Here is a 144,179-nt window from a genome sequence, read left to right as displayed (position 1 = left end):
CCAGAAAAAGTTCCTGGCTGTTGGTTTAGGGTGGGCTCAGCTGTAGCTGTTGTGGCCACTTGGGGAGTGAACCAATGGATGAAAGATGCTTCTCTCTGTCTCTCCTTCTTTCTGAACATCTACCTTTCAAATAAAAATAAATAAATCTAAAAAAAGAAAAAAGAAAGAAAAAGAAGAGTTAACTGTATCCCTGCAAAATAAGGTCTCTTTAACTGTTTGATGCACTCACGATGTACTTATCCCATCTGGGACCACAGCGCATGCTCATATGTCCCTGGGGTTGTATGCCCCGATTGGATGCTACCGCCTTCCCTATAAACAGGGGTGGAAGGTGGCCAAGAGCATTTCTCCCCACCCCTACCTGTAATATCCCTTTCAGCAGTGCCATTCTCCTTGGAATGTCTAGACCTGACCTCTTTGCTCTCCTTAGAGGTACCGTTTTCCTGTTTTTCCTTCTTGTTTGTGGCCACTTTGGCCCACCAACATTGGGCAGCCCACACTCATGTGAATGCATGTTTATTCCCTCCCTACTACGTATGTCCCTATTTGTGCCCAACAGGCTTGGAGTCAGCTGTCTAAAACTCTCCAGGTCAAAGGGGCCCAAGCACTCAGACCATCCTGCATGGGATTCTCAGGCACATTAGCAGGTGAGCTGGATCAGAAGTGGAGCAGCTGGGATTCAAACTGCCACTGTAGGTGGCAGCTTAATGTGCAGAGCATGCTGGCCCCAAGACAAACTTGAACATTTTCAGACTGAGTTGACTGTAGACAGTGAACCTGTAAGTGAGTGGGGACCTCTGTACCTCCAGTGAAAAGGTGAAATGCTGTGGATTTCCCCGTCCTCGTCTACACTTCCTGCTATGCTGCTATGTCCTCCTTATGATTAAGCTGCTAATCTGTCCCTCATGGTCTTCATTCCACCAATCACAGGCCTTCCAATGGGTCAGCTCTCCTCAGCTCAGAGCCTGGCAGGATAAATGATGCATTCATTGAAACCCCTCAGCCCACGCGTGACGCAGGGCTGCCTGTGCCAGGCTTTAGGAGGGGGCAGCTACAGGCCCCTGCACTCTGTGATCATCAGCCTGCTCCCTCTCCCACCTGGCGCCAGCACACCCACATCACAATTACTTCCTTATTAGTCATTCCCTTCCGCTTCCCTTCCTGCCACCTTCTTCTGGAACATACTGGTTAGCCTGTGCTGCATCTGAGTCACCAGCGGTGGCTCCCTTCCCTCCCAGTCTGTGCCAGCTGCAACACCCCACCACCACCACCACCCTTTAGCTCCTACACAGCTTCATTGCCTTCCCTGAATCCTGACATTGCAAGTTGGCAGTTCCTCCCTCCTCCTCCGTCCCCGTTCCAACCCCTGACATGTTTTCACAAAGAAGCTACTTGAAGAACCTGCTATTAGTCCTTCCTAGGTGTCACACAATCACAAAGACAATTTCCTAGAGAGATGGACCCAGCAGAGCCAGCGGCCTGTCACACGGAGAGAGGGTAATGATGTCTTTTATCACATCCTGTTGGCTCCAAGCCTCCATTTCACCTGTCACAGAAGGGTCTCACTGTCAGCTCCGCCTCTCAGGGTGATGAGCACCAACACAGGTGACAGCAGGCTGGCACTCACAGACGTGTGGCCTACAAAGATGTGTGGGCAGCAGAATTGCAGTGAAAGTCAGAGAGGCGCCTGCCAAGGGCCTGCCACCTGGCAGCTCCTGGGGTGGCACAGGGGCGGGGGAGGCAGAGGCAGCCAGCCGTGGGGAAACACTCATGCTGGCAGCTGGCAGCCTGGAGTCTGCTCTGTGCTCTGCAAGGTGACCTGGCTAAGACTCAGCCCCATAAAACAGAATGGTGGCTGGGTTATCAGGCTTACCTTTGTTTTGGGTTGCTTCCCGCAGGGACAACAGAATCTGCTGAAGAAACTTTAGTTGTTGGGTGGAGGGCTGCCTTCCTTGTCACCTCACTGGTCCATGTGCTGTCCCTCAAAGCAACCTTCAAAACCACTGTATCTCATTTTCCTTCTTGCATGTCCTTCCGCCCCTCTCATTGTCTTTTCAATTGTTTGCATACATGTGACAGGAGACCTTCTGCAGGAACATTTTGCTACTTACACACATTTCCATCTACCAGCTCACTCCCCAGATGCTCACAGCAGCTTGGGCTGGGCCAGACTGAAACCAGGAACCTGGAACTCCATTTAGGTCTCCAACATAAGTGATAAGAACCCAGTTACTTGGGTCATGCTCTGCTACTCTCCCAGGCACTTTAACAGGAATTTAAGTTGGACACCACACTCTAATGTGGGATGCAGGTGTCCCAGTGATGGCTTGATGCATTGCACCCTACCACTGCATCAGCCCTGGGAGAGCTCTGGGCCTAGAGTTTGAATGACAGCTGCCAAGCCTCAGATGACGAGCAGCTGCTTCTGCCTGTGTTCCTTCCATCTTCCCTCTCTTCACATGGTTTCCCCTGCTCCTTTTCAGGCAAAGGTAAGCTGATGCAAATATGCTTACCCACCCATCCCACTCCAATCCCGTACTTTCTGGAATGATATAGTGAGCCAAAGGCTCTTTAGCTCGGGGATTTTAAAAAGCTGTAAAATATCCACATTCCCTATCAGAGTACCTGGGTTCAAGTCCCAGCTCCACTTCTAACTCCATCTTCCTGCCTGGGGGCAGCAGGTGACTGCCTATGTATTTGCATCCCTGCTACCCACGTGGGCAAGTCAGATTTAGTTCCAGGCAGCCACTTCAGCCTGGCTCAGTCCTGGCTATTAAGAACACACAGAATATGCACCAGCAGATAGAAGGCCTGCCTCTTTACTCTTTAAATAAGAAAACTTATTTGGAAAACAAATAAGTTTGGAAGTTTGTGGGAAGTAGAATTAAAAGTTAAGTTTATTTTAAAGCATAAAATACAGGGCAGGTATCTGGCACAGACATGAGGATGTTGCCTGGGACTCCACATTGCATGTCAGAGTGCGTAGATTAGAGCCCCAGGTCTACTTTTGATTCCAGCTTTCTATTAGCTTGCATCCTAGAAGGCAGCAGTTGTTGGCTCAGCTGGTTGGATCCCTGCCATCCACTTGGGAGACCTGGATTGAGCTTCAATCTGGGCCAGCTCCAGCTTTGTAGCTATTTGGGGAGCAAACCAAGGGATGAGAGAGCAGTCTGTCTGTGTATGTGTGTCTCTTTACCTCTCAGTTAAGTGAAAAAATGTTAAGAGTAAGTATAGCGTAAAAAACTGATGCTCCTGGGAATTCCTCAGACTCCCTAAGAACCAATCATTGCGTGTTCTGTTTTGACTTTGAGAAACTGGAGAACAGCCAGCACTTAGCTCTCCCAAGTCCCAGACCCTTGCTGGGTCTCTTGAAATGCTTCAAGTCAGCTTCTGACAGGTTGGGACATCGCTGCAGCCGTGTCAGGTCACAACTGGGCCTTAAGAAATATCTGTGGGGCCAGCGCAGTGGCCTAGTGGCTAAAGTCCTGACCTTACATGGGCCAGGATCCCATATGGGTGCCAGTTCTAAACCCTGAATCCCTGCTTCCCATCCAGCTCCCTGCTTGTGGCCTGGGAAAGCAGTCGAGGACGGCCCAAGGACTTGGGACCCTGCACTCACCTGGGAGACCCAGAAGAGGCTCCTCGCTCCCAGCTTTGGATTGGAGCAGTACTGGCCATTGTGGCCACTTGGGGAGTGAATCATCAAACAGAAGAGGCTCCTCTCTGTCTCTCCTCCTCTCTCTCTATATGTGTCTCTCTAACAATAATAATAATAATAAAAATAATAATAATAATAAAAGAAGTATCTGTTGAATTTAGTTGTTTCCTGGAAAGTACCCACACTGTTAGTAAGTTGGGCATGGGGACTTCCACCGGGAGAACTGATTATGCAATACATGAACAAAAGGGCTGTAACAGGTTTCTGGCAAAATGAAATCGGAAGATAAAAACTGTTCTTTCATGACATAAACTCCATCAAGTTCGAGATATTTTTGTGACTGACAATACTAGTCACTTTGTCCATCCCTAAAGAACTATGCATCCTAGGAATGTGACCATAGCATCAATAATTTTACCATCAATCTAATATTTGTTCCTTAATTTCAGCAAAGCTCATGTTACTCTAACAGGAGCTCTTTTCAAATTGATGTCTTACCCACTTAGTGTCCCAAACTTAATGCCTTGTGAAATAAAATCTGGGCAGAGTTTTTTTTTTTTTTAATGTATACAACATACGTTTTCCATTCACCTGTCAGTCAAATGACACCTTCCCAGAGAATCCCTTACCTGGGACCTGAGGGGGCAGTATCATGTAGCCACTTCCCGCTTGACCTCCTTTGAGCTCGTGCCAAGGAGGGACCCTCTCTCTCTGGGAATGCACGTGAGGCAGGAAGAAATTTCTCTCCCACTTCTCCCGTCCTGACCTACTCTATCACTGATCATTTTTGTAAATAAACCTAATCAGCTTGTACGATGTTATGAGTGCCTGTACTTAAAATGCTCCTTAGGTAAGAGGCAAGACATAAATATTATGTCCAAAGAGACCACAAAAATATCTTTGCCCATGTTCCTCCCTGGATCAATTAAATCAAAAGCTTAGGTGTGGGATACAGGTAATATATTTTTAAATTCTCTACAGGGGTTTTGAAAGAGATATAAAGAATGGGTGGTGAGAGGAGAAAGCCTCTGTCTGCTTTCCACCAGCTTCCAATTTTCTTTTCGCCAACAGAACCTTGGGTATCATCAAGCATGTGATGCTCTCTGAACCAAAAGGGGATTCTGAAACTGGAGAATGAGTTCCAATGAAGACTTGATGGAGGCAACAGGTAATGTATGAGATCCCCGACCACTTTAGAGAGGTCAGAAGCTACAACAAGATTTTTTTTTTTTCCACACAGGGTGCCAGATAGGGAAAGATTGTATACATTTACAAACTCAATGTGGAGAGGGGGTGGGAGTTTGTTCTACAACATTCCTTTACACCTACATGTGGACAAACCCCTCAGGCATCTTGCTGGTCTTCTGAACTTGTCTGGAAGACAGACTTTTGTTACTGGGGAGCTGTGTAGATTACCCAAGTAGCTGGTCAGTATCCTTGTAAGATAGAAAACAGAATCAAAATGGGGAAAAAGGGAGATAAGATTCAAGACAGTATTTCTCTTATTTGTTGTCACACACACGTTCAAACTTGAATGTGCACAGATCACTTGCAGACATTGCAAAACTGTAATATCTGATTTGGTAGGTCTGGCCTGCAGGTGCCGATGTGACCAATCCATCAGCAGGGATGGAGAGCCGCACCATCCAATACTATGGTTACTGGACAGGTGAACCATGGCTAGTGTTATAGAACTAAGACAAGAGGCCATTGTTTTGGACTAAACCCCTACACTGGGCCCCGACAGATTACACTAAAATCAAAATGGAGTTACTCAGGCCCAAGTTCCATGTCAGCAAACCATAGCTATAGTTGCTACTTGATCTTAGGAGAGACATCCAGCCAAGCTTGCCAGACAGGCCAATTTCAATTGGCTTGTTAATGAGGCTCCCTGCCTGAATCTTCACACACAGAGAAGATAACCTGAAGCAATCTGATCTTAACCAGTCAGCTCTATTCCTATTGTCCTGTCTCCCTGTCCAGCCTTTCAAGGCGACCAACTTTGAAATGGTCAGGATTCACTGTGTCCTTGATTTCTGCCTTCTCAGTCCCTCTATGGCTATAAAACCAACTTCTACTCAGCCCGTGGGAACACTTACTCTATTTTATGAACTCAATGTTGCCCTACCCTAGAATTGAATGAAGCCAATTAAGATATTTATACCAAGTTGTTATAATTTTGTCCTTTGACACGAGTCCAAGTTCAAGTGTGCTGTAAGCATAAAATAAGCACCAAACATTGAGGTTCTTATACCCCGAAAGTAGAATACCTCAATATTAACCACTATAATCACTTGTATTACATGATAGGATCTTAAGTATATCAGATTAAGGAAAATATGCTATACAATTAAATTCTTCTGCCTCACCTCTTTATTGTAGCTACTAGAGAATTTACAATTACTTATTGACTTGCATCAAATTTCTATTGGGCAGCACTGGTCTAGAGCGTGACTTCCTGCTCTGACCATTGCATAGTGGGTGAGAGTGTTTAGATGGAACTGACGTAAGGCAGGGTTGTGAGGAGGCACTGAAGGCTACCGGCAGCATCTGTGTCACAGTCACACTGTGCAAACACCAGCCCCTTCCCTGCTGATCCAACATGGCTGCAGGCTCGGCACACTCACTGCCCAGCATGCACCTGAGCTTCACTTCCCATCACACACCAGACACTGTGCCCTGCAGCCTGCCCCAAACCCTGCCTCCTTTGAATATTTAGCTAGGGTATCACCTCCAGCCTATGAAAAGTAGAACCCCAAACAGTTCATTTTCTTTCCTAGCTTGTCTACACTCAGATATGTCTGAGTATAATCAATCCCTCTAAATGAATCTCGCTGCCCAGCACAGCTCTAGCTACATTTCCTCCTTGAATTCTTTCTTCTGTGGAGGCAAGGATCTGTATAAGCCCAGATGAGGGTCAAGTCACCAACAACAGGACCAGATGAGAACGCAATTGCTGAGTGAATTGTTCCCTGCTGGAAATTCAGACCCATTGGGCATAAGATCAGAACAAACACAGTGATCAATTCTCTAGTGTTTACTGTGAGCTCTTGCTGACCTGAGTGCCTGGTACAGCTTATCACGTTTAGTGCTCACAACGGCCCATTAGATATTGCTATCATTCCTATTTATAGATGGGGTATTTAAAGCAGCAGGATCTTAAGCAACTTGCCTACAGCTAGTAAAGGAAAGGGTTAGGCTCAAGCTTTCAAAGGCTGGCACCCTGGCACCCTCTGCTTATGCCCTCCTCCATGAAGTAGAAAGGGCATGGAGCCAAGAAGATGCTGCCTTTGACTGACCCTTTTCTAGAACATTCTCTGCCTACTCACAGCTACTGCATTGCCATGAAATGAGGAAAAAAAAAATGGAATGAATGAAAAGTGAGCTAGAAGATGTTTCTACAATTTCTGTCTTGTACCCCTGTACTTTACCTCTACCCCTTACCAGCCAACTTAGTGTACCACTTTCCCACGATGCTGACCTGCACATCCCCTGGGACTAGGGAGAAGTCACCATGAAGAATGTGTGTAAGCTGAGTCCTGCATGGAGTTGCCACCAAGATCCCAGAAAACCTTAAACAACCCCACTCTTGTACATAATTAACTAGGGCACCACCCCATCTCATGAAGGGGACCACTGCAATTGGGGGCACCCGTTCTCTTGCCTTCCCCCCAGGCTCTTTTCATAAGCAGTTTTCTGGTCAAGTATCTCTTCTCCTGGGCTTAACCTCATCCACACCTGAATGTTTTCTCACTCTCTCATTTATGTAGCTTACTTCAGTCTTTGCTTTGAATTCTTCTTCAGGGTCGAAGACTTGGAATAAAACCAGAAACAATTCCCACAACAGTTCAGAAGCTGTTTTTTCAGGCCTCTCTCAGGGCTCCACCCTTCCAAGGAGGAGCTGTACCCCTAGACTGCTTGCTACTTGATCCCAAAGACTTGAGTTACCCCTCACTAACCACCTCCTGGTCTACATTAACAGGAGACTCTGGCTCTGTAACTAAGGCCATGAAGCATTGATTTGTTTTTATTCGCTTCTCCTGGGTGTTCTTTCTTGGGCAACAGTTGGGAACACTTGGGGAGACTCATGAGGTGCCACGGTGGTTATCAACATTTCAATTATCAAGCTGTCTGGAGCCTGACCTCAGTTTGCTCTGATGCTTAGCCTCTTGCAACATTGTCTTTGGAGTCCCATGGAAAATCAATTTCTGCCTCTTCCACTGGGGAGGGAAAGAAGAAAACACAGTAGGAGGAAAGAGCCTCTAGGGCCTAGACAGTTCAGGACAGAATGAGGGAGAAGATCCTCATCTCTGAGATCAAAATCATAGGCAGGGGTAGGTATTATACCCATGTCTCACATCAGGGTATCTGACTTCAGTGCCCAGCCTTGGTCCCTAACTGTAGCTTTCAGTTGATGCAGACTAGGTGAAGCCCAAATGGCTGGGTTCCTGCCAGCCATGTGAAGAACCTGGATTGAATCCCAACACCTATGTTCAGCCCATCCTGGCTATTATAAGTACCTGGGGAATGAACAAATAGGCTTCCTCTCTCCCCACTCCCTCTCTTTTTTTCTATCCCTTTCTGCGTATCAAATAGTTATATAAAATTGATTGGTAGTAAGCAGATATGGGTGGAGCTGAAATGAAGGTTTTGAACTTGGGACTGAGTTACTTGGGAGGGATGGAATCTTCTTGCCTTGAGGTCCTTAGCACAAGACCAAGATCCAAGGAGATTTAAGTGTGGAGCAGAACTGTGTGTCTTGCTCCAGGGGCTGTAGGATAGGAGTGACCTGCTGGATAAAATCAGTCTTTCCCATCACATGTTCTCTGTCACCTAAAACAAACCATGGTAGCCACTGTGCGTATAGCTTCACCTGGTTCTTAAAGCATATCGTTGTGGTCATCAGCAGAGAAGACCAAGGTGCAGCAAGCCACCGTGTGGCACAGCTGGTTCGCTTCATAGCTGGGACACGCACAGCTTTCCCAAGAAATGGCCGCTTCTCCCTGAGGCTAGAACACTGAGTCTGCTCAAATGTTACGGGTGGTAGGTGGGGTTTCCAACTCAGTTTACTCTTTTGTTTTTATTCCTTGTACGTGGCATGGAGTAAGTAGATAGGAATAGGTGGGCTGCAAGATTTCTTGTAATTTCTACACAGCCTGTGTGGTAACTCCACCCCGTGACATGTCAGTTGAGCACAACCACTTTCCCATGATGCACCTGTGTCTCATTCAGGACCAAGAAGGAGGAACTGCTAAGATGGTCATGTGCAAGTGAAACTCCAGATGGAGTCACCGTGGCACTCTCATGTTTAAAAAAATTCTGCTCTCCCTGTGTTCCTTACATAAAGAGCTTTGAGGACTTTTTTTTTTTAATCTCTGTGGGGACAAGAACTTAAAATAATAATCTGGATGCATATTCCCATAGCATACAGGTCTGGCTCTTTATTTATTTAAGGTACAGAGAGGGAAGCATGTAGGCAGCTCCCATCTGTTAGTCAACTGCCCAGTGCCCAGAATGGGCAAGGCTGGGCCAGGCTGAAGGCAGCAGCTGGGAACTTAGTTCAAGTCTCTCCCATCGGTGGCAGGGATCCAGCTGCTTGAGGCTTCACTGTTGCCTCCCGGGGAATATATGCTCAAGGAAGCTGGAATTGGGACTGGAGTCAGTAGTCTAACCTGAATGGGTTCCAAACAGGGTCTGAGCTCCTGTGACAAACAGCCCCATCCATTGTAGTTTAACTTTCACTTGTGAAATATCTCAAAACATAGCAATAATGCATGTTTCTCGCTTATCTCCTTGGGATCATTTACCTGGAGGATGGGATGGCTTGACTTCCAATTAGCCTTATTAGATTTGTCACAGACTCTGCAGAGGTTGCTACATTGAGAGAGAAAAAGCAGTGTGTGTGTGTGTGTGTGTGTGTGTGTGTGTGTGTGTGTGTGTGTGTGTGTGTGAAATACAGAGAATGAAAGAGAATGAGAGAGAGGCCTCTCCTCTGCTTAATTGCAGTCTACTTAGCTCTGAGGCAATGTCTCAAGGGCTTGACTCCAAACCAGTAAACTCTGGGGAACATATTGTTGGTAAATGCCCAGCCTTGCTGCAGGGGGAAGGACAAGCTGATCTGATTACAGCTTCATCCTCACTATTTCTGCCCTGCAGCTTCTTTCTTTAAGAAACTGACAGACAGGCTACATCTGTTTTGTTTTTTTTAATTCAAACATCTTTATTTCTCTCCTGCAGCTACAAGTCAAAGAAAGAAGCAGCTAAGTCTCTGTATTTAGGGTTTTGGGATGGGGTGGGATCGGGGGAGGATAGGGTGGATTATGATTCTGTCATGGAAAGCCATATTAAAGGACCAGCCTTTGGCTCATGATTGGTTGTAGGGTACTGTGCTGGCTCCCCACCACCCCTCACAGCAGCCTCACCTGTTCTTTTAGGATAGAAGCTAGGTAAAGAGCAGCAGTCTGTAAGAATCAACAAAATAAACATTTAATATTTGTAAGCATTAAAAAAAACCCAAAACCCAAAGAGCTATTTATTACTTCTCTAGCAAAAATGCCAATCTGGACCTTTGATAGAGGAGGTTATTGATATATAAAGTTTGTATTTATTAACTTGTTTGAAGGGAAGAATGGCAGAAAGAGGAAGAGATCTTCCTTCCATTGGTCTACTCCCCAAATGGCCATGGTGATGGGACTGGGCCTTGCCATAGCCAAGAGCTAGGAACTTCATCTTGGTCTCCCATGTGAGCTAACAGGCAAGGAAGGAAATATTCAGAGCAGAAAGAAGAGTGTCCTGCACTGGGAAGAGCCACTGGTTGGGAGCTAGCATTGAGACATATCTGATGAAGCCATTGTTTAGCATACCCACATCCTATATCCGAGTGCAGGTTAAAGTCCAGGCTGCTTTGCTTCTGTTCCAGCTTCCAATTGATGTACTTGAGAAACATCGATGACCCTAGTGCATGGCCACCTGCCACTCACCTGGGAGACCCCAATGGAATTACAGGCTCCTGGTTTTAGCATGGTCCAGCCTCAGGTATTGTGGCTATTTGGGGAGAGAACAAGCAAATAAAGACTTTCTCTCCTCTCTCTGCCACTCCGTTTTTCACATAAATTAAAAAAAATATATATTTGTTTGTATTTATTGAAAGACAGATGTACAGAGAGAAGGAGAAACATAGAGAAAGATCTGTCCACTAGTTTACTCCCCAAGTGGCCATGATGGCCAGATCTGAAGCCAGGATCCAGGAGCTTCTTCTGGGTCTCCCACATGGGTGCAGGGTCCCAAGGCTTTGGGCCATCCTTGACTGCTTTCCTAGGCCACAAGCAGGGAGCTGGATGTGAAGTGTAGCATCCAAGACACAAACCTGCACCCATATGAGGACTTTAGCTCCAGGTCCATAAACAATTGTTTTTAAGAACCTCTGTCTTACAGTAAATTTGTGTCAGCCTGCAGGACAGATTGGAAGTAGTGATGTGGGGAATTCGATGTGAAATATGGCAGCAACGCTGTTTCTTGTCCTACATGAAAGAATTTTCATGTAGACAGCTTCAGTTTGCAAAGCAAGATGCATTTAAGAAAGTGAGACAGAGATATCCTGTTGTAGTGACAGGAGTGGGCTCCAAGGAAGGAAAGACCCAGGGAAATGGTAAAAGTGATGTCTTTTATGTACCATCTCAGGAAGTCACTCAAAAGGCCAAAAAAAAAAAAAAAAAGAGAGAGAGAGAAACTCATTCACAATGGGCAGCAATGTAGCACCTTGTCTAGAACCAAAGGACATTGGAAGGGTGGGCTTCCTTCTCCCATTCTAATAATACTAAGCGAGGGGAATTGATATATTGCTTCTGTCCTTTGGTTCTCCTTCAAGGGGAATGTGCTCTTGGAAGAGGAAAAAATGGGGAGAAGCAAGATTTGATATTTTAAAAGGTAATTTCACCAGGGACCAGAGACCCTAACTGTCTATTATCCCATCTGATTCCTCACAGTAGGAGTGTACCTTAACCCTTAACCCTTAGTGAGGAATTTATCCTAAGGATGCAACTGGACATGAATGCAAAGATAGTAAAAAGGGTTGGGATGTACATTAGTAAAAAGTGCGAGAATTGGAAGCAATGCCATATTTGTCAGAGAAGGCATTATTTACGATCTCTGAAACAAGCCATAATCCATCCCCATAGTAGAATAATAAACAGCCATTCAGCAGTGATGCAGACCCAGAGTTCTTGCCTGGAATGATATAAATAGAAAAGCCAGTTAAGTTATTTTTATTTAGGGAAAAACCAGAGGACAAAGAATGAGGGCAAGGATGGGGAGAAGGTGATGGGAGAGGCACCTCCCACTGTCTTCTCCAGAGCTCATGCTGCTGGCAGAGCACAGCATTGGCACACAGAGATTCTGCATGCCCCAAGCCCGTTAGGTGTGCCGTCACCAGCTCAAAGAATCTCTGGCAGCAGTTGGGTGGGTCCACTCCTGGAATAGCTGTATTGCAAGGACTCTACTACCAAGGCCAGGCCAGTCCTGCAATGCCGTTTATCAGACCCCTGTCCCTCAGGGAGCCCTGCTCTTTGCTCCAAGAAGGGGAACAGTCTGGATAATGATTCTTGCAGAAGCCTAAGGGGTCCATCAAGTTATGGGAGCTCCTTCAAATTTTTTGTACCAAAATTCAACTAAAGGAGCAATTTAATCAAGGGAAATTAAATTTGTCTAATTGTTGGGAGCTAATTTACGTTTGTACCAAAATTCTTAGAATTGTACAAAAATGCTTGACTTGCAAGTCTTATCAAGTATTTAGCTACCACTCAGGACATCTCTGTCCCAGATTGGTGTGCCTAGATTTTGAATCCTGGCTCTGTTTCTAGCTTTTTGGTAATGTGTATTCTGGGAGAAACCAGAGTACAGATCAATCAAGAAACAGATGAATCAAGTACTTGGGTGCCTGCCACTCATGTGGAAGATCCATGTTGAATTCAGCCTGGCCCAGCTCTGGCAATGCCAAGCACTGGGAAGTGAGGCAGTAGATGTAAGATTTTTCTTTTTCTGTCTATTTCTCTACCTCGTAAATAAAGGGAAAATGAGTGAGTGACTATCTTAAAAAATAAAGAAATTAGAAATTATGTTGCTCTGCCTGGTGCAGTGCTTCAATTGACTAATTTTCTACGTGTAAGCCCAATTCTCCACGTGCAAGCCCTGGGATCCCATATGGGCACTGGTTTGTGTTCTGGCTGTGCCACTTCTCATCCAGCTTTCTGTTTGTGGCTTGTGGAGGATGGCACAAAACCTTGAGGAATAACACTCATGTGGGAGACCCAAAAGAAGCTCCTGGTTTCAGATTGGCTCAACTCCAGCCATTGCAGCCACTTGGGGAGTGAACCAGCAGATGGAAGATCTTTATCTCTGTCTCTCTTCTCTGTATAGCTGCTTTTGCAATAAAAACAAATAAACCATAAAAATAAAAAAGAAATCATGTTGCTAGGATGTAATTTTTTTAAGGAACAGGAACCTGAAGTTTACCAACACTACAGGATATTATACTAATCTTACACTGTTAACTTCACAAAGACGTCTATCATGGTGCCTCCTGGTGCTAACTGGCATAACAGGTGGTAAATGTCAATTTTCCTCTGGAGTGGCTGGACCACTGCTAATGACTGGGAAGGAAGAAGGCAGAGCTGACATCGAAATCAACTGGCAGCCTCTGACACTGAGGTGTGCTCAGTCATCCTGGCCACCCTGAGTCTCATCTACCTGGACATCTGCATAGCAGTCACCATGGCAATGGCTGGCCATGAACCAGGTGCTCAGGAAAGGACAGACTGCTTTAATTGCTCCTTAATGACATATTTCTGTTGCCAGTAGGGCTCCCCTGCTGTTGTCACAAGGGTGAGATGAGTAGCAACTCTAAGCCTCCCAGGGCCAGGTCAGCATTTCTCCTGCAGCAATAACTGTCTTACAGACTGCTGCATCCTTCAATTCTAACTAGAATTGGCAGATTTCAGTGACAACTTCTCCTTCCACACATGCAGCAATAAACCTATGCTCCAGAGGACATCTTGACATTCTTTGAGCCATCCTTTTGAGGTCATGGGATTCTGCCCTTTAGATATGGTGGCACTGGGACTGTCCCCTGGAAAAGAAATGGACAGTTATTTTAGGAGAAAAGAAAGGAATGATTCTGTGTGTATGTGTGTGTGGAAGTGATAAGAAGCAAATAGTAATTTAAAAAAATCCTGTTAGTAGCTGCCATTTAGCTAGGGACTGTGGTCAGCCATGGCAGTGGCCAGCACGCAGCTAAGCTGTGGATGACCTTTTGTACTGGTGCTTGTACAGTCCCCTCCCAGGGCTGTTGAACCAGGGCTGCTGACCTGTGTAAGCAGCAGATGACCATGGACTTGGCACTGTGTGACTTGAGAGGCACTGCAACTTCTGCCCAGGGTTCTGAGATGGTTCATTCTGTGGCATCAACTTGACTGGCTTTAGAACCACTTAGAAAAGAGCTTTATGGGGCACCTGGGAGGGTGTTTCCCAAGGAGATTAGCATAGCATTTGGGTGGATTTGTGGACATCTCTGGGCTTAACGTGGGCAGGCACCATCACTTGGCTGGGTCCTGGGGAGAATGAAATAGAAGGTGACTGGGTCCCTGTCTGAGAGATCTGGGACACACTTAATGGCTGCCTTGGGAGGTCAGTTTGTGGCGTTTGGACTCCATGACTTACATCTGTGAGCACTGTGCCAGCATCCAGGCATCTGGCTTCCAAGTGAGATTCTCACCCACAGCATTCCTGATGCTGAGACCATTTGGACTTGGACCTAGTCATGCTGCTGGCATTTCAGCATCCCCAATCTGCAGGCCATCTGTCATGGGACTTCTCAGCTGCTACATTCGTGGGAGCCCAACCCCCTGCTAAATGCCCTGGTTTACTTCTGTGCATGCCCTATCAATTTTGTGCTTAATATAAACTTTCAGAGTGATGGCCCTTGGGCAAGGCAGTCATGATACTCTGAGCACAAGAGGCTGATATGAGGCCACCCGCCAGGAACCCAGCCTGGGCACATCAAGCAGTACACCAGGCTACGTAGAAGCAAGTCCTCCAGCCCCAGTCCAGCCTTTGGAAGCCTACATTCCAGGCCGATGTCTGTGAGCCTTACTTAAGACCCTGAGCTAGAACCAGTCCGCTAAGCCACTAAACCTAAATTTCTGATCCTCAGAAACTATGAGAGAGCAATCATGTTCATTCTTTTTGGAGGCACTGCATTTGGGGGCACTTTGCTTTATAGCAGCAAAGAAGTAGTAAAACTTCTCTATATCATTTCTTTTTAATGACAGCACTTGAAACTAAGTTTTCTTATCCCCATTTTATCAATAAGGAGGCCAGTGCTTTCAAAGGTTTTTACTGTCTTGGGGTCAGACTAGCGAGTAGGAGCAAAGCCAGGACATAGCTCTGCTTGCACAAATTCTGTGCACTCAACAGCTGCTCACTCTGCTGCTTGCTGCATGGATCGCTTAGGATTTTCCAAATTCCTAGAGGCAGAGAAATGCCAAATGTCCCTCAATGAACTGATTGTAGTGAGGGTTTTAGTAAATGTTACATGTGACCTTCAAAATTATACAAAGCCTTTGAGACTGCTGTTAGACACAGGATCACAGCAGGTTCAACCTGCAATTCCACATGGGAGTGCTTGTTCTGGTGCCTGCTTTTGATACTGTGTCTAAAGTCTAAAATACAGACAGCAGGCATGTGGTATGTGGTTTCTTGGAAGCTGGAATGAGCTCTGGTAAGCAGTTTGGAGTCTGATGATCTTTTGCTCTCTACTTTTTTCCTCCCCTACTATGATGGGTCAGTTACTGCTGAACACCTTTGCTAGATTTCTACCAGTGTGCTGCGAATGCCAAATTTGGTTGGTGCCCATTTGTCACCAGAAGGATGTAAGCATTGCTCTGAAGTTGTAGGTTGTGAGTTTCTAAGGCCTTGCCTAGGTCTAACTAGCTTATGCCCCTCTTATTCTAGCCAGTGGAAACTACTGGTCTTGCCTTGTTGGCCAAGAAACCCAGAGAATGCTGTCCTTTCCCCCGGGGCTTCCCCATTGCACTGCTGATGCAAATCTATCCTGGCAGCCCTGTCGGCAGCCAGACAAATGCACTTGGAAGGAAGGTCGCTCTTTGAAAAATGAAATGTCACTTCTAAAACAGAGTTGAAGGGCAGGTATTTGGCACAATGGTGAAGATGCTGTTTGGGGGTAGGAGTAGCACAGTAGATTAAATTGCCCCTGGGGATGCCCACATCCCATAGTGGAATGCCAGTTTGAACCCTGGATTCTTTGTTGTGATCCAGCTTTCTGCTAAAGCACTTGGGAGTCAGTGGGTGATGATCTAAGCACTGGGTTCCTGCCATCCACTTGAGAGACTCTGATGGAGTTCCTGGCTTCTGGCTTTGGCCCCAGCCCCAGCCTCAGCCATTGAGAGTATTTGGGGAGTGAACCAGCAGGCAGGAGTATCTCTTCTCTTTCAGTCATTCTGCCTTTAAATATTTAACAACAAAAATGAAAAAGATGTTACTTGGTATATTAGCATCCTACATTGCAGTGCCTAGGTTTGGTCTGGTCTGTGCTTCAGATCCCATCTTCCTGCTTACCTGCATCTTAGGGGGCTCCAGTGCCTGGGTCTCTGCCACTCATGTGGGTGCCTCAGACTGAGTTCTTGGTTCCTGGTTTTGATCTAACCCAGTCCCAGATCTTGTAGGCATTTGGCAAGTGAACCATCAGGTGGAATATCTGTATGTGTCTCTCTGCTTTTCAAAACGAATCATTTAATGATGAGAATTGAATAAATGAATAAACTAGAATCCACTCTCTCCTATGAGCTCTCAAACTTCCCAGTCTGGCTGGTGCCAGCTGAGTCCTGATGTTAACTCTCTGGCCTCAGCTTTGACCCATTCAGCCTTTCAGACTGAGGCGAGGATCCAGGCTAGTCCCTCTCGCCTTTACTGCACCTCTGATGACTTCCTCTCTGTCTCTGCCGCTCCTTGATGTCATCACACAGAAGAGAACAGGGCCCACACTGCCCTCCACGAGATTACCTGCGGCAGTGAGGCTAACTGTATTTGTTGCGTTCTCAAGGTCCTGAGTCATTTGCTCCTATCTACCGTGAGAATGTGTATTAGGAAGAGAGTACGCATAGGCTCAAAATGAACATTCTTTTTAATTCCATTTTGCCACACACTTTTTGCAGATCCCTTGTATTTCTCATGGGTTATTTGTTCAAATCCTCCTATTAGTCCATACACACACATGCTTGCACAAGCATACACACACACAAATGCATACACACACACTCCCTGTGTATGTTTGTGCCTGCACCTCTCTTTTCCATGTTCTTTTGCTTGTTCTTTGCAATGCCTTCTTGGCTCTGCTTTCACCCATCCTATATGAGAAACTGGCTCTGCCACCTCTCTCAGGTACCAGACCTCCAGTCATCACTCCCCTATTTCCTTAGCCAGTTATTTTCAGTTCCAGACAAACCGCACTTCTGCCATAGTCCCATTTTCTGGAGCCCTCAGGCTTCTAGAATCCCTCTGGATCCACAAGTCTTCAGGAAAACAAAAACAGAGCTGATGGATGGGAAAGCACAACCTCTGGGGACCCAACTCCCAGACGCACTCAACTGAGCTGTTTTCCAAAAACCACAGGGCGTTCAGCTTCATGGTTTGCCGAGTGGAAGGAAAAGCACACACTAATTATCTGTGACCGCAAAGGGCAACCACACAGACACTCAGCAAGACAGATAGGCTGGAAGGCGGGGGAAGATGTGAGAAGGAGGAGTTGTGGTGCTGAGCAGTGCTGGATGCAGTGCAAGGTGGGGAAGAGCTGGAACTGCAGACACAACAGTGGGGGACACCAGGTGACCATGAAGTGTCAGAGACTGCAGCTTTGTAGGCATGGCAACAAGCCACCCCATCTCTCCCTACTCCCTTCAGAAGTTAGGAGGGAGAATCAGCATTGTGGCACAGCAGGTTGAATTCCCCACTGGTGATGCCAGGATCACATTTGAGCACCAATTTAAGTTCTGGTTGCTGTACTTTTGATTCAGTTCCTTGCTAACGTGCCTGGGATAGCAGCAGCAGTGGGGAAACACCCTGGCTTCAGCCTGGCCCAACCCTGGCTATTATGGCAATTTATGGAGTGACCCAGTGGATAGATGATACCGCTCCCCTCCACCCTACCCCACCCCTATGTGTGTGTGTGCCTTTCTGTTGCTCTGCTTTTCAAACAAATCAATCAGTAAGTGTTGGCGTTGTATGTGGTTGTAGTTATCTGTCAGAGGCTGAAGTTCAAGTTATTGTAAGACCCACGTTAAGTAACCTGGGGTCTGTAGAGAGACAGCAACAATGAACTCTGTGTCACTACAAGGGGGTGCACAAGCACCCGGGGAGCCCCAAGGTGATGGGGTGGGCGTCTTGTGCTGGTGGTGCCTTGGAAGGAATGCTTGCTTTTCCATGTGTGATGATTTTATCTTTACTTTTAATACCTGGCCTACCTTGCAAACTTTTGCTATCTACTTTAAGACTGTGGTGGTCAACTTTAAGTGCCAGCTTCACTGGATGGAGGAATACTAACTACCGGATGACCTATGGATGGTTGCTTTGGGTTAAGTGCTGGGTGTCTAAGTCAGTTGAGCTTTGGCCTGAGAATCATCAGTCACTTGGGAGCAAGCACAGCGACCCGTTCATAAAGAACCATTTGTGATTAACAGAAGAGACAGCAAGCATAGAAAATAATTCAAGTGTCATGGATACAATACCAAGATATCCTAACTAACAGCCACAATACTACTCTCTGTAAGAAAGCAGGAGCAGGGCCCGGCACGGTGGCACAGTGGTTAAGGTCCTCGCCTTGCACGCCCGGGATCCCATATGGGCGCCGGTTCTGTCCCGGCAGCCCCGCTTCCCTTCCAGCTCCCTGCCTGTGGCCCGGGAAAGCAGTCGAGGATGGCACAAAGCTTTGGGACCCTGCACCCGCGTGGGAGACCCGGAAGAGGCTCCTGGCTTCGGATTGGCATAGTATCGGCCGTTGTGCTCACTTGGGGAGTGAATCATCGGACGGAAGACCTTCCTCTCTGTCTCTCCTCTCTGTATATCCGCCTTTCCAATAATAATAATAATAATAATAAATCTTTAAAAAAAAAAGAAAGAAAGTAGGAGCAGACCCAATGCAATGGCTTAATTGGCTGGTTTTTTTCTTGTGGGTGTTGGGACCCCATGTAGGGTCTGGTTCATGTCCCAACTGCTCCACTTCCCATCCAGCTCCCTGTTTGTGGCCTGGGAAAACAGTTGAGGTCAGTCTAAAGCCTGGGACCCTGTGCTTGTGTGGGAAATATGGGGGAGACTCCTGGCTCCTGGCTTCAGATTGGCTCAGCTCCATCTATTAAGGCCAGTTGGGGAGTGAACCAGCAGATGGGAAATCTTTCTTTATATTTATCCTGTTTGTGAGCTCTGCCTTTGCAATGGAAATAAATCTTTTGGAAAGAAAAAGAAAGAAAGAAAGAAAGAAAGAAAGAAAGAAAGAAAGAAAGAAAGAAAGAAAGAAAGAAAGAAAGAAAGAAAGAAAGAAAGAAAGAAAGAAAGAAAGAAAGAAAGAAAGAAAGAAAGAAAGAAAGAAAAGAAAGAGAAAGAAAAGCAGGAGAGGGACCAGCAATGTGATACATCTGAAAATCCACTACTTGTGATGCTGGTATCCCATATGAGCTCTGGTTCAAATCTCTGCTGATGCATTTCTGATCTAACTCCCTGCTAATGCTCCAGCAGAGTATGGCCTGGGCACTTGAGTTCCTGCTCCCCATGTCAGAGACCTGGATGAAGTTTTAGGTTCCTACTTTTGGTTTGGCTCAGTCCCAGATCAACATCTGGGGAGTAACAAGCAAAGGGAATCTCTGTAATTCTTCTTTTCAAAAAAAAAATATATATATATATAAAGATCTTTGTATATATATAAAGATCCACCTATTGTTATTGTGCACAACAGAGGACCACAGGAACAACATCTGAAATTGTTCCTTATGTTGGTTTGCTTCTTCATGTATTCAGCCAGGAGAGAGGGAGAGAAAGAGAGCAAGAGCACACCCATCCATTGTTTGTCTCCCCAGTTGTTCAGAACAATGGGGCTGGACTGAGCCGAGCCTGGGCATTGGGAATCTGGCCCACATCTCTTAGGTGAATTTCAGGAACCCAAAACCTGAACTATGACCTGACACTTCCAAGGGTCTGTGCTGGTTGGAAGCTGGAGCAAGGGCAAGAACCAAGCAGCAAACCTAGACACTCAGGGACGTGGGCATTTTAATCAGCATCCTAACAACTGCTCTTTTCATTTAAAAAAAAAAAGGTTTATTCATTTATTCAAAAGGGAGAGGAGAAATTGTCTATCTTCAGGTTCACTCCCCAAATGGCTACAATGGCTCGTGCTAGTACAGGCTGAAGCCAGGAGCCCAGAGCTCCATCTGGAGTTCCCACATGGATGGTAGGAATCCAGGTACTCAGGCCATCTTCTGCTGCTCTCCCAGGCAGATTACCAGGAAGCTTGGTCAGAAGCAGAGCAGACTTGAATGGGCCCTCAATGCAGGCAGCAGTTGAGGCAGCTGCTCTATTATGGTAGCTATACTGACAATCTCTTGTTTCTCAGGTACAGGAGCTCTTTCATCTTGTGTGTGCTCCTCTACATTTGTAACTTGATGTCCCATACAGCATTGGTGGCTTTAAGATAACAGAAAAGGCATAGGTTCAGTTATTGACTCCAGCACCTATTGACTGCAGTCAATAATAATGACGAGTGTTCCTCATGCTTGGTGAAGGGGTACTAAACAGCTCCCTCGCTGTTGTGAGGACTGCATTTTTACACTCCAAGGCCCTAAAGAGGTACTCCCCTCACCCTCCCCCACCAAAGAGTTACTATTTCAATATGGGGCTCTGTGTTCTGTTGCATCAGCTTGTGATTTGTAGGCTAAGTAGGGGGAGTTGAGTTTGGAGGTCAAGGGTTCAGGCCCTAAGTCAGGCTGCTGAATCCAGATATCTCCTCTATCACTCACTAGCTGTTTGACCTTACAGAAGCTACTTGACCTCCTCAAGCTCCAGTTTCCCCCATCAGTAACTGGAGATAAAAATAGAACGCATTTTCTTCCAATGCATCGAGAGAAACGTCAAGTGTATGTGCATAAAGCAACCAGCTTGGCCTGACTCAGAGTACACAGAGGAAGTGCTAGCAGTTATTAATATTGATGGTTTGCTTTTTTTCCCTTGGCCCTGAACTAACCCTATTGAACTGAAAGAAGAAATGTGTTGCTCTTGAAGATCTGTAAAACTAAGTCGTTTTTAGCCCATTATGTGGCAAAGCGTTGATGAAGATGCAGGAGAGAGGAAGAGAGAGAGAAAGCCCTTCTGCTGGATCCCATCCCTAAATGTCTGCAAGGGGTGGTGGGGCAATCTAGGAGCCACATCCTCAATCCAGCTCTTCCCTTTGGTGGCAGGAACTCAATCTCTTGAGCCATTATTGCTCCCAGGGTCCACATTAGCAGGAAGCTGGAATCAGGTACTTCGATGTGGGAGGGCAGCACTTAAATCCTAGGCCAAGTGGCCTATGTTTTGGTGTACTGGGTTGAGCCACCACCTGCAACGCTGACATCCCATCTGGACATCAATTTGCGTCCTTACTGCTTCATATGCAATCCAGCTCCTATTAATTCACCTGAGACAGTATCAGAAGATGATCCAACTGCTAGGGTCCCTGTTACCCATGTAGAAGTGCCAGAAGAAGCTGTTGGCTCCTGACTGCAGCCTGACCCAGCTCTGGCTATTCCAGCCATTTGGGGAGTGAATCAGTGGATGGAAGATCTCTATCTCTCCCTCTCTCTAACTCTGTCTTTCCAACAGATACAAAACAAAACCAAAAACAGAACCCAGGCCAAATGCCTTGTTCCATATAGAGAGTTTTTAAAAAACAATTTACAACAATTAAAATGAAAATTAATCTTTTTATTATCTTCAAGCACCAACTTTAAAAAAAATGCTTTATTTTTATTTGAACAACAGAGTTACAGAGTGAGGAGGAGAGAGAGAGAAAGAAAGAATCTTCCATCTCTCCAAATGACTGTAATATCTGGGCTTATCTAAAGCGAGGAGCCAGGACCTTCTTCTGGGGTTACTGTCATGGGTGCAGGGGCCCAAAGACTTGGACCATCTTTTGCTGCCCTCCCAGGCTGGTGTGCTGGATTAGAAGGAAAACGGCTAGGGTCCGACTGGCAGCTATATGGAATGCTAGCAATGCAGGCAGAGGCTTGCCCTACTATGCCATAGTGCCAGCCCCTCATAGATGATTTATTTGGTCCCTATTTGAGTTATTTTTCATAATAAAATATTTTTAAATTATTATTTTTTATTCTATTTTTTATTGGAAAGTCATTTATACAAAGAGAAGGAGAGACAGAGAAGAAGATCTTCCATCCGATGGGTCACTCCCCAAATGGTCTCAACAGCTGGAGCTGAACTAATCCGAAGCCAGGACCAGGAAGTGTGCACCCACTTCCATATGGGTACACAATCCCAAGGCTCTGGGATGTCCCAACTGCTTTCCCAGGCCACAAGCAGGGAGCTGGTTGGGAAGTGGGGCAGCCAGGTCATGAACCGACTCCCTTGTGGGATCTAGGATACTGACACCAGGACCTAAAAAAATTTTTTTAAAGGAAAGAACAAAGAAAGGGAATAGTGCTAATGTCTGTCTCACAATTAGTGCTTAAAAGAATTATTGTTTAGGGTATTCTTATGGTTTATTTACTTATTTTTTGTTTGTTAATAAAGCAGAGAAAAATAATTCTCATCAGCTGGTTTACTCATAAAATGCCCAGAACAGCTGGGGTGGGACCAGGCCCGAGCCGGGAGCCTGGAACTCAATCCGCATATCCCATGATGGTGGCAGACAGTGCTACCTGCTGTCTCCCAGGACGTGCATCAGCAGAAAGCTAGCATTGGGAGTGGAGGCAGGACCTCAAGCCAGGCACTATGATAAGGATGTGACCAAGTCAAGCAGTGACTTGCCAGCTCTAAGATGTTAAAAAAAAAAAAAAAGATGACTTGTTCTGGTAGCAAATATGTTTGGTGTGCCACTGCAGGGGAGGGACCTCAGAGATAATCTTAGACATGCGTCTCACTGTGCAACCATCTAAGGGATGCTACCTGAGGTTACCCAGCTAGCCAGGAGCAAAGAAGGCCAGGCACATGAACCGTACATGTTACTAGGCTGATTTCCCAACATGTGTCCCCAAGAAACATAACACTGAAGTGTTTGTCTTCTTAAACTGATAAGGAACCCATTTTAGAAACTTTCAGTCTGTTGCACATACTAGCTCACAGCTCCAGACAACTTGTGACTCATTGTGCAAGTTTGTGGTGTCTCAATGGTCTTGATTTTGTTCAAGAAGTCACTCGCTGCGGATGTGATCAGTCTGAGTGGTGACCTGGGTGAGCCACAGCTGTGCTTTGCTCAGCACTCCTCTCATTGGCAGGAAGCTGGGCCCGTGGGCTTTCTCACCTGGCCTGCCAATGCAGAGGACTTGGCCTACTGTGGCGACAGTGAGCAGGTGCATGTTACTTCTTCACTGTTATTGGCAATCAAAGATGGCACATTTTGAGTACCCTGTGCAGGATGCTGATATTTCTCAAGAAGTGCAGAAGTTGGTTAAGACAGAGCAGGGCTGTATCCTGATCCCTCAGGAGCTCCAAGTTAGATGTTCTGTGTCACTAGATGGGCAGGAGCTCATAACAACTCGGCTGTCCCTCCATGTTTTCCTATAGCTCTCATAATGGTTGTTTAGGTATTCTGGCTCAATGAATTTATCATTTCTTCTGCAGTGGTGGTGATGGTGGACACTGGGGACAAAAGGAAATAGGGCATGTTGTAGAAAAAGGGACATGTTTTATTCAATCTAAGGATGAGAAGGAATCTGCATGTAAGGCAAAGACTGGAAGTGGCACTCTTGATGGGACAGTAAATTAGTCCCCATCTTTCCAAGATTCAATTTTCTGAGCAGAAGAATGAAGATAAAAGAACTGCCCTCACCTGGCTCATAGGGACTCTGGGATGTTGCACAACATACCTGTGGCAGAAAAGTTCCAAAAGCCATAAGCTGCTCTTTAAATTATTACCTAAGTCTCCAGTGCCCAACACAAGCCAACTGTCAGCAGAGAGGGTTGGGTTTCAAGTTGATGAATTCTTCTAATTTTTTTTTAATAAATGGAAACCTTCCCTCCTACCATCCAGAAATGGTTTTCATGGATGTTTACAATGGAACCAGTGTGCCACTGGTCTCTTACTAAACCACAAATAAGACAGACTCCGCTTGCCTTTAGGGAAAACAGCGCTATCAGATTGACATCACCAGCTGGAATTTTTTTTTTTTTGGTCCAGGAAACTGATGTCTAGGTTCAAACAATACATTTAGACACCAAATGATTTCCTGCGTCTGATGAATTTCTTTTCTTCTCCCCAGCTTGTGCAGTAGGAACACCCAGAAAACCATGACAATCACATTTCACGTGTAGTGAAACAATGCTGTGGTTTGGACTGTCAAAGGGTGTTTAAATAATCATGAGAGCAGCAGCTGCCTTCTTTCTCTTTTATTCCAATTAGGTGCTGTGTTCTCAGGGGAGGGATACTCAAAGGTAATCAACGCCCCATCCTCCCCGTGTCAAAAGCTGGCCTGCAGAACTGACTTCTCATCAGCTGAAAGAAGAAACAGCCCATTTATTTTTCTGTCTGGGTGTGACACCACTTCAGAGCACTGAGCAGAAATTTTATTTCATCCCTGCTGTGCTGGGGAGGGCCATGTCTTCAAGGCAGGGGAGAGATTCGTGGCAGGTGATCCAAGTTCCTAGCACAGCCAGATGCTGTCAGGAAAGGGAGGTGCACTGGGTGAAGACACAGCAGCTCAGGGAGGAAGGAAGCGCTGTAAATAATCCACTTGCAGACAGTTTAATGCTTTGAACACAGAAGCAGCTCATGTGATGAAACCTCCTGGTAGGGCAGCCGGCAAATCATACTTGCAACCATGTGGTTCAGCTTGCTGTGCAAGCGAAGGTTCTGGCAGTCTAGGGAGAAGGAGAAGGGCTCAAACGCGGCTGTGGCTTTCCCCTCTGCCTCTGTGGTGTCCTGAGGGGTAGGGGTGGGACTGTTCCCAGAAGGGACCCTCTGCTGTAGATCAGAGCTGGAGTGATTTTCTTCTTCAGAACTTAAAAGATGGTTTGCCCATTACCAGTAGCTTTGAAAGTCACCAGTCCACACACAGTGTGCACTGGCCACCTTTTTCTGTGTCTAGCACGGGGCTGGCCATTATGAGAGGTTCAAAAAAACCATTGTTCTAACCCTTGGCTGTTGCAGAGTGGCGCATGGCTCACACGTTGTTTTTCACTTCGGATGTGGGCATATTGCTTGCTTCCCATAACCTCCAGGAATAAGAAAGCATGTGGAAAAGATCTCTTTAAAAAGAGAGATAAAAGGAGATCAGATCTCATCATGGCAGCCAGTCAAGTTCAAGGGCTGCTTAGGAGACCTACTAGCTGAATGCTCATATTTAATTTTAAGCATCTTCTAAGGAAAGTGCTCATCCTTGCCTGATCGCAGGTGAGAAAGAGGAGGCTCAGGGAGGTAAACTGCCCTGGCCATGCCGGTAGGATTCAGTGGAGGCGCCACTCCAAAGTGGCTGAGGCTGTGCCTGCCATCTTATGACTTTTGTGCTGTACTGCCTGTGTCCCCTCTGTTTCATTACTGAGTCCTGATGTCCCAGGGAAGAGACATTGGACAAATATTAGGCAGCTACTGGGGTGTTCTGTATGTAGTGGCTACTGGTCTGTGCTTGGAACATAACAGGGACCCAATGAGGCTTTTGGTTCCCACGAAGTTTAACCTGCTAGTGGGCAGGCACACAAGAACCAAGTATGAGAAAGGAGGTTCTGATGAATATTGAGGAGTGATAAAGCTCAAAGGAAAAAAAAAACCAAAACAAACAAAACTTGTAGCATAGCAGGCCAGGTGTGCCGGGATCAGAACGGTTGGCTGGGGTGGGAGGGTGGCAGGCCTCTAAAGCAGGTGGCCAAGAAGGTTGTACTGAGAAGGTGGCTTTCGAGTACTGAAACCGAAGTGAGGAAAGTTAACCATGTCTCTTACAGGTGGATAGGATAGGTCAGGCTCAGCGTGTTCTGAGAACGTCAAGAAAGTGGTATGTAATAAGAGAACAACAGGAGAAAGGCTCACAGTGGAAGGGGCAGCCAATCACCGTGGCCTCCTAGGTCATGGCAAGACACTGACCTTGACCCAGTGACATGTAGATCCCCAGCAGGGCTCTGAGCGGAAGGAAGGCCTGCTTTGAGAACAGACTCAGCCACACAAGAATGAAGCAGAGAGTTGAATCTGGCGGTCGCTGTCATGATCCACGTATAAGGAAGAACGCTAGCAGTGGCTGTGGAGATGGACATAGGTGATTGGGTGTGTGGGCTGCACCTTAAAGACAAGCCAAAGTTCAACCATACCACTGAATCCAGGTTGGCCTCCTGCAAGGAAAGGTGTTTTCGTAAGAGAGGAACAGAATGTAGGGACTCCAAGAATGGCCGCTTAAAATGAAAAGTAGTGCTAGCTAGAAATGACCTCTTAGAAAAAGGCAGTGGAAAGTGTGATGATTAGAAAACTCCTTGCTTTTATTTTTTATCTCACTGAACTCAGTGGTCATGCAACTAAACAAGTCACAGCAGCAGAGCCACGTTACCCATGACTTTATCTCATGACTGCTATGGCAGTAACAGTATTTTAGGAGCCATTGCTTCTTTGCTTTCCAAGCTGAATTCTGTGTTTAATCCTTTGGGATATGCAAATAAAGGGTAGAAAGAAGTAAACTAACGCATGCATTATTTAAATGTTCCCAATCCCAATGACTATAGACAAGTTGTGATTGTGAGAGCCCTAAGGGCATTGGCTTTTTCTCTTAGAGGCCTTGTAAAATACTGAAAAAAACAGAAGTGGCCCAATGATTTCCACTAACATCTCTCTGTTATGAGAGGAAGGTAAGCCGTACAGAGCGACAAAGGCAGCCACTCTCAGTGTGGATTTCCATCCTTTCTCTCTGCGTGTAGGCAGGAGATGAGTACCAACAGGAGTTAGTGATTGGCTTCTGTGCAGGTCTGTCTTATTCACCTTGAAGTGTCCATATTACACTCCGTTTTGAAAAATATATATATATTTCAAAGATCAGACAGGGATAGAGATCTTCCATCTGCTGGTCACTCCTTAAATGACTGCAACAGCCAGTGCTGGGATGAAGACAGGAGACAGAATTCCATCCTGGTGTTCCACATAGGGTCCTCTCCCACTGCCTTTCCAGGCACAGACAGGGAGTTGGGTACAGAAATGGAACTTCTGGGACTTGGATGGGCACTCCAATATGGGATGCTAGCATCCCAAGTGGCAACCTCTACTTCTGTGCCCAACCCTAGCCCTCCACTGATAGTCTTTGTATTTAGCCAGATGTTGTTGATGGAGGTGCACACTATCACAGCTGAGTGATGATCTTGCTTTCTACTCAGCTGGTTGCTTAATGACTCTGTGGTAAGGGAACATTCTCCTTAAATTAATGCAGCTCACTTTTTTTTTTTTTATTGGAAAGGCAGATATACAGAGAGGAGAGACAGAGAGGAAGATCTTCTATCCAATGATTCACTCCCTAAGTGAGCGCAACGGCCGATACTATGCCGATCTGAAGCCAGGAGCCTCTTCCAGGTCTCCCACGCGGGTGCAGGGTCCCAAAGCTTTGGGCCGTCCTCAACTGCTTTCCTGGGCCACAGGCAGGGAGCTGGAAGGGAAGCGGGGCTGCCGGGATTAGAACCGGCGCCCATATGGGATCCTGTCCAATGCAAGGCGAGGACCTTAACCACTTGCGCCACCGTGCCAGGCCCGCAGCTCACTTTTAAATGGAGCCTATTTAAAAGAGAGAGCGAGCGAGAAAGAGAGAGATCTTCCAATGCTGCTTCAGTCCCCAAATGGCTGGGGGGAAACAACCAGGGCTGGGCCAGGATGACTCAGAGTCGAGGGCTTCATCTGGGTCTCCCATGTAAGTGACAGAGGCCCAAACACTTTGGCTGTCTTCAGGTGCTTTTTCCAGACTATTAGAAGGTAGTTGGATTGGAAGTAGCACAGCCAGTCCATGACATGGTGCTCATGTGGCACAGTAGCTTAACCAACTGAACCACAGCACCAAGCCCAACATGTATTCTTACATTTAACTTTGTCTACACCCATTTGTGCAATCAAAAGGAATGGAAAGTATTGGGGAACCTCTTACCCAAGAACATGAAAAGTTGAAAACCAAGGCTTTTTGTTTAATCATCTCAAACCAAAAGTGAGGAGCTTTCTTATTTTTAAAATTATTTCAAGATCTAGCACCATGGCGTACATTTAAAAATTTCCATGCTGATCCTTTGTCTCCCATTTCCTATCCCTCTTACCCCTCACACACATCGGACACACATTCATGATAAAGAGCTTTTGAGTTGATTTTTCAGGAGAAGTGACAAACAGGAGATCTTTGTCCTGTCTCACTGGCACTTTATAGAAACCCAGTGAGTAGACAGGTGCACTGAGGTTGTCACGAGGCAGGATCCTGAGAAGTGAAGAGGTAGCAAATGGAAGGTAGCAAGACACACAGGTGGCAGGCAGGTCCAGAAGTGAGCCTGGTAGGAGGAGGCAGGGATGATAAACTGAGACACTTCAAAGAGGATTAGGATAATTTTTCCTTGAGCTGCAAAATATCTCCCTCACTGCTCCCAGTACTTGGATCTCTGGAAGTATGTCAGCATTGACAAAGACTGTTTCATGGCACAGTACCAATTGCCCCCCTTTCACCGCCCTCATCGCCATGGAAACGGTGCTGTGCCCATGTGTGAGGCACACATACATGCACACATAATTATGTTAATATATTCAAGGGAAATGCTTTTCATGCCTTCTCCTTCTGTTGTCCTTTATACATCTAAAAAAAGCACATTCTGAGCCCAAAAGTACTCAGTTCTAGTATCCAATTGTTATTTGTCATTATTTTTGACATTAAAAATGCTGATTTTAGGTTTTTCCTTAATATAATCTCTCCTGGAAGTGGAATATTTTCTTATCTGAACTTTTACCAGGATTCAGTTTTTTTTCTCCAGCCCTTAATTTAATACATCGTAGCTTTCAATATCATTTACTAATTAGAGGGGGAAAAAAACCCTACTTCCCATCCAAGTCAGTTCCTTTGATGATATAACGAAGCATTTCGGATTTCGGTTTTTTAAAAAGCTTCCTTCAAAAGAATTGTTTTAAACTGACAAGACAATCATTTCTTGGGAACATAATTGGGAGTCGAGTTACCTGGTTCAGCCTTCAGCCTCTGTCAACATGAGAAAAACTAAAGAGAACTCAAACTTAGAGAAGTAACTTATTTCAATAAGTGTTTTGGGCACCTACCATCTGTCACATCTGACCCAAGCACCCTGGATGAAGGGCATGGGACACCAGGAATCTGGCCTTAGGGCCCCACTACCAGTAACTGTGATGTTTCGCCTCCTTGAGCTGGACTGTAACTGATCAGTAAGCTGACCAATGAGAGACCCTGGTTCCTTTAACTTCTGGATGCGTTGGTTGTGAGTCAATTTCAGAGGCAGGTACAGTAAAAGCATGCAGTTGATCAGGTAGTATTACCAAGGCTTATATCCCAGGTAGTGACCAGTCACATCCTTGGGTGAGGCCCAACACTCATCATTCTTCCCAGCCCTTGTTGCGCTCAGTGCCTTGGTTCCAGACCTTGCCTTCTCCTTTAGCTTCCTTCAGATCTGTCCTTTGTCCCACTCTTGCTCAGACCAGCCAGCTTGATCTATGCCCATGTGTCAAGCATCTGCATTTGTTGAGATAGGCACCACTACTAAATTATAAAGTTGCCTTTCACCGGTAAGAATCCTGGTAAAGTCTCCCGTTTGTTTCCCACAATGTATCCTCTCACATGCTTTGCTTCAGCCTCAGGGGCAATTTCTGGGACTTACCAAGCTCTTGGCTTCCCCAGTTTTGTCCCATGGCCAATGCTGCTGCCACTGCCCAATAAAGCTCCTTCTCCATTCAGTTCTCTATTATTCCTTGTTGCCGTTTAGTCTCAGCTTCAGAATTTCTTCCCCCTAACTGATTCTGCTCTCTACAGTTGTCTCTTTCTTCATAAATCTTACCAGAAAGTACAAGCATCTTACAGTGGCTTGATCCATCTTCCTAGCAGATTATGCAATGGCCCACCATTGCATAGCCAGGGCCTGGCATGCAGCAGGGTTTTGGGCAAGAACTGTTGGGCAAACTCACTAGTGAACAAACGAACAAAAACATTATCCTATCTAAGGGAGACCAATGGGAATGGCAAGGATTGGTCTGTGCCACTGATAATGCTAACATGTTCACCTGGCCCTTGAAGGACTGCATACAATCCAGGGGTGTGCACTCATCCACTCACAAGGGCAGAGTCCTCATCCTTCAGACATCTCTTCCAGGTCTCACCTTCCACCTGTGCCCCGGTGGCCATCCAGTCTCATATGAGTTTTGGTGAGGATGTGGTTTGTCCAAACAGAGCAGCCGAGCAAACTGCATCTCCCCTCTGGCCTTCCCTTCCTCCCCTGTAGGTGCACTGACTCCTCTTCTTCATCCCAATCAGAACACACTAGAACATCTGGATGAGAGTACAGCTTTCCTGGTTCCAATAATACCCAATGCCATTACACATAAAGAGAAAGATTGAGACAGAGAGACAAGTGTAGAGATATGACAGTTAACATAAACATGTTATTTTTTGGATTTTGTGATTTTTTTAGTTTTTAAATATATTTTATGACTAAACATCATGATTTTTACATATATACACACACACACACATATATATTTCCTTAAAGACTTATTTATTTTTATTTAGAAAGCAGATTTGCAGAGACAAGAAGAGATATAGAAAGATATATTCTGTCCACTGGTTCACTCCCCAAGTGGCCACAATGGCTGAAGCTGAGTCTATCCAAAGTCGAGTGCATGGAGATTCTTCCAGTTCTCCCACATAGATGCAGGGGCCCAAGGCTGAGCCATCCTTCACTGCTTTTCTAGGTCATATGTAAGGAGCTGGATGGGAAGTAGAGTAGCTGGGACTCAAAGTGGCACCGTTATGGGATGCCAGAGCCACAAGTAGAAGATAAGCCTGTTACAGCACCGCACTGGTCCCTGAACATCATTGTTTATATCTCACCATATGCTAACTTTTCTCCAAATGATTTGGCTTATGGAGCCAGTGTTGTGGCATGGTAGATAAACCTATCTGCCTGCCACCTGGCATCTTATGCAGGCACCTGTTTGTGTCCTATCCTCTCCATTTCTGAATCAGCTCCCGCTAATGGGCTGGGGAAAGCAACAGAAAATGACCCAAGTGTTTGTGCCCCTGCTATCTACCTGGGTGACTTTGGGCTGGTTTTGCCCTGACGTAATGGCCATTTAGGGAATGAATCAATGGATAGAACATCTTGCTCTTTTTTCTGTCTCTCCTTCTCCTTGTAAATCTGACTCTCAAATAAATAAAGCCTTTAAGATAAATCTATAATTGGTTTATAGGGAACATGTATTCTTAGGAACTTTTTTTAAAGGGGATGTTAATGCAGTGTTTGTTATCCAGACTGGGGCTGGCAGATTTACAACTGTACTTCTGGGTCCACTCATCTTGCCTGCAGAATGGATGGGTGGCTGGTAGATTGCCCTCACAATTTTGACTCCTGGGCCCTGCTTTAATGTAGGCTTCATCACCACTGAATCAGCTTATGTCAGACAGATTGCAGAACCCCTTCAGGTCTTAGCTTTCCACCTGTGAAATGGAAATAGTACTTGACTCTGCAGATGTCCTGAAGGGCTGCTGGAATTTGTGGCTGTTGCCATGCCAACCACACAGAGCCATCTGACCTCTGGGCAGTACACACTTGCAGGATTGTGTGGAATTGTGACACCTCTCTCAGTGGGTCCTACAGAAGTCGACTCAGGAGTTTCTGCGGCTTGGCCAGCAGATGTGAGCTAACTTCTAGAAATGTGACTCCCTCTCCTGGACCAGGGTCAATGTGGTCTGATTTTCATCCCCCAAGAAAACCACAGATAGATGTGGTATATATGTGTGTGAGTGTGCATATTACTGCTTACTGATCTTTCTTTTGAGATAATGTTCTTCCTTTTGGGGGCGCTATTTTTTTTAAATTTTAATAACCATAAAAGACCCGAGTTCATTTGATTCCAAAGTCTGTTTGGAAACCTGGAGCTGAAGGACAGTCCTGTTATTGTTTCCTAGATCTCTGACCTGCTTTTGCCAGTCAATGATTAACATGGGCTGCCAGCGACCAAGCTACGCTTTGGAAATTTACCTGGCTTCCTGGAGGTGGAAAGACACTACCCTGTCCTCAGGGCATACGCACCCGTGTGCCAGGAACTGTTGGGTGTCTCCATAGACATGATTTCATTAAATCCCCCTTACATAGCCTTTAGGGTAGAGCTAGCACATCAATTTCAAATGGCAGAAACCTGAAGCTCCACAACAAGGCTTTGATTCAAGATCCCGGTTGATAATCAGCTGAATTTGAGTTTGAGCTCAGTTTATGGGAGCCCAAAGTCCAGAGCCTCCTAAACTCACTAGTCAGATTCCCAAAACAAAACTGCAAAGCACATATTTTAATCTGGTCTGTGCTATTGGTGTCCATCAAAGGGCATTTGGAAACCGGTTTTTTAACCTCTGATAACCTCAAAGGAAGCTTTACAAGTTGCACAGGGAATCACACTGTTGACTGAGAAAACCCTTGCCTGAGCAGCACTGGCTAAGGCCTGGCACCAAGGGCTCCTTCCTATCTGCTGAGTTTGTGAAAGAGTTGGAACAGATGCCAAGGCCAGGAGCCAAGTGAGACCAAGTGCTTGTGTCACACAGTGGCTCCAAGTGCATTCCAGAGCCAAGTGTGAAGCACTCTGCACGGTCTCCTCTTTGCTATCATCTGTCCTTGCTTTTCCCCTACCTAGCCACAGAAGCAATCAATGAGGACTGGGCTGAATGACATAAAAGCACACGAGCTGTTTGTCCACAAACGCTATACCCAGCCATCAGGCTTGCCTTCAATGATTCATGGGTCAGTGTTTATTTCCATATCGGATATCTGTTTTCTCTGTGATGAAATTCTACTATGAAGATAACAAAGCCAATGCTCTGAATTTTCTTTCTTTTTTTTTTTTTTAAACTACATTGCATCATGAGACACAGTTTTACAGGCACTTGGATTCCCCCCTTCCTCCCCAAAACCCGATTCCCCCCCCCAATGGTGGATTCTTCCATCTTGTTGCATTACCACAGATCAAATTCAGTTGAGATTTTTTTTCCTTGCAAGCATCTACAAAACATAGAGTCCAGCATCTTATTGTGCAGATAAGTTCATCAGTTTCATGGGGAGACAGTCTCTGGTCTGAAGGTACAGCCGAAAGAGCATCATCCCAATCAATTGAAAGCCCCGACATTACATCAGTAACAATTTATAACGTACCAGAATTAGTTGATATGATATTGTGTAACCAGCATGTTCAAAGAGAGAGAGAGAAAACAACAACAACCAAAAAAAAAAGAGTACAAGTTCTGAACCACATCCTATGACTTCTACATTGACATTACAATTATTAGTTTATATGCAGCTGGGTTCTATACACCTTAAAATGGCTATAGATTACTATTCAGCTGTCTCATGTCTATTTTAATTTTAGTATTTAGCAGTTCATAGTGTTGATGCTCTGAATTTTCAAGACGTCATTGTTAAGAAGCAAATTCCAGAGATGGTTAAACCTTTGGGTAGAATGACAGAAAAATTCCTCAACCCCAAGTTTGCAAATGCCAGTTAAAAAAAAATAGACCCAGTCCTCTTGGCTTAAGGTTCCTGTTCAGGTGATCTGATGTGTCTTGAAATCAATGTCTTTTTGCTATTGTTTATTTGTTTTGTTTTAACTTGAAAGGCAGATTTACAGAGAGGAGAGACGGAAAGACCTTCCATTTGCTGGTTCACTCCCTGAAAAGCCAGGAGCCAGGAAGCCTGTGGGGTCTCCCACATGAGTGCAGGGGCTCACAGTCTTGAGTCATCCTGCTCTGCCATAAGCAGGAAGCTAAATCACAAGTGGAGCACCCAGGACTCAAATCGGTGCCCATATGGGATGCTGGTGCTGCAGGCAAAGGATTAACCTGCTGAGCCACCATGCCAGCCCCACAATCAATATTTTAACAACAACAAAAAAATAAAACCAAGGATGGAGTGTGGGCAAAAGACCCAAAGAACACACATTGGGAAACAGTTCCAAGATGTACACATCCAAGGGCCACATAAGCATTCACTCTACTTTCTGGCTAGACACGTTTTCTTTGTGTCCAACTGCAGAAATGAATATCAGGCCCTCTCATCTCTACATGCAGAGAGGCAAGTGCACTGGCTTCCAAAGAGTCACTCCTGTTCTAGGTAAGCGCTGATGTAAAAGAAGACTCCTCAGTTGTAGAGGTCCCAAGGGGTCAGGGTGAGGGTGATATGACAGCTTGGGGATCTTACTGATGTCAGAGGGACACAGAGGGCAGGAATGTGCTGGGCTTTGTCAGCATGAAGGCCGCTGTCAATCTGGAAGAGGCAGTCAGGCTAACTCACCAGTCCCGTGATGTTTCCAGATGATTCTGTCTTTATCAAGGACATAAGTCAGGGTATCTTTCAAAGGTGGCCCAAAAAGGCCACCTCTCTGGCTGTTATGCTTTTCCAAAATAGTGTACATCTCGGGCAGTGCTGTCTTTGACATTGTTGATGGGCCAGGGGCCACGTTGGCAGATCAATATTTGAGATCATTCGATGGTTTAATGTCCCGAGTCACATCCCTAACTCTGCTAGAATTTCTTGGGCAAGTTTATTTCTGAGGCTTTTTGGCCCATGGAGGCTCATGAGGAGTGAAGGACATAAAGGAGGTAGTCACGGTAGGGTGAGACCAGGAAACACAAGGAAGAGAGGACCTGTAACATGACTCAGAATGCTCTCTTCAGCTAATTGGGAAAACAGGTCCAGGACAGCAAAGTTTCTGTGGCCAAGACAGGAGTGAAGGATGGGTAGTGGCTCCCAAGAACCCTGAGCGGGACCAGTTTCTCAGCTCACAGTCAGCCACAGCAGTGATCACCTACAGTGACTGATTGATTACTCATGCCTGCTGAAGGCTCGGGAAGGGGTGTGTGCCATGCTTGTCAACGCACTGCTTCGTTTTACATGCATCTATAGTTTGAATTCTTTGACCTTTTCCTGATCTCTCAGAAGCACAGAGCAGCATTTTCTTCCTCCTGCAACACATGTAGTCAACTGCATGCTGCTGTCATAAGAGATTTGCAGGCATTAGGCAGTGTCTCCTATATCTTTATAGCAGAAGCCACTCAGTGTCAGTCTCTAAAAGCTATACACAGGGAAGTCCCTATGTATTGCCATTCCCTGTGTTGTCGCTTCTGTTTGCAGCAGATGCTCCAAGCCTTAGGCCTGCTCCCATGCCTTGGAAACAACTGTCACCTCAGTTCCCTTAGGGTGGACCAGGACTGTGGCAGGGTCTGTGACACCTGTCATTGACTCCACAGCAAAGACTCACTAGAGTTACATGAGTGATGACTGTGGCAGCTCTCGGCTGACATCTGTACCACTTGGCAGCGGTGGTGTTGCCAGTGTGCCTTGCTGAATGCATGGGACATGGAACACAGGCCACTCACCTTGCTCCCTTGCTGCTTCACTGCTTGGCTCTGGGCTGTTTTTGTGAACATGAAGCTTCCCTGAAAGAGCAAAGAATCTTGTCTTTAGGGAGATGCTCTGTCTTGCTCTGCTTGAGCTTCTCTAGCAAAACACTATGCACTGGGTGGCTTAAACAGCAGATATTTATCTCGATATTAGTTCTGGAGAGTGGAGAAGTCTGAGGTCATGGCACTGGTTAATGTGATTCTTGGCAACAGCCCGCTCCCTGGCCTACAGACAGCACCTATCTGCTGTGTCCTCACTTGGTAAAGGGACAGCAAAGTACGATCTCTTCCTTTTCTAAGGACTCTAATCTCATCACGGGGACTCCTTCCTCAGGACCTCGTCTAAGCCTGATCACCATCCCCAGATCCATCCAAATGCCATCACAGTGGGGCTTGGGGCTGCAATTTGGGACAAGGGGATGCATTCAGTTCCCCAACACCTTCCCTTCTTGAAGCTATTTTCATTGGAAAACAGCACCTTTGACCCAATTTCCTAACACCAGAGTTTGACCTGAAAGTTTTGTGCTTTAGATTATAGGGGGCAGCAGGTGTGCAGGGTTGCTTGCTTGTGGCTCTGAGTCAAGAGAAATGGACCTTCAAAATGATTTAAATATAGAGAAAGTTGAAGATATCTTCAGTTTTAGAAGGAGCAGTGACTGACCTGATTGCTTTTGAAAATCATAGAAAATTGCCTTTGTGGAACTGGACTGGTGAAAATAATAGAGGAGGAGGACAGTTTGAGGCCATTTCAGCTATTTTTTGTGATGTGAACTGAACATTCCATTGTTTGAGTTGCTAATTTAGACAGGCAGGACCCTCATCTGATTTTAGTTCCTACTTGGCAGCAAGTGACCTATTGCTGAGTACCTGGGGTAGCAAGTGACTCCAATGAGTGGGGCTCTCAGTTTTATCACTTGTGAAATCGGGATAATAATACCTTCATGAGATTCGATAAGAAGATACAATGGGAATATACAGGATGTATTTGAGAACTATGGGTCATGGTAGTGCTCATTCAATGTCAGCCATTACTGTTACTATTGTTCTTTATTAAAAACATAATAGGGAAGGTACAGCACTAGGAAGCCTGGGTTACTTGCCTGAATGCATAATACAACAGGGCCAGGGATTTGATGCAGGAGTTAAGACTCCTCCTGGGGTGCCCACATCTGGTACTCCAGTACTTGGATTTCAGTCCCAATTCTGCTTTAGAGTCCAGCTTCTGGCTAATAACCCTATTGGTATTGTTGATGGTTCAAGCAGTTGGGCTCCTGCCATCCATATGGCAGATGTGAATCGAATTTTGGGCTCCCAGCTTTGGCCAGGCTCCGTCCCAGCTGTGGCAGACATTTGGGGAGTGAACTAACAGATAACATATTTCTATTGCTCTCTTTTGCTCTCTGTCTCTCTGTGTGTGTGCATGCATCTGTCTTTCAAAGAAAATGTTTGTGAACAAAAAAATAAGTCTAGCAAACACATTCATGTATAAGCATCCTATGAGGCAGGAATCATTGCTACTATTATTGCTATAGTCAGCCTCATAATCCTCTACTTATAACTGAAGAAACTGAGTCACAAAGAGGCTATGTGATCTGCTCAGAGTCACACAGCTAACCCACAAGCCCAGTGGTTGAACCCTGTGTAGCTGAAACACTGACACAAGAGTATCCTAACCAGCATCTTACCTACATGCCCAAATGCCATCTTGTAACTTTATTTTTTTTTACTGTGAATTGTTAATGCTGTCATTGTCAATGATGACATTTGTGTCACCAGTTTAAGTATTTTAAAGGTTGTGATGCAATGACATAAACGCAACAACACTTTTTAAAGTTCATGGAAATCAAAATGCAAATTGTTTTGATTGTGCAGCAAGCACAGAAGGGAGATGTTAGGGCCTTCTAAGATCTTCCTAGAGCATGCAGACAGCACAGGGCATGGATAATACCTTCCAGTTTCTCAGAAATATTTGGCAATTTTGCAACTATTTTTTTGCAGCTTTTCCTTTGACGCTTTTTAGTTAACTTATTTATTTTTTGGACAAGTGTTATCTACTGCCTCAGCTAGCCTTGAAATTTAATAATCATCTCCAAATATTTCCTACAAATGCCCCCAAAGAAAAGGGGAAAAGACCTCTAGTCAAGAAAATTGATGGCTTTGCAATTTACATCTTCCAAGAAACCATTAGACAGATAAGTCTTGACAGTTTTATGGAAGGTGGGTTATTATTATTATTATTATTATTATTATTACCATCTAGGAAGCAGACAGAAATAGGAAGAGTTCCCACCTACTGGTTTACTTGCCAAATGCCTGCAACAACTGGGGCTGAGCCAGGGATTCCATTTACTTCTCTCACATAGATGGCAGGAATCCATGTTTATGAGCTATCTCCTGAGGTTTCCAGGGTCTGCATCAGGACTCAAACCCATGAGATGTGGGCATCCCAGTGGCATCCTTACCGTTGCATCAAATACCCACCTCCTTCCTTTTAATTATTTAAAAGGGATGCACTGCTTTTGTTTTTGGAAAGTCACAGCTTTCTGCAGGTGCTGAGGGCATGAATTTGGGCCATGTTTGGTCTTACATGCAGGTTTATGAGTATGTCTTATGTAACACTGTAATTGATTTTTAAATCATAATTCATGATAGATATGGTCACAACACCCTCAGTTTAGCATGTGCAAGTTAATGCAAAAAAACATTTTACATGGAAATGTTCTTCTTTTTTTTTTTTTTTAAAGATATACAGAGAGGAGGAGAGACAGAGAAGATCTTTTGTCACTCCCCAAATGGCCGCAACAGCCGGAGCTGTGCTGATCCTAAGCCAGGAGCCTGGAGCTCCCTCGGGGTCTTTCACATAGATGCAGGGCCCCAAGGCCTTGGGCTATCCTCTACTACTTTCCCAGACAACAAGATGGGAAGAGGGTCTGCTGGGATTAGAACCGTTGTTCATATGGGATTCCAGCATGTGCAAGGCAAGGACTTTAGCCGCTAAGCTACCGTGCCGGGCCCCACATGGAAAGGTTCTAACTGATCTATTGCCAAACTATGTGTGAATACAAACCAACACACCCAGATTTGGGACTGGAAGACACATTCTGTATGTAGTACGAGGAAGCCACTGCCACATCCAGCTCTCGGGACTACAAAAAGCACTTTAGGTTCAGCTGTCAAAACTACAAAAGTGATATCCAGGGAACCAGGGGTAGATTCAGCTGCCTTTTTTCCAGCCACAGGTTCATACAACACTTAGAAGTAAATGTTCTGAGGAAAAAGAAACAGAGAAACCCTACCTCTTCCCCCATCCATCTACCCATTGCTGCAGACCACTGCGAAGAGTCGGCTGGAACTGCCATCTAGTACTCATTCCCATGACATTAGCAACATGCAGCAGCTAGGGTTTCAGTTCCACTACTCACAAAGGACCAACAGTGGTGAATGCCCTCCCCTCAGGAACGACGCCAGTGGTGGGCATTTGGTCCAGCAGTTAATGCTGTTTAGGATGCTTGCATCTCCTATTAGCTCTGCTCTGATTCCAGCTCCTGGCTAACACACATCTTGGAAGGCAGCAGGTAGTAGCTCAAGCAGTGGAATCCTAGCCACTCACATGGGAGACCTGGGTTGAGTTTCCTGCTTCTGGCTTCAACCTGTCCCAGCTCCAGCTCTTGTGGCACTTGAGAATTGGATTAGCAGATGGGAGGTCTCTGTATGCCTTTTAAATAAATATAATTTTTTTTTTTTTTACAAAATAATGATACAGATCTTCATCCTTTTACCTATTGACAGAGTTTTTGCAGTGTTGAATGAATGAATTTTCATTCCTAAAACTTTCCTATTCTAACTCCTTCTGGGATTTCCCATCTCCTGTTGTACCTCTGATAACTCTACCCCTTCCTCTCCTGCTCCTCTCCCACCAACTCCTTGGTATCTCCTTGAAAGCCATCCTGAATTTCATGTTTTCTGCTTCTTCATCCTCTGGTGATTTTTAACAATGTCCACTGCTATCATGATGACCTAGTCTACATCTCCAGTCTTCATCTGTGCACTGTACCTCTGGTTCTGCATACTGGATACCAACACTGCTATTCAGCAAGTATTCCTAAATCTGCATTCCTCAAGCTATCCAGCCTGTTTCCTCCCAACTTCTCCTTTTCCTGCCCTTTCCATATGAAATGCCTTCTTCTTCCCTTCCCTGCCATCTCCATACTCAATACCATGGGTACATGTCTCTGCATCATTACCCAGCCTTTATATTTATCTCCCTGACTGCAGGTTCCCTACTGCCCTCTGCCACCACCTCCTTTCTAACCCATACTGCTGCTAGAATTCCCTTTATAGTACAGATATTTGAGATATTTGATCAGTGTCAGATGCAAGGGTGGGAGCCTTTTTCTGCCAAGGACCATTTAGGTACATGTACCATCGTTTGCTGGCTACACAAAATTATCAATCTAAAAATTAGCCTGCTGTAGGTGTATTGCATTCTGAGTTCCATCTTTGGTCACTTTGGCAGAGCCAGCCCAAATGATTGCAGAGAATGTTATATTACCCGTGGGCCAAAAGTCCCCCCAGCCCTATAGTTCATAAATTTCCCAAAGGCAGGGTGACCATATGGCCCTACTGACCTGGAGCAGTGCTGTTTTTTGTTGGGTACTGTTATGTTCTAGCTGATTAGTATGTCTATTCACTTCTCAACATGGCCTTTAAAAAAAAAAATTTGCTTATTTTTACTTAAAAGACAGAGTTTCAGATAAAGAAGGAGAGACGAAGAAATATTCTATCTACCAGTTCATTCCCCAAATGCCTGCAACTTTCAGGACTGGGCAGGCCCAAAGCTGGGAGCCAGGAGCTTCCTCCAGGTCTTCCATTTGGATACAGGGGCCTAAGGCCTTGGGCTATACTCTATTCCTTTTCCCATGCTTTCCCATTTCCAGTGAACTGGAACAGAAGTGGAGCATCCTGGACTCAAACTGGTACTCATATAGGACAACTGCTGGCACCATAGGTGGATAATTAATTTGTTATACTACCATGCTGACCCCCATGGCCTGTTAGAGTGCTAAATTACATGGTTACCTAACATGGCTAAGATGAAGTTAAGAAACAAGTTTCATTTTCCTTCACTCTGTCCACCTGTCATTCTTTAAGCGAACTAAACTTTTTTCTCACCTCATCTTCATTTTCCATGTTGTTCTGTTTTCCTTATTTCCCACTTGTCAACTGTGCTTGTATTTTCATTGCCTTACCAAGGTAGCTTCCGTTCGGTGAACCTGCAGGTTCTGTCTGCCCCCAACCCCAATCTGTCAGTGTCTTCCTGCTGTCCTGGGGATCTTGTAGCAATTTGTTTAGATCTCTGTCATCTATCCCACTTTGAATCTGTTAGAGCACCTGGTATTTTTTAGAGCCCCAAAGAGTTTTGAAAGAGAGGCTTTGAGGAAGCCTCAGCCGTGCTGTCAGCTGGCTTCTGATTAGCATTCAACGCTTTTATCTTCTGGATGAAACTTACTGGAGAAAAAGCCAACCTGTCACAGCCAAGTCTATTTCTTCTTCATCTGTAGGGTAATCAGAAGACTAATTGCTGCTGCCAAAACCTATCCACGTGAGTTCAATAAGGTAATAAAAGTGAGTCCTGCTGTTGGAGAAGAACGTGCTGAACAGAGAGTGAGATGAACGTCCTGCCCCCTTTCATCTCTCTCCATAGCTGACATGGCCTGTGGGGTGCAGGCAGAGGAAGAGATGCTGAAGCCTGGCAGATGGTTAAAGACAGCTGTTGCTCCCGCCTCCCCTGCCTTTGCTCGTTCTTTGCTCACGTGCCCCCAGTCTCACTAAGCAGCTGGCTGGGGAGGTGGACAAACACCGTGATAGGCAAAGCACTATTCTAAAGGCCAGAAGAGTCCAGCAGAAGGAAGGCCTGACACTTAAGTCTGCTTGAAGAGATCAAGGCAAATGGCTTGGAGGATGCCAGACCTGCATGTTGGGCTTAAAAATAAAGAGGAGCTCAGCTTTGTTGGGGGTGGGAATGAGGAACTGCTGTGCTCATTACAAAAGCAGTTCATAGATGTAGCAGATTATAGAGATCTAAGGAATTCAACAGTTTTTAAACTTCTGGACTGCAGCTCACATGAAGAGAAACAGACTATGATTCAGCCTGGACGATATATAAAATTCATGAATCAACATTTACTGATATCCTTTGATATTTTCTAGTTTTTCAGTACTATTTCCTTTCATTAAGACAAAACATGGTCATGCTTTAGCTGAATTGGTTTCTTACTTTACTGATGGGTTGCAATCTATAGCTGGAAAAAACTTGACCTTCTCCCTTCAAGTTTTCCTTGAGAAAACAATGACCCCAGAATAACTAAGCAGCTCAGCCTAGAAGAATAAAGAGAAATGTGTTCAATGTGAAGGACTGATGTGGAAGTTCAAGAGAACTTGTATCTCATTGGTTTTTGCATGGTGCAAAAGAACTTGAGTTTCCTGAAAGTCCTGTCCATCTTTGGGGAAGCTAAGGCATAAGTTTAAATTAGGTCTCTGGGTCTCTTCTATTCCCACTAGAGCATCCTGGACAGATCACTGCTTGAGGAGGACTTCTCAGTGTAGCTTGGTTCAGGGAGGGAGGATAACATCTAAAGGGAAGGGGTGACTCTATTACACCCAGCTGCAACATAGTCTAGATTATGTGCTTCCCAGCCGTTTCTTATAAAGTTTTATTTATTTATTAAACAGGCAGAGTGACAGAGAAGGGGGAAAAACAGAGAGAGAGAGAGATCTTCCATCTGAAGGGTCAATCTCTAAAAGCCTGCAACAGCAAGGGACTGAACCCTTCAGGTCTCCTACATGGGTGGCAGGAACCCAAGTAGTTGGGTCACCAAGCACAGTAGCAGCAAGCTGGATCAGAAGTAAAAATGGACTTATTCCTAGGTACTTCAATGTGAGGTATGGTTCCCAAGAGGCAGATTGACATTCTGTACCACAGCGTCCAGCTCTCCCAGCCATTTGGATATACTCCCTCCTCCTCTCAGAGCCCTTGAAATATAATGGATAACAAGCTCTGGTTGATGGGGGACAATCCTGTCACTCCAGTGTATTGGGGAGGAGATGAAAAATCACTATGAGCACTATTGATCAACCTGAATAATGGTTTTCTTCCTTGTAGGTTTCACAGATAACTAAGGATATAAAAGGAATCTAGGAATCAATGCCAGGGTGCCAATTTTTCTTGGTCCCAGATAACACCAAAAACAAAACAAAATTAACTCAAGAATCTCCACCTCTCCTAAGACTCAGGTGGTCTGTGAGTATAACTCTGCTGAGAGTAGGAAAGCTATAACCCAAAGCTAAAGATAGTCACAGGCTTGGCGTGTAGCTTAGTGGCTAACATCCTCACCTTGCATCTGCTGGGATCCCATATGGGCATCAATTTGTGTCCCGGCTGCTCCACTTCACATCCAGCTCCCTGATTGTGGCCTGGAAAAGCAGTCAAGAATGGGACCCTGCATTCATGTGGGAGATACGTGCACTTCAGAGAACCCAGAGTTTTTGAAACCAAACCATCTCCTCTGGTATTTTTGTAAATACAGTCAGCATGCAGAGGAGAGAGGTGAGCATCAATATACACAATCCTGGAATGACACCGATCTACAGCCAGATTTGAAACGATGATCGTTTGACAAATTTAATAATAGGAGTAGTCTTGTTTCCCACTTGTAATCTAGCTAATGGCTTGTGTACAATTTCCTGAGCTACTTAATGGATATTTTATGATTTAAAATAATTATCTTCCATGCCAGGCGAGACATCAAGAACCCAAATTTCCTCATTTAAAGGATGAATATTCTCAAGAAGTTGGTATGTGTCAGAATGGTTGTTCCAGGCATGGAGCTTAGATCAGCACTGATCTGTAATGAAGCATTAATGGTCAAGTAAGAAAATAGACAATGCCGTAGTTGCTTTGTGACCTCTAAACAACTCAATGTATTCAACATGTGAGACAATTTTTTTTTTTGCTTTTTTTTTTTTTATTGGAAAGGCATATTTACAGAGAGGTGGGTAGAGAGTAAGATCTTCCATCGCTGGTTCACTCCCTCAGTGGCCCAATGGCCAGAGCTGAGCAGATCCACAGCCAGGAGCCAGGAGCTTTTTCCAGGTCTCCCATGCAGGTGCAGGGTCCCAAGGCTTTGGGTCATCCTCTGCTGCTTTCCTAGGCCACAAGCAGGGAGCTGAATGGGAAGTGGAGCAGCTGGGACATGAACAGGTGCTAATATGGGATTCCAGTGTTTATAGGAGAGAATTAGCCAATTGAGCTAATGCTCTGGCCCCACATCTTTAGTTTTTAAAGTTGCATAACCTGCATTCCTGTGTGGGATCCAGGAGAGATACTTTGCTACTGAAACTCATGGGCTACTACCACTAACAAAATATAAACTGACATTTAGTTTGGAACGAAAACCCAAATATATTGAAGCAAAATGGGAAGAGCAGCTGTCATTCTCCTTTTAACCTTGATCTTCACAATGTCTGACACTTCTCTGCCCAAACACTGGTAGTTAGTGGAGTGAGGAGATGATGCAATGAAGGAAACTTTATTAATAGGAGATGGTGTGCTCAAAGACAGGCCAAAGAAAGCAGAGATGGCGCAACATGTAAATGCCCCACTAACACAATACCTTGTACTGAAGTAACTCCAGGTCTCTCTTAATGCTCCCCTGGAATTTCAAGGAATCATGGTTTCAGTGTATTGCAAATTCTAAAAAGTAATAATTCTTTATTTCCAAACCTTTGAATTTTCTGTTTACATGTGTTGTATCTTTCCAGGAGCAACTGAATTGTGGAAATGCTTTTTGTTTTGTTTTTGTTTTGATTCTCTTACATGTTTCTTTTGCTGTTGCTAAAGATGTATTTATTTTTATTTGAAAAGCATAATTTCAGAAAGGAAAGGAGAGACAAAGTAAGACCTTCCATCTGTTGATTCACTCCCCAAATGGCAAAAATAGCTGGACCTGGGCTGATCCAAAGCCAGGAACCAGGAGTTTCTTCCAGGTCTCCCACATGGGTGCAGGAGTCCAAGAAGGACTTAAGCCATCCTCCACTATTTTCCAAGGTTATTAGCATGGATATGGATGGGAAACAGAGAAGCTGGGACTTGAATCAGCACTTGCATTGGATATCAGTGACATGGGCAAAGGCTTAGCCTGCTATTCCATGGCAGCAGCCCCCATGTATTTTTGACAGTCTAAATGGAATCAAATATACCTCGTGGAACTTTTTGCTTTTCTTTGTGCTTTTTCTCTGTTGACTCTGTGTGATTTTACAGAGCACATATTATTGTCCTTTCTGCATGATTTTCTTAAAGCTTTTTAATATTTATGTATCCTAGAAGAAAATGTTCTAAATATATGAAGGAAAACACATTTCCTTGTATTGCCTGATTCAGTTGTTGCCTAATACTTAGGCCTGTTGGTGTCTGGGAGGCAGTGGGAACATTTTTAGGCATTAGAGTCCTAAGACATGTTAACATTTATCTGTGCTTAACCTGTACGTTTTGCTTCTGCGAATGATATGAAAATGTATCTACATTTGGGCATTTTATCAGTCTTTTACACTCTTCCATTCCTGGTGCTGTTTAGCCCCCTTCACTGCTTTGTAAAACATTGTGTAAATGTGTCTGTTGTAACCCTATATTTGTCATCTAAACCGTTTTAGAGTGCAGTTGGGCGGCATTGAGTGCCTTTACATGCCTGTGTAACTCCTGCCTCCTTTTTTACTTGAGTTACTACAATCCCCTGCAAGATACAGTTTTGCTTCTAAGTTGTGTCCCCGTTAAAAAAGAGAATCCTATCTCAGTGGACCCATTTTTACCTGTTCATGTCAGAAAACTGGAAAGAGGATTCTTTCACATTTTTTCAATGTTTTTGGCTTTAGAGACACTAAAAATAGAGCTCAAAGGCGACTAGAGCCATGATATAGCAGGCTAGTCCTTCGCCTGCAGGCGCCATGTGTATTGGTCCATGTGCTGGCTGCTCTGTTCCCCAACCAGTACCATGCTTACAGCCTGGAAGCAGAGGATGGCTCAAGTTCTTGGGACCCTGCACCCTTGTTGGAGACCCAGAAGAAGCTCCTGGTTCTTGGCTTTGGATTGACTCAGCTCCGGCTATTATAGCTATCTGGAGGAGTGAGTCTGTGGGTGGACAGGCTTTATCCTTCTCTGTCTCTTTCTGTTAATAAATCTGCCTTTCAAATAAAAATAAATGAATCTTTTTTTTTTTTTCAAATGAGTGCAGATAAAACACTTAGGCCAAGGAAATACAGGCACCTGCTGCACTGGTTTTATCTCCTGTCGCTGGTTGTTCCTGTCTCAACTTATCATAGCCCAGGCAATTGTTCAGAGACCATAAAGCAAGTGTACATGCTCTGAAAAGCCGGAAGAGCAAAAGTGACTTCCAGAAGTCAAACCTTTAGCTTGAAAGTGTGCAAAAATGAAGACGGTAAGAGTCAGGCTTTTAGATCAACTTCACTCTGGTGCATGTGAGCCTGAAGACACCTGAACAGCCAGCCTCCCAACCAGGAAAGCTCAACAACTGCTCCGAGCTCAGTCTTGAGCCTTCTTAGGAAGGAGTGCTTCAAGCATGAGAAACACCTACCCCCAAACCCAGAGGGTTCACAGATGAGGGATTCCAAGGACCAGAAGCCCACTGATGCACCTGCTTTGCTGGCAGCTGCCAGCAGTGCAATTTTACATCACTAGATGTCAGTGTGGACTTTGCCAGCCTCCACCCTTTCGCCCTGGCAGCTGATGCAGTGGGCATCTTGCACTGGCCTTTCTTTGAGCTTTGGCTGACCCAGGATTATGACTACCTACAGATCTGGACTTTTCAGAGTTTTTAAAACGACCAACAGAAATGCTGAACTCAGTAACCTTCTAATCTCTCCAGCATTTGGAAGGTAGCTTGCAAGGATGTTGCAAAGCTGCCAGGGGAAAGTTCCACTTAGGGGCTGTGGAAGCTGCGTGCTGACCTGCAGGGCGAGCTTCAGGAAACCTGGTAGCCTACAGTACTATGGCTCCACAGTAGAAGCAGGAAGCCAAGAAACAGGTTAGCCCTGAAAGGAATTACTGTCCGTGTTTATTAGATTTTTATTTTCGGGTAGTTTATAATCACAGAGTGACTGAAAACTTAGGGAAGAGTCATTAGTTTGTTGTTGCTGACGTCACGAATGACCACAAACTTAGTTGACTGAAACAAGGTACATACGTACTTAAATAATTATCAGTTCTAGAGGTCAGAAGTCCAACCTGAAGCTCAATGGGCTGAAACCCAGCTGTTAGCAGGTCTGGGTTCCTCCTGCAGGCTGTGGGGGAGAGAGAGGGGGATGGGGAGAGTGGGGTGGCATTTTCCCAGCTGTTAGGGGTCACCTGCATCCCCTGACCCTTGACCTCCTTCTGCCTTCGGAACCAACAGTGGCAGATTGAGTCTTTGCCTCCCTCTGCCTTGCCTGTCACCCCTCTTTTACTGACAAAGAAATCTGTGATTACACTGGGACAACCCAGATAGTCCAGGATCCACTTTGTATCTCCAGACTCATGGTTTACTTATGCCTCCAAAGTCCCTTTTGCCATGTCAGGTGATCCATTCACAGGGATGGGGGGAATATGAGGATACGAACATCTTTAGGTGGGTGGAGACTATTAAAGTCATGATTTAAAAAATACTGACTATGAGATACAGTTTTTTAGGCAGTGAATTACTTGTTTTGGGAAAGAGAGACAGGGAGATGGGGGAACAGAGAAAGGGAGAGAGTGCTCCCAATCTCTGGTTCCCTGTGCAGATGTCCACAGCAGAAGCATTTGGGCCATCCTCTGCTGTTTTCCCAGGTGCATTAGCAGGGAGCTGGATAGGAAGTGGAGCAGCCAGGTTGGAAACTTTGATATGGGATGCTGGTGTAGCAGACAGCTTCACTTGCTGCACCACAATAGCCACTCAGTGAACTCTCAAATAGGCTTATTCGGGATCACAGACAACTACTGTTGTCTATGAGGAGGCTGTGCTGGAAAATAACAAGGCCCAAGTTTCCTTTACTCACGGAATGTTAATGATGAAGAGAAAGAAATCTACCACACCCTGCATTAACATTTGGTCTCTCTCCAGCCTGGCTCTGTGCTGCGTCCACGGCCCCTGGTGACCCTGATCTTCAGGACATCATCCCAGGAATAGCACTGGACTGGCACACACAGGAGACTTGATTCCCACCCCGACAATGCAATGTTCTGGGCAGACAGGGGATGGTAGCCTGTGTGTCCCAGGCAAGTCCAGCACCGGCCTGTGTTTTGCCACAACCCACCAAATAATTTTTTAGAAAAGATTTATTTGCTTATTTGATAGGCAGAGAAAGAGAAAGAGAGAAGTGAGAGAGAGAGATCTTCCCTTTGCTAGTTTACCCCTCAAGTGACCACAATGGCACAATGGTCAGGCACAAGCCAAGAGCTTCTTCTGGGTCTCCCATATAGGTATCAGAAGTCCAAGCACTTGGGCAATTTCTACTATTTTTCCCAAGCACATCAGCAGGGAGCTGGATTAGCAAGCAGAGAAGCAGAAGGTTTTCACACCAGCACTCACAATAGGATGCTGTGCACAACGCAGGCCCAAGAACTGGCTTTGTTACGCCTATATAAAGCTGAGTTCAGCTCTGTTTCTCCCATATGCTGTTTCCCTCTGTATTGCTACCCTGCTGTAGCACTAGAGAGCAGGAAGTTAGCCTGTCACCCCAACTCCTCCTTCTCTGTCACGCACAACAGCGGTTCGTTCTGTAAGATCTGTGGAGGCTGATCTCTTGATGGTGCTGCCATTTGCCCTGTCTCTGGGGCTGAGTTCAGTTTCTCTTCACTTCTTGCCTGGGAGGCTACATGAGAACCTGCATTAGATGCATTAGCTGTCTGGTCCCCATGATCCCAATGAGCCATCCTTCCGACCTGCACACAGGTCATGCTGCTTCCCTCTTTAGGAGAGGACCTCTCCCCGCCTTCTGGACCAATTCCCAGATGAGCCCACCACCCCAGGCCATTAGTCTCTGCCCAGGCCTCCCTCCCCTAGTTTGTTCATGTACCTCTCCCCTCTCCCCTCCGGCCAGACACCAAAGCTTGCCCCTGCCACAAGTGCCCCGACGTGGGGGAGGCTCAGCCTGTGCAAGTCGACAGCCTCTCAAGACCCAGATGTCTGTCACTTCTGGGATGGCATCTTTATTCTTTGCTCCCTGCTTTGCCCCTCTGCCCAGCTCCAATATGCATTTGCCATGGTGCAGTACAGTCACCTCTCTCTTTACATTCAGGATCCCTGACTGTAAGCCACGAGTTTGCTGTAGGCAAGGACATTGGATCTTTTAATGTTCCATGCCCAGTGGCAAGCACTTTTCAGATGCTCAGCCACTGGGTTTGAAAAGTGATCTTTAAGGATCCTGAAGTTTCTGTGCACCAGGGAAGATCCTGCCGAGGGCTCTGTTCCAAAATCTACTCAGTGGAGACTTACAGCCTTAGAATTGGGCCAGATGCCCGTGAGCTTCTGGGAACTGTTGTGGGACAAGTTGATCTGTAGTTCTTACTGCCCTTTTTCTTTTTCTTATTCCTGGGATAACTAGTTCTGCCATTGTGACCTTACCTTGTCCAAGCTAGCCTAACTTGGGGGCATAGGCCATTTTGGAGCCCCTCTGCCAGCCCAAGTACGGACTGTATCAAGTGGTCCAGACCACAGCTTTGACACCCGGACTTGATGTAGTAACAACAGTTGTTTAAGTGGATGGTACTAATCTCTGTTGCCTGCCTCTGGTGACCCATGGCAGTAACTCAAAACTCTTGTGTGCTGAGTGTCTTGGAGCTTGCTAGAGGCATGGTGGGGAGATAAAAATAAAGCAGAAAAAGCTCCTGTAGTTGGGGGGCTTACACAACCTAGGTTTAAAATATGGGGTTTGCCTTTGTTGGCTTAGCGTGGCAAGAGGAGGCGGTAAGGGAAATGTCTCCCAGTACCTTTTAATCATTCTTGTATAACCATAGCGATTTAAGCAAGTGTCAGGAGGCAGGGAGCAGGGAACATGTGCACTGGCAGGGGGATCACATGCATGATGCAGTAGAGAGCTCTGTCTGCTATAAGCTGGTCTGCACTCAGATAGGCTAGGAAAATTCCCTCAGCACCGACCCCATGGCATGCTTTCCTACTAAATTTTGGGTCTTTTCAACAGTATGCCCCAGGAAAGATCTGGGATTCCTTCCAAACACTCCATATAGAATCAGAGCTTGCTATCTAATGGAGGAAAGTGAACTGGGGTTGTTCTATATTAAGGGTTTTTAAAGAAGGGACGTCTGAAGATTTTGAAAAATATATATTGTTTGTAAGCCAAGGCGAATTGAGACTAGAATATAAATATTTAAGATCTTGTTAAAACCCCCTATTATCTTTTGATAAGCAAGAATTGAGTTATCTCTATTAGCAGGTGCTGATGTTTTGTCTTCAACTATTTCCTTTCGTAAAGACTTGTGTATTTAAACAACGTACTACTTGAGGACATGCACAAATAGGAATCTCCCATCTGCTGGTTCAATCCTCTTGTGCTTACAATACAAACAGGGCTGGGTCAGGTGGAAGCCAGGGACCAGCAACTCAACCTGGGTCTCCCATGTGAGTGGTAGGGGCTGAGCTGCTTGACACACTGCCCCTGCTGCCCATGCTGTGCCTTAGCCGAGAGCTGGAGTTGGGAGTGCAGCAGGGACTTCTAGACACTCAATTGTGGGATGTGGACATCTTAACTAGCATGTTGCTCCTCAAGCTATTTTTAGAAAAAAAAAAAAACAGTGTAGGGCTCTGGCCATCCGCTGGTTAACTTGAAATGATTTTTATGACAAACTTTGGCCTATTTTTGGCCCAAAAGGCTCTTTAATCCAACAGTTTAACATGTAGAATTGTGAGAAATTAAGAGGAGAGAAAAAAAAGCTTTCAGTTCTAGAGATTTCAAACAGCTCATCTCCGGTCTCTTAATGACAATTTCTTTTGTTAAAATTCATTCATCTATCTGCCTATATATAGTCAACCATTTCAGGGTAGAAAGATGCAGATTTTTCAATATGATATATAATATTATCATTATTACAGCAGTGATGGACAGAGTTACGAGTAAAGTACACTAAACAGTTATTAGTCATTAACCCTTAAGTGTCAGTTATGTATTAAAATGATGTAAAGTATCACCCTCAGTGAGTATTAGTAGACACTAAACAGTACAATATCACAAACTGGCACAGAAGAGGTGCATATTACAACAACCTGCTTGGGATAACAAAATTAAGATTTGTTTCTGTATTAAGAAAGTTTCAAAGTAGTCACAGCCGGTGATTGAATCTCTTGTGACTCATAATCACTGTGTGAGACTGGCATGATGATCATGGACATTTTTCAGAGGAGACAGGTTTAGCCGGGTTTAGTGGCTTGCTCTAAATCCCTCTGCCGGTATGTGAGAGAGCCAGGGCCTAACCCCAGCTTGAGCTCACCTTGATGCCATGGTGTGGGTTGATAATCCTGTTGTGATTGGCTCCTCTTGCTCGTTTTTCATGAAAGAAATCAATTGAAGTCCGGGAAAGGCAGACTCTGTGACAAGACAAACAGTACAATTATCTAAGAAATCACTAAGCCATGTGATTTCTAAATACCCTGATTTAGTTTTAGAATTTAAGATACAAGTTGGTAATCCCCACAGAATTCTTGAACAACGTTTTCTTCGGGGAGAGGGTGCAGACAGAAAGGGGGCAGGAGGAGGAAAAACTGTCATTCCTTCTTCAGTGAGCCCTGCTGGGGCAGACCGCAGGGCCAAGCACCTCAGTCGGTCATTTGTCCCGTCCAAACTTCTCTGTCACCTGCTCAATTTCCTCCTTCCTCATCTTCTTGCCTTTAAGTTTGGCAGAGATGCAAAACCAGTTTCTGAGACAAGGACTCATCCCAAAGTCTTTCTAGTCAGACCCAGTTTGTCCTCTGCAATACCCATGGGGATTGTAGAAGTCAGGGGTTAGCAGGGTTCATTGGCATGCTAGTGGGTCTCAAGTCATCTTCTGTGACTCTGCGAATTATCTGAGCTCCAAGACACTGCGAATAATGAAGCCCTCCGGCCTGGTGGTGAGAACATTGCGGTCCAGGGCTTTGTAGCGATGCTTCTGTTTTGCCTCACGACCTGCTCCTCCTGCTGGCCAGGAGTCCTCAGCCACCAGAGGAATCACCAATGGCTATCAGTCACCAAGCCCCTTCTTTTTCCGCCCTGCGGGTGTGAAGGAGGGCAGAACTCAGCACAGCCCAAGACTGTGAGCTCGAATACTATTTTTCTAGAGGATACACTGAAGTACACTGTAATGCTTAGCTGGCCCAGTTATTTAAAAATAAAATATTAGAGGGGAGTAAAAGGACCTATGTTGGTAATTATACATACAGTCCTGGTCTGGTGAAGAGACCAGGTGGCCACCCCTGAGCTGATGCAAAGTTAGGAGCCAGGAGACTCTTTCTGGGTCTCCCACATGAGTGGAGAGCCCTAAGACCTTGGGACATTCACCCCTGCTTCCTCAGGCCATAAGCAGGGTGCTGGATTGGAAGTGGAGAAGCTGGGACATGAACAGATGCCCATATGGAGTGCTGGTGCAGCAGGTGAAGGCTTAACCTACTATGCCACAGTGCTGGCCCCACTCTTACACATTCTTCATATAGATTCATGTTTGAAGACTTGATTTCTACACCCTTTGTAAGAATGGTGAGACAATCATTAGATGACCCAAAGCCAACACAGGAGGGCGTGTGTGTGTGTGTGTGTGTGTGTGTGTGTGTGTGTAACCTGCAAGTCTGTACAAAACAAAAAGCACTTGCTGTTATTTTTCACCCAGAGGATATTCTGGTATCTTCGAAATGGGAGGGTCAGGCTCTGGCAGCAAAATATCACCCCACCGCTAAGAACATACTGAGAATTGTATTAAATCCCATTTTGGAGAAATTGCAGTGTTTTTATGGCAGCAGCTACCCAAGGGATTTAATACACATATTTCAGGTAGGGAAGCTGAAATCCCAGCAGGTTAAGAAAGAAAATGCTCCCTACACACAATCTAGTCTGGTGTGGGGTGGCAGGTGGCGTCTGCTCCAGCTGTTCTCCCTCCATATCATCCATCAATGTGAAGCACCAAGAAGGAAGGTAACAGGCACCCACACCGAACAAAGCCTCCTCGGCCCCAGCCAGGAAAAGGTGAAGCCGAAGCTCTGCTAGGGGTCTGCAGGCCACGTGTGGAAGGAGGAAGCGCCTTCTGATTGGCGCCCCGAGGGACCGTGTCCTCCAATCGGTGTAGGGCCCGAGGTGGATGAGGGGGCGCGCCCTGGCCGGCGGGGCGGGGCCGGAGACCTGTCCATCACCGAGTTCGCGGGTGGCAAGCTCCTACCACACCGCTCTACCTCGTGGAGGCGGGGCTGGGAAGGGCAGGACGCGGCCTTCAGGAGGCGGAGCCAGACCGGCGGGAGCCAATCCGCAGGGCCGAGTGAGGGGGCGGGGGCGGGGTCTTCGCACACAACCCAAACACACGGGCCCGGGCGCACCCTGGAGCCGCAGGGCCCCTCGGCCTTCCGGTGTGAGGCCCGGGGAGCCTCCTCCCTGCTGGGTGACCCCCATCTCAGTAGCCGGGACCACCCCCATTACCCCCCGCTCCCCGCGTCCCGACGCGCCCCTCCTTCGTGTGTGTGTGTGGGCGCGCGCGCGTGTCGGGAGGGGAGCCCGAAGACGGTTGCCGGGAAGCGCGCGCCGCCCCTCCTCTCCTCACGCGCCACCCGTTTTTGCTCTCGGTTAAGAACAGCTGGGTGGCTGAGGGGAGGAGGGAAGGTGGCCCCGGCGGAGGCCGGCCGGGCGCCTCCCACTCAGCCGCGAGCCGCCGTGGGAGCCGGAGGATGGCGGCGCTAGCAGCGGCCGCCCGGGAGGAGGCGGTGCCGAGGCCCAGGACGCGGAGCGCGGCGGCAGAGCGCGGCAGCGGCCCGTCGTGGCGCACCAGAACCGAAAGCAGCGGCAGCCGCGCGGCCACCTGAGCCACCCCTTGTGCCCAGGCCGGAGAACGGGCGCCCGCCGCCCAGGCCCTCCTTCTTCCTCTCCACGCCCGCCGTCCCCAACCCCGGTCACTTAGAAGAAGAGCGCGCACCGGGCACTGATCGCCCCCTCGGGGCGCCGGGCCGCGGCCCTGGACGTGCGGGCCCCCCTGTGGGCCGGCCGCGGCGCCTCGGCCCTGTCCGCTCGCTCCCGCCTCCCCGGAGCTCGGGGCGCCGCGCGCGGGCCCGGCCCGGGGCAGGGCGGACATGGGCGCCAAGCAGAGCGGCCCGGCCGCCGCTAACGGCCGCACCCGCGCCTACTCGGGCTCGGATCTACCTTCCAGCAGCGGCGGCGGCGGGGCCAACGGGACCGCGGGAGGCAGCGGCGGCGGGGCTCGGGCCGCGGCGGCGGCGGCGGGCAGGTTTCCGGCTCAGGTGCCCGGCGCGCACCAGCCCAGCGCCTCGGGCGGCGCCGCGGCGGCCTCGGCGGCCCCAGCGGCCCCGCGGAGCCGTTCCCTCGGCGGAGCCGTGGGCAGCGTGGCGTCGGGGGCCCGCGCGGCGCAGTCCTCCTTCAACATCCCCAACAGCAGCAGCGGCCCGTACGGCTCGCAGGACTCGGTGCACAGCAGCCCCGAGGACGGCGTTGGAGGCGTTGGCGGCGTTGGCGGCGGCAGGGATCGGCTGGCGGGTGGGGGCCCCGGCGGGCCGCGCCTGGTGATCGGCTCCTTACCAGCCCACCTTTCGCCACACATGTTCGGAGGTACGCCCCCACCTCTTCCCCTGCACGCCCGGTTATTATTATTATTATTATTGTTGTTGTTGTTGTTGTTATTATTTCTCCTTCTTTTCTTCTTAAGCCTCCGGGTCCGCGCCCAGGCCCCCTCTGCAAAGGAGATGGGATGGCGCTTAACCCCTGCGGCGACCTCTATTTGTCAACTCGACCAGCACCTGCGCGCTTCCTAGCGTGGCTCCTGGTGTTGTTAGGGAGGCAGGTGGAGAATCGGTGTCAATTTGGGGGACTAGGTGGTGAACAGTTTCTTAGGGGGCTAGAGTAAGGTGTGGGGGTGTCTCAGATACTGGAGGATTTGAAGAAAGCAGGGAGCTAGCAGCCGGGCTTCCACCTGCTGTGTATGTAGTTTGTAGTTGCACGAGGGTGGTAATCAGGTCTTCTTTGACTTCAGTAAACTGCTTCCATAGATTGTGGTTCGTGGGAGTCCTGCTGAATTTGGACATAACCTTAAAAACAAAGACAGAAACCGAGAGCAGTTTCTTGAGGAGGGGCGTTCAGGAAGATTCCTGCTCATAAAAGTGCAGTCGCTTGGCCAGGTGTGTTTGGAGAGCGGCCTTGTCTAGAGGAAAAGTGAGTGATGAGAGATGGACGTTTTTAATAGCAAAGCAATATTCGTTCTGAAGGAGGCACTGGGCCCGAGGAAAGTGAATTCTACCTCTTCAGTTAGGTTTTGGGCTTGATGTACTTAGGTGAGAATCGAAACCACTCCCACCCCCCATCCCACTCCGTCCTCCCCCAGGAAAGACAGATGTAAACATACCCCTGTTGAAGTGTGTAGGAGAACAGGTGAATTCACAGTCAAGCGAAGGGGGCGGGAAATCCGATCCCCTCTCTTTTGGCCTCTTAGTAAGTGTGGGGCTTGGAGAAGGGCCTTGATGGTAGTCAGCAATTTCATTTACCTGTGCTCCAGCATTCCCGCTGGCATGAATCAGGGGCAGGAATGCCATGCTTATCTTTGTAATCTTTTCACATGGAGTAGAGAACAATGCCCAGCTCCACTTGTTTTAAAGTCATTTTTGTTTATGTAAGCGAAAGTGTTCTTATCTATTGAAATTGGTTCATCTTGTAAAATGCTTTTGTTTCCAAGAACTGTTTGAGTCCTCCCTGTGATTTGATCACAGAGAACACAGTGTGAAGGTGGTGTCGTCTCCACGTGGAGGAGTGATAGTTTCCTGAGAACTGGAGAACTAAGGATAACGATAGTTCAAGATAGTTACCTTTCTGAAGTGAAAATTCTCACTCAGCAGTTATTATTGTCAAATGATAAGAATATTGAAAACTTGTTAAAGAGGGAGGGAGGCCTGTCAAGTTAATTGTTAATATTTATTCAGTAGATAGATGACTCTTTACTTCTGCTGGTCATTGCCTTTGATAATATAGTTGTATGAGTTTATGGCCCTAAGCAGTTGAAGCCCACAATAAATCTGTCAGTGATAAAGGCCTAGATGCTGCTTAGATTTGTGCACTTAGACGTAATTCTTTTAGTGCTATTGGGCACAGGGTGACTTGGGGACTAGTCACAGGACAGTGGCACTCTCTGAATAACTCACAGCAGCACAGACCCTTCATGGTGATGGTGGATAGAATAGAGCCCTGGTACCCCAAGGTACTCACCTGCAGTAACGTCAGTTTTCTCCAATACCATGATTTCTAGTCGGGGAAATCACCTTACAGGATGGTATTGTAACCTTAAAGGTGGTTGGGACAGGCAGGTGGGATAAGGCCCGATCTTCCGGAGGTTTGTACCTGCATTTCCATGGATGAGTTGTTCAGGGAAATAGAAGCATGTTTCTCCTCCTCCTGAGATTCAGAGAGTTAAGTGGTGACTCAGTTAAGAATTGCACTTTATTAGACTTTGCATCAGTTTTGTGGATGTAACAGACTGTTACAGTTACAGACTGTTGTGTCTGGGCTTATAAAAAGTGACTCCTGAAATTTGAGAAACAGTATTTTGAAGTAATCAGGAAAGTTGTTTTAATCTGAAGACTGTTTTGTTTGTATTATTGGTAGCTCTCAGTAAGAAAAAAATAGTGAAAATTAAGTGATCCCTTTTGTACTGTTCTGTGGTTTACTGAGAATGAAAAACTAAAGCTGACACTAACCAGTGCTACTTTTGTTTTCTTTTTATAATTTGGGAGTCAGATCATTAGTAGATGATTATAGGGAGGAGCCACATTGGAAAAGAAGGTATTCTGTCTTAGCTTTACACTTTATTCTTGGTCTGACATTTCGGCTGCGTACACTTACTTAATTTCTCTAGAAAATTGGAACAAGGCTGCCTAATACAGATACCACTGTTTGTAGGAGTTTAGAATTGAGTTACTTGTCATTAGAATATGATTGTAATCTATATACAAGTGTTTGGGTGAAGCAGGCCTTTTGTTACTCCTCTTTGGACTGGTTAGTTTAAGCTAACAGTTGTTTAAAATGAACAACTACTGCTAGTGTTCATCTTTGTTTTGCAACTGGATATAGTCTAATATTTAAAAGCCTTAGAAACATCTCAGGATTTGTTTGGGTTTATTTTATGTCTATTTTCCCCATTACCGAGTTGCCTCTGTTCATAGAAACAGTATGGGTTGTAAACTACCCTTTATGCAGCAAGGGTGCAAGAGAGTGTGTGTGTATGTGTTTTGGTCTATCAAAAGTCAGCAGTGGAGATTATTTCTAGAAAAATGTAATGTAGACTTACATTACAGATCCTGAATGCAGAAGTAAGAAACATGTAAAATAAATTAATTGAAAAGAATCAGCTGCTGCATCATTTTTTGTCTTCCTCTGCTGGTTGGGGTGTGGCATGGCTGAGTATTTCTGTAGTTTGTAATTCAGGTGCCTCCTGTTATTTAGGAAAATTTTTCCTAAATATTAAAGTGTGGGTTATTTCTTAAAACTGAGTAAGCTTATAAATTTGTTTCTAGGAAGATTTGTTTCTTTAATATTTTTCAACACAGATGTAAAGTTTTAGAGTGTTGGATTATCTCCATTAATTAGCTGTTACTTAATTGTTCTCCGTTATTACTTTTTTACCAGTATCAAGTACCAAGATGTTAGAATATGGGATATTGTTAACTTCTAATTTTTGGTGTTTCTTTATTGCATTGCCTTTTCTGGGGAGTGACAGAAAAGTAATGTCTGCTTCCTTTTAAGAAATATGACACTTCTAGCCGCAGTCCTTGCAGCCCCTGAAGAAAACAAAACTTTGGGTGGTTGGTGTTTCTCATTTGTGATGCCATATATCTTTAAACAGTGTGGGAGATACCTTATGTTGTGTGCTGTGCTGTGTGAGCTCGGGGTTGAGTTGGGAAGTTTTTTTAAAGTACTCTTGACTGCATGGTAGAAAGTAGAGTGGAGAGAGGAATGGTGAGATACCCAGGGTGGCTGTCATGAGATCTGAGAGCCACGTGATTCCCAGACCTGGAAGCTTTGCTGCTGCTGTGGTGCCCGAGAGAGTATGAGCTCTGTTGTCTTGTTAAGGGACCGTGTGTCCCAGTAATTCCTCATTTTCATTTTGCTTGATTGTTTCAGCTGCTGTGATTACCGATGTGATGAATTAGAGAGCCGTTTTTTCCTTATTGTGCATCCTGTGTTTGTAAGGAAAACAGCCTAAGTTATTACATATGCCAAGTATACATAAGTTGGTTGCATTCACGGTAGATTGAAAGAGAACTGTAGGACTGACATTATGTAGCAAGTACACCCAGTCTTGTTAATGTAAAAATTTCTGGGAATTACTGCTTATTATTTGAAACATTGGTTAGTCTTAATTTTGTGTATACTTAGGACTGCACACGTATTTAAGTATTTACAAATTGTGCGATACATAATGTTTTGAATGAACAAGGGTTCAGAAATATCTTAGGTAGTGATTGTGTTTCTTTTGTGTGTTGCTTATTTACAAATTACTCTATTTGTGTCTGCTAATCCCAGCGCACATTCTTTATCTCCCAGTTTCTGTGGGTCAAGAGTCTGGGCACAGCCCAGCTGAATCCTCTGCAAAGCTGCAGTCTAGCCGTGGGCCAGCCCTGTGCTGTTACCTAGAGACTCCGGCTGGCCCAGTTGCGGGCAGAGTTCATTTCCTCCTGGATGTTAGCTTCATGGCAGCTTGCTGCTTCAGAGCCAATAAAAGAGAGGCAGGATGGTTGGCTGTCCCCCCTACAGGTAAGCCAGCCTGTTGCCTTGGCTTCATTCTGTAGGTCTGATTCACATGTCTAAAACCAACTCTGTTGAGAAGTTATCTTGTTAACTACATTTTGGTGTTTTCTGTTAACCAGGAGTTTTTTCTATTGCTATTTTTTCTATTACTGTTGCTACCCAGAAGTATTGTGATGTGATCAGAGGATCTGAAAGACTCAGTTATAAATAATAAAACTCCTCCCCCCCCCAGAATATTCTGTAAATAGAAAACTGATATTGCCTCAGATCATTGGAAAGAGTTCTAGGGTAACTCATGCAATTCAAGAACAGGTTTCTGAGCTGAATTTTAGCAGTACACACACACTCTCTCTCTCTCACTCTCTCTCTGTGTGCTGTGTGTTTTGCTGATTGTTTCTTATGTAGTTTTATCTGACTCTTGTGTTTGGGATAGGCCTTCTTTAACCGGATGGCCCACGAGCTCAATTTTAACACCTGTAATCTTGGAGGACTGCCGAGACTCCCACTGCAGCATCAGAACTCTGCTTAGGTGGATCCTGTGCCTATTCCTAAGGCAGTCACCGAGAATAGGAGATTGGGTGAAATTTGCAATCTGCTGGTCTGAGAGCAGCACCTTCCAGTTTGACAGCTGTGAAGTCTTGGTTTGAAGTCTCCAGATTTCCTGTCTATCAGAGTACTTCTTCCAAACCCGCCCATCTGGCCTCTGAAATCTCAGTTCCTTAACAGCTCTGCCCCCTCCAGTCTTTCCACCAGTTTGTCACATCAGAGTTCTGGGACAGTGATTTCATAAGCACAGCCTCTCAGTCCCCTCTCAGAAGGTGGTCTGATTGCTGTGGCTCTATCAGAATACCTGAGATGGAGTAATTGATAAAGAGAAGTTTATTTAGGTCAGGTTTCTATAGGCTGAAAAGTGCACAGAAAGCTGGTGAGTGAGGTCAGGCCTCACTTCCTGCTCCTGTAAAGCCACTAATGCCATTGTGGGGGTCCTGCCTGGAGCACCTCATTGAAGCCTAATTACCTGTGAGTACCGTTAACACCCAACTTTGTTGATCAAGTTTGCAATATGTGAATTCTGGTGATTTCCTCAGTTCTTATTTGGGGCTGAGGCTCGTCAAAGTTAGATGAACTGCTTGCTGTTGGTTTAAAGGTAACTTACTCTGATTTTTAGTTGTAAGGTGTATGGAACATAATGTCTTAGTAATTCAGAGACAAGTTGGTTTTCTTTTTCCTATGCAGTTTCACAGTGCACTGTTTGCTTTTTTTGACAGTTAACTTTAACATCTCAAGACTGAAATTAAGACAGAAACATATGTGTTTTTGTATAATGTGTGTTATGTTATATCCACATGCATGTGGATCTGTGTCTACATGTACATACGTGTATGCATGTATACACCCTGTATTTTGTGCACTGTATGCAGGTACACGCTGTGTTTGTACATGCTCATACATGTGGTTGTGTATAGATGTGCCCATGTGCTTATGTGTATTTGTGTGTCTCTCTAAGTGTACATGTGTGTGCTCTTTTTCCTGATTACTCAGTTTCTTCTCAGTTGTGTTTTCTTTTTTGCTTGTCTTTAGTCTGTTAGTTGCTTTTCTCAAACATTTGCTGCTCTTTGGCTGATTATTAAAAGGGGCTCTAAAAAGCTGATTGGAAGCTAGCTCTCTGTGCAGGTAGGGTTAACTCTCTGGGCTTTTTGGAATATTGGATTATTGCCTTTTTCCTTGGTCGTATTCTCCAGTTGCTTTTCTTACTGAGAAAGGCTAACTTTTAATGCCAGGTATTCTAGGATCAAAGTGAAAGGGTTAGGAGTCTTAAAACTTCATGTGATATTCAGAGTCAGTGAGATACCTCTGTCTTCAGCTGTTCCCTTTGTTCTCAAGTCCAGAAAGATTTCCGTTTCCAGAAATCAGACCTCCAGTCCAATACCTGGGTTTGGTTGCTTTGCAGAGAGGATAGCTGGAGAGGTCTAAGGGCTTCTTAGGTAGCCTGGTATGATTCTCTTTCAGACCTGCCTTCATTTCTGCTTCCTGGGATAACATATGCCTTCTGTAAATTGGGTTGCCTTTCTGGTTCTGCAGTGGAAGTTACTATACCTCCTGCCCCACCAGTTTTAGTGATATCTTTGGGTTGAGCAGAAGCTGATGGATGTGTTCAACCATTTTAAAAAGAATTATTTATTTTTATTTGAAAAATAGTTGCAGGAGAGAGAGAGAGATATCTTGCCATCAGTTTGTTCATTCCCCAGATGGCTGCAAGGGCCAGAGCTGGGCCAGTGGGTCCCCACATGGGTTCAGGGACTAAGGAATTAAACTATCCTCTGTTGCTTTCCCAGGTGTATTGGCAGGAAGCTAAATGGGAAGTGGAGAAACATGGACTCAAACTGGCTCCCACAAGGGAGCCACAGACTGAGGCTTAGCTGGTTACACCATAGTGCCAAAGTGGGCTCGAAAGTCCTGTTTTTAAATTGTGGATGAAATAGGAATCCACTTCCTGTTCACTGTGAAATGATACTATTTAGTCAGTTCTCAGACTGGGTTGATCTGTTCTCTTTCTAAATGCAACTGTTACCATTTTTTGTATATATGCTTAACACTTTTTAATTGATTTACTTGCTTGTAAGTACCTAAAGCAAAAGAGTAATTTCATTTTGTGGTATTAGCAAGAATGTGGTCATTCTTCTAAAACCTGCTTTTTCACTTTGTGTTGAACAGATTTTATATGGGTGACTATATGCATGCAACTCTTCAATTGCTGTGTATGTATTGTTTCATTGTATGTTCCATGATTTATTTGGTTGTTCTATTAGCTGTTTCTACTTTTTCAGTGTTGCCTTTTTGTATATGTAAAGATTCTTCTAGGATGGGTACTATACTGATACCAACGGATTCATTACAATTAGTTAGAGCACTAATGCCCTAGAGTTGGTGTCAGATACTATTGGGTTTAAGGGTACTATCCCAGCTCTCCTTCAGATGTCAACTCCAGTCTGGCATTCCAGGCCATCTACATTTCTAATTACCAATTTGGGGGTGCCCATGACCTCCCAAATGACTGTAGTAACTTAACTGGCTGGCCCAGACCGAAGCCAGGAGACTCATCCATGTCCTCCACATAGGTAGCAGGGGTCCAAGCCGCTGCTTTTCCCAGGCCGTTAGGACAGAGCTGGATTGGAAGTTGAGCAATTGGGCTCCAACTGATGCACACAGAGAATGCCAACATTATGGTGTGCCACAAGACCAGCCCCCAAATTATGTATTTTTTTTTTAAGTCAAGTTCAGAACAGACCTCATTGCACTAGAAATCAGGATGTTGGTTGAGTTTTTCTGGTGACTGGGGAAGTCTGTTTTCTTTTCTTTTCCAGCTTCTAGAAGATGTCTACATTGTTTGGCTTGTGACCCCCTCCCCCATCTCCAAAGCCAACAGCATTGGTCCAAAAGCTTTTCCCCCTCTGCATTTCAGGTTTTAACTCTTCTCCAAGCCTCTTCCTTGTTTTAGGAGGTTTGTCCTTACTTTGAGTCTCCACAGGTTAACAGCATTAATTCTATCTTTCACACCCTTCGTGCTGCTTTTACCGTGTCACAACATGATTCCAGGAAAGGCCAGAATGGTATCTCTTGAATATATCCTTATTGTAAGGGAAAATGCCATGCTTTTGATTATCTAGTGAATTAATCAGGAGATTAAGATGATGAGACTACAATGAAAGGGAAAAAAGTGATTTAAGTAAATTTTAATGATCCATTCATTTTTGTAAAAATTTTTATTTTTTATAATGTTTACATAGTTGATTGGATTGGGAAGTGTTGAAGATTAGGGGAAAGTGGGTGAGACCATTGTTTCCACATTTTCTTTGTTCTTTTTCCTGTATCTGGGGTAAGAGGAGAGGAAAAGGAGAACAAGCACCCAGCCTCCTAACTGCCTCAGCACCCGGGGATGGGGAACTGCCACCTGATGTCATCCCAGGGTTTCCAGTGTGGAACATGCTCCGAGGGTTCTGCTTCTGTGGTTTCGATAGTTCTGCAATGCTGTTGATTTCACTACTCCAAGGACATTGGCATTTCTCCAAGGTCCACTGGCTGACACATTCTATCTTATAGCCTCCATACCCCAGATATTTGCTGCCAATGCTTGCCTGGGGTGGTTGGTCAATTTGTTTTGCCCTCCTTCCTCTGTTACAGTACCAGGTATCCTCTGCAGGCTCCATTGGACTGCCATGTCCTCCATGTGCATCTGAGTATGCTATCCACTGCTCCTTCGAAGACACTGAAGAGACCCAACTCTGGCACATGGACTCCACAGTCAAACAATAGAACCTGCCATTTTCCCCATGGTTATGGTTCTGAGTCCAGTGGTTCAGAGGGGGGCTCTCTGAGGAAACTTCATCTGAGTTGATGCTGGATCTGACTCTTGGGTGTGCATACCGGTATGGGGTTCATCTCTGTCTGTCACCTGCATCAGCTTGCATACACACTGGTAGTTGCAATTACTGGGTCAGTTCTGTCCCCAGCCCTGTCTCCTGTTTAAACCAATGGGTGCTGCAGCCCAGTCCAAACCTGCCCACCACACTTGTACCTCACATACACCAGTGGAAAATGTGGTCTAGTCAGAGCAACCCCAGTAGCCCCTCACCAGGCATTTCCCCAGCCCTGGTTCCTGTGCTTGCCAGTATATGCAAGACTAGTCCAGTCAGTTCCACATCCCACTCAATTCTTGTACACATCAGTGGGTATTGGGTCCTAGGTCAGCCCAACCGACCCCACTGTCCAACCTATACTTGTGCTGGCAGGTGCCACTGCCTGTCTACACAGGCCCCCAGCCCTGGTTCCCATGTTCACCAATGGGAGTTGTAACCTGTCAGAAAGATGCTCAGTTTCCCTACTGAACCCACTCCCATTCCTGGATCTTGTACTCTCCAGGTGGTTCTATAGTTTGGCTTGACAGGATTTGGCCCCATTCCCAGCACTTGCCAGCTAATGCTGTGGCAAAGCCCATCCAACCTACACTTACTCTGGCTCATGCATGCACTAATGGATGTAGTCAGTTAGCCCAGCCTGGCTCTCTCCTTAGCCCAGTTCACATGCAGGCCAACGGATGTCATAGTCCTGTCCAGCCTGGTCTGCCCCTGATTCCAGCTCTCAGGCTTACCAGGGGAAGCAGTGGCTCAGCAGGGGAACCCTTGAGGACCCCTACTGGGCTCGCATTCCTGCTGCCTGACCACTCAGGTCTTATATGTTGGGGGGCGGGGGGGGGGTGTGTGTTGCAGCCCAGTCTGGCATGGCCCCATCACCTCGGCATTTGCCAGTGGGTATTATAGCCTAACCTAGCCCAGTTTATGCACAATTCCAGCTCATGCTGGTGTGTGCTGCAGTCTAGCCCAGCCTGGACCGTCCCCATTCCTGGCCTTAATGTGAACTGGCTGGTTTTGTGGCCTGATCTGGCCTGTCCCACACCTTATCCTGGTTCTCAGATCTGCCAGTGGATGCTATGGACTGATTCAGCCTGGCCTGTTCCCAGACCTGAGCCACACGTATGCCAGTGTGGTACCGTAACCTGGCCTGATCTAGGCTGCCCCAGAAAGTTGAGGTCTGTTGTGCACCAGATTATCCACTGCCCGCCCCATTGACATTTCTCTTGCTTTTTTCTTGGGGGTGGAGGGGAGGGAGAGGAGCTGTGTCCATAAGATCTAGAGAAAAATGTTTCTTACTTTACATATGAATATGTAATAGTGGACTTTTACAAGCAAAGGTCTAGGCACTCCAATTTTTCAGCTGGCTTTAAAATTGGGGGGGGGGCGGCGGGTAACTTGGCATGTCCTCAAATTATCATGTGTAGTCTGTTGAATCTGAATTTTCTTTGTTGCTTATTCAGCCAAAAAGTATTCAGTGTCTGCTATGATAGGTCAGATAGACTTTCTGGGAACACAAGCATTGACCATAAAACTTTAAGAAAAGGATAGGCTGGTGTTTAGAGAGCCTAGGAAATGGACAGTTAAAATGGCATGTGTCCTGTGTGGTAACTGTTACTAAATTAGTGTATACATTTGTACATAAAGAAAAAGTATAAATGGGTGGTAGCTATGCACCAAACACTGGTTCTCCTAGTGAGTGGGAACACTGCCATTCTGTGTTTTCTGTGCACATAGACTTGGCAATAGTGGTAGTCATCACTACCACTCTCACATCCGGCCCTTGTACCCTTCCAGAGCTCAAATGCCACTTGCAGCCAACCAGCTCCAGCTGTGTGCCCTTAACCAATGGCTGCATCCTGGGCAAAATCTACTTTGGATAGTGTCATGGCAATTGTATCCTATAGAACATTACCCTCCTACAACTTTGTAGCCATGTAAGTTTGTGACATATTATAAGTAATATAGTGAGGAAATCTGATTAACTCATTTAAATTCTGTATTTCATAAATTAACTTAATGACAACTTGATTCCTTTAGTTGATGTTCAGTGGCTCTAAAACCCAAGTGAGAGTGAGAGTCACCTCCAGGGCTGGGCCTGATTCCCACACGTTCCAATTCAGTGGATTTGGGGTGGAACGTAAAGTTTGCAATTCTAGCAGATTTCCACCTGTTCGTTGTGCTGCCTCTGCTCTGTGACTTTGACTCCTACTTTACCTTTAAGGGGTCGTTGAAGCTATTTGAACTCTGATGAGACGCATTAGTGTTTGCATACTCAAAGAGGGTGTCTTCAAAGAGAAATAATTGTGTTTAGTATTTTTTTTCTTATGAAATTTAGGTATCTGTTGATCTTCCAAAAGATTATAATAAAGATTAAATATAATAGTAAGGTAGAATTTAGACTGTACTCGGCCCTGTCTTAAGCACTTTTTTTTTTTGAAGATCTGTTTCTTTATTGGAAAGACAGAGTTACAGAGAGAGAAGGAGTGAAAAAAGAGATCTTTGATCTGCTGGCTCATTCCAGATGGTTATAATGGCTAAAGGCTGGACTAGATGGAAGCCAAGAGCCTTGGGACTTCATCTGTGTTTCCCACATGGGTGGCAGGGACATAAATAAGCCCTTGGGCATTCCTCAACTGCTTTCCCAGGTGGGTTAGCAGGGAACTGGATGGGAAGTAGAGTAGCCAGTACTGGAATCAGCATTCCTGTGGAATGTTGGTGTTGTAGGTAGTGGCTGAACTTGCTGGATTGTAGTACTGGCCCCTGTAGTAAACACTTAAGCACATGTTTTCTATAAGGATGCCCTTTTGTCCCATTACTATTTATGAATCTCAGATTTGTAGGGTCACCTTTACTGTAGAATAAATGTGAAACCTGCATGGTGGCTCTGCACACTAATCCTCTACCTGCAAGCACTGGCATCCCATATCGACATTGGTTGGTGTCCCAGCTATTCTGCTTCCCATCCATATACCTTCTTGTGGCCTGGGAAAACAGTAGAAGATGGCTCAAATCCTTGGGACACTGCACCAATGTGAGAGATCTGGAGGAGGCTTTTGGCTCCTGACTTCACATCAGCTCAGCTCTGGCCATTGAGGCCATGTGGGGAGTAAACCAAAGGATGTAGGATCTTTCTATCTCTCCTACTGTCTGTAACTCTGTCTTTCCAATAAAAAATAAACAGCTCTTAAAAAAGAATAAATGCTTTTTCCAGAAGCCTGGATTCTCACATCGCTCTATATCAATGGTGTGGTGTCAGCCTAGTGCAGTATCATTATCTAGAATTTTTACATTGATTATGGATCCCACTGTGAAGGGGACAGTTAGGCCCAGCACAGTAGCCTAGTGGCTAACGTCCTCACCTTGAACATGCCAGGATCCCATATGGGTGCCGGTTCTAATCCCGGTAGCTCCACTTCCCATCTAGCTGCCTGCTTGTGGCTTGGGAAAGCAGTCAAGGATTGCCTAAAGCCTTGGGACCCTGCTCCCACATAGGAGACCTGGAGGAAGTTCCTGGCTCCTGGCTTCGGCTTGGCACAGCACCGGCCATTGTGGTCACTTGAGGAGTGAATCATCAGATGGAAGATCTTCCTCTCTGTCCTCCTCTCTGTGTATCTGCCTTTCCAATAAAAATAAAATAAATCTTAAAAAAAAAAGAAGGGGACAGTCGATCTGTTTTAATCCCCCCACCCTACCCCAGACTCTAAACACAAAGGAATTATGAATTCACTGTAAAATTAATGGGAACTTCTGTTTGTGGTTCTAATTCTCAGTGGTGATTTTTCTGTCCCTTCCCAACCACTTTGAATTGATTTTTCTTGAAATTGCCTGAATTGTGGTGATAAGGAGAGAATGGTCATTTGTAGTTACTTCCAGTCATGCTCCCTGGCTCCTTGAGGACATCCTAGCTCAAGGCAAAAGTCTATTCTTGCTTACTTTATCTGTGCAGGTCTGTACCCTCCTCTTATTACTGGCTTAAGAATTTGTAGCTTTCTTGCTAAGCTCATTAATACTTTTAGGTTTTAAAAAAATTTTTCACTTTTGCGTTTTTATCAGGTGGGTAGGCCTGAGTTCTTCTTCTCCTGAATAGCAGTTCTCCATTACTGAGTAAATCGATTTTCCAGGTTGTTTTCTAGGGAAGCAAAAACTAAAATAGCAACATGATAGCACTTTATGTTTGTCAGATTGGCAGAATCCAAAGTAACAAGACACCAATGCAATTGATACAGGTTGTAGATAATACTAGTGTAAATGTAAATTGTTCCAGTTTTTTAGGAACTTAAATGCTTCATGTCCAGAAAAAATAGTCATGAATGAAGAAAGTATATTTGTAGCAAATGTGCTTGGTCATTACTTCCATTCTTCTGTCTTCAAATTGGGAGAAATCATGAATGGATATAACCAAGTTTTTGTGGGTAGTGTCTGGATTGTGCCTTGTTTGAACACTGAGTATAAACTTAGGGATCATTCATGCAAGCTTAGGAGAAATCTTGGAGTGTTCTAATTAATGAAAATATCAGGATTTTCTTTGTTAATCTACCAACAATGATAATGGAATCAAGAGGAGTGTAATTTAAAAAATGGGAACAACATTCAGAACCATGTTGGAATCAGCTCTTCCAATAAATTTTCAGGACTTTAGCAAGCCAGTTTAGTATAACCAACATTAAAGTTGAATTATGTCAGCCTACAATTTAATGAGTTATATATAAAAACAAAGTTAATGAGTAATAAAAGCTAATCATATCTTAGTTATTTTATTACATTTTACTATTAATGTTTGAATGTCTATTTTCTAAAATGCTTGGGACTAGAATTGGTTTTGATTTTTAATTAGAGACACTATTTTATGGGATATTTTCATATGTACAATGAGTTATCTTTGGGATAGCACCTAGGTATAAACATGCAATTCATCTGGGTTTCATCTACACCTTATACACATAGGCTGAAGATAATTTTTGCACATTAGTTTTGGTGTGCCTTTGTTTGACTGTGACTAGTCGCAGGAGGCCAGGCATAGAATTTTGCACTAGGATATTATGTTGATGATACTTGGAGTTCGAGATTTTGAAGCATCAACCTGAGTTGTTTGCTCCAACTCAGGTTTGTTACTCAACCCGAGTCTCTGTTCTTGAGGCTGTTGATGTATGTATTGTAAATGTGGTGGAAACACTGTCTGTGACAGGTGCTACTGTAAAGCTCTTCTACATTCCATGTTCATTCATGATACCTTGCTAGCTCGAAATCTGACCCGGTCTTATATAGAGATTTGCTTATAGGAAAATATATTGAGATTTGGCTCAAATAGTTTTTAACATAGATTTTGTGGGTATTTTGCAAATATACTCTTAATTTTTAACATTGTTACTTAAAAGTGTCCTTGAAAAATGCTTTATAACAAATAAGGCCTAAAATTTAGCTTTCTGATAAGTTGTTTTATTTCTGAATTCATTATAGCAAAAAGGAATACAGTTTCATTTTTCTAAAAGGGTGTGTGTGTGTGTGTATGTGTGTGTGTGTGTGCATGCCTGTAGAGAGAGGGAGAGATTGAACTTTTACAGCAGTTGACCAGTCAGTGCCATTATTTTTCTAGTCTTTTTATTTAGAGCTGGAATCTGACTAAACATATTCAATTATTTCATACTTGTTTATTTAAGTATCTTTATGTTGTGGTGTTTTAGATAATAGGGAACTTTTAATTAAGAATTGATTCTTTTTTTTTTTCTTGAGAATTTATTTTTATTGGAAAGGCAGAGTTACAGATGTTCTCCAAATGGTCTCAATGGTCAGCGCTGAGCCGATCTGAAGCTAGGAGCTTCTTTTGGGTCTCCCACGTGGGTGCAGGGTCCCAAGGCTTTGGGCCATCTTCCACTGCTTTCCCAGTCCATAAGCAGGGAGCTGGATGGGAGTGGAACAGCTGGGACATGAACCGGCGTCCATATGGGATCCTGTCCAATGCAAGGCGAGGATTTAGCCAGTGGGCCAACATGCTGGGCTCCCAGAATTGTGATTTTTATTAAATTTTGTGTCATAAATGTTTTTAGCATTTATAATAATGAACATGAGATTGACACATTGCAAATGTTATTCTGAGATCTTTATTATTCTTTGTATACCTATTAGTTTCTTGTTGCTGTAATAAAACACCTGAAATGACTTTTATGAAAAGAAAAAAAAAAGGCTTATTCGGCTCACAGTTTTGGAAATGATGGAGCCTTAGTGGACAAAGGGTTTTTATTTTTCTCCTTACCACATTCAAGCCATAGCAATATAGTACAGTGATTTTGGTTTTTTGATCTATAGTTGAGCCACTTTAACTTTGGCTGAATCATTTAAATGCTGTAAGCCTTATGTTCCATGGTATTAAAATGAAGATAATGATAGTACTTACTTCATACAGTGGTTTTGAAAACTAGATGAGATAATGTACTATTTGGCATAGTGTTTGGCTCATAGTAAAGTGTTCTTCAATTGTGAACTAGCATGCTTAATATCAAATGATAAATTCTATCTATAAATAGCTTAAAAGGTAGGTATTAGAGTTAGTAAGTAAAGGAGTACATGTGCTCAAATAATGAAAGCTAATGAAGCAAAATCAGGAAGATAAAGTCTTATAACTTGTGAAATGGGCATGCATAAGGTGGGTTAAGTCTTGTCATCTTCATTTGTTCAGAATAATTGTTAAATACCAGCCATCCCAACAAATAAGACTGTCTATTAATGAAATACTAAACAGCTCCTTAAAATCTGTAGATACATTATGGATAAGTATACATATTTTTCCTCAAATATTGAGTAGTGCAGTTGTTACAGAATAGACTTTGGATGATAAAAGCATTCTTGGTTCTTTCAGTAATGTTAAGTTGCGTATTGGCCTCTTCTCACTTTGCCTTTTATTGCCTTCCCAGATCTGCTGTTTGAAATAGCTGATAAGTAGTTCAATGTCTAAATAATAAACAAGATAGGAGTAGGAGGCAGAAAAAGAACTGTTGAGATAATCCACCTCTCAGTACAACTGGAGTTGTGTTTATTTGCTGTGTTGCTCTAGGTGTCTAGATTTGATTTCTGTGCTGCCACTTTTTTAACCCTAGTATTGATTGGGTTTTCCCTCTTTTTTCTACTCTGCTACCTCTTTTCCTTCTGGAACCAGTAGTTTAATGGTAAGTATATAAATAAGATTTACAAAGTTTTTGACCTAGTGAGGATTTCTTTCTCCCTCACCTATCTTGGTGAAAACTTTGTAGATTCCAGATGGTCTCTGTGGTTTTCCCAGGTTTTCATTGTTGCTTTGTGTGTAGATTGAGAAAACTTTAGTTTCCAGGTACCCCTGTCCTTGCATGCTGTGTCCAGTGGCATCCACTGTTTGTTTCATAGTGACGCTGCTCTTGGAGCTTGCGCTCTCCCTTCACCCTTCTTTCTGTTTGTGTCTTCTCTCTCTCAGGGGAAGATGGGTGGGAAGGAGCAAAGACTTCGTTCTCACACATGCACCACTTTTACGTTTCTTTTGGCATTTGGATTTTTTCCAGGTCTTGCCAGCTAAATCTCTGTAAGATGTTTGTTCTGTACACATTAGAAACCTAATTATTATCTTTGAGCAGAATTACAGTTGGAGCCCAAGTCCATTAAATAACTGCTTCTTAAACCACTTTCATTCTGATTTCTATCAAGTTCTGTCTTATGTAATTTCTTGTTTCAAACTTTAACATACTTGAGCTTTTAAAGTATTTCTGGAATGTTTTTAGGTTTTATCAAAGCAAAATCTGTCATACTGTTGCCTCAAAACTTTGTATTTTGATTTAATTAAATCTATAGCTACCACCAAGCCCCAAGATTTCTTTTTTAACTTAATTTATGAAATGTAGTTTAATTGACTGAAAGAAAGGGAGTAGGGACTGGGTTTGGGGCAGCTACTTTTGGCCATGGCATCCCCTGTTGTGTGAGTCCTGCTCCTCTGCCTCTCAGTTAATGACCATGGGCAACAGTGGATGCTGGCCTGAGAACGTGAGCCCTGCCATCCATGTGAGAGATGGTTAGGCCTGGCTATTGCAGCTACTTGGGGAATGAACCAGCCAGTGGAAGATACTTCATCCATCTCTGCCTTTCCCACTCTTTCTGCTGCTTTGCCTTTCAAATAAATGCATCTATATTTATTTATTTTTCAAATGAGGTTAGATTTTGGTAAACTTTGGGAAGCCTCTTCACTATCAAGAAAATGGCTTAAAAGTTTTTTTTGTGTGTACGTGTTAAAAAGTAACAGCTTTAAATAGAAGGCAGTTACAAACTGGCTGCTTGATGCAGTTCTTAGCAGTGCACACAAGTAGAACCTTGCAGCACCAAGACCCTTCCCAAGGCTCACTCTGTTTGAAGCAGTCATAATCTATGCTAGTGCTTTTTGTCCTTTGTTCTGCCATTTGTGTATGCATTTTAAAGAATTTTTAATTTAGCTGGCTAACATAAATGCAGTCTTTTTTGTTTGTTTTATTTTAAGTCTTGCTTCTTTCCCACCATTGTGTTTATGGAATTCATTTCTACAGTGTATCACTGTAGTGAATTTTCATTACTATGTAGTATAGAGTCTAGTGCAGTAGTCTGGTGTGTGAGTATGCTAGGATTGAACCATTCTGTTGTTGGGTTTTTGTTCCCTTTGGCCTACTGTGAATGCTGCTGCTGGGGTCATATTTTGTTACTATGAGTTCTGGTGCACATGTACACAGACAGATTCCTTTAGGACAATGTTATTACGTGTGGTCTTCAGACTTTAGACCTGTGTGAACTTATTAGATATGTAAATCCCTGGGCCCTACCTTCAGTTAGCATCTCACAGTTGGGTCCAGGAAGCCAGAGCAGGTTCTCCAGATGAGTCAGTGCACATTACAACTTGAGAACTACCACTGAGGAAGATGGATAGACTTAGGAGAATTGTTCAAGCTTGGCTAAATACCTTTACCACTTTTTTTTTTTTTCAATTTTTTCTCTGAAATTTAAGAGACAGACAGATACTCCCCAAATACCCACAATGGTTAAGGCTAACATGAGGCTGAAGTTCCCCCTATGAGTGGGGAATGCAGTCAAGGTCTCCCACGTGGGATGCTGGAATCCAGTTACTTGGAGCTATGTTGGTTGCCTCCCCAAGTATAAAGTAGCGAGGAAGGGGAAGAGCTGAGGTGAGTTGTGTGTCCAGCCTAGGCACCCTGATACTGTTACAGGACCCCTGTATCTTCACAGCTAGACCAAAGGCTCCTTTGTTTTACCTTTAGCTTAATATTGTTAAAAAGATTTCTACTGTTCTTCGAATTTTTACTTCGCACTAAGAGGTGTTGGGGAGTCTGTGTTTCTGTACATCCTCTGTAATGATTAATATTATTAACTTCTTAAAATTAGAATTTATTTTATGAGTTTATTTCTAACTACAGTTGAAAAAGGCTGATTTACTTGCTGGGAAGTTTCTAAGAGTATTATAAAAAATTTCAAACTTACACAGAAGTAGAATTAATACAACGAGCCACAAACTTCCCCATTATTTATAATTAGTAGTTTATTATAATTGACAATATTTATTTCATTTTTTTCTCTGAGTTAAAGAATAATTAAAATCTCATATAAGAAATTTTACTCCTGTCTAAGCTGGTTTAAACTGTTGTACATATTAAATGATGACAGTATCTTTTGCTGAGGACACTTTTTATTCTAAAAATTTAGAGAAACATTAATCCAGGCTTTGCTGTTAGAAATAAATGAGAAAATGTTTATAGTGTTTGGAAATGTGTCACTTTTGAATCTGACACCATGGCTCAATGGTTGAATCCTCCCCTTGCATGCGATAGGACATGCTATGAAGATGACAAGGTCAAAGCTCTGAATTTTTAAGACTTCATTGTTAAGAAGCAAGTTAAAGGGAAGGTTAAATGTTTGGGTAGAATGACAGAAAAATCCCTCAACCCCAAGTTTGTAAATCCCAGTTCACTTGAAAAGTAGAACTAGAGATCCTCCTTTTGCTAGAGACTCCCTCGATGGCTGCAATTAAACAGGTGTGGTTGCTGGGAAGTAGTGATAATACTGGTCTGACTGGCATGTCATTGTTTTCTCTTGTGCGTAGATCACACAGTGACAGAGTGATCTCCCGCCACCACTGACTGGGACTGGGCCTCACAGAAGCTGGTTGCTGGGAACTCATTCTAGGTCTCCCATATGAGCGGCGCAAGGACCCAGCCACTTTAATCATTACTTCCCACAGTCTGTGTTGGAAAGATGCTAGAATTGGAAGCTGTAGCTCGCACCTGAACCCATGCATTCTGATACAGGACCAAGCCATCGTAACTGTTAGACCAAACATCTGCCCCGCAGATCCTCTGTGGGAAAAAGTAAATAAATACTCAGATATTTTGAACAATTTTTCGTGACTTATATTCAGAGTTGGAAGACTTAGAGGAAAGGGCCAGATAGTAAATATTTTAGGTTTTGCAGATCTCTTAATCTCTGTCACTTCTTTGTAATGTGAAAGGAGCCATAGACAATATTTGAATGTGTGTGTGTCCATGTTTCATGAAAACTTTACTAGTGGGCAGTGTAGTTTTATTATTTCATGGAAGTTTTTTTGTTTTTATTTTAGAGACCACATCCCCTGATTCCTCCCCATCTGGCTGCAGTAGCCAGGGTTGGGCCGGGCTAAAACCAGGAGACGGGAACTCCCTCCCAAGTCTTCCACATGGGTGGCAGAGATCTTACAACTCAGCTCCATCATCTACTGCTTTCTCTGGTGTCTTAGCAGGGAGCAGGCTCACAGTGTATTAGAATCTGTGTTTAAAAACATTTTTCTATCCATTTCAACATGCAGGACTCTATAAAAACAAACAATGTGGGCAGATTGTGCATTTTGACTTTTGAATCCATAGTTTACCAGCCCCTGAATTAGTTTATGTGCTATTTCTTTACCAGAAAGATAATAATTAGACTGTTTAAGGTGTTAATTTCTTTCATTTCCAAGGAGTCCTAAGTCTATCATTTTGTATTTGATTATTCTATTTGCAAGGTTAAGGAACCCAAGAGACAAGAAGACACATAGAATCGGGGAGTTCCAGTAAGCTTAGTATAGCTAGAGAAATATTTCATGAAGAGTAAATTCCCCAAAGAATGATATATTAATAATGTAATTCCAGTGAGAAACAGTTTTTAGAGATCAGCCACTAGGAGAAAGAAAGTTAGCATTTGTCAGACTGCAAATGTGTTGAGAAAGAAGTAAAAAAGGAGATTTGAGTTCCAATGTATTAGTGGGCAGCTTGATTTAGGAGTTAAATATGAAAACTCTTGTAGAACCAACCCTTCAGTTCTAAGTCAGTTTTTGACATGATAAACCACAATGTTTAAATTATATATCTATTGTATTAGGAAATACAGGTAACATTGAGTCTAATTGTTTAAGTGTGAACAGTCATGGGCATAATTTGATCAGTGTAAGTAACATGGATTACAATCAGTTTGCAACTGCTGCAGTTAAAATTTGATTTTAATTGTGATACTAAACTGTTCATGTATGTTTAGCTTTTATGGGTACTTGTTCATTTATCGTGGTAGCTTTAAAAAATTAAATTATTGACAATAACAGAAAGTGCTTTTAACCAAAAGCACGTAAGATTGTGAGATCTCAATGCCGAAAGGGTAGTAAAGGAAATCTTATCTAGGCAGGTGTTTAAAGATGCTGCCATTCCACACTGGAATGCTGGTGTTTGATTTCTGCCTTCAGCCCCTGTTTTTCCTGATAGTATCGCCTCTGCAAAGCAGCTGGTGATGGCAGGTAATTACAACCCGCATGGGAGAGCCGGAGTGAGTTCTTACAGTCTCGGAGAACATCGGGCAGACAAGGGAGCTAACTTACGCTCTGTTCCTCCTCTGATTATATATGTATCTTAAACTTTATTAAATGTTTATTAAATGTTATTTACATTTGCATTTAATTCCATATTTTAAAACACTTGTTTGGTAAAGAATGTAGTGTTTATGAATTTATGTGACACATACACACTTGCAAATTGCTGGGTGAAGATTTGCTGCTAGTGAGAAATATCTCTGTAACATCAAAAGCAAGTAACTTTCAGAAAAAAAATTGATTTTTAAAAAGGATTTATTTTCTTTTTACTGGAAAGTCAGATATACAGAGAGAGGAGGAGAGACAGAGAGTAAGATTTTCCTTCCGTTGATTCACTTCCTAAGCGCCCACAATGGCTAGAGCTGCACCGATCTGAAGCCAGGAGCCTGGAGCCCCTCCTGGGTTCTCCCATGCTGGGTACAGGGTGCCAAGGCTTTGGGCCTTCCTCAAATGCCTTCCCAGGCCACAAGGAGGGAGCTGGAGGGGAAGCGGGACCACTGGGATTAGAACAGGCACACATGGGGTGCCAGCACATGCAAGGTGAGGACTTTAGCCACTAGGCTATGGTGCTGGGCTTTAGGTTTTTTTTTCTGTTTGTTTGTTTGTTTTTTTGTTTTTTGTTTTTTTAAAGAAACTTTTGGAGAGGAAGAGAAAGAATACAATAATAGTTTCATGTTCTGGTTATCTCCTCAAATTCCTGTACCAGCTAGGGGTAGGCCAGGCTGAAACTGGGAGCCAGAAAGCTAATCTAGTCTCTCAGGTAGTTCTTTCAACTACTTGAACCAATGCCTGCTGCCTCTGGAATCTGAATTTTCTGGAAACTGGAATCCACAATGGAGCCCGGCTTGAGCCCAGGTCCTCTGCTGTGAGACACAAATGTCTTAGCAACTAGCCAAATGCCTGCTTCTTAGTAAGATTTTTAAAAATTCTGGTCATTATTAAAAGTTTTAACTTTTTGTTTTTTAACTTAGTATGACAATATGGGGTGAAGTAGACTTGTTTACAGCTGGGGTCCTAATACTTTTCTTTCAACTCAAAAAAAGTCCTTGGACAAAACAATCATGCAAATAGGACTATATTACTTTTCTTCTTTCCTGTGTTTTGGTGTGTTCCCATCCGTGTTCTACGAGCATTGCTTCTGCCACTTGCACTTCCTTTTGCTTCTCCAGCCTGTCGAGCTGTGTCTTAACTTTTTGTTCATTTGCTTATTTAAGTAGCTGTCCTTTGAGGATATGTTCTTCATCAAAAATTGTGATTGGATCATTAAGAATTAGTTATCAGAATGAAAAATTGTTATCTCCTTTAGAAGCTGACATTCTAAAATTCTTATTATAGAGGATTAAAAAGTAGGTTCTCTAGGGTGTCTTACAGTTTCCCATATCCTATCTTTTGAAGTGCATATGCTTATGTTTTTACCACCAGCTAGGGAGAATTTGCACTGTTACTGTTTATCAGAAGAATGTGCATCATTCTGTTGTTTCCCATTGCCTCCTGTCCCTGTAGTTGAGTGCAGCATGAAAACATTTAAATGTGCATTTTGTATGGAACAGCAATAGAAGGCACCAACTGTTATCTACCAAATAACCAGTCCAGATTCATGTTAAAGTAACAGAGCTTGAGGTTTCTGCCTATCCCCATCTTCTCCTACTTGGTAGAAATTTAAGTGTTTTAAATTAATTTTTGCCTTCATTTCATTTTGATAGGTTACATTCTGGTAATTGTGTGTGTGTGTGTGTGTGTGTGTGTGTGTGTGTGTGTGTGTGTGTATGTGTTGAGAGAGAGAACATGATGAGCCATTGCTTTAAAAATCATGAAAATTTTCAAAGCTACCTTTTAAAAAATTTCTTAGGGAAGAAATTCCATCTCTACTGATCAACTCCCCAGATCCATGCCCACAATAATTGGTTCTGGGCCAGGGCTGCAGCCAAGACCTGGAAGTATGATCCAGATATCCCATGGGTGGTCTCCCTTCATTGTGCTGATACTGCTGCTCTCCCTTAAGCCCTCATTAATAGGAAGTTGGAATCAAGAGTTGGAGGCAGGTGGTGGACTCCCAGGCACTTCAGTGTACACAGTGGACCTTTTAAGCAATTGGCTGAATGACTGCTGTTAGAGTTACATTTTGTTTGCAAAGGAGAAAATTTTGGAGAAGAAAAATGAACCCAAATTTGGGCAAGAGGGAAAGACATTTGCTTATCCTATGAATACTTAATTGAACATCTACCTTGTACTGATATAAGTTCTATGAAATAGATATTTTTATATGAAATATGCAAATCTGTGTATAAGATCATACCTTATGTTATTGAATTCAAAGAGAATTATTTAAAATACTTTAATCTTTATTTGAAACTCTGAAGGTATTGGAGTGGTAATTTCATTAAGACTCTACTATACCTGTAGGTCTTCAATAAATTTTAAGTCTAATGAATTTGTTATCTGATTACTGTATATTAAAGTCAGTCATTTTGCTTTTTTTAAAAAGAGACTAAAGAGTCTTAGTAAAATTCAATTGAAGTTTTAACACAGTTTTTGAAATAGCTACACATGTAAGACAACAAATACAAATATGATAGGACTAATATATATACATATCCTATAATATGAGATAAATTATTTATAAGCATTATACATAGAATCTTGAAGCAGCTGATTGTCAACCACAAAATAAGGAGCTTATCCCCAAGTTGAACCAGAATAATAATACTTTTATTCATAATATTTTCTATAACTGAAGAGAACTAGAAATGTGTGTGTTTAGATACATGTTATTCTGGGATACTGAGTTTGAGAATTGTAGCTATGACTGGCCTCACATACTTTTCAGTTTGCTGTAAGCCAGTAAATGTAAATAGTAATGACACTGGTTAGAGTTCATTGTAATGATATTGTGAAACCTCATAGTTGTTTAAACATAAACACGTTGTGTGATTCCCCTGTGTAATGGCCATGGGAAAAATAACGTGTTTGTTGCTCTTACTATGTGTGGCCCCAAGCCTGGTGGGTGTTACTGTAGCTTGGTAGTGTCTTGAATGAGAAGTTATGCCTGAAAGTGTGTGAATTCCTAGAGCAGATGCCATCACATTCTCCCTTACTCACATCTCACTTCAGACTGGGAGAAAATTCCACAGTAGAAACTGTTGTCCCATAAAAAATGAACAGGTGGGCTCTGACTCCCAGGAGTCAGAGGTGTACTTAGGTTTGTAAAATTGTCCCTAAGAGCAGAGACCTCAGCACGGAAGTGTCCTCATCCTGTTCTGGAGTGAGCTTGTTTTATGTGATAGGAGGGATAAAAGCTGTTTACCCTCCCTGTCTCTTTGGTCATGCTGAACCCTGCTTCACTGGCCATTTTGAGGTTTCCTCAGTGGCAGAGAATGCTGAGTATACAGCAGATTCTACAAGGTTCAATTCTGTTAGTACAGCCGATGCTGCATGGGTTCTTGTGCTGTTGGTGGAATATTGTTTCACTTGTGTTATAAATCAAGAAGACCTTGTTTTTGGTAAATTCCTCTTAGGTTTCACTTAGTTTTCCATGGGGTCTGACCTGTCCAATGTTATGCTTTAAGTACTAGCTATTTAATGAGAAAGGTGGTATATCCTATTTGACCTTCTTCTGTAAGATGGATACAGTTTTAATTCACTCATCTAAATTTAGGAAAAAAATTCTTTTTTGTTTTTAAAGGCAGACATACAGAGAGGAGGAGAGACAGAGAGGAAGGTCTTTCGTCCAATGGTTCACTCCCCAAGTGGCTGCAATGACTGGTACTGAGCCAATCTGAAGCCAGGAACCAGGAACTTCTTTCCAGGTCTCCCACGCAGGAACCCCAAAGCTTTGGGCCATCCTCAACTGTATTCCCAGGCCACAAGCAAGGAGCTGGATGGGAAACGTGGCTGCTGGGATTAGAACTGGTATCCATATGGGATCCCGGTGCATTCAAGGCGAGGACTTTAACCGTTATGCTGTCACACTCGGCCCAAGAAAAAAATTCTTCCGTGTTAGTTTTTCTTGGGAAACATATATGTTGCTAGGGTGAAACTTATTTTCTAGTAGAGTTATAATTTTTATTATCAGGCATACATAAATTATAGTGACTTACCATTAAGATGACTTACAGTTATTGTAATCTGTAGGATATGTAGGTTACATATATTTATAATATTTGAACAGTAAGCAATCACAAATGTAGAGTGGAGGGAAGGGGTCAAGGAGGACAAAAAAAGTTGATGTAAAGTTGCTCAAATGGGATGCTGGTGTCACAGGTGGAGACCAAACTTGCTACTCCACAATGCCAGCCCCAAATTATGTAATCTTAAATACCCAATCTCTCTTCTGGGTTTCTGAATCATTTTCCAGATATGGGAAGTACTTTGTTAGAGATTGCCCAGGATTTGCTCCCAGTATGGATTTTGATTTGCTTGTGGTAGACCACCTGTAATGATTATAACATTTTTATTTTGTAAGATATTATAAAGTGTTAGTTTAATTGATTGTAACTGCTTATGAGAAAGGTCTGGTAATAAAATAAGTAGGCTTCAGAGTGGAATAAAAGGTTTTAATTCTGGCTGGCTGGTGGCTGGTTTTAGGACTTTGGCAAGAACTTTTATTTCACTAGGTTTTCTTTTGTGTGAAAGGTGATAAGAGTAGGACCATTTGCATCCTCATAAAGTTGAGTATGAGTGGTGTGTGAGTAAAGAACTTGGGGAAGTAGCTGTTTTGGGGCAACACTGAAGGCATTGCCAGGTTTATAGTGTAATTGCATCTTAGGATGTCTAATACCAGAAGAATTTCTGCTATGTGTTTGTCTTTATCAGGAATGCAAAGAAGGAAAATTACTTTATAGAAAATAAGGAAATTTTGAGTGCATGTATAAGGAATCTGTTTGTTAAATGAATCATTTCAGCATGCTGATACATAATGTGAAAAAAAACTCCATTTTGTAATACCTTTGATTCATTCAATTATATGTCATAGTCGGCATGCGAGATGGTGTTAGGCTACCAAAATTGATGGTATTTTTAACTTGAAATTGTTTCACTTATTTTCTGATCTCATTAAAATTAGTAGTTTACAAAAAGAATAAAAGGATTGCCACAGATGTTTAGGAGGCAACAAAAGATGTCTTTCCCTAGTGCGCTTGACATGCAGTTCTGACCTAAACTGAGCTTGTGAGGATGTCTTTATGGCAAAAATGTATATGGATGTTAATTCTGTGTATTCATTCAGGACTGCTTTTGATGATTTCCTCAAGAATTAGATCATGTAGGTGGTGGTCTGGTTGAACAAGGTTGGCATATAGTCTGCTGCCTTGTTTTGGAATGTATTCTTCTGTATTGTGTTAGGAAGTTTGCTATTCTACTATTTAAATTTTGATGAGAAATGTTTTGTTCCTGTTATTTTCAAACAGCACGCTTAACCCTTTTGCCCCTTTAGCATCTTTACCCTTGCAGCAAAAAATTTATCAAAAAACTACGATAGTTTAGAGAAGGCAGGTAATGTACATCTGAGTCTGCTGTTAGCATGCTTTCTGGAGAAATGTTTCTTAATAGACAGTGTCACATGTATTTGCCACACAGGTGCCACTGTCAAATGAGGTGAAACTTGCAATTTGTGTATTATGCATCAGATACCATCAAACTTCTTAGCTTCTAGAGATTGGTTTATTGGCTTAAAAAAATCATTGGTGGTGGTGTGTTAGAAGCAGTTTTACCTTCAGCCTGAATTTGTAAGGGAAAGTGCAACGTATCCCTGCAAGCAATGCTTCGAACCCTGCTAACCATATTTACCTTAGAATATCCCACATTGCCTTGAATTGTTCCACTTTTGCCTCTGTAGAACTCAAACTCATGATAGAGTTTGTGTATACATCCATTTAGATATTGGATGTTAAGCATAGGTCTAATTGCATATTTGGACAGAATGGCTGAATGGAATGTATAGAAGAAAATTAACTTCTGCCCTCATACAGTGTCACATTCGGGAGATAAGATTTGCACTTAATTATGCAATCATTGATGTAACAAATGAAAATTATCAGTAAAAGAACTTTAGAAGGTTAGAGAAGGAAATTTTGGTTTTGGGTGTTCTTAAAAAGGTTTCATTGAGATGGTGAGACTTGGTCTGGGTTTGAAAGGTGTAGAAGTAGATCTTTAAGCAAGAAAGAGAAAAACAGACCGCTTAATCAAGAGCAGAGGCCCAGAGAAATAAAGGACATCCTGTATTGGGGGGTGAGAGGGATATACACCAAATTTGTAGTTGGATAATGTTGTACATGATTGAGAAGCCCCAAGTGGGGAAGGGTGCCTGCCCTGCATGTTTGCAGTGACATGTAAGAGAATCTAGAGCTGAACGCTGGGCAAGGCTCTATGGCCTAGGAATTGGAAGAACCGAGTCCTGTCACTTGGTATATCTTTCTGTTTGTTCTCTTTAAGTGAACAATCTAAATGAAGAGTATCTGCAAGCTCGTTTCATTTACTGTGCTTGGTTCCATGACTGAAGGTAGGAAATGGCAGCTACTGTTGTGTTACGTGAGGAGTGTTGTATTCCATAGGAGAACAAGTGGAGATTACTGCTCTGAGGCTCCCGAACGTACTTCTCTGTCATTCATTCATTCATTGACTCCTCCCATTGGGCTCACATTCTGTGCCTGCATATCTCAGGAATACCGTAGCCTATTGATCCTTTCCTCTGAGAAGCCATGGAACTTAGATTACCTAATTGAGATGACACATTTGTTTTAGACAGGAAAGGAGGGGAACCAAGGAGCACCAGCTTCAGGTAGAGTACGTGGATAATCAGGACGGGCAGGCTGAAATATGTGAATCATGAAAAAATATGCAATACAAGTGACTGGGAACTATTCTGCCTACCCAGCATAATGCAGTGACTTGGTTATTTTTCTTTTCTTCCTTTCCAGATGACTTGTGTTGGTGAGAGGATATATAACCTCTCTCTCTCTCTTTTTTTTTTCCTGGTGTCTTTATTGTTATCAGAGAGCTCTGATAACTAAGCAAGTTATGTTTTGTGTTTTGATGACCGTTTGCAGTGGTAAAATGATGACTTGGTGTCTGATTCTTAAAGTAGGATGTGGGGTTGTCATGTTTGTCATCTCAGACAAATTGTAGTTGTGAAAGAGAGTTGTACAGCATCAGACAGCCCCTCAAAGTCCATCTTTGTTTTTCCTGCCAATAACATCTTCACCAGACTCAATTTTAGGGTCATTCTTTTTGCTTGTGAGTGTTCCCTGGGGGGAAACATTTACAAAGACTGAGAAGGGTTGAAACACTGGAAATACAAAGGCCTTTTGGTGTTAGTCATCAACAGTGGTGAGATACCTGGCATTCACACTCACTGTGCTGATATTCATATTTACTGTGCTCAAGATGTTTTACTTTACCATGTAAAACAGCTTTGACACTGCAGATGTTTAATTGTTTTTTTTGTATATATATATATTTCTTTTATTTTAACAATCATTACATGGTTAATTTGGGCAAAGGGTCAAGGGCTACAGGAAAGTGGGTAAGACTATTATTTCCAAATTGTTTCCTTCATATATCTGAGGTATAGGGGGATATTGAGGGAGAAGCCCCACCTGGTTTCCCACCCACCCCAAGTCCCGCATGTGGGGCATGCTCCGAGATGCTCGTTGAAGTGGTTTCAATAGGTCACCAGTTTTGAAATTGCTGCCAATCTTGCCTCTCCAAACATGATGAGGTTGTTGAAAAATCCATTAATTGACATTGTCCATTATAACGTCTCTATTTGCCCGGTATTTTGTTGCCAACCTATAGCTGAGGTGGTAGATTAACTTGTTCCATCTTCTGTCCCTTCATGCTTTGGGCTCTGAGTCTGGCATTTCAATTGGGGAGATCACCAAAGAAACTTCGTCTGAGGTGTTCCCAGGCCAGATACTCGTATGCACCAGCAAGCACAGGGCCAAGCACAGTCCATCACCCGGTCAGCTGGTAGTTGCAAGTGCTAGGTTGCTTCTGTTTTCAGCCCCGCCTTCTACTGGAACCAATGGGTGTTGCAGTCCAGCCTGGTTCTGCACAGCACATACACGGTCTTCACCGAAACCAGTGGGAGCTGCATCCTGATGAGAGCGGCCCACAATAACCCCCACCAGGCCCACCCCCTACCCTGGTTTGCCAATATGTGTGGCAAACCAGTCCAATCTGACCCACATCCCCCATGGTTCTCGTACATGGCAAATGGCATTGAGGCTTGGATCCATCTAACCAGCTCAACAGTCAAGCCTTCACGGGTGTGGTTGAGTGCCTCTCTGTCTAGCTACCCCAGCCCCTGTCCTAGTTCTCGTGCCCTCCCGTGGCAGTGGTAACCCATGAGGGGGGAACCCACTATTTCCCTCCCAGGCCATGACCACTCCCGGATTGTGCACTTTCCAGGTGGTTCTGCAGTTTAACTTGACAGGATTAGCCCCCAGTGCCAGTTTCTGCCAGCTGATGCTACGGCTATGCCCAAACAGCCCTCTCCCATTCTAATTGTAGGTTGCACCCATAGGAACAATCAACCCATCCTGGCCCTTCCCTGGTCTAGTCCACACGAGGCGCACAGGTGCTGTAGCCCTGCCCAGTCTGGTCTGCCCCCATCCCAGTTCATGCTCTCCAGTGGGAGTAGCTGTCCAGCAGGGGAACCACCCCTTATTCCCCCGATGGCTCTGCCCGTTTCCTTCCTGTTTCTCACATGTGCTGGATGGGCACTGCAGTCACATCCGGCACAGTCAACCTCCTCCTGGCATTCTGTAGTGTGGACTGGTTTTTATCGCAACCAAACCTGGCTCAACCCGTACTCTGTTCCGGTGCTCGGATTTGCCAGTGAAGATAACTGATTAGCCTGGTCTGCCCCCAATCCATGCCTAATGTATGCCAGTGGGAAACTTCTTGTGGCCTGCTCTGGGCTGTTTCCATTCATGCTTCTTGCGCTTACCAGTGGGGTCTGTGTCCTGCCAGAGGAGTTGCCCAGGCTCCTCCATCAGAACCTCTCCCAGTGCCGGACTTTGCGCATGCCAGTGGGTCCATGAGCCAGCCCTAGCCCAGTTCCTGACTAGCTTTCGACCCAAGCTGGTTCTTGTTGTTGGATATTTCAGCCCAGCCATGGCTCGTCTAGTCCATTCCCACATACGGCTTACACATGGTTCAGTAGGGGTTGCGACCTAGCCCAATCAGTCCCACTTCTATCCTGGTCTTCCAGGAGCACCAGACAGTGCTGGGGTCTGGTCCAGCCTGGAGCGTCCAGGCCCTGTCCACACTTGTGCCAAGGGGGATTTCACTGTTACCTGATCAGAACGCAGCCCCCATTCCAGCCCACGTGCTCCTTGGCGGTAGCCTTAATCCAGTTAGTGTGTCTACTGGACAAGACCCGTGCCAAAGCTTTAGCAGGAACTGCTATTTGGTGGTCAGCATTGCTAAGTGTTAACGCATTCTTTAAAGGAAGAGGAACTGTCGTTGGGAAACTTTTTGATGTATTCACCTCGCAGAAACACATTAGGTTCAACGTGGAGCCATATAAGCAGCAATTCAAACCACCATCATGTACCCATGATGGCGGGCTATGGGATCCGGGCATGAGACGCCCTGTCCTGGGACCCACCCGCTGCCGAGAGACCAGATGTTTAATTGTTATGGGAACTTTAGTGTGTAGGAGTCTGGATTTTATTAGACTGCTAAGGCTAAAAAGGAGAGAAAAGTACACATAAGCACACATTGCTTTTTAAATTTACTCATTATAGTTGAAAGAGCAGGAAAGAAAGACCCTTCATCCACTGATTCACATCCTAAATGGCCACAATGGACATCTGTGCTGTGCTGAAGCTGGGAGCCAGAACTTCATCTGGGTCTTCTGCATGAATACAGGGACTCAGAGACTTGGGCCATTTTGCTGCTTTCCCAGCAGTATGAGTGGGGAGCTAGATCTTAGAAGTGCAGCAGCCTGATTCAAATTGGCACCCTTGGGATGCTAACCCGATATGCCACATTGCCAGCCCTTGCTACATTGTCCTAGTGGAAATATTGTATGAAGAAATACAAAGGGAAGGAATGATTAAGTCTGCCTTGGGGTGGAATATTTATTTATTTTTCTTTTTTAGTTTATTATTATTATTTTTTTTATTAACTACATTGCATTATGTGACACAGTTTCATAGGCTCTGGGATTTCCCCCAACCCTCCCCATACCCTCCCACCGTGGTGGATTCCTCCACCTTGTTGCAGTATTACAGTTCAAATTCAGTCAAGATTATTTCATTGCAAGCATATATGAAGCATAGAGTCCAACATCTTATTGTCCAGATAAATTCAGTGGTTTCTTGGGGAGACCATCTCTGGTCTGAAGGCAGAGCTGGCAGAATGTCATCCCAATCAATTAAAAGCCACAACATAACATCAACAACAATTTACAACATTATGGAAGGGGCGGAATATTTAAAGAAAGTCTTCCACAGCTGGGTGATACCTAAGCAGGGTCTTGGTGACAGTCTTCAAGGTCTTTCAGGGAGCTGTTTGGTGCAGTAGTTTAGATGTCCATGTCCCATGATCAGAGTGCCTGGTTTCAAGTTGTAGCTCTGTTCCCAGCTTCAGCTTGACCCAGACCCAGCTGTGGCAGCTATGTGGCATAATCATCATGTGTGTGTCTGGTTTTCATTCTCATTCTGCAAATAAGATGTGCATAGTTACAGCTCTCCAGGATAGAATAGGGAGACACAGTGATACTGATGAGCGTGCTTAAATGGTAGATGATGATCAGACTGTTGACTGCAGGATCATGCTGTTGATTAGTTGGTAATATATAATGTGTTGAGCCAGCCTCTGCTACTTTCCTAGGCCACAAGCAGGGAGCTAAATCAGAGTAAGGGATAACCAGGAGTCAAACCTGCGTCTGTATGGGACAGTGGTGCAATAGGCAGAAGATTAGTTTACTATGCCACTGTACCATCCCCTATTTTCCCCAGTTGTAAGAATTATTTACAAATCAGGATCTTGTCCCTTTGTTTTTGATATTTCTGACAAATATTGTAAATTTCCTTTTTGAGTTTATATTTAATGTGCACTTACATGTTTTTTTTTCTTTTATTGCATCATGCTTAAGAAAAAGGTCCTAGAAAGCTGATTGAAAGCTTTATGCCTGAGGTTAGGGCTAATAGATACACAAGAATCTTGGTATGTCATTTTCTGTGATCTTTTGGGTTAAGAAAAGAATCTACCAAGTTGTTGGTGAGTCAAGAGATGGAGGCTGTGGAGAGGGACTTTTTGGGCTGTGTGGGTTTTTATTGATTCCCCCGTTTGCCATGCCTTGAGTCATCAGTTCCAAATTCTCTGGTTCCTCCAGTCAATCTCTATTCTGCTCTAGTGGTTGTGGCAGTTGTGTGGCAGAAGGGCATCGACTGGGATCCTGGGGGTATAATGTCTCTTCTGTCTTGGAATCCGTCTTGACTTTAGTGCCATGTGTCATGATTGTCAGGGCATTCTTAGAGCTGTTTCCTGATTCCTTGGAGTATTAGATAATGAGAGTAGACTTGAGTTTTAATTGTCTGTTTTCTTGGTTCTATTAATTCCTTCTTGTTTGCTGCTGCTTCCTCTCCAGCTCTTCTTTGTCATTTTTATTTGATTATCATTTCATTCAGAGAAATACTTGTATTTAGTTCACTGTATTTAAGTAGGCATTCAGGTGTTCTTATTCACGCTGTGTTTTTTCTTCCTGGGATGTGCTTCATGAGGGTTTGAGTGGCTCTTGCTGGCACAGTATTGTACTGTGTTTGATGATTCCGGGTTTATGTGCTAGGACCCCAATGACTCTGCTGAGTAGCTACAAAACAGATTACTTCTTTAATGCCCTAACTTCAGGGAAGGAAGTTTTTTAAACTCCAAGGAAGCCTGGTCCTGAAATTTGCCTTCACTTAAAGTTGCTTGATCTTCCTGGTTAATCACGTTTTACTGTTTGGTATTGTTGGTTGGATGGTTATAGTTTTGTTTTTTGGTGGTTTTTTTTTTTTTTTGTAGTTGAATTTTGGATGACTTACCTTTGCTTTTCCATTTTAGTAATTTTCAAGAACTTGAAAATGTATCTTCTGTTCCTTTGTTTTAAAATACATTTAATGGTTTGGAAGATAGCATTCAGGAAGTTGAGTACCTGGATGAGTAGCCCTGCCAAAACCTTTCTCCCAGTGCTTGTCAAGTTCTCCAAATGAGTTGTGATTCCAGTCTGACTCATTTGGCTGCAGTGAGCCTTACCTCACTGCCAAGGGAGGACTATTTCTGAAGGGAACACACCAGTACTGCGCTGGAGAGCAGCCAGGGCACATCTTTCTCCACCCTTGTACCAGTCATCTCTCTGAGTGCTTCTGTTTCTCTCTATATACCTGCTCCTTTTTCTCCTGTGAACCGCTTTCCTGTGCTTTGCTATACTGTGTGGTTTCTGTTCTCTGTAAAGTTCAGCTTACACCTGAGCAATCACAGACACACTAGTATCTTATCAACGTGAGACATTTCTGCTTCAGCTTTTAAATGGCCAGTGTACTCTGCTGCTGTTTCTTAGTGATTTCCAAGAAAAACTGACTGGCCAAGCACATCTTTATGTTCCACTTTGCTTTGTCCCTAGCCAGGATCACGGGTCCAGTCCTGTTTTTGCTGTTGGGAATGGGGGAGCAGTGGGGCAGAGTGAAAAACAGCACCAGTGTAGAACAGGGCTGCCTGGGCTACAAGGAGCCAGGGAGGGCTGTTTCCCTCAGTGAGAAAGCAGGAGTTCACAGAATAGTCTTCCCTCTGATATACCATCTTATTTTCAGTGGAGTACAGCACTTCAGGCAGGTACTTAATACCACAGATGGGACATTGTAGAAAATGAGCTAAAAGTCAGACTGCCCTGGTTTGATGTTTTTTTCTGTGTGCATTATGAATTCAGTAGCCTGTTGCAACAGATACTGCAAAAATAAACATCTTATGTTCTAGACCTGTTCTTGCTGTTGTGAAAGGCTTTATATTCCTCATCAACTTTATGTTTTAAAGATTGATGAAGCAAAGTCGTTTCTAAGCTCATGTCTAGCTACAAAGTCTTGTTTCTCCAAGTGTACTATACCAGAACCTGGGGTGGTAATTTCAGAGGAGTGGTAGAAAATTAAGCTATTATAAAAGTCTTAAGTTGAGGGTGGTGTAAAAAAGTTAGACATAAGAAAGTGAGTGGATCAGGACGTTAGGAAGTACTTGGGTGGATTTGTAACAGATCACAGCCTCCTCAGTTGGACTTTTTTTGAAGACAGGTTGATGCTTGTGGACCGGTTTAAATTAGACGTTGTAGTCACACTCTTCTAGACTAGTTGCACATTGTATTTCTGCAAGTTTAATATTGGGGTTTGAAGTGTGCATCTTCCATGTTGTTTAAAGATCGCAGATGGATATTCCGAATGATTGAGTAATGTGTATTTTCTTTACCTTTTAGGATTTAAGTGCCCTGTATGCTCAAAATTTGTACCATCAGATGAAATGGATTTGCATCTTGTGATGTGTTTAACAAAGCCAAGAATAACCTATAATGGTAAGTCTGATGCTTTAAAAAATTAATTTAAAATTTCTTATGCTGTATGAATTTTATGTTGCAAGTGTAATTTAAAGGGCAGGAAGAACTATTTCCTCTGTCTTTACTATTTCATTAAAGCATTGATTCTCAAACTTTTTGATCTCAGGATACTTCATACTTTAAAAAAAATTATTGAGGATTTCAAGTTTTTACTTACCTAGTAGCTATTTTTGTCATTTGAAATTAAAACTGTCAAGTCATTTAAACATACATATGGACATAATTTTTAAATGAAAGATGAGTAGATTTTCTAAGATAAAAACTCATTTAATGACAGGAGTGATATGTCTTATATTTTAACAAACTACTATCTGGCTTGCTGATGAGCAATTCTCATTTCTGTTTACAATTTCCATTTGTTGTAATATGTCATGGTATGTGTCATCCAGAATGGGGATGAAGAAAGCAAGTGCTAGCTCAGTGGTATTATCAAAGCAGATTTTGACTCACTGAGGAGAAAGAGTTCAAAGACTCAGCTTTCTCCACAAGATTGTTTGAACCACACTTTGAGAACTACTGCCCTGAAATAATCTTCCAGGTCAGAGGGAGTGCTTGTGATGCTTGTTTTCAAAATGAACACTCATGGTCAAAACTGCAACTTTTTTCTTTGTGCCTAAAGATGTTTATGAAATGAAGGATACATTTTTAGGAGGAGAGAAGGTAAAAGTGTGTTCGATAAATACAGTAGTGTGGCAGGAAAAAAACCCAAGAAATAAAGAGGGACCAAAATTTTGTGTATTCTTGTGCATGTCTATTTTCTGACCGTAGACAAATTAGGTATTTCAGTTTGTGAGCCATGGGGCTAATTGATATGTTAGTTAGGTCAGGTGTGTGTGGCTAGCTCATAGTCCCCTGACAAAAAGCTCTAGATCTTGAGACCTAAGGGAAGATTTTCGTTGTAATCTCAGTATATTTTGGAATAAATTTGGGGGGAAAACAAAATCAGACAGTTCTTCCTTGACCAATAAATATAGTAAAATAAATGAAACTCTAAGTTTTGGAAAGAATCTTATAAGAACAAATTTCAAGAGCTTAAGAGGAATTTCAAACTTTTTAATGTAAAATGAAACGAATAGAAAGAGAATCAGTAAATAATTGAAGGACAATTAATGGAACAGGTATCATGTGAGCACTTATTGTGTACCCATGTAATGTGTTAAGCCTGTTAATAGACCCTGATTTCTTTGAGCTAAGATGTATTGATTAGAGAAAGGTATTAAATAAAATAAAAGGCAGTGCTTTGTTAATTTAATGGGAATTTTTTTCCTTTAATAACAAGCACAAGGAGGGGTAAAATTTAACATTAACGTGCACATGCTAGTTTTGATAACATTTTAAAGATTGACTTAGGAATCTTTCTTATACACACTGACACACATATTGTACACACACAGAAGTTTGGTGTTTTGGCCATATTGGTTTTTTTTTTTAAAGATTTATTTTTATTATGTTTTTATTGGAAAGGCGGATATACAGAGAGGAGAGACAGAGAGGAAGATCTTCCGTCCGATGATTCACTCCCCAAGTGAGCGCAACGGCCGATGCTATGCCAATCCGAAGCCAGGAGCCTCTTCCCGGTCTCCCACGCGGGTGCAGGGTCCCAAAGCTTTGGGCCATCCTCGACTGCTTTCCCAGGCCACAGGCAGGGAGCTGGAAGGGAAGCAGGGCTGCCAGGACAGAACCGGTGTCCATATGGGATCCCGGGTGTGCAAGGCGAGGACCTTAACCACTTGCGCCACCGCGCTGGGCCCGGCCATATTGTTTTAGTGGTAAAGAGTATTTTCCCCAATCATTTATTTACCAATGCACATGTAAAAATGCCACATAGCAATTATGTCAATACATAATATCCTTTAAAATATCTTTAAATCTTAATCTTTGGCCCTGAATACTCATATATTTACTTTGATGGCATAATATATTTAATATATTTATTATATTCTGTCTACTTACTTATTGTGTAACATAATCCATAACAGAGTCTTAGGTGTTTTGACAATTTTTAATTTCAGATTTAATTTACTTAAGGCATTAAATTTGTCTATTAGTCACTTGTTTGGTATCTTAAAAAATCAATATGTAATCTGCTTGGAAACACTGTAAACCAAAGATTCAAGTTTTAAATATTTGCCAGCATTCCACATTCCAGTTCAGAGATTAGAGATTTCCTTCTGCCCATGTTTCACTTGCTAAACATCCGCAATAGCTGGGGCTGGGCCCAGCCAAAGCCAGGAGCCATAAACCCCAAGTACTGGAGCCATCATCTGCTGCCTTCCAGTCATGTTAGCAAGAAGCTGGTTTGAAGATGGGATAGGCAAGACTCAAACTGACACTCTGATGTGGTATGTACAAGTCCCAAGTGGTGGTTTAATGTTGGCCTCCTAGACTTCAGTCTTTGAAGTATGTATTAATTGCCTATAAACATTCACAATAAGAAGAAAAAACAACTTAATAAAAATTACATTCAGTTCTTAAAGTTTTAAAATAAGCCCTGTGGGGCCAATGTGGTGCACTCCATTATGATCTTGCCTGTGATGGTAGCATACCATATGAGTGATGGTTCAAGTCCCAGCTGCTCTATTTCTGAAATGGCTCCCTGCTAATGCACCTGAGAAAGCAGCAGAAGAGTCCTTAGATCCTGCCACCCATGTGGGACACCTGGATGAAGTTCCAGGCTCCTGGCTTCGACCTGGTCCTGACCTAACTACTGCGGCTATTTGGAGAGTGAGCCAGTGAGGGAGAAGATCTGTCTTCTCTCCGTTTCTCCCCTTCTCTCTGTAACCATGCCATTCAGATACATAAAAATGAATTGTTTTGAAACTATTCCTGAGGCTCACATTGTAATTTAGCAGGTAAAGCCACTGCGTGCCGTTGCCTGTCACTTGGGTGCTGAATCGTATCCCAGCTATTCTGCTGCTAATCCGGCTCCTTGCTAATAGTCTGCCAGTGGAAGATGGCTCGCTGTCTTCTCTGTATTCATCTCTCTCTCTCTCTCTAGTTCAAATAAATAAGTAAATCTTGGGGGCAGATAGTACAGCACAGCAGGTTAACCCACTGCTTGAGATGCCCATGTTCCACATCGAACAGCTTGCTGTTAACATGCATTGTTGGAGGCAGCAGATCATGGCCTGATACCCATATGGGAGTCTATGCTGAGTTTTTGGCTCCTGGATTTGGCTTGGTCCAGCTGTGGCTGCTGTGGGCATTTGGGGAATGAACCAGTAGAGAGAAAAACCTCTCTATGTTAACCTGTCTTTGAAATAATTTAATAAGTAAGTAAATAAGGAAAGTACTTTGGCTGGATTGATTTAAGTTCTTCAACATATATGACATAAGCTTGGGAAATTCTAAAACTGCTTTGTTTTAAAGGCATAGCCCTGAAAATGCTGTCCACTACAGGTGATTGTTTATGAAAACTGGCCTCTGTTGTGCCTAAGAAAGACCTCCAGGATTATTAGAAAGTTTAGAACAAATGAGTCTGAGAATCTCTGAACTCAAGGGTTCCTTAGTTATCTGCACTCCTTTTGGTTTCATACTTGAATTTCTAAATTTTGACTGCATGAAAATATTATCATATTGTACCTCTAAATTGTGTAAATGCCCAAGCAAAGTTCTTTAAGCATTTTTTTTTAAGATTTGTTTTATTTTTATTGCAAAGTCAGATATACAGAGAGGAGGAGAGACAGAGAGGAAGATCTTTCATCCAGTGATTTACTCCCCAAGTGACCACAACGGCCAGAGCTGTGCTGATCTGAAGCCAGGAGCCTCTTTTGGGTCTCCCACGCGGGTGCAGGGTTCCAAGACTTTGGGCAATCCTCGACTGCTTTCCCAGGCCACAAGCAGGGAGCTGGATGGGAAGCAGGGCTGCTGGGATTAGAACTGGCACCCATATGGGATCCTGATGCATTCAAGGCAAGGCCTTCAGCTGCTAGCCCACCGAGTTGGGCCCTCAGCATACTTTTTTGTAGCCTTTTCTAAGGTAGCTGGGTTGGAAATTTTTATTACATGCATTTTATTTTAATCATCTATGAATATTCATTGTCAGCAAGGACAGTAATTTGGGCTTGTCTTGTTTTTTTTTTTTTTTTTCTTTAACCCTGGTTATGTTTGTATACAAACTGTTATGTGGGATATGTTTAGAAATTTGACTGTAAGTTAGTGGTTTAACTTCAAACTTATTCTTGCAGGAATGATATTTGCAACATTAGTTTTTGCTTTCAGATGAGCCCACAGTATCTTGCTTCCTTGTATTTCTCAGGGCTCAGACAGTTGGCTCTACAAGGCCTAGGTAGGATGCTTGGGGTTTTAACAGCAGGGAAAGGCTCCAGATGATGTGAGTGGGGCTGTTTATTGCAGGTGATATTTCAGCAGGATGGAAAAACTTTAGTGTGCCACAGTGAGTGTTCATCAGTATATATTGCCTTTTAAGTCAGGGTCTACGTATTTCAAGTATCTTCATCTTTTGTTTATGCTTCATTGTTTGGTTTATGGACCTAGTAATTCCTTGTGTAGTTTGTGAATCTAATATAACATTTATGAATATAGAGATTCTCTTCCTTGTTCCTCATCTTTTAAAATGCTTCAGAGCAAATAAAATGAATTAAATATTATTTAATTCTCCATTTTGGTCTTTACACTGAAGCATTATATCATACAAATGTCAATTTTTACTTTAGACTGTCTGAAATTAAAGGCAGGAAGATTATAACTATTGTTTATTTTATTTGTAGCTGATTATGTGCGAATGTTTCTGGAGGAGGTGAAACTTGAAATTGTTTTCTAAGAGCTAAATTTTAAACTCATATGTTGATTCAGATCAGCCCTATTCAAAATCATGGGGAGACCAACCCTGGACTAAGATTTTCACTAATGCTCTGTTAGAGAATACATTACTGAAGGAAGATTGAATGATGTGGCAAGACCGCTTGTTATGCAGAGAAAGTGAAGCAGAAGGACCCCAACTTCCGGGCTGCAGGAGGATCTTACCTTGCCAAGCCCACCTGCATGTTGTCCATAGGATTGTATCCGGCAGTTGAGCCTGGAGTGGTTCTGGTGTTCACCTGCAGCCAGCTTCTGATGCCTTGCATTCTTATCGAATGGGTTTGGGTGAGAATGTCTGCCTTCCTTCGTGGGTACCATCTGGCCATCCAGTTGAGGTTCTCAATTTTTATTATACACTTGCTTTCTGTCTTATAATATACTTTTACTTAGTTTCAAGACATCCCTCCCCTTTTATCTGTCTGAATTCAGACAGTTTTCTGAAATTGGCATGGCCCCAATAAGCTTAAAAAAGAAAAAGAACAAATCTTAGCAACTACCAAGCAGAATTTTAAATAAGAAAGTAGTTACCACTTTGCTCAGCATGTGTGAACTTTGCCTTGTGTGCAAGGGTTCTGTATCTGATTTGATATGTGTGTAAATTTATTTGCATTGGTAGTTTTTGTGGTTGAGATTTAACTTAAATGTGGATCCCTAATTGTAGGCTTAAATTGGTTTCATAAAGATTACATTATGAGACATTGAAAATGAGGAGTTATTTTTTTACACTGCAAGTGTGACTGTCATTTGTGGATTGAAAAATGCAGCAGAAAGTATAAAATCCATTACAATTATAAACATCTCAAATTAGGTGATATCCAGAAGAGCTTCTCAAAAGCAAAAGCTATACTGTTCTAAAAACCCATGTGGGATTCCTGTGGAAAAACAGACACCATATTAAAATTGAACTTGTGGTGAAAGTGACAGATATTTCAAGAGTGAGTCAACAGATATCATTAGATTTCTACCTTAAAAATTGTAAAAGTCACCAGTCCGGTGTGATAGCCTAGTGACTAAAATCCTCGCCTTGCATGTGCCAGGATCCCATATGTGTGCGATTCTAATCACAGTGGCCCCACTTCCCATCCAGCTCCCATCCAGCTCCCTGCTTGTGGCCTGGGAAAGCAGTTGAGGAAGGCTCAAAGCCTTGGAACCTTGCACCCGTGTGGGAAACCCAGAAAAGGCTCCTGGCTCCTGGCTTCAGATCAGCTTAGTTCCAGCCTTGACAGACACTTGGGGAGTAGATCATCGAATGGAAGATCTTCCTTTCTGTCTCTCCTCCTCTCTATATATGTGCCTTTAAAAAAAGTATATATATTTTAAAATTTGTGAAAGTCACTACTACTATGTACATTTTTAAATAATTACAAGAATGAATAGGAAATAGGGGGAATAAGACACTGAATAAGGATTTGAAAAATATTCCAATTAAATTTTTCAGATGTTAGTCATTGAAATTGAAGTCTAAGTGAATAGGGTAAGGAGCAGAAAGGCCAATTAGTGAGTGTAAGACAATTCTGAGGAAATGATAGCGTGTAACCCACAGGGTGATGGAAAACTCTAAAACTGAGAACATGATAAAGAGACAGAAAAATGGCATCCATAAAATAACAACAGAATAAGAGATGAAATTAGAGAGAGGAATACATTCATGCAAGTGGAAGAGAATCTTGTGGAATTGTTGAAAGCTGAACATTCTCACATGCTCTCAACTGATATAAATAAAGATTGATGTTATCACCTAGGCACCCTGTGAACCAATACTTCACAAAGAAAAATATGTTGCAGTAATCTAAAAAAGGGTATTGCATCCTGCTCTGCTTGCGCTAAAACTTTAGAAATACTTCTTATTTTGTGAAGTAATTTAAAATTTAGCACACATTTACTTCATAAAAACAATGAGTGAGAACTGGATCACATAAGAAATTTTACCATAACAGTCTCATCCAGTTACCAAAATTATAAGCCTAAGTTTCATTTTATTACCACTTTGTCAACACATAGTTGTCCAAAAAGTAGCAATAATGTGTGTTTGAAATGGGAAATGTTTTGGTACCTTATATAAACTGTAACCTTGATGAGTTTATGTCCTAGTTTTTCCTGTTGATAGCTGTGTAATCTTGGTCTTGGTTTTCTCTGCAGTTAAACTAGGACTACAGATGATACCTGTTTTCATAGAGTCATTTAGAGTATCAGTTGAGAAATCAGGCGTAATTCTTCATAGTTAGTGAGTGCTGAGTAAATAAGACCTGCTGTTATTGTATAGAGATAGTAAGTAACCTTCGACTTTGAAAGCTCATCATATAGTAAGGTGCCCTGTTGTTCATGCTAACGATCTGAATTCTTCTTTTGATTCAGAATGTCTTAATTGTTTAAAACTTTTGTATAGCAAGATCAAGTTTTTAAAATTTTTCACATTTTACCTTTTTAAAATCTTATTTTTGATGATGTTTATATAGTTGAGAAGGATGCATGTCCGTGTGGACCACTGATTAAGGTGGGAAGACTCAAAGAATAGGGGAAAGTAGATGAGGCCGTTGTTTCCAAGGTTCTTTTTCTTCTGCCAGTGTCTGGGGGAAGCAGGGAGAAAAGAGGAAAAGCCTCACTATGCTAACTACATCAGTACAGGGGCTGGGAGATGACCACCTGATATCATCCCAGGATCCCCAATGTTGGTATGTTCTGAGTGTACTGCTTAGGTAGTTTCGATAGTTCTGAAATGCTGTTGATTTCATTGCTCTAAAGATGAGTAAATCCTTCCAAGATCCATTTACTGACAGTCTACCTTATAGTCTCCATTCGCCCAGTTATTTGCTATCAATGCTTGGCTGGGAGAGTTGTACAATTTATTCTGCCTCCATCTTCTGCCATGGTACCACATGTCCTCTGCAGACCCCATATGCCACATGTGCATCTGGGCATACCGTCTACTGCAGCATCTTCAGTAACTAAGGAGGCCCAGTTCTGATGTATGCACTCCATGGTCAGACCACAGATTCTGAGACTTTCTGCATGGTTGAAGTTCTAAGTCCAGTGGTTCAGTTGGAGGGTTCTCCAAAGAAACTTCATCTGAGGCGACCCCAGACCTGACTCCTATGCGTGCCTGCCAGTACAGGGACTAGCTGAGTACACCACCCACTTCAACCTACATACACACTGGTGGTTGTAGTAGCTGGGTCAGTTCTGTCTCCAGCCTCATCTTTTACACAAACCAATGGATACTGCAGTCCAGCCCAAGCCTGCTCACTACACACTCGGCCCTCATGTACACCAGTGGGAACTGCAATCTAGTCAGAGCAACCTCAGTAGCCCCCACCAGGCCCGCCCCCAGCCCTGGTTCATGTGCTTGGCAATTTGTACATCAGACTGATCTGGCCTGTTCCACATCCCATTTGGCTCTCCTACACATCAATGGATATTAAAGCCTAGCTCAAGATAACCAGCACCACTATTCAGCCCATGCTGTTGCTGGTGGATGCCACCACTTGTCTAGCCAGGCCCCCAGCTCTATTTCTCATTCTCACCAGTGGGAATCGCAGCCCATCGGGGAGTTGGCGACAGTTTCCTTAACAGGCCCACTCCCAGTCCTGGATCTTGTACTCTCCAGGTGGTTCTACAGTCTAGCATGACACAAATTGCCTCCAGTCCCAGCACTTGCCAGCTGATGCTGTTGCAAAGCCCAGCCAACCTGCACACACTCTGGCTTATGTCTGTACCAGTGGGTACAGTCGGTAAGACCAGCTTGACTGTCCCCCTAATTCAGTTGATGTGCAGGCTAACGGCCTTGCTCCCAGTCTGCTCCCGATCCCAGTTCTCATGCTCACCATTGGGAACAATGGTGTACCAGGGGAGTCCTTACAGCTCCCCTACTGACCTTTTCCCCAGGTCTTACTGTGTGCTGGTGGATGCTGCAACCCAGTGTGGCTTGGCCTTGCTTGTGAGTGTGTAATGTGACCCAGCCCACCCCCAGTCCAGCTCATGCTGGTGGGTGTTGCAGCCTAGCACAGCCTGGATAATCCCCATTCCAGCCCTAATATGAACTGGTGGTGTTATGGCCCAGCCCAGGCTGTCCTGCACTCTGTCCTGGTTCTCAGATCTGTCAGTGGATGCTATAAGTTGAGCCAGCATTGCGGATCCCTAAACCTGACCTATGTATGCTGGCAGGTTCTGTAACCTACCCTGGTCTGGGCTGCTCTAGTCTTGATTCTTGTGCTCATCTGCAGAGACTGCATCCTGAAAAGAGTTCCCCAACCTCCTCTATCAGGTCACTTCCTAGTGGCAGATCTTGCACACACTGGTGGGTGGGTCCTTGACCCAGCCTGATTTGGCCCTTCTCTTGTTCTGGTAGGTACAGCAGCCTTGCCTGACTGGCCCACACCCATTATGGCTCTTTCTGCTGGGTGCTACAGCCCAGCCCTGACTGATCCACCCGCAGATACAGCTCTTGCATGGTTCAGCGGGTGCTGAGACCTAGCCCAGTCTGGCACACACCAGACCTAGTCCACACCCATGCCAAGATATACTGCAGCCATGTCCAGCCCAGTTTGCTGATTCCATGTGCTTGGGAACCACAGCCCAGCTGGGGAATCACCTTAGCTTCCATCCACAGATCTTGCTGTGCCAGTGGCTGCTCTGACCCAGCCTGGCATAGCCCATCCCCAGCTTGGCCTTTGCCATTGGATGCTGCAGCCTGGTCTGGCCTGGCCCACCCCGAGTCCCAACTCTGCTGGCAGGTCCTACAGCCTAGCCAACAGGTTCTTTATGATCTAAAGGAGTAGGAGTGGGAGAATAATAGAAAACTACTCATCATCATGTGATGTGACAACTTAAAGAGGCAGTTTCATTGAAAAAAATATAGCCCCATTTTTAAATGTACAACTTGCGTCTTACCACACTTGGAATTTGAGGTTTCAACTCAGTGAGAAGCAGGTTGCTTACTGAAATTTTAGCAAAGATTTGTAACAACATAGACCCTTTTATAATCTGTGTAGAAAAACATACTGTAGAAAACTGACCATACATGGATGATGTTTTTATGTTAAGATACGTTTGTTCCTTCCATGTGCAGGCTCGGTTCTGAATTGAGACAGGAAACACAAAGGCATCAAAGACATTAAGTGAATATTACATGCATTTAGTGAAGGCTAGAAATGAAGTGAGGGTTGGCAGTGGAATGACTGGACTATCTTACTGGTAAATATTTGCTAGGGAAGTTGATCTTTGCAAAGTTGATGATTTGGGGACTTTTTGTAATATTGGGAGAATAAAATTTTTGCAAAGACAGACTGTTGTGTTGAGTTCAAAAAATGTTTAGAAATGACTGTTAACAGAATGCTTTGTGAATGTCTTTTCAATGATGATTTGTCATGTGCGTAAAATTTCTTAAAGTACTTTTTTTTCCATCTTGAAGTTAGCTGTACCTGAGGTTTGCCTCGTAGGATGCTTTGAGACCTTTTTAGTGGTTAGAAGATGTATTAACACAGCAGCTCTGCTTTCTTAGGGAATTGTATTTAACTCTTAAAAATGTTAAATATATTAAAATAACATAATGAAAATCTTCCACATATCTCATTATCTTGACATCTAGATTTGATTTCCTGAATTTGTTCCATTATCTGATAAATTCATTTTAGCCTCTTAGCATTTTCTAGGCTGTTAATTTTGTCTTTTAATCTGTGTAAACTATTATTCAACATTCCCCTTAATTTCTAGGCTTCTTGCACATTTTTTGGTATGAAAGACATTAAATAACTGAAAAAAAAATCTTTCACATTGAGCCTCCAAATCTTGGTTTCCAAATTCCATTGTCTGACAAAAGAGTTTACGTACTTTGGAGTAGAAATGACTGGTTCAAGAGAAAAAAATAAAGATGAGCCTGAAGCAAGAGAAAATGCTGAGAAAGCGCAGGGATGAAGCCATGTCAGAGGGACAAAGGAGCTGATCTGAAAGAGCTAGAATAATCTGAGCAATAAAACTTGTACAACGTAAGATTGGATTACAACCCAGAGTACAAAATAAATATGAGTTGCTACTGGTGTTAGCAGTTGAGTGAGTGAAGTAAAGAAACACATATGGAACATCTGTACAAAAGTGTAAAAGCTTATCCTGGACACTTAGTCTGAAGAAGTAAGTCATACATTTCTCTGAAATTTTTAAACTAACAACATTCTCATTTGTTGGGATGTAAGTAATTTTCTCTCAGTATTTTCTGATTTGCCACATCTAGTATGATTTTAAATAGCTGTAGAACATACCAGTCATTTTCTGTGGTATGTGTATGATTTGAAATGCATAATCTTAGTTTGTTACAATCATTATAATAGTGAATGAAAGGGACTTGGGGAACTATTAGCTGCTGTTGTTAAGTCCCAGGAGCAAAGGATATTAAAATGTTACTTTCTAAAGATTTAAGAGAGAAATGTGAGTTTCATTACGTTTTATATTATAAAGTTGTTATAATTCCTATTACTAAGTCTTATTTGTTAATTAGGATTCTTATGTATGCACAAGATAACTGAAAGTGTAATTTATTCTTATTCATAAATGTAGGGCTCAACTGACCCTTGATGCTTATTCTAGGTTAATTAATCATTAAGAAAAATGTTCAGTATCTGCTCAATACTGTGGGTTGTTTTTGTTTTGTTTTGTTTTGTTTTGTTTTTTTGTTTTTTAGGTTTTCAGTCTTCATGTTGGGAACATGATTTGCTCTTTTTTTTTTTTTAATTCGTACAGATTTTTTTTTTTTTTTAAATATTGAGAGAAGAGAGTGAGCTTCCATCTGCTGACTCCTCCTCTGAGGGCAGGAATCAGCCCAGGTCTCCTAGGTGGGTGGCAGAGACCCAGCTAGTTGAGCTGTCATTGTCACTGAGCCTAGACAAAGGCCCAGGTATGGGTACTAGTGTCTAAACACCCACCCAATGAAACTGTAGTGTCAAATAATTGTAAGTTTGTTTCTAATGTTTACTAGTTTTGTTACTGGTAAGAATGGCATTTGTTTTTATTATTTGAGCTTGAGTTTTGTTTTTATAAAGAGAAGCTGTTGGTTTCAGATGAGTCTTTGGGTTTTTTTAGGTATGTGTGAACTCATCAAATGATTGTCATCTACCAGTAAAGATGTTTCCAAGCGTTTATGCACATTGATTTCTTTGTCTGGTGGTGTTACCTTGAAGCTCACACACAGTGTAGAAATGGCAGTGATGCCAGTGGGCATGCTTGTTTTGGTCCTCTGTGCTTAGAGCTTGTTTCACTGTGGAGTAGATGCTTGTTTTCAATTTTAGTAAATCATCATGGTTGTGTATATACCATTTTCTTCTCTTTTCTTTAAAATAAAAAGATGTTTAATTTTATTAAATGTTCTTTTATTTGTCAATAAGTTATTTAATGCATTTCTCATTTAGTTTTTAATTGACACATAGTAATTGTCTGCGTTTTAAGGACAAGGAGTTGTGTTTCAATACATGCATACAGAGAGTAATAATCAGGTCAGGCTGATTACGATGTCTTACCATGTGAGACACATTATGCTTTTTCCCAGAAGTTTCATAGTTTTTATTTTACTTATATTTAAATCTGATCCATTTGACTTTGATTTTTGCATATGGTGTGAGATAGGAGTCTAATTTGTTCTGTGTGTGGAAACTCAGTTTTTTTCTCAGTTTAGTTTTGGTGCTTCTTTAGCCAAGTTTTGATCTGGATGATTTTCCATTCATCAAAGTAGAATTTTGGAATTGCCACTTATTATTGTGTTAGAGTCTAACTTTTAGATCTGTTGTTTGCTTTATATAATTGCATGCTCTAGTGTCAGGTGTGTGTGAGAGAGAGAGAGAGATAGCACACACATACATACACACAGGTTTACATTTATTATTTCTTAATAAATTGATCCCATGATTATACAGTGATCTTCTTTGTCTATTTATGGTTTTTGACTTTTAAAAACTTATACATATCTATCTTAAGGTTTATTAATTGATTTGAAAGTCAGAGCTACAGAGAGAGAGGCAAAGACATAGAGATCATCCATCTGCTGGTTTACTCCCCAAATGGCCACTAGAGCGAGGCCAGCCCGAAGCCAGTAGCCAGGGACTCCATCTGCTTTTCCCGTGGCTGAGGGACACTAGTGCTTGGGCTATCTTTCATTTTTCCTAGGCCTCTGGCAGGAAGCTGGATTAGAAGTGAGCAGCAGAGACAGAAACCAGTACCCAGCAGGCAACTTAACCCGTGTGCTACAATACCAGCCCCTGTGGTTTTTTCTTGATGTCTGTTTTGTCTAATATAATTACTTATGCTAACTTGTTTCCATTTTTATGGCAAATCTTTTTCTGTCTTCTCACTTTGGTTTTGTGTGTCTTTACTGGTGAAGTTAGTTTTTGTAGACAGCATGTTGTTGAATATTGGTTTTCTTTATCCATTTTATCAGTCTACATCATTTAATTGGAGAATTTAATCTACTTACATTCAAGGTTATAATATAGCTTTTCTTCTGGTTGTTTTGTGAATGTGTTCTTTTATTCCTGTCTTGTTCATCTCTGTGGTTTGTGTGGTTTTCTGTGTTGATGTGCTTGTTTTGTGCATTTGTTCTGTTGCTGTTGAGTTTTGTTCCTTTACCTCTTTCATGCTGGTAGTCTGTTATCCTTTTACTTCTGATATAGGACTCCCTTAAGCATTTCTTGTTTGTTGGACTGTGTTTGGTAATAATTAACACTTGCATTTCTACTTGTGATGTGAAGTTTTTATCTTTTCATTCCTGAAGGATAGCTTTGCTAAGTATAGTTTTGATTGGTAATTTGCTTTCAAAGCTTGGACTGTATAATTTTTCTCCTTTGACCTGTAAGTTTTTTTGTCTGTTGGAGATACCCTTTTGTGTGACTTGACATTTTTCTCTTGCAGTTTTAAAAGTCTCTTCAGTGGACACTTATGACAGTTTCAGAGCAATGTACCTTATGGAAGAAGATCTTCCTTGGTTTAGACTTTTAAGAGTTCTCTGGCTGTCCTGATCTGAATGTTCACTCTTTTTCAAAATAGAAAAAATCTCAGCACTTATTTCTTGAATAATTTTTTTGTATTTTTTTCCCCTCTGTTTTCCTCCTGGAACGCCTGTAATGGGAGTGTTTGCTCAACTAATGGTATGCCATAAATCTTGGAGGCTTTATCTTTTTAATCTTTTTTTTCACACTGAATTATTTCAAAAGATCTATCTTCAAGCTCAAAAATAGATTCTTCTGCCTAATGTGTACTGTTGTTGTGGCTCTTAACTGCATTTTTAATTTCATTGAGTCCAACTTCAGGATTTCTGATGGATTCTTCTTAAAAAGTATTTATTTATTATTCTTATTTATTTGAAAAGCAGCCAGGGATACATACACAAAAGAGGTATTTTCTACCCACTGGTTCCCTCTAGAGGCCTGTAGGAGTTGGGGTTAGATCAAGCCAAAGAGAGGAGCCAGGTAAATAAACCTCTATTGTGCTTTTCACATGTTAAACAAAATTCTGAGCTTGGCAGCTTTGTGTTTTCCCAAATGTGCTGACAGCAACTCCAGATGAGTTTCATTCTTTACAGTTACTTTGTATTTCACAGTTGGATAAGTCACAGTGCATAACCTGTCTCTTGTAAATGAGCTTTTAAATTATCCTGGTACTTTTGTATGTTTTATCAGAGATGTATGTATATTTGTATTTTGTACAGTTATTTGCCTGGTTCTTGTCCAAAATTGCCAAGCCCATTTTAATTCCCTCATGTAGTGTGTGAGAGTTCTTGGTTCATACCCTCACCAGTAGAATGCATTATGACTTTTTATCTTAGCAAATCTGTAATTACCAAATCTAAAACATGTATTTTATTTGAGACTTATTGTATTTATTTGAAAGGCAGAGTTACAAAGAGACAGGGAGAGTGAGAAAGAGAGATCTTCCATCCGCTGCTTCACTCTCCAAATGGCTTCAATATTTACACCAGAGCCAGGCCAAAACTGGGAGCCTCTTTCAGGTCTCTCATGTGAATGTTAAGGTCCCAAGCACTTGGGCCATCTTCCACTGCTTTCCAAAGGTCTTATCAAGGAGCTGATCCAGAGTGGAGCAGCTGGGACTTGAACCAGAATGCCTATGGGATGCTGGTGTTGTAAGTGGTGGCTTAACTTGCTGTGTCATACACCAGCCCTTGAAAGACATTTTTATGTGATTTTGGTGTTAATTTTTCAAAAATTTTCAAGTATTCTCATTTGAAATTCCATAATTTGATTCAGCACATTCTCACAGATATTTAAGTCTATTTCTGGACTTTTTCTGTTCCTTTTTTCTGTTTTTGAAATAATTTAGGAATTCATTTTTATTTGTTTTTCTTTCTTTTGCTGTGCCTTTGCTGTGTTTATTATGTTGGATTTTAATTAATTTATTTTCTTCCTGTCTCATTTTTCAGCATAAGTGTGCAGGGCTGTGAAAATTTTTTCTGAAGCTATTTTAACTATAACTCTAGCATTGTTTTATTAATATGTTTTCTTTCTTATGTAGAGAGTTTTTATTTTGGGGATATCATCTTAGAAGTTCAGAAAGTGTTTTTCCAGATGTTAGAGAGCTTTTCATCTTTCCTTGCACCCCCATTTTACTATTTGTTTTCTAGTTTTCCTGTATGGTGATCAGAAGATATTGTTTGTACTATTTCTAGATTCATAGTTTATTATGATACCCTCTTTGGTTTTATTTTTGAGTCATTTTTGGCAAATATTCCAGTCATATTCAGTTTTAATGGTCTCTGATCTCTACTGTGTTTGGTTTGCTTGATCTCCAATGGACTAGGGTGACTTGAAGTTTGCTGCTGTTTTTCTCCTTTGTGTTCACTCTTGGCCTTATGAATGTGATGCTGTGTTGTTTGTATATAAATTCTTGTAATTATTACAGCTAATGTGCATTTTGGTTTTTTTTTGGTGTTGCAGCTACCCTTCTGTTTCCTTTAATGTCTTTTGTCCTTTTTTCAGCCTTGTCTGATTAAAGTTATTCCTTTAGTTAGTATTTGCCTGATAAATATTTTTTTTCACTTTTATTAAATGTTTTTGTTTCAGGTATACTTTATATATACAGTGCAATACCCATGATATTCATATTTTTGACAACATTAATGTCTGTGGACCCTGACAATATTAATTTCTTTGCTGTTTCTCTCTTGCTTGTTAGTTACTTACTTGTAGTTACTACATTTTTATCTACTTGAAGGGTAAAATCAGAGGGAAAGAAATCAATCTTGCATCGCTGGTTCTCTCCAAATCCCCAGTAACCAGGGCTGGATGAGGCCAAAATCAGGAGCCCTGAGCTTCATCTTGGCATTCCACTTTAGTGACAGAAATCCAAGAGCTTCACTCTTATCCTCTGGGGTATATTAACAGGAAGCTAGATTGGAAGTGGAACAGCCAGGACATTTGTTGTTGTTGTTGTTGTTGTTAAGATTCATTTATTTTTATTGGTAAGGCAAATATTACAGAGAGAGAGATACAGAGAGAAAAATTTTATGTCTGTTGGTTCACTTCCCAAGTGGCCACAACAGCTGGAGCTCAGCCAATCTGAAGCCAAAAGCCAGGAGCTTCCTCCAGGTCTCCCATGGGTACAGGGTCCCAAGGATTTGGGCTATCCTCCACTGCTTTCCTAGGCCACAAGCAGGGAATTGAATTGGAAGTGAAGCAGCCAGGACATGAACTGGTGCCTATATGAGATCCTAGTGCCTGCAAGATGAGGATTTAGCCACTGAGCCATCGTGCTGGGCCTGGCAGCCAGGAATTGACTGGCACCCATCTGGGATGCTAGCACTATGGTCAAATGTTTATGCTACCAAACCAAGGCACTGGTTCCCATTTTTCACATTTCAATTTATTTGGTCCTTCCATGTGGAAGCTTATAGGATAATTTCTAGTTTTGAAGGTCTGAAATCACCCCTTTTCATTCTGAAACTCATATTTTATTCAGAACAGCTAGGAATGTTTTTCTTTGTGTTTTGTGATTATTTCCTTCTCTGGTCTCTTTTCTTTGTGTAACTTCTGTAATTTCTGTACTTGAATTTCTGGATTGTCCTCTTTTATATGTGTTTTATGATTTGGGGGATCTTTGTGGTTACTTAGATGATTCTCTTTCTCAACCTAATTTAATTTTCTACATTGACCTTTTCCTTTTGTCTGAAATAGTGAATTGAAAATATTTTTTTACTTCTAGGAACTTTCATCAGTAATTATCATTGTAGTTGTCATTGTCATTGGCTAAAGTCCTTCCCTCTGTCCTCCTTCATTTATTTCAACCCATGGGAGATGCTTAATAATGTAGAATATTTCAACACCCAGTTCAACAAGCTGTTAGCTTTTTTCCTAAAGTAAAAGAAGGGAGTGCAAGAGAATAATTCTCTTAGAAGCTTGGTGACCCTAACTAGGCATGCTGATGCTTCTTGTTGGCTTCAGGGAGAATTCTGGTCCTCAGTCATCTGGAGGCTTCTCAGCGCTGTGGGTGAGGCTGCTGCCCTGGCGTGGTGGCAGCGGGTGGCAGCACTGGGGTCCTGCTGGGCTGCCTCAGCACTTTGAGGATTAGCAGACTGACCCAGCCCTTTGGAGAGCAGGAAACAAGCCTCTGTATGTTTCCCAACCTCTCCTGAGAATGACTGAAAACTACTTCACACGATTTTCATGTGCTTACGTTACCTGAGGTGCCAGAGGAATCTAAACCTATCTTGTCCAAGATTGAGCAGTTAGTCTGTTATTTTAGTAGGGTAAAAGAGTTACGGAAGAATTCTGAGCTGTTAATATCATGTGTTTGTTAATGTGAAAGCTACTGGTTCTGTGTACCTTTTAAGGATGTGTTTGAATTTCATATTTTTAATTATCTCAGCAGTGAACGATTTTAATATCCTGTGCATACTTTTTAGAGTTTACCCATATATATTAATAAATATGTCAACATTTACTAGCATATTTGGCATAGATGTAGTATGTAGTGCTTTCTCATTGGTTAAAGCCAGCCAACAACAGGAGCCAGTGTCCCTTATGCCAGCTGGCTTATGACACTGCAAATGTTCACAATGTGTTGAGCTCACTAGCACAGCCATCCAATGGTTTGGTGGCATTTTCTCTGTTTTGTGACCCTGTAGTTATTGCTTGGTATTGTCTATAATCTCCTAAGACCTGTTACATCACTAGTTATTAAAAAAAAAAATGTTTGAGCACTTACAGTGGTTAAGCATTCTAGGGTAAGCAGAACCTTAAAAGTACCCTGCCCTGGAGGAATTTCAGTTTACCCTGCTTCTTTTAAAAACTGAGGTTGCAAAGTGTTAACTGCATCTGACTCACAAGGCAATCTTATTGGGGTTGCACAGTATCAAACATGTTTTTTGCATATGTTGGAAATAAATTTTATCTAAAGATCTAAGTTTCCAGTTGCTTAAAATGTGTGATAGCTGGCTCCTCAGCCTCCATTCCCACAATGCATTGTGCTTTTGCAGCAGCTGCCTGTTTGGACAAGGCTACCTGCACTCATTTGCCTCAGTTTCCTAAAAATCCCCAAACCAAAGCCAAATTCACTTGGCATTTATTGCACTATTGGGCTTTTCTTTTTCTTTCTTTCTTTTTTTTAATGAAATAGTTAAGATGAGCTATACCTTCCAGTTTTATGGCTGTTACCTTTTCTTTAAGACTTACGTATTTGAAAGAGAAAGAGGACACAGACACACAGAGAGAGAGACCGACCAACCTTCCATCTGCTGAATCATTCTCTGTAATGAGTACAATGGCCAGAGATGTGCCAGGCCAAAGCTGGGAGCTCAGAGCTTTGTCCAGGTCTCTTACATGGAATAGAGGTCCACTGGTTATCCAAGGACCATTTCAAGGGAGTTGAAATGGAACAACCACAACAATATGAACTGGCACCCATATGGGATAATAGCATCACAGGCAGTGGCTTTATTCACTGTGCCACCATGCCAGCCAGATTCAGTGTCTTTAGATATGTTTTTGTGACCCTTGTATTTTATCAGTCACCATTCTATCTCACAGCTTCCAGCAAGAGAAAGAGTCTTAACCTTGAGCCTGTTGCTTTAATATAGCGATTTTTCCTTCTGAAAATCATTCTGGCAAAAATAGTAATTAGAATACTCAATTATGGGGTTGGTGCTGGTAGATGTATCAGGTTGAGCCCCTACCTGCTGTGCCTGGCATCTCATAGGCACATGTTTGAGTCCCAGTTGCTCTACTTCCCATTCAGCTTCCTGCTAATATGCCCGTGAAAACAGTGGAAGATGGCCCAAGTGCTTGGGCTCCTGCCACCCATATGGGAGACCCTGATGAAGCTTTTGGTTCCTGGCTTTGGGCCTGGCTGCTGCAGCCATCTGCAGAGTTAACCAGTGGATAGAAGACCTCTCTGTATCTGAAACTCTGCCTTTCAGATAAAATAAATTCTTTTTCTTAAAGAGGGCTTATGTATAAATCTTATGATAGTATCTTTTTTTAAGAGATTTATTATTTTTTTAATGGCAAGGCAGATATAGAGAAAGGAGGAGAGACAAAAAGGAAAACCTGTCCGATGATTCACTCCCCAAGTGGCCGAAACGGCGAGAGCTGAGCTGATCCAAAGCCAAGAACCAGGAGCTTCTTCCCAGTCTCCCACATGGGTGCAGGGGCCCAAATCTTTGGGCCATCCTCACCTGCTTTCCCAGGCCACAAGTAGGGAGCTGGATGGGAAGTGGGGCAGCTGGAACATGAACCAGTGCCCATATGGCATACTGGCACATGCAAGGCTAGGACTTCAGCCACTAGGGTACAGTAATACCTTTTTAAAAATTATGCCTAAAAGCTTGTGTACTGCCCCGGCCTTGGTGCCATGGGTTAAGCTATCCCAGTGTCAGCATCCCTTGTCAGAGCACCAGTTTTAGTCCTGGTTGCTCTATTTCTGATCCCACTTCCACTTCCTGCTAGTGTTGCTGGGAAAGCAGCAGGTGATGGCTCATGTCCTTAGACCCCTGCTGTCCACATGGCTGACTTGAAATGGAGCTGCAGACTCCTGTCTTTGGCTTGGTTGCCCCCTGGCTGCTGCAGCCATTGGAGGAGTAAACTAGTGGATTGCAGATCTCTCTCCTCCTTATCACTCCTCCCCTCTCTTCCAGTCTTATTAAAACGGACATACAAACAAAATTTATTTTTGAAACAGCTTATAGACTATATAATTATACATGAATTTAGAGTATTAAATTAAACCTGAAAAATTAGAGAGGCATGTTAGCTTTACTGATTTCTTAAGATTGATATTTAAATAGTCTTGGTGACTCAAGAAAATGAACCTGACTTTAGTTTATAATTTCGGTCATTTTTGTATTTATTCAGAAGTTTCAAAGTAGTTTTGTCTTGTTCATTTTATCAAAATTTTAGTTTAGCATCATGCAAATTTAATTGATTTTGAGGTTTGATGTATTAATTTGTGGCAGTGAGGGCAACTAATAGAAAATATCTTAATGTGAGCTGAAAGTTAGAAGATAATTTGGTAATCTCATTCTTCCTTGGGCAATTTGTATAACTTGGGTGTAAAACATTGAATATCTAATTTCATAAAATACTTGCTCCTGGGTTAATTTAAACATGGTGCCTCCCAGAGTTTTTTGTTTGTTTTTATTTGAAAGATGCAGTTTGGCAAGAGCAGGGAGAGAGAGAGAGATGTCTTCAATCCATTGGCTCATTCTCCAGATGCCTTAGATGGGCCAGGCTGAAGCCAGGAGCTTCTTCTGGGTCTCTCATATGAATGCAGGAACCCAAGCCCTTGGGCCATCTTCCTTTGCCTTCCCTGAGCCACCAGCAGGGAGCTGGATGAGAAGTGGAGCAGCCAGGAATCAAACAGGAGCCTGTGTAAAATGCCAGTGTCAGTCAGTCCTCATCAGTTTTTTAAAGCAGATTTTGAACAAAAATCTTAAGCATGCTCAGTTTGGAGTTAGTGTTCATTTCATGTATTTTTGTTTTTAAATGTGGGTACCTTTTTGTTTTAGTTGTAACTTCTTAAAGGTGACATCAGCTGTCGATTTCTGAAAATTCTCAAGAGTACAGCATGTTTTTATGTCATGGAAAGAGTCAAAGGTGTATCTTAACTCCTTTGTGGAATTAATGTTAGTTTTTGCTTTAACGACACAGATAACCATTCTTAGTTATTTTTAAATTGAAAAAGGCATTGATGTAGTAATTGTCCATGGTTTCTAGGTAGAGAAGACAGTACTTCTATTTAAACCTGAGTATACAGTTCTAAAAAGGGTATAAGCTGGCATGGACTGGAAGCTTTCAGTTTTATAAAAATTAGTGAAGATTGTTCCTGTGTTTTTACTGATACATTTATCTAGGTGTGAAAATGACATCTTTCCTCTGAAATACCATTCCTAAACCCCGTTGTGATATTTGAGAGTAGTGAGCGGTCATGGGTCTGACATCTATAATATTAACGGTAACTACTTGTAAGCATGTTGGAGAGAACTTCATTTCTGAAAGTATATGTTAAACATTGTGTGTGTCCCAACGTTTCATTCTTTGGGTAATTGCTTCTTACTAATGTTGTGAACTTTTTTAATTCTTGATTTTTCTAGGGATTATTTCACATTTCAGCTGCTTTTGTTTTCTACTGCTATCATTGAGGGTTCAAGAGCAAAATATAAATCTTCAGGTAAAATGCCTGATCCACATTAGTGCTTGGCATCATATTTTGCTGAAAAGATCATATATTTGTTTGGATGCTTGATCTGAGAACAAAATTGTGATGATTATAAAATTTTGCATGGAGTTTTTTTTTTTTTTTTTTGGCTGCCTCTAACAAATTCAGTCTTATTTTTTGGTTGAGTTTTTTGTTTTGAAAACTTTGGCTGTCTGCTTTTTTTTTTTTTTTTTGGTCTTGTTCTGCAATAACTATGGAAATGTGCTTGGATCTGCAAAAATTATAATTCTGCATATTTGCTTGAATGTTAAGTAATTTGACAATGTAAATTTAAGAGTTTGAAAGGCTACAAGTGAAATATCAATTATAGAAGTTTGTAATTAGTTTGTAAGTATATATATATCAGTTGTATATAGATGTGTAAACAAATATGAAAGAAATACAGATAAATATCTCCTATCTGCTGGCACATGTTTCAGCTACCCACAACAGCTGGGGCTGAGCCAGGCCAAAGGTGGCAGCAGCTGGGATCTCAACTCAGGGCTCCCCCATGGGGAGCAAGCACTAAGGTCCCTGAGCCATCCCCTGCTGCCTCAGGGTAGGCATTAACAGAAAGCTGGTGTTGGGAGCAGATCCAGGACTTGAACAAGGACATTTCAAAGTAGAATGCATCTGTCATAAGTGGCATCTCAACTGTTGTGCATGTTTTAAAATTTTATATGTTACCAAAATTAAATAAAATTGAAAATTATATCATTGCTATGATGGTCACATTTTACACTCTGTTTTCTGGCTATATCTGACTGTAGTGGCTACTGTTGTGGACAGTGTAGATAAGACTGTTTTATCACAGAAGATTCAGTTCAACACAATTCTTTTGAATTCTGTAAGCATTTATGTATAAGCGCATTTATGATATTATACTGGTTCAGTCACTCCATAAGATAAAAGATGTAATCATTTAAAAAAAAAGATTTATTATACTGAATGGTAGAGTTATAGAGAGAGAAAGGGGCAGATCTTCCACCTGCTTGTTTACTCTCCAAATGGCTGCAACAGCTGGTACTGGACTTGTTCAGGCAGGAAGCCAGGAAGCTTCTTTCTTTTTTCCCATATGAGTACAGGAAGGGGCCCAAGCACCTGAGGCATCTTCCACTGCTTTCCCAGGTGCATTAGCAGGGAACTAGATTGGAAGCAGAGCTCAAACAGGTGCCCCTGTGGAGTGTCCGTGCCACAGGCAAAGGATTAGCTGGCTGTGCCACAGATGCGACTGTGCTTGAGAATACTTCCTCAGAATAGGTAGCCATCTGCCAATTGAGCATTTAGACAACGTCAGGCTGTCTGAAATACTTTATTTGCTTATATGCTGATGTTCTTTTAAAGAGAGATTGTTTCCGATAGCAAAAATCATGAAATAGGAAAAAAGGCCAAGGAAGGATTTAGCCAGTTTAACTTTGAGTCCTGATCCTTAAGATTTGCTAGCTGAGTAATTTCAGATAAATGACTGACTTGCTTAAGCCTCAGTTTCCTTCTGTTTAAGCCTCAGTTTCTTGCAGTGTAAAGTAACAAGTTACTTCATAGGGCTAATGTAAGCCTTAAATATGATGAAAAGCATGTAATTAAGTGGGCATTTATAACATTGGAATGCAGAATGAAGTAAAAAACATAAATTAAGTGATGTCCTCTGTTTGTAGTTATTCCTGTCCTGTCAATTACAGTAAGAATCTAAAAATGATGAAAACAGGACTGTCTCATTCCTGGTTTTCATGGGGTTATTTGTCGACATTGTATAAACCTGAAGCAACAAGAATATTAGGGTGAGGAGAAAAACCAGGATAATGATCACTCTTGCTTTTAGAGAGCTCCATAAGCCGGGATCCTATACTGGCACTGGCTCTGTTCCCTGTGGCCCTGCTCCCCATCCAGCTCCTTACTTGTGGCCTGGGAAAGCAGTACAGATTAGTCCAAAGCTTTGGGACCCTGCTCGTCATGGAAGACCCAGAAGAGGCTCCTGGTTCCTGGCTTTGGATTGGCACAGCTCCAGCTGTTGAGGCCGCTTGGGGAGTGAATCATCAGATAGAAGATCTTCCTCTCTGTATCTCCTCCTCTCTGTATATCTGACTTTCCAATAAAAATAAATAAATCTTTAAAAAAAAGAGAGAGAGAGAATTTCCAAGTAATAAGAATTTAACTTATGTATAGTATTTTTGTTACTTACAAAGTTTTTTTCCACAAAAAATTCTTGGGCTGGTGCTGTGGCATGGCATATTAAGCCTCCACCTATTCATATACAATTATTTACAACTTCATCTCTACAATATTTTGAGTACTGTTAGTATGCTGATGTTTAATAAGAGTAAAAGAAAAGACATTCACTTTACACTTTCAAGGTTATATAGCTAATAGAATGGAAATTCATGAAGTTTTCAACTTCAAACCTTTTTGTTTGACACACTATTCCTTTTTTGGCAGCTATATTAGGCAGGGCACATTTCAGAATTTGTAGGGACGGGGATCATGTATGTCTTGTTTTTTCCATGTGAAGACAGAATGCACCTCCAGATGACTTTGTTACTCACTTGTACTTGAAAATAGTGCTCCTTTCCTGTCTTGACTTCCTTTTCTATATTCATATACCTGATAGTGCTTAGTCTCTGTAAGACAAGGAGTTAGATTGAATAAGTAGTGTACTTAACATTTTTTTTTTTTTTTGCTACAGATATTTAGATAAGAAAGTAAGGACACTGGAGAAGACAGTGTCACTGTGGCTTCCTAGCTGCAGTCTTAATGGGTCTGCATTGGTCAGTTCTGTGGAGGGGAAATCAAAACTACCTCACTACTGGTAGTTAGACCTATTGATGTTCCCTTCTCTGAGCAGGTGTTCTAGTCCTGAAGGGTTGGTCCTCACCACCCCTGTGGGTAGCATCTTCATGAATGCCTCCACTGAATTAGTGGGGAAGTTTGAATGGTTTCCTGGCCTTGTGTGAGCTGTGCTTGTATCTCATTACTGACAAGTCGTCTGTAGTTTCTGGGAAGTGAAACCTAGTTCTCAGTCATAGTGGGAGTGGGAGAGAGGGATAGTCAGCAAACTGCCAAGTGGACAAAAACTAATCTCTCAGCACAAGGAGTTCTCAAAGATGAAAATGTTTCCAAACATACAGATTCTGTTGGGGAAAAAAGACTTTAAATTTTGAGAATTAAGCATTTGCTATTTGAGACAGTAATCATGAGGTTTTACAAGAAAAGTGAACTGCCCTCTGATTGGATTGCATATCAGACAGAGTAGCAGAGGCTACAATCTGTTAAGAGTAGCTTCTCGTTTCCTGAGCAGAAATGATTTCACTAGAAGCCATTTATAGTGGATATTGGGCTGCTTCTTGCTCGGAATCATGGTGTTAGGGGCGATTTTCATTTGTTTGTGTACTTTACTAATATAGAAAAGGTAGTTCGGATTATTTTTAGTACTAGAACTTAATGTTGACGTGTGTTTTTAATATAGCATTTTGAATCAAATCATGTGGAATTTTTAAAACAAGTTATTTTTATTGTTGCTATTATTTTCCATGATATAGTTTTGTAGGTGTAGGGATTCTTCCATCCTCTCCTCTCCCCTTCTTCTCCCTGCCTCCTTCCCTCCCTAATTTTCCCTCTCCCCCTCCCTTAGTATAGTCCTTTAGTAACAGTTGCAAGTTTAGTAGTCTGCTATTTAAGAGTATCACAGCACTATAGGTATAGGCAAAGGTAGAAAATCTAGTTTCCCATGTATGATTTTTTTAAGCTTGGCTCATGTGAAGCATCCAAGAGAAAATCTTTTCCCTGTCAATTTAAAGATAGTATTATTAAAATATATAGCATTCATTAATTATGAAAATTGAGTTTGTCATGGTTACACTATATATTTTCTTATAAATAGAATAAAATTGAGACATTATGTTAAAATGGGGCCTTGCAAGATAGGTAATGGCTGAATCCTCACCTTGCTTTCGTCAGAATTACATATGGGCACAGATTCGTGTCCCAGCTTTTCCACTTCCCATCCAGCAGTCTACTTGTGGCCTGGGAAGACAGTTGAGGATGATCCAAGGCTTTGGGACTGCACCCACGTGGAAGACCTGGAACGTTCCTGTCTTTGGATCAGCTCAGCTCTGGCCATTGTGGCCACCTGGGGAGTGAACCAGTGGATGAAAGTTCTTTTTCTTTGTCTCTCCTCTCTGTAAATCTGCTTTCCAATTAAAAAGAAAAAGTGAGTGTATGTGTGTATATACATAAATGATTCTTATCTCAAAGGCCTTACACACCTGGTGCAATAAAGCCATGTAACCTCGTCATATGTCAACATTGCAGCGTTGTAAACCTAATACATTGTGCTCAGAAGCCTGTGCTTAGAGAGTTTCTCCTTATTTCTATTTGGTATTGGGAGTTGGTTACATAGAGTTACATATGGCAAAAATGGAGTGAAACCTTTATTTTTTAAAAATAAAGCTGATTATTCTCAGTTTCTAAGATTATGACACATGAGATTGAATGGTTCCCTCATACTTAAATCTGTATGCATTGTAATGATTTTCTGAATGTGGGAAAATGCCCTTGTCTGTCTGTTCTAAGACTTCTTTGTCACACCTTGCGGCTCTGAAAATCAGACATATCTAAAATTGTTGTGTCATAGGATAATGGAGGTGTTGTTTTCTTACCTAGAGCCATGAAAAACTACTGACGCATCTCAAAATCATTGTTGCCTTAGACTTGATAAGCAGTGGTTGAATTTTTCAAGTTTTTGGAATTTGCATTCACATAGTTCCTTGTGATGTTGATAAAAGTTTGTGATGGAAAAGACACCTGGATAGTAGGAATATACTGCACTATTGGAAAGTATTAGCCTTTACTAAGGTATTCTAGTGTTTGCTTCAGATGCCTTTCTTTTTGTTCACACTGTTAGCTTAGTTTGGTGCTTTACGTTAAGCAGATTTCCTACTGGAATCTTCCATTGCAAGATATTCCAGAAGAGTAATAGCAAAATGGAGATCAAGAAGAGAAAAGGCTTGGGGTCCAAGGCAGGATGCAGTGTGCCCTGCCTTGTGAAGATTAGATGCAAAGGGAACCTGGGGGAAGTGGTAATAAAATACCATTTTTTTCTTTATTCACCTTTGCTTGTTCAGAAATGTTTCCTGCTTTGGCCTTAGAGTTGCCCAACAGCTACCTGAAAGCGCTGCCACCATTCTGTGGACGCAGGCAACACAAATGCTCTGACTGGAGCTTCCTTTTGCTCTGAAAATGTTACCCTGTTGTCCCTCCTTGCATATTATAGACCAAATACTGTTTGTTTTTCCTCTTAATGTTCTGCTTCAAAGTACACAATTAAAGGAGAGAACCAACTATTAGAGAATACGTTTTTCTACCAGGAACTATTGGTTATGTGTACATTTAAATGGAATGGTTTTTATAGGAGGGTGGAAACACCAGACAAATACTAAGTTTAGAAACTTTGCATACCTTTCTCTAAATTTTTAGGTAGACATTGGCTTAGTTGCTCCACTTTGAGTTTGTGTTTATTTCTGAAAGCAGTGATCTGTTTGTAGTATAAAATCATAGTGTGTATTCTTACTTTAACTTTCTGTTCTCTGAAATCACTGAAGTTACATGCTCTTGATCAGTTTATCCATGCTCTTTAGCGTTGGAAGGTCTTAGCTACTCTGCAGTTAAGTAAGTCCCCAAAACCTATTTGGCTTACATATTCTATTTTAAGTAAGAACCTACTAAGAATTAAAGTTTAGGGGTCAACATTGTGGTGTAGCTCATTAAGCTGCCAATTGCTATGCTGGCATTCTGTGTGGCAACCAGTTTGAATTATAGCTGTTTCATTTCTGATCCACCTCCCTGCTGCTGATGGCATGGGAAAAGCAGTAGAAGTTGACCAAAGTTTTTGGGCCCCTGCCACCCACATAGGAGACCTGATTGAAGTGCTGGCTCCTGACTTCAGCCTGGCTCAGCCTGGGCCATTGTGGCCATTTAGGCAATGAACCTTTAGTGGGTGGAAGGTCTCTTGTAACTCTTTCAAATAAATAAATATTAAAATAATTCAAGTTTCACATTAAAGTATAGTTGATATTATTTTGAGCATAAAACTTGAATTGAGGGTTCAGTTCTACTCTCTTCTCTCCTGCCGCCTATAGAATTTTAGCTTTAATAAAGGGGTTTACCCTTAAAATATTCTGAACACAAGTTAGGAGATTTTTTAAAAATACCCTGAAGGCTGGTGGGGAACTACTGAAGCCAGTTTCTCAGAGATTCTTAAGCTTGCAAATTTCAAATTCTGTACAAAAACTTTCTATCTTTCTTGAATTATAAGCAGCTTTTTGTAAGTGTCACATTCAGGATGATTTCTTTAACTTATCCAATTTTGTAATTTTAGAATTTTAAAATAGCACTGTATTTTCATGTCTTTGAGTCACACTGCATTTTGAACTTTTTAAAACTATCTTGGGTCCCAAACCAAGCTGATTTGTGTTTTTGCTTATTATAATGCCTCAGTGAGTGGGAAGTGGGGGACACTGTCTTAATGAAGTAAAGGTAATCATCCTTTTACTCCTCTGTGAGTATTTTATGTGGATACTCAGTTTTGTATATTTTTGACAAAAAGATAATGCCAAGTATTGTAGAATAGCCACTGTTTATAAAATAGCAATTATATAATTCATGTTTAACTTATGAAGAGTTTTTTTTTTCATCCTGAGCTTGTTTTCTCTTCCTTCAGAGGATGTACTGAGTAAAGATGCTGGGGAATGTGCAATATGCCTTGAAGAACTGCAGCAGGGAGACACCATAGCACGACTGCCTTGTCTATGCATATATCATAAAGGGTAAGTTTCTTTTTATGTTAACAAGGTGATAGTTGACTAAAAGCTTTTCTCGCTTGTAGATAGGACTGAGAATATTTTTTCATTCAACAACTTCCCCTTCTTTCTGTGTGCATGTACATACACACAAACATATAGACCCCTTAAAAATGGCCTTTTGTTCCTGCTGGAACTAAGACTTGAACCCATGTCTGTTTGTGTGTCAGAGGCTACCATTTGTAAGTATTTTGCTATGACAAAGGCATTGTCCATAGCTTCTTCAGCAGCTTGTGTAAATCTTGTGACAGCTTCATTTTATAACTGAGGAAATTAGCTACGGGACGGTAAGGAATTTCTCCAAGATTCTATGCTTAGAAAATAGTAGAGCTAAGATCTGATTTTTTTGTATAGTCTTCTTGCTTTCAGATTGGTAAAGGAATATTTTCATATCAAAACAATACAGTGGGTAAGGTGTTTGGCACAGTGATTAAGATGCCTGCATCCCATCTTTAAGTACCTGGGTTTGAGTCCTGACTCTGCTTCCAATTCCAGCTTCCTAGCTAATGCACACCTGGGAGGCAGCAAGTGATAAAGGCCATGGGTCCCTGCCACCCACATAGGAGACCTTGGTTGAGTTCTGACTCCTGGCTTTAACCTTTCTCAGGCTTAGCTGTTGAGGGCATTGGAGGGCGAGTTAGTGTGCATAAGATCTTTGTCTCTCTGTCTTTTGAATAAATTAAAGATTAAAAAAAATTTTTTTTAAATTGAGAGTAACTGGGAAATAGAATAGGAAACAAACTTAGACTTGTGGGGAAATGAAGTACAATTTTGCTTAAAGGTGATAGTATAAGAAAGCATACAGAAAACAGAGTGAAACACAAAGTAAGGAGGAAAAAGCAAATCCAAATATATTAGTAATTCTAATAAATCTAATAAACCAGGCAGACTTGCCAATTTGAGAAGTTGGAATATGTTATTGATAAGAAACACATAGGTTATAGAAAAATATGAAAATGAAAGGACCAAAAACTGTATCATGGTAAATACTAACAAAAAGAAAACTTGACAAAACTAAATTAACATCAAAGTAAACTTTATGTCAGAAAGCACTTTTAGAGTTAGACTCATTATATAATGATAAAAGTGTATTAAGTTCATTGAACTTTGTGTTAAAGGTATCAGTAAGATTCCTGTATCACTTATTGGAGTTCCTGGGTTTAGCACCTGCCGATGCAGCCATTGGAAGGAACGAGTGGAACAGGTCAAATGATTGGGTGCTTACCACCCTCATGAGAGGCCCACAGAGACAGTCTGACAAATTCTAGCAGATACCCAAAGAGCACCATGTTAGCAATATTACATTCCTTCCAAAAAAAAAGTAGAAATCTGTCTCACTGCTTGATATACCCGTTCCCCATTTCACAGTGCCTGGTTGTGGGTCCCTAACTCCACTGTTTCAGCTTCCTGTGGATGTATGCTGAGGGAGGCAGCAGATAATGCCACTCATTTGGAATATGTGGATTGAGGGTCCTGTCTCTGAATTTCCAAACATGGATTCTGGAGTTGGCATGCCCAGGATTTGTCCCCACTTCCACTCACTCCGCTTATTTACTGTGTGCTGTTGGTCAAATCACCTAGGTTTTTTTTTTTTTAATCAGTCTGAAATGACAACAACAGTAATGATTTCATAGAAATAGAAAAATTGAAGCAAATTAGATTTTGGAACTGAGGCTGGACTTGTGGCACAGTGGGTTAAGCCTCTCATCGGGATGCTTGCATTCCATATTAAATTGCCTCTGCTTCCAGTCCAGCTTTCAACTATTGCACCTGGGAAGGAGCAGATGCTGGTTTAAGTGTTTGGGTCCCTGTCACATAAAAGACCTGGATGGAGTTCCTGGCTCTCAACTTCTGCCTGTACCAACCCTAGCTATTTGGGGCTTTGGGGAGTGAGCCAGCTGATGGAAGATATCTCTCTCTCATCTCTCTCTCTGACTTTGCCTCTCAAATAAATAATAAAACTTTAAAAAGCTTGGAATGTGCTAGGACCTAATAAATGTTGTAAAATGTTTGCTGAGTGGATTAAAAATGATTTATTAGTGATGGTATGATATAAGGAAAGATCAGATTGCTCAGCAAATGATATTTATCAGTTGGTTATTATATGGAAAATAGTTGAATCCCTATCGCACATTTGAAATGAAAATCAATTTCAAGCTGACTGAATATATACCTATAAAATGAAACCCTAAAGTGACATGGGAACAAAAAGCAGGGCACACACACACGCGCGCGCACGCGCACACACACACACACACACACACACACACACACACACACACACACACACACACACAGTCAGGGGAAAGGGAGGAGGTCTTCCATCCATTGGTTTATTCCCCAAATGACCTGAGCTGGACTGATCCAAAGAGCTAACAGTTTCTTCTGGGTCTCTCTGTCCTGTAGGTACAAGGGCCCAAGGCTTGATCCATCTTTTTCTGCTTTCCCAGTTGTATTACTAGGGAGCTGTATTGCAATGGGGCAGCCACCCTCCACAATGTGGACTCCAAGGAATTATTTTTGTCTAGGGTACATCCTTACCATCCTCAAAAAAACTTGAAAGGTTGATAAATTTGACTATATTACAACTTAAAAATTAGACTTTTAACATCTCAGGAAAGTAACAAACTAGACTGGATTGGGTGTATTTATTAAACATACTTACTGAAAGTTTTGAATAAAAAATATTCTTTAAGTAACTTTTTTGGTAATACCTTTGTAGTAGCTTTTTTAGAGTAGCTATTCAAAAAGCAAGTTAAAGAAGAATGTTATTCACTGTAACACATAACTTAAAAAGTGATTAATTTGAAGGATGGAGATATGGAGAGCTCCCATCTGTGTGACCCCCTCTCTGGGGTGTTCTGTCCAACAGGTCGTGAGACCACCAAAGGGTGAGGCAGCAGTGCTCTTCTGCAGCAAAAACACTGGAGACAAACTGGTGAAGAATGTCCGTTTATTTGAGAGAAGTCACAAGCTTTTATAGGAGAAGTGCTCAGTCAGAAGGACAGTCCTGACAGAACAATAACGTTATGACTTGCTAATAGACATGTCTGTTATGGATGCTCCAATGAAGTTAAAGGTCAGGAAGCACAGGAAATTTTATTTCAGGGAGGCTCGTTAACTGCTGAAAAACAGGATGAATGTAACATTGGACTTCCTAGAATTGTTTACAAAGAAAGTCCTAGCAGAGTAGGCAAGAGAGACTGGGGTGCAACCCATGGCTCTTATTGCATGCCCAGTGAACAGGCCATGTTGGGGTCTGTTAGCTAAGGGCACAATGTGCCATGTGCCTATTGCCTCCAATATGGGCTAGGCAGGTGGAGATCCAGGGGCGATCTCCCGCAGGCCCCAAATACCTGGTGTGTCAAGAACCCAGTAGGGCTCAGAAGGGGCACAGAAACTGGAGCCAGGAAAGTTAATCTAGGTTTCCCAAATGGCAGGATCCCAATTATTTGAGCCATCACTGCTGCCTTCCAGGATCTACATATTGGGAAGCTAAAGGCAAGAGCCAGAGCCAAGTTTTGAAGCTGAGTTTCTTTGATATGTGACACAAATGCCTTATAACCACTAGGCTAAACTCTTACCCCTTATCTAAAATTTTAAGCATACAAATAGTACTATATATTGCTTGGGAATGTACACATATACAATTACAGGGTTTTTATAAAGCCTGACAATAAAAAGCACCAAAGTAAGAATAATGAGTTCTTGGTGTGCTAGGAGAAGGGATATAGTATTTGAAATAACCAATGAAAGTATTTTAAAGTGTAACACATTTGGGACAATAGTAGTTTATGTCAAAAGGACTTGGAATTTTAAATGATTCTTATCTCATTATGTGCCTGAATTACATGGTAAAAGAATAAGTACTGATTTCAGATCGCATGAACACTGTTATGAATTGATCAGCTATCTGAAGTATTTTGTTCAGTTCTCAGCACCTCAAGAAGTGTTTGGGGAGAGCAGAGACTTCTGAAGCCAACTGGAAGAGGGCAGACTGGAAACAGTGTCTTACACCAAATGGAGGATGCCTTTAGAAAACAAAAGTCTTAGTGAACATAGAAATTGTAACAACAATGTGCCTTTTTCTGGAAGCTAGGACTTGAGCTTAGGCACTCTTGTGGGTGTCCCGAGGGGCAACTTAAGCACTGCCCCCATCTACGTGTTCTACCTACCAAACCAACTGGGCAGGTTATGACAATGATAAATACAAACTTTCCTTTTCAGTATATTAACTAAGCCTACCACATGTGAATTTGAAGTGCATAACCAATGAAAATGTAGACTAGTTTGAGTTTTACTTGCGGATTAACTCTTGGGCAAGTTACTTAAACTTTGAAGACCTTGGTTTTAGTCATCTGTCATAGCCTGTGATTTAGATCTTGGTGCTCTATGAAAGTTTCTGTGTTGTACAGCAGTAGAGTAGCCACTAGCCATATTGTTGTGCATTTGAAATGTGTTTATTGTGACTGAGAAACTAAAAGTTTTATTTTATTTTGTAACATATTTAAATGAGCACCTAGAACTCTTGTCTGTTGCATTGGATGGTGCGGATTTACAGCGTGGATGATTTTATGTACCTTAACATTTAGTTTTTAATAAGATCATGAGCTACTTCATAAGTGCAACTTGTGGTGTTTGTGTGTGTATACATTGCCAGGTAGGACAGAACATGCTCAATAATAATATACAGTCTTTTAAGATGATTTTAAATTTATGATACAAACAGTTGATATGTGTGCATTAAATGAATTTTGCAAAGAAAAATATCCAAATGCATTTACTTTTGCATGTTTGTAAAGGGGTAGTCCTTCAGATTGTTGTTTTTGAAATAGTTCTCTTTGAAGTTTAAAATAATTTATAGTTTAATTTTATGCAGATCTTTAGTGGCTTACAGTATTCAAAATGTAATAAGCATACTGCTTTCTTTTACTTATATGTGCCAATGCTAAAAATACAGTTTTGGCAAAGATACAGTAAGTTGAGAATTGTTCTTATGTCTGTGGCCATACTACCCTGAATGCGCCTGATCTCGTCTGATCTCGGAAGCTAAGCAGGGTCGGGCCTGGTTAGTACTCGGATGGGAGAATTGTTCTTATGACTCATGATATTAATAATTAGCATGCATATTTTCATTTTTTTCTGGGTTTGTTCTTTTCTAGGTGTATAGATGAATGGTTTGAAGTAAATAGGTCTTGCCCTGAGCACCCTTCTGATTAAACATTGATTCCTGTTTTATAGGTAATTCTTTCTTTCTTTTAATTGCTTTTTAAAAAGTGTTATCTTAAATCAAACATTCTCAGCCATTGCTTGTATTCATTCATTTATTCACTGAGGTGAGTAAGAATGTATGAATGTGGGTAGGTGTGTTCCTATTGATTACACTATTATACAGAAAATTCACATTCAAAACTACACTTTAAAAAATTCTTTTGATTTGTAAGTAGAATCAGATATTGAGTAACTTTAACAATCTTGGTATTCCAAGATTGTACTTTCTAATAGTTTTAATTCAATACCGAAAAAAGCCCATGAAGTACATCTGATGATCTTACCTTCCCAATGACATACCTGAGGATGTGAATAGTTAAATTCTGTGATTTTAATGTTAAATATGTAGTTTTTGGCATGTCATTCATTCCTCAGAATGGTTTAAGAAAAATAAAAAAGGAAGTAGGTTGCACCAAGTGTTCAGCATCATGCAGTTAGGAAATGAAGTACAAAATACAGTTTAAAAAAAAAGTTTTAAAAAGGAGGAAGAAGAAGGAGTCAAACCACATATTCTTATCCATAACTTCCTAGCTATGTTCTCTGTTATGTAACGTGATCCTAATCATTTAGTATTGTAATGTGCTGGTCATCGCGCTAAGCTTTTTACATCACTAGTAATTCATTTAGTTGTCATTACAACCCTTTGATCTCAGCACTATTTCTATTGTTATACAATTGAGGAAATTCAGTATAGTAAACGTAAGAAACTTAGCTTGTCAAGCTCACATAGATGGATGGGAGTTAAGCATGTATCCTGCCTCTAAGGTTGTTTCCTTAGCACCTTTGGGAATTAGGTAGAAGTTTACCTTCAAAAAGTATGTCACTGATTCATTCAGTTGAGTCATCCACTTTTATATCTTCAACGTGTAATAAAACACTTTTCTATATAGGGGAGAAAATGAATCCTAAAGCTGAGTAAAGAATTTGTTTTGTTTTTTTGATTTCGTCTTTGGTTCTGCGCTATCTAAAAATGTTTTGTGAATTGAATAGCATCTCTTGAGAATTGCTTTTTCTCAAATTTCATGAAGCAAATGAAATAGCATCGTTTAGCTTTGAAAATAATAAAGCTTTTAATATATGACTTGTTAGAATTATAAGCCTGTTTGGACTATCCTAAAATCCGCAAAATTTAGTAAAAATCATGCTTGAATACTGTTAGTGGCTAAATATAAAAATGAAAATAGACAGAGACAGCTGAATAGTACCCTATAGACATTTTAAGGTGTATAGCAGCCGGCTGTGTTTATATTAAAATTGAGATGTCAATGAAATAGTTACAGAGTATGGATAAGAACGTACATTTTCTAACATATTGGTCACTCAATACCATATCAATTAACTTCATGATGTTGTAAATTTGTATGTTTCTTTCCTGTTGTTGAAGTTGTGTAGTGGCTTTTCACTGGATGGGGTGATATTCTGCCAGCTCTACTTTCAGACCAAGGATGGTCTCCCAATGAATCTGTTGAACTTATCTGGACAATAAGATGCTGGACTCTCTGCATGGTTCATGCCCGCAATGAAGGAATCATGACTGGTTATGAACTGTACTACTGTAACAATATGGAGGAATTCAATATATGGGGAGAGCTTAGGGAGGGTTTGAGGGAATCCCGCAGCCTATGAAACTGTGTCATAAAATGAAATAATAAAAAATAAAGAAATAAAGCTTAACTTATTCTCTTCCAGTGTGTGAAAAGCTTTTCAAAAAAAGATTTATTTTAATTTTTATTGGAAAGTCAGATATACAGAGTGAGGAGAGAAAGAGAGAAAGGAAGATCTTCCCTAAAATGATTCACTCCCCAAGAGGCTACAGTGGCTGGAGCTGCAGCGATCCGAAGCCAGGAGCCCAGAGTCTCTTCCAGGTCTCCCACATGGGCGTAGGGGCCCAAGGCTTTGGGTGTCTTCCACTGCTTTCGCAGGCCATAAGCAGGGAGCTGGATGGGAAATGGGGCCACTGGGATTAGAACCGGCACCCATATGGGATCTGGCTGTGTGTAAGGCAGCAACTTTAGCCACTAGGCTACCACACTGAACCCATGAAAAGCTTTTATGAGAAAACCTGCAGAAAAAACATAAAAGATTGGGCTTTCACATTGAGGCAAGACGTTTTAGCCGATCTTAAGTTGTTTGAGCATTTGTGCTCTCCACCAAGATGGTTACAGACAGCAGTCTGCAGAATGCCTGAGATGAAAGGTGGAGCGCTGGAACATACAGCATCCTGAGGTCTGGTCCTGGGTTTTGCTTTGTTGCCTTTGGTTTGGGTAGCTCTTGCTCTTCAACTTGAGAATGTAGTTCTTGAGGTAATAACCACACTCCAGTAGCTCTGTTGTCCAATTAATGAGGATGATTTAAGCATGTAACAGGTATTAACAGGTGGGAATACTGACAAAGAAGATTTGAAGTAACAATGTCAGCCATGGCCATGGAAATGAGAACTGCCCCTGAGGGAAGACCTCTCACGACAGCAGTAATTTCTGAGAGCCTTAGGAAGTTGCAGGTCTCTGAAGACTATCAGCTTCGCACCTTTTACTACTGTGCATTGACTCCCATCATACCTGACGCACTCTTGAGTAGGAATTGCAGAGCAATTGCTGGCAAGAGCCTACAGTAGTGGGGTGATATTTTCAATCTGTGTGTACTCTGTGTTTCTATTTACTGTAGAAAAGGTTTTTGAAGAATAGGATGCTTTGGAATGCCTGCAGTGTCTTGCTGTGCCTGGGAAGGCAGCAAAGGACAGCCCACGTGTTTGAGCCACTGCACTCAGATAGGAGAAACAGAGGAGGCTCCTGATTGCTGGCTTCCGCTGGGCCCAGCTCTGGCCACTGAGGCCATTTTGGGAGTGACCAGTGAATAATGGATAACTCTCCCTCTAACTCTGCCTTTCAAATAAATAAATAAATATTTCTTAAAATCTTAAAACTAAAGATTTTGTGGATATAGGATGTCTTGACTCAAATTTTTTGCTTCTGTCATGATTGTTCTTGTTAAATGATAGGTTTTTTTCCTGTCCCTTTGCTGTCCAACCAATTACTGTATATAGCAGCATACAAGTTTAATGAAAGTTCAGTGTTGTTGGGCCCAGCATGGTAGCCTAGTGCCTAAAGTCCTTACCTTGCACCAGGATCCCATATGGGCACTGGTTCTAATCCCAGCAACCCCACTTCCCATCCAGCTCTCTGCTTGTGGCCAATGAAGGCAATCGAGGATGGCCCAAAGCCTTGGGCCCCTGCGCCCACATGGGAGACCCGGAAGAGACTCTGGGCTCCAAGTTCAAATTGGCTCAGCTCCAGCCATTGCAGCCTCTTAGGAGTGAACCACTGGACAGAAGATCTTCCTCTCTGTCTCTCTTCCTCTCTGACTTTCCAATAAAAATAAAATTCAATGTTAAGATAATAAACCAAAAAAAAAAAAAGAAAGTAGCTACAAAGCCCAGCATTTTTTATGTCTACCACCATAGAGGTTTAATGAACAATCTGAAGTAGAGATGCATAGATGCGAGAATATCTGAGGTCTTGATCAGTTAGGAAATCATCTACTAGCTTTCTTTTTGCACTTTGTAGTTACTTGGAGACGTAAGATTCAGTGCACGTGTATTTGCATCTTGTGTTCTCTGCTCTGAGGTAGTCTTTGTTGTGGGTCAGTGACTCTGATGTCTGTTTTAAGCTTTGATTGGTCTTTTTTTTTGTCTTGACCTGTTTTGCAGGATGCTAATTTTATAGTTTCTGGGATTGTGAGAATATGAGAATATAAGTAACTAAAGCAGTGTTTATGGAGCTTTGAGTATACGTTTTAGTTTCTATTACTAGTGTCAATACTGCTTAAACTAATTACGCCTGTTTTTTTTTTTTTAACGCAGGTTTTCTTGTCTTTTCAAGATACTTGAAAAATCGAGAGGATGTGAAAATCTGGATAACAAGATTGCAGGCCTCCTCAGCCGGACACAGTGATACAGACAGCGGTGCAGGCAGGTGATTGTGCCTCCAGACAGGACACTTAGCCCAGAACTCAGCCCCAAACACACAGAGCAAGGACGCACAGGGGCTCTGGCAATGCTGCACATCCGTAATAGTCATCCACATAGGTAACACTGAGAAACATTTTGTATTCAGACGCCAAAGTTAACTGCTTTCCAAGTTGATTTACCTTTTATTAGGTTGTCTAGAGCTGCGCACCTGGTTGTGTTTTGGTTTGTTCTCCTTTTCTACTTTGGGGGTCTGTGTTTTCCCAGTGTAATGTTTCTGTATGTATCTATTCTTAAGCTGAAAGCCACATAATTCTTATAAATTAAAGTCTTAAATGTGAAACTGAGAAATGTAATCAAGCAGTAAAACGTTCTCTGAATGTAGAGTATGATCTCAAGTTCTTCCATTTTTCCCCCAAATAGTGGAAAATGACTTCTACATAGGAAAGCTAAAATATGTTAATGTTTTTAAATTAAAGGTTTAATAGTATCAGAATGCAGTCCAAAGAGTAAATCAAATTACATAATCACATCTTAATTAAATGTGGAATTGTCTACTGAATTGTAGTTTATGAAATGTTGTTTCTTTTCCAAAGGAACTGCTCAGCAGTTAATCAGCCGTGAATCATCTTGCAGCTATGCAACTTTTTTCAGAAATATGAATTACCAATTTAAAGTACTGCCAGATAAAATAACTTTATTTTAACGGGTATTTTTTGTTTATTCTTTTCGTGTAATTATTTTATTATGTTTTGCATCTCCAGGCAGTTTTCCCACATTTTGGGCCAAGTGTTTGATTGTAAATTTAATAACTTATGAAAAGATTAAACTAAAATTTTCTGAAGTGGAGCCTGGAATAATTTGAGGGATATTTTGTATACTTTTAAAAATCAGAATTTAATTGTGATGCCAGGTTTATAGCAATTTTAATTTTCCAGATAATCTGGAGATTAGCATTTGATAAATGATTTTTAAAGCAAATATGATTTTGTGAATTTATAATTTATTAATGTGTTATTATAATTGAAAATGTTATAGAGGCTTTTAAATTAAGTCTTATATGGAAAGAAAATGTATTAAGCAACATTATGTGAATAAATATTCCCAATAATATATCTGAATTGTTAGAAGTACTGGAAGAGAGCTATCAGGGACATAGCAGTGTCTTTTTTTTAACATTGAAAATACTAGTAAGAAAGTCTTGTGTTTTGACGAAGGGGAAATGTTATCAGTGGTATTTAGGCGGTGCACTTTACTTGGTATAATTGGAAGTTGCACAGTATATTTCCGTATTTTAAGCTTTCTTTTATGTATTTAAGTATTTGCTTTTTTTTTTTTAATGCTGCTACTCTTCTGGATTTTTTCCTCTGTTGCTTCTGTTTCACATTTTTTAAAAGGGCAAGTACAGGAGCAACTGCTGCTACCCATACAAATTTGTATATTATAAATAATTAAAAGTTTTTAATTGCTGTCTGTGTGATTTTAGACTGGATAACATTTTCCCTACGGTTATGCTGTGAAATGCCTTTTGTTAATGCTGCAATTGCTAAGAGAATCCAAAACCTCCATTGTGACAGCTGACAGCACAGTTCCCATAGGTGCTTCTCAACTAGTTAGGGAAGATGTTCTTCCTCAAAGGAGCTATTCTTTTTGCTATGAAACCTTAATTTGAATCTGCTTTCTTTCACATTTTCAATTTTGTAGGCTTTCACACTGCTCCCCTCCCAAGTAAAACCTCTTAGATGTAAATAATTTGTTTTCTACTGCTGGTATATTGTTGTGATAATAATATTGGCATCTTCCTTTCAAAAGACACTGATTACAGCCATGGTAACCAACTGTTTGTATTCTCCCGGGAGTTGGTTTCTGATACAGTTGGCTAACTGTTGACTTGAGCTCACCTTTCCTTTTTGGCTTTGGATCAGTCTTACTAGTCAGCCTCTGTTAGTCATAGCCTTCTGTGCTGCAGCTGCTACAATAGAAGCTCCAGTGGTTTTAAAGAAAGTGCAGTGTTTGTCATGTCAGCTGCTACTTGATTATTATGTTTTCCTCAATCAGTATTTACTGAAATCTGTTTATAGCAATCTCTTTTTGTTGTTGAAATGTACAAGTTGGCATTTTTACCTTAAATTCCATCTCCAATGCCTTTCTGAAACTAACAGTGGAGAAATTAAAGAAAAAAAAAAGTTTGTAAAACCCAAGTGTTCCAAGTTTTAATCAAAGTTGTTATTCTTGAAATTGTAAGTAGTACTCTACATAATGTCACTTCTAATATTTCCAAATCTATATGCAGATACAGAATAGTGTAAGAAAGACATAGGCTCATGTTATATGTTTAAATAGCTGGAATTTTGGACAACTAAAATACTATAGAGACACACAGTAAACAGTGAGTAACCTGCAGATGAGATCCCGGGATCTATGGAAAGCAGTATGTCCCCAGATTTCACTTTTGTGCCACTCTGCTTCCGTTATGGAATTATTGCCAATTTTGACTCATCTTACTTTGGCTGGGCCCTTTTAGAAATTTGGACTTGGCCATAATGTTCTAGAATAAATTGTTATTTTACCTTTGGCTGTTTGCCAGAGAAACAGAGTAAACATAGTTTTCATTATGTTTCTTAGATTTGGTTACAAATCAGATTATAAATTGTGTTTTAAGAACAATGTTTGTCTCTGAAATAGAAACAATAATTTTTTATAATTGACTTTTTTGTGATAGCAAAAACAAGATTTAAAGTTATGTTAACTTTGGGTTATACACAGCTTTTACTTTGTTAATGCACATTTTATAGTTCTTTTAAATGTTATGCAATTGTTTCCTTTTTCACCCACCAGTCCAAAAATGACTGACAACCACCTTCAGCACATTTATAGTATGTCTTTTGTAAATATTTCAGTTTGAATCAGTCCATAAAAGTGGAAGATTCTTTTTCAGAGCTTGTTTGACTCAACAGCTATGTTTTAATGTTTGGATATAGTGAAGCTTAAGAGCATTCGTGATATCATAGCAAGACATAAGGATAGATATTCCTATAAATGAAAGATTGTAAATTCTATGTAAATATTGCTTAGTTTGGTGCACTGACTTGGAAAGTGAAAGAGGAAAATTTTCCCAGTGTAAGATACATTGGAGCAAAGCAGGAGACTGTTTAAAACTCAAGAATATGATTGAATTAACATAACTTGACATGCATACTGTTCATTGATGATGTTGTCTAAATCATCTTATTCTTTCACAGAGGAAATTTCCTTATCAATCAGATTGTCAGGAACTATCTAAAACTACACAGAAGCCAGTGGTGCCTATGTGAGTTATATGAGAACTCTGCTCTCTAGATCATAGGAAATCTGTAGTTCATCTGGGCCATTTTCTTTCCATTTTGATTTATTCTGAGAGGAGCTCTGTATGTGCTGACAGTGAATGATTAGATGTGAAGAATCCCTTATGTACAGCCATTTTCTTAGTTTAAAAATTAGCATGTCAGTATCTTATCTTTGATTCATTCCCCTTTTGTCTCATTCTATTTACTTGGGGGGTGGGGTATGTAACTTCTGTCATCTTTGCTATGTTGTGAATAGCAGCAGTTAAATTGTCTAATTTACTATCTGCTTGCTTCTTCTACCCAGGTCTTTTCTTTTTGAAACTAAGTTGCTCTTGGTTTTCTTTAGAGGGAATTGCTATTTGATCTACTCTTAGTAGTGATTCATATTCAGGAACAGCTGGTAAGGCTTTTAGTGATAACTTACCAAGATAGTACTTTGAACACAGTATTGTGAATGTCTACTTGAGACAAGAAGCTGAATACTGTTCGTATATTTCAGGATTCTTTTGTTAAATGAGAAGTACCTTGTCTCCTAAGTCAACTGCTTCTCTGTGGAAAGTAAATGGCATTGAAGACAACCAAATGTGGTAATATTTAGTGTTAGTTGAGACTGCAGCATTACTGTAGTTAAGTTGGTTATTTTCAGATACTTAAATTATTGTTGACTTTAGATCAATAATTAATAATTGAGTAGATTTTGGTTGGTTGTTTCCTGAGAGTCAGAGAACAGCGTAACATAAATTAACACCCCCCTATATAAAAACAGAAAAAAATGGAAGTGACGTTGCAGTCTTTATTAACCAACTGTTTCTCAGCTCTGCCCTGCACTGAGAGGCCCCTGTCAAGACCCAAGTCTTGGCACCGGAAGTGTCTAAATTTTGCTATTGCTAATTCTTTGTGCTCGTCTGTTCTGATTTGGTATGCTAAAGTTAAATAGGTACTGAAGATTTATGTTTTTAGCTGTATGCTGTGATCAGTAAACCTGGTGCCAGAATCTTAAAAGATGTACTTGCCAGGTGATAGCTTTTTAAGTATCTGTGTGCGTATAATGCAGTGACCAGACCCTGTGGGGAGATGCAGAAGAGATTTTAGAATTCAGTGATGGCACAGATAATCAGTTCATTACATTTTATTTCTTTTCAGTGGGTTTTTGAGTTTCAGTGTCTAAAAATTATGATAATAATAATTATTTCCTCTGTTGCTTTATTTGTGGTTTCCAAAACTCTGCTGTAATTGTTTCCTGATTTTCTCTATTAGACAAGTATTTTCCTGATAAATAAGATATCAAAAGCATCAATCACCAGAAATTAAGAAAATGTATCAGGACTAGCTTGTTTTGATATGTTCTAAAGTCAAGTGGAGCAACTCATTATTTACATTTTAATAAATAAAAATTCAAAATGATCTTGCTAAATTATCCCATTATTTAGATATAGAAAATAAAAGAATTCTTTGAAGGAAATTTGTCATAGTCCTACCTATGTCTAGAAGTTGACATTACAATAAAACTGACCAATATCTCAATACTGAAGAGTCACCATAAATCAGTTGATGTCATGGCTTCTTTATTTTTCTATATACTTCATGATAAAGTTGATTCCAAAATTATTTAAATTCTGTAACAACCTAAAAAATCTGTAGTAGCAATGAAAAAATAGATCTTTGTTCATCACTTTAACTCTAAGTAAAGATGTACTTTGAAATTCTATACAAGTTTTTGGAAATTTTGTAATTGAAATGTGTTTGGAGAGCTTTTAAGTTTTCGGAGATGATCTAGTGCATAATTTTAGCTTTTAAATTTAGGTAACATTCCATTATGTTTTTAAAAGAAGCATAATCTTTTGAAGCATAGCTTTTACGATATAGGCGGTATTAAGGCTTGCATTAAAGTGGTGGAGAACATGGATTCTGGAGCCAGACAGCCTGTCTTAACCAGGCTTTAGGCAGGATGATTTCCCTGTGCCTTACCTTTTTAAAGGAGATAATAATTCTGTTTTCTACGTCAGTAGTAAATGGAAAGATACTTATGTACAAGACCAGACACATGGGAAATACCTAGTGTTAGTAGCTAGTAGAAATAGTAGAGATATATGTACCCGTTTATGAACAATTTTTGTTAGTTTCTGTAATCATAAGTTGTAGTAGTAATACTTAGACTCTAATTGGTGTATATAAAGAGGCCTAGATGTAACAGAGAACATTATAGGTTCTGATACCTGCTGGTACTGTAGCCTGGTGACTTTACTATTTTATCAACTGCACATTGGACACTACTTGATTCTGTGGACTGCAGCTGACTAGAATACAGCAATGACATATAAATGACTGTGTATGGAAGATAACATAATCTATGATAAGAGATAGATACCAACTGTTGTGAAGGTGTAAAGCAGAGTTACCAAACTCAGACTAGGCAACAGAATGATTAAACTCTAAAAATGAAAATAAAACAATAAAACGTCATAGCTCTACAGTATGTGGATAGAGGAACATAACATATGAAGTAGAAGTTTGGAAAGGATATTCACATACAGAAGTATGATAAAAAAAAATAGTCTTAGTTAATATGTCTAGAGAGATCAACAAACAGCAAATTGTGAAGAAATGAGTATGTCAAATTGAGTAAGAAAAAGATTTACATTCTGCTTATAGAGGGATGTGAGTGAAGGCAGAGAAAGCTGTTAGGAAGGAAGGTTACAGTGTTTCAGGCAAGATGATGAGAGACTGAATTAAGACAATGGCACTGGGTAAAGCAGAGAAGGAAGGAAGTAAAGATTTGAGGGGTAGAATTGACTCACCTTGGCAGTTTGAATTTAAGGAATCACAGTCTGGTTGTTCTTTCTCAGTATCCTGAAGGGTTGAATCTACCTAGAAAAAGGTGATTATCCTAGTAGTATCTTCTAGAGACACAGATAAGGAACACAATTCTAAAGCGAAAAAACTGAATCTTAAATGGAGATACCAGAGCGGGGCAGATCCTTCAGAAAGAAACAAGACAGGGGCTAGTTGGCAAGTTGTGAGAAAGTAAGGCATGTGGTGTGTGTGTGTGTGTGTGTGTGTGTGTGTGTGTTAAGAGGGTCTGTAAATGAATGGGGAATGATTTACACTAAGCTAGTTCAGTAACAGCTGGCTTGGTTAGTTGCTGTTGATCGCCGTCTGGCTGTTTACACCATTAGAATGGGGTTGCTTACATAGCTGTGATGTGCTTTGAGTCATTCTTAAGGTTTTCTCTTTGATAGATTTGTCCCATACCCTTTACATTATGCCATTCTTGTCAGATATTTGAGACAAAACTACTTTGGGAAGCAGGCCTTTATTTAAAGAAGTAGACATAAGGGCAGGTGGATCCTGCTGTCCTAACGGATGTTACTGTTAAGGTGGGTTGGGTCAGGCTAGGTAAGAGGAAGACTAAACGAAGTATATATTTTCTTGGAAATATGTGTGTTGCTGTGGACCATGTCATGGTTTCTTCTGCTTGGCAGAGGCTAGGAAATGAGGACTGGAGGAGCAGCACTGACTTTGGCCTATCTTTGTGGGTCAAGGAGACCACTCGCCCCACAGACTCGCTGAACCTAATACATGTTCACGGAAACACCACCCAAGCTTTCTGAGATTCTCTTGTAGATTATTCAAGACTGCCTTGACCAGGAATTCCTACAAAGGCCTGTGAGTGTAGTAGAGATGGAACACCTCAAAGGTCATCCTCACATTTGCTAAATATATCTAGATGGTTCAAGACTTGATTTCTCAGATCAAATGTATAAAAATAATATCTGCAGTACTCCAATGATGCTATAATTATAAAAATGAGTTAAGTTCTGTATATTGCCTCATTTGTATAATTATATTTTCCACAAACTTTTGAATTCAGTGTTTAGTGTTGTATAGAATTTTAGGGTACGTAACCAAAGATATATCTTTCAAATAAAGTCAGTTTGAGAGTCTAATGTTTTCTGACTGACTTGGTCATGTAATACCTGGGGTATTATTGGGTAACAAATGTAGACTGTACAGTGTTATCAGTGTAAATTTGCCTCAGAAAAATATCAAATAGCTGTCATGAACCTTTCACGATAACTTATTAGCACTTGAATTAAAACATGAATACATTTGTAGATGCTCAGATGATGTCAGTCAGGGATATCAGATGATACTAGTTAATCTTTTGTTAGAATTCAGACATGTGTAGTCCAAAGGAACACAATTCTAAAATGTTCTGTAAATTGAATATCCAAACTGTTGACATTTCAACATGTGGTCAGTACAGATGATCATGAGACCTGTTTTTTCAATATCTACACTCTAGCATGTATTTCAGTTGTGACATACCTCTATTCAGGGCTAAGATGTTTAAATGCTTAACCATCTTAAACGGCTAATTTCTAATGGGCAAAATTCTTTTGGGCAGCACAGGAGTAGATGAGGCTCCTCCAGAAAGTTCTGCCCACTCTTCTCTCTTTAAAAAAAAAAAAAAGGAAAAAGAAAAAGACGTATTTATTTTTATTGGAAAATCAGGTATACAGACTCTGATTTACTCCCTAAGTGGCTGCCAAGGCTAGAACTGAGCTGATCTAAGACCAGGAACCAGGAGCTTCTTCTGGGTCTCCCACAACGGTGCAGGGTCCCAAGGCTTTGGGCTGTCCTCAACTGCTTTCCCAGGCCACAGGCAGGGAGCTGGATGGGAAGCGGGGCTGCCAGATCATGATTCAGCACCCATATGGGATCCTGAGTGCATACAAGGCGAAGACTCTAGCTACCAGGCCAGGCCACCACTCTCCTCTCTGCATATTTCCAACGGCCTCTCCAATTTGTGGTTACTCTTGGGTCTCTTTTAAAGTTTATTTAACTACTTTTTAGCTGCCAGGAATAAACTGAAGCAGTTTCTCAGTTGTTTTTTTTGTTTGTTTGTTTTTTTCAGTGAGAAGTGTTGGAAAAGTCTTAATGGTAGTGGAATCTTTTGTCTATTCCCAAATAGTACTGTACAGATTATTGGTGAGAACACAGGGTTTGAATCACTAGCCAGTTTTATAGTTAGAAGTTGGTATATTGTGTGAGATTTTAGCCAGTTGATCAGTAAGAATTGTGGACAGTGCAGAAGAGTGGTTCTGGTCAAATTTGGTCCCTGTGCTGAGCTTTGCCAAGATATTTTCATAAGTATAAGGCTCTGATTTTCTGCCATGCCTGTGCTTAAACTATTGATTAAATTTGTCCATCATTCACCTTATTTACAAAGTTGAGACTCTTCTTAAGAGTCCAGTAGGAAAGGCACCCACCAGTAGTCAGTTTGAGTTATCTTCAGTAAGACGCTTTTCAGTTTGCCTCGGGATTCTGTGCTGATCTGCCATGCTGGATAGAGGTGCAGTAGAGGTTGGCCAGGAGTTTATCTGTGAGATTGGGCTACCTATGTGTAAGGTAGACCAGACACTCTGCTCTCCTTTGGGATTACCATAAGGCAGTGGTTTGCGATGACTGGCTAAACACTAGATCAACTCAAGAGGGAGGGATTACAGAGGAAGCTCTTCATGCACTCAAGTCTTTGACACTCTACCGCCGAAGTTTTGATTTTGATTATTCTAGTAAGATTCTGTTTTGCTAGCTAGTATGTACAGCCTAACTTGGATTTTCTCACATGTCCCAAAACAGAATGTTAACGCAAGAGCAGGTAAAGACACCACCAAGCATGCCTCAGACCTATCGACTAATTCTAACTACATTCCCTTTATTTCTGTTTCTTCCTTGCTTGAAATCTCCACTTTTTCACTAGAAAGCTGCTGTGATAACCATTATGCTTTCTTCCCACCTCTGATTCATAGGAGAACCTGCCTGTTCAGCCGCATTCTGATCTTTGATTTCACAGCAGAGTTTGTGTTTTACATATTCTCTCCCTCTCCTTCCTTCCTTTTCTTCCTCCTCTCCTTCTCCCCTTTTCCTCTCTTCCTCTTCACTTCTCCCCATTTCAAATAAATCTGTTTAAAAAGAGCTGGTAGATTCCTGGAAGTTCAGTTTGCTGCAACAAGCCAAGCCCTTTGGCTCCCAAAGCTCTTGTCTCCTGCTTTGAACTTAAACCTCAACTTTGACATTCAAAACTGAATAAAAATGTCTTCATTTATCCACTTTATTTTCCGCTAAGTGGCAACTACAAGCAGTCACTGACTGTACGCAGCAGAGAACACAAGAGGAATGGGAAAATGTAGCAGTTTAGAACTCAAATTCTGTTTCACTCAATCACTAGAAAGCCACTGAGGGCTAAATATGTAACTAACTTGTCTGCTTTTCATTTTTTGGAGTGGTGTTGATTGATCTTTTGAAATACTGTCATGCTGAAAAATGTGGTTTATTTGTTGCACACTGATGGAAGAGACCACAAAAGGCAGGCGTGTGCTCTGATGCAGAAGAAAAGGTAGTCCTGATCCTTTCGGAGCATAAGAGTTAGTATTCCTAAGATTGGTCAATTAAACTCAAACATACTTCACATGCATTTTATAGGTATTGCATGAGGCCTTCCACACATCCAAACAATTAGTGAAAAACTATTTAGCTAAGCATCTGGCAGTAGCTTCTTATCTTGTGCAAGACTCTGCCATGAGTCAGTGCAGGTAGAACAAAGGAGAAAGCAGAGGTCATTACTCTGAAGAGTAGAGTTGGACTAACGTTGGCCACCTAATGCTACCTGAGGGTTTGTCTCTGTTCAGAATCCTATTTTCTTCCATAAGAACTGAGTTGTTTTCTGACCAAGTTTTTTTCCTCACTGCTTTTTTTTTAAGATTTATTTTTATTATTTTTATTGGAAAGGCGGATATACAGAGAGGAGAGACAGAGAGGAAGATTTTCCGTCCAATGAGTCACTCCCCAAGTGAGTGCAACGGGCCGATGCTATGCCGATCTGAAGCCAGGAGCCTCTTCCGGGTCTCCCACACGGGTGCAGGGTCCCAAAGCCTTGGGCTGTCCTCGACTGCTTTCCCAGGCCACAGGCAGGGAGCTGGAAGGGAAGCGGGGCTACTGGGATTAGAACCGGCGTCCATATGGGATCCCGGGTGTGCAAGGCAAGGACCTTAACCACTGCGCCACTGCGCCAGGCCCCCTCACTGCTTTTTAAAAGCAACTTTATGAAGCTGTGGTCTGTATACAACAGAAAAATCCACTGTAAAGCATACAGCACTTGAGTGGTCACCACAACTAGAGGACGCTTCCATCAGCCCTCACAAGTTAGCTCAAATCCCTTCCAATCCATTGCCATCCATCTACCCTTTTAAGCATAGGCAACCATTGGTCTGCTTTGTGTTGCTGTAGATTTGATGAAACCATTCAGTGTATGCTTCATTTGTGTAAGTTTTCATTTTGCTTAGCATAGTATTTGTGACAAGAATCAATGTTGTTGCTTGAATCAGTAGCTCTTTTTCATTGCTGAGTAGGATTCCATTGTACAAATAAATATACTCCAATTTGTTGTTATTTTCCTGTTGGTGGGCACATGGACTGTTTTTTTAGTTTAGGGCTATTATGAATAAAGTGGCTATGAACATGTGTATACAAATTTTTGTGTGGGCATGTGATTTATTTTCAATAAATACAAGTAAAATTATTGAGTTGTATGGTAAGTATTTGTTTAGCTTTCTCAGATAATGACAAACTGTTTTTCCAAAGTGGCTGTATCATTTTACATTATCATGGATGAAGGTTGCAGTTTCACCAAATTATTGCCAGCACCTGGTGGTTATTTTAGCTTGGGCCATTTTCATAGGAATGCCTGGTGTGTCATAGTTTCACTTAACCCTAAGACAAACATAAAGCATCTTATCTTCTTTGGTCCATTAAGTTCTTTGTCATTATTAGCAGCTTTATCAAGGTAATATATAAAATCTACCTGTTAAAAGTATGCAATTGAAGATTTTTCATAGCTGTACAGAGTTTTACAGTTCTTAGCATAATCCAATTGGAGAGGGAGCAGTAGCTAAATTATCTTTTACGGAAAAATGCTTAGCATGTGCCATGCGCGATAGAGATAGAGCAAGAGGGCTGGGAGTTTGTGTGCTAACCAAGGGGATTTTAGACCAGACACTACACGCTTCAACTTTGGGATTCCCATAAGGCAATGGTTGTTGACACTTGTGTAGATGAACCACGTGTGATTTTTTTCCCCATTTACCTGTTTGGTGGAAATTTGATTTCCAGTTTCTGGACAGTAATGCTGTGACTCTTTGCCAAAGACCAGGTCCAGCTGCATTCAGAGCTCAGAGAGGTATGTGTGGAGCCAGTGATAAGAAGAGAAGAGCTGGACCATTACAATTCTGTGAATTTAGTGGGCTGTGCAACAAAGCTGTCCCCCTTTATTTATACAGAAAAACTCACAAGCTTTCACGCAGATTTTTTTTTTTTAAAACATCATAGTCAAATGGGTGTTTCCAAAGATAAATCTGCAAATTGTTTCACTTTAAAGAACGCTATTATTGCTTCTCAGCCTTTTGGCTAAGATCAAGTGTAAAGAAGGCTATTATCCATTGTGATCTTGCAGCCAGGAATTCCTCAACTGGCAGCACATATTAATCAGTAATACACTCCTATTAGATTTCTCTTTCTATAATTTATCATTTAAAGGAGAAAATATATTACAAAGGTAAAAACATAAAGATCAAAAACTAAAAAACTTTAAACATAAATTTCCACTACAACCACAGGCTTAACAACCCCTTAATTAGTTTGAAAGCATGTTTTACAATGTTAGTACAAAAATCCTTGCACTCCTCCAGCGAAAGGGTCATGGGACTGGCCAAGACAGCATAAATTGTTAGAGGCCCACACACCAGGACTTTGTTAGTGACATTAGTTCCTAAACCCACATCAGTCACAGAGACCACCTCACAATGGCAAATAACGATGTATCGACGGATTTCTGGGGATTGAAACTACATTGAAGTAGCCAGAGAGGCATTTACCGGGCCTTGAACCCTTGCCAGCAGGAAGCCCTTCTCTTTGCACCTTTTTGTGCCCCAATGACACAAAGGCTACAATGCCTGCTCCCAGCAACTGTTTTCACTTGTCTTTGTGCAAGCACCTAGGAGTGTAGTTATTAGGTCAAATCTCAGATTACTACTGGATTTACAGCTGTTCATTCCTTCTTCACTCACCACAACTAGAATTTCAGCCCCAGGTTAGCTACAACCTTGGCCTTCTGTAGTGGTTTGCCCCCGTGATTGGTAGTTTTCAGCAGTACTTCTTCATTCCTGCTTTTTTTTCCTACATTCTGCTCCAAAATATTCAGCTTCCTGCAGTAGGGATAGTGGCTTCTCTGCCTGCCCTGCCCTCGAGGAACTGAATCGTCACTGAACTCGAGTGGTTAGGGAAGGACGAGATAGGGGAGCAAGCTCAAGCCAAACACCACAGCTTTTTTGTAAGCTTCAGTAAGTCTCCCTGGATAAATATTTCCCTGTTTATTGAATAAGTTTGATCAGTTTCTAGAATTCTAAAATGATTTTAGCAGCTTTTTGTGTTTTATCATTACTTTGGGGGCAGTAAATATAGCTATCTCCTTACATAATCATTCCTGCAGTCCTCACTGGTCAGTTAACTTTTTAATTGTGTTATCTTTTGGAGTTGTAAGAGTTATTTATTTGTTCAACATGCAGATCTTTAATCACCAATGTGATTTTCAAATGCATCCAGTCTATGTTTGCCTTTTGTTTTCCTTAAGTTGTACATTTTTGTCAGATCAAATTGGTTTATTTATTTGTTTACTTATTTGTCTAAGAAATTCTTACCTAGTTAGTCTCACCTGAAAGAAAGAAAGAAAGAAAGGACGACTGCTTCCACCTGCTGATTGACTCCTCAGATGCCTGCAAGAGCAAAGGCCGCCCTGCCAAAACCAGGAACCTAGAACCCAGTCCAGTTCTCCATGTGGATGTCATCGTCTGTTTCCCAGACTCTGGATTGGAAGTGGAGCCAGGACTCAGTCCTTTAGGCACTCCAATGTGGTGCACAAAGATGTCACAACCGCTGCGGCATTGACTCACCCCAGGTTCTTTCAGGTTAGCAGTTGTGTGTGGATGAGGAATGAAGTGTGGTTGTATCCATGGGGCTCTCCAGTTTATTCCAGATCATTTGTTCAAGTATCTTTTTCTTGTTCAATTACCTTAGCATCCTTATGAAAATTAAATGGCTTTGCATGTGTAGGCCATGTCCTAGTCCACTGCCCTCTATGTCTGTCCTCACTAGAATATCAGAATGTCTTGATCATCACAGGTTTATGGTAGTCTCGAAATAATCACCTCCAGTTTTCAAAAAAAAGTTTTGGTAGCCATGGAATTGGCTTGACTTCATTTTGTTTAGCAGTTTAAAAGCTATGAACTGCTCCTTTTACATGTTTTAGTTTCAGGAAGAAGATTGCCATCATTCAGCTTTTTATTATTATTAGTTGGAACATCCAAATGGCATAAAATTGACTGTTTTAAAGTGTGCAGTATTTTTTTGTGTATTCACGTGGTTGAGCAACCATCATCCTAATTCCAGCATTTATATATTACTTGGAAAAGATGTTCCAGGTGCAATTACGGTCACTTCTACCTGTTCCCCTTTCCTCTCTGCCCAGGCAACCACCATCTCCATCTCTCCATCTCCATGGATGTGCCCGTTCTGTGCATTTCATTCAATGGAGTCATCTAACACATGGCCTTCCATGTCTAATTTCTTTTACCTCACCTGACACTTTCAAGGTTTCTTAGTGTTGAAACACATCCCAGTTCTTCATTTCTTTTTTTTCCTTCTTCATTTTTTTTTTAAGATGATATATTTTGTCATGTGCTACACTGCATTTTGTTGATGGAAGTTGGGAATTTATTTAATTTGTTTATTTTTTAAAGAATCAGATTTTTAAAAAATATTTATTTATTTTTATTGAAAAGTCAGATATATAGAGAGGAGGAGAGACAGAGGAAGATCTTCCATCCGATGATTCATTCCCCAAGTTAGCACAACAGCCGGTGCAGCATCAATCTGAAGCCAGGAGCCAGGAACTTCTGCCAGAAGTCCCAAGGCTTTGGGCCATCCTCGACTGCTTTCCCAGGCCACAAGCAGGGAGCTGGATGGGAAGTGGAGCTGCTGGGATTAGAACCAGCACCCATATGGGATCCTGGTGTGTTCAGGGTGAGGGCTTTAGCCATTAGGCCACACTGCTGGCTCCAGGAATTTATTTTTAACTCCCTTGGGTGTATACGTAGGAATAGAGTTGTTGGGTTTGTGTGATGACTTCTTATTGAACATTCTGAAACCTGTCGAAAACTTTGGGTTACATCTTCTCACATTCCCCTCAGCAATTTATGAGAATTCAAATTTCTGCATGTCCCCTCTAACACTTCTCTGTCCTTATTATAGCTATGCTTGTGGCCATGAGATTGTATCCTGTGGTTTTGATTTCCCTTTCCATGATGACATTATGTAGAGTGCCATTTTATGGCTTTATTGACCTTATTTATATTTCTTTAGATAACTGTTGTAAGTTCTTGATTATAGTGTCATGGTACAGTGTGTTGAGTTGCTGCCTAAGATGCATCATCACGTATGAGTGGTGGGTAGAGTCCCTCTTGGTTCATGTCTCATCCAACTCCCTGCTAGTGTACCTGAGAACGGAGCAGAAGGTGACTCAAGTATCTGGGTTCCAGTCATACACATGGGATCATTGAATGGAGGGTAGGCTCCTGGCTTTAGCCTAACCCAATCCTATTTGTGGCAACCATTTGGGTAGTAAACCAGCAGATGAAAGATCTCTCACTTTCTTGCACTCTCCCTTCCCCAGTTACTCTGCCTTCCAAATAAATAAAAGAATATTTTGGCCCAGTGCAGTAGCCTAGTGGCTGAAGTCCTCATTTGCATGTGCCAGGATCCCATATGGTGCCAGTTCTAATCCTGGCAGCCCTGCTTCCCATCTAGTTCACTGCTTGTGGCCGGGGAGGGCAGTGGAGAACAGTCCAAAGCTTTGGGACCCTACACCTTAATGGGAGACTCAGAATAAGCTCCAGGTTCCTGGCTTCGAATCAGCACAGTTGTGGCTGCTTGGGAAGTAAAGCAATGGATGGAGGATCTTCCTCTCTGTCTCTCCTCCTCTTTGTATTATCTGATTTTCCAACAAAAATAAAATATTTAAAATATATAAATAAAATAATCTTTTTTGCCTATTTAAGAATTCTCTTTCTGCCGAACTTTAAGAGTTCTTTCTGTGATTTGAAGATCCTTATCAGGCATGATTTGCAGATATTTTCTACTGTTTGGTGAAGTTCTTCTTCTGTGGTTTGTTTATGTATTTGGAAGTGAGTGACTGAGAAAGAGATCTTCCGTTCACTGGAATGGCCATAAATGGCCATGACAGCTGAAGTGGGCCAGGCTGATGCCACCCACACAGGTTGAAAGAGCCCAAGCACCTGTGTTGTCTGCGGCTACTTTTCCACATGCATTAGCAGAGATCTGGATTCAAAGTGGAACAGTAAGGACTCAAACCACACCTGTATGGGATGCTGGGTTGCAGGTGGTAGCTTAACCCAGCCTCAAGGATGGCTGTTATTGTTTCTTTTTGTTTGAGAGGCAGTGAGACACACACACAAAGATAGTAGCAAGAGGGCTCCGGTGTGCTATTTTGCTCCCCCAATGGCCTGCACTGGCTGGGACGAGGTGAGTCAGGAACCAACAAGTCAGGCTAGCTCTGTCATATGTACGCAGGAACCCAGTTTCTGGAACATCACTGTAGTCGTCCAGGGTCTGTGTTTTCAGGGAGCTGAAGTCAGGAACCCGAGGTCATTGTGGAGCCCAAGTAGTCTGCTGTGGGACTCAGACATCCTAACTAGCGTCTTACCCACCAGGCTCAGTGCCTATCACTTTATCATTGTTTTGATGGTAGCTTTTGCAAAACAGAAGTTTATTTTTGCTAAAATTCAATGTATCAGTTTGCCTGCTGTGCTTTGGTGTCATGGTAAAAAAAAAAAAAAAAACCTTGCATAATTCAAGGTTGTAAAGATTTACTCCTGTATTATGTTCTGAAAGTTTTATAAATTTTAGTCATAACATTTAAGCTTTGATGATTTGCTGTTACCTTCTTACATTCTAATCTGTGACAGTCTGTCTTTACTTACCTACTTGCGTGTGGTTGTCCAGTTGTCTTAGCATCATTTGTGAAAAACTGTTTATTCTCTATGAACTATCTGACTTATCTTATAGAAAATTAACTGCAAGTATGTGGATTTATTTCTGGCCCTTCATTTTATTCTTTTTATCTTTCTTAAATGATAACTTCATTTTATTTTTTATGATGGTTACGTAGTTGAGAGGGATGCATGCCAACATGGACCACCAAATAAGCTGGGAAGGGTCAAGGAATGGGGTAAAGTAGATTGAAACAATTGCCTCAAATCTCCTTTTTTCTTTCTGTATCTGGGAAAAGTACGGAGATAAGAAGAGAGGGCTCCCAGCAGCCCAGCCACATCAGTTACCCGGAAATGAGGGATGGTCACCCAATGTCATCCCAGGGTCTCAGGTGTGGAGCATGTTTGGGGGATACTGCTTAAGTAGTTTTGAGAGTTCTGGGTTGCTGTTGATTTCATTACTCCAAGGTTGAGGAAATCCTTCCAAGATCCATTTGCTGACATAGTCCACCTTAGTCTTGATTTGTCCTCACTGTCAAAACTTGACCAGGAGAGCTGACCAACTTGTTCAACCTTTCATGGTACTGGACATCTTCTGCAGGCTACAAGGAACTGGTTCTCATGCTTCCTGTGAGCATCTGGATATGCTGTCCACTACACAGGCCTCAGCAACCGAGGAGACCTGGTTCTGACACATATCTGACTCTTATGTGTGCCAGGCAGTGTGAGGTCCAGCTCAGTCTATCACTCAGGTGAGCCTACACACACAAGTATTTACAGTCACCTGGTCAGTTCTGTCTCAAACCCCCAGTCATACACAAAGCAGTGGATGCTGTGGCCCAGTCTAACCTTGCCCACCGCTCATACCAGCAGGAACTGCAACCTAATCAAATGACCCCCAGCAACTCCCACCAGGCCCACTCCCAGCTCTGGCTCCTGCGCATGCCAGTGTGTCCTGCATCCCTTTCAGCTCTTGTACATATCAATGACCATGGTTCATACCAACAATTCCAGCTCAGGTCTCCCAGCTGGGAGGGTGTATTGGTTTGGCCTCAAAAGGTCTTCAGGCTTCCCTCTTCTGAACCTCTGGGTCTCAGCCCCCTTGTTTACCAGCAAGTGCAGTAGCCTGGTTGGTGGAAGTCCCCCAGAAGTCACTCCTCATCTGTCATGATCTCCCTCAGCAGTTCTCCCTCCTACACATCCTAGATCTGCTTCCTTGAGCAATCCACAGACCTCCGTGCCCAGCCCTCTGGCAGTGTGCTGTGCCAGCCTGAGGCTCTGCCTGCCTACCGAGGCCCAAACATGCTCGTACATGGGTCCCCAGTCCCTATCTACTGGCGTGTTAGCATTTGTCCCCCACATATTTTTTTAAAAAGGTGATGAATGTGTTGGCACACTGATATGGTTAACATAAATTTGGCATTAACCAGGCCCAGGATGCCTGCCAGCTATTAGCTGCTTTTCGCCTAACAGTGTAAAGGGAAAGGGAAGATTCAAGCCATGTTGGTTTTTGCCAATAAGTATTTTATTGTTAACTCATGATCAAATAAAAGCAACTTTTGAAATAACTGTAAAAGTAAATGGGAAAGTGCTTAAGAACTCAAAAACGCCATCTGCAGCCTAATTGTGTATGGCTAGCTGACTGTCAGTGGTTGGTGAATATATGTTCACATATCGATCAGTACAGTTGTGATTGCATATCCGGTATCATACCATGATGCTGCCTTTGAACCTGCC

At 42.1% G+C, this 144,179-nt stretch overlaps 1 protein-coding gene across 2 annotated transcripts; it reads left to right on the top strand.

Annotated features, from left to right (window-relative positions):
- Positions 1-53,805: 53,805 nt before the first annotated feature.
- On the top strand, positions 53,806-133,780 carry ZNRF2 (zinc and ring finger 2). Of its 2 annotated transcripts, none has more exons than XM_040964876.1 (5): positions 53,806-54,366; positions 88,274-88,369; positions 116,622-116,727; positions 121,923-122,001; positions 125,910-133,780. In XM_040964876.1, exons 1-4 carry the CDS (start codon positions 53,874-53,876, stop codon positions 121,978-121,980), a joined length of 753 nt encoding a protein of 250 aa, XP_040820810.1. In that variant the 5' UTR covers positions 53,806-53,873; the 3' UTR covers positions 121,981-122,001; positions 125,910-133,780. The 2 variants fall into 2 exon arrangements, with proteins under 2 accessions (XP_040820810.1, XP_040820809.1); XM_040964875.1 differs by having other exon boundaries at positions 125,891-133,780.
- The last annotated feature ends 10,399 nt before the right edge of the window (positions 133,781-144,179 follow it).

Source organism: Ochotona curzoniae, unplaced genomic scaffold (genome assembly GCF_017591425.1).
Source record: "Ochotona curzoniae isolate NIBS_2020 unplaced genomic scaffold, NIBS_Ocur_1.0 scaffold_3835, whole genome shotgun sequence".
Classification (NCBI taxonomy): Eukaryota; Metazoa; Chordata; class Mammalia; order Lagomorpha; family Ochotonidae; genus Ochotona; species Ochotona curzoniae.
This window is presented reverse-complemented; position numbering and strand designations above follow the sequence as displayed.

What these genes read in the sequence shown, in the direction of transcription:
- ZNRF2 (XM_040964876.1), top strand. Translation starts at nt 53,874, where the DNA reads ATGGGCGCCAAGCAGAGCGGCCCGGCCGCCGCTAACGGCCGCACCCGC. An exon ending in TTCGCCACACATGTTCGGAG is followed by an intron (nt 54,367 to 88,273) that starts GTACGCCCCCAC and finishes TTTACCTTTTAG; the next exon opens with GATTTAAGTGCCCTGTATGC. An exon ending in CTATGCATATATCATAAAGG is followed by an intron (nt 116,728 to 121,922) that starts GTAAGTTTCTTT and finishes GTTCTTTTCTAG; the next exon opens with GTGTATAGATGAATGGTTTG.